The 136,815-nt window shown below is 45.3% G+C and overlaps 1 protein-coding gene and 1 pseudogene across 1 annotated transcript; one reads left to right on the top strand and one right to left on the bottom strand.

Moving 5' to 3' along the window:
* The first annotated feature begins 23,958 nt into the window (after positions 1 to 23,958).
* LOC136588008 (high affinity choline transporter 1-like) lies at positions 23,959 to 65,375 on the top strand. Its single transcript, XM_066586890.1, has 8 exons — positions 23,959 to 24,235; positions 27,432 to 27,545; positions 45,226 to 45,381; positions 50,496 to 50,644; positions 60,601 to 60,744; positions 61,787 to 61,940; positions 62,855 to 63,072; positions 64,743 to 65,375. Exons 1-8 carry the CDS (start codon positions 24,058 to 24,060, stop codon positions 65,241 to 65,243), a joined length of 1,614 nt encoding a protein of 537 aa, XP_066442987.1. The 5' UTR covers positions 23,959 to 24,057; the 3' UTR covers positions 65,244 to 65,375.
* Positions 65,376 to 76,082: 10,707 nt separating this feature from the next.
* On the bottom strand, positions 76,083 to 136,434 carry LOC136606693 (high-affinity choline transporter 1-like; annotated as a pseudogene).
* Between the last annotated feature and the right edge of the window lie 381 nt (positions 136,435 to 136,815).

Here is a 136,815-nt window from a genome sequence, read left to right as displayed (position 1 = left end):
CAGTGGACATACACTGGCATGAGCCTTACGTAGGCCAGGGCTGACACTGTCGTCACCGTGATTCCAATCTTTGGCCAGTGCCATGCCTCTGAATGATTTCATCTATAGGATACGGCAACGTCTCTATCAGGATCTGGTTGTCTGCCCAATTGCACTCTAAAATCAGTCTACATACATTCTTAGCTAGTTGCTTCTTACACCAGGTGCCCTTGATTTGCTATGCTCTTGCTGGCTTTGCTCACTACTTGACCCTCTAGTAGAAGGCCAGCCCTTCTCTTAGATACCCAAGGCAATCCATTACTGTCCCTTATTTAGTGCAGCAACACTGATAAGTAGCCAACCTCTCTCAACACGACATAGTCCGGATGCTTGTCCTGGAACACTGCAAGTGATTGTGATTGGTGGCACGGTTTCTCCAGCTCTCTGCTTCAAAAGTGTTTACCAGATCACACACTGCCCTGACACAACAACACTTCCTGTTCCTGCTCTAGCTGCTACTCCTTCCCCGGCTGCAATGACCAATTAGCACCAATTAGCTTAATAGGTACCAATGCACCCAGTAATATAATGCATGCACTTTATCTAAAGGGTTTATCTGGAGGAAATTCCTCTAAATGTGCATGTATAGTGCCAACTGAAAAATCCTGGCATAGCTTGTCTTAACAGATTGCTACACTTTGTAATATGGAGAGCAATGTGTAATGGGAACCCCAGTTATATTGAGGAGTATGACAGTATATTCTATGTCACGGCTGCAAATGACACAAGTCAAAATAGCTGCCACCAAATATTCTGACCTGACTGGTGAACATGGAGTGAGCCCTCTAGTGGTCACATTAGCTGTCATACTAATGTGAAAACAGTCAGACCTCATTCACATGGGTGTATTTACTATGCACATAATACAGCTGAAACCCCATTCATGTACTGAAACTGCATAAGGCTCGATCACACGGGCAAGTATGAAATGAGAGTCCGGTCCAAGTTTGTAACTGAGCAAGCGTGGACAGAACTCCGACCCATTAAGATCAAAGGTACTTTTTAGACGAGTGATATTTTTTCACGGACTGATGGTTCATGGAAAAAAACTTGCAGCGTGCCCTATTCTAGCCTGATTCATAGATGAGAGTAAGACATGCAATGTCTCTGTGCTGTCTGATGCTAGTTGTGCTCGGCAATCTTGGGAGTGCTCGGCCATCTAAATATGGTCTAAAGGAAATCTGCCACCAGACTAACCCTTTTAACCTTTTAAGGATGAGGCTTTGGGATGCAACGATTTTTGGGGATTTTCATCTTTACATTATAAAAAGCCATAACTTTTGTGAGAGCTTATGTGTTATATAACTTTTATTTATTTTTGGGGGGGCAGGGTGTTTTTAAAAGAAAAATAAGTGAGAGTGCAAAAAAAAAATCTTTATTATATTTGGAATTTTTGACTAGTTTTTATATTTTTTTTACCTTTTATTACTTTAGGGGATTTGAACCTACGATCCAATGATCCCTCAGACAATGTTACTGCACTGTCACTTTTTACTGCAAAATCTAGTGCTATTCTTGCCATCACAATGATGGAAACCTTGATGGAGCCCTAATGGATCCCATTATAAGTCAGTGGGGTCCATTGTGCACTGTTTGGATCGATCATATGATGGTTCCTGCACATTTGCATTCCACAACATATGAATGTACCCTAAAAGAACAGAGGTGCAAGCCCCAAGATGTGTTCTGCTTCTTCTGGGTTCGGTGCGGCGGGCCCCGAGACTGCAGCGCTGGACGGGGAGCAGCCAGCATACCTAAATATTCAAATTTTAATTGATTTTAATCCCTATTAACTTTATTTTAAGTCCCGGAAACTCTCTCTCTAAGCTGCATCACACCACTCGTAGGATAGATGAATCTGCTCTGTGGTCTGTGCCACGCTCCGTGGTGACAGCAGCCTCTATCACTTTAACCCAATTTTGGATTCTGAGTTTCCTAGGGGGCTTTTTCTTTCTGTAATTATACAATGGCTTCACCTGCTGGCTAGAGCCAGTACTGCAGTATGGGACATGCCAGAGAGGCCCCCGACAACAGAGCGGCCAGTAATATACAGTAAGAAAACCCTGCCAGATGTCTTAAAACATCAAAAGCTGTACAGCCTTCAATCAAAATGTCTTTAGTCGTCAGACAGTGGATTGGAAAGGGTTAATAGGCTGACTGGGTAGGACTCTGCTCTGCTCTTTTTTTGCTGCATAATCACAGTTTGGAAAATTCTGATGCCTTCCTATATAATCTTAGTCTCTTAGCCAATCAGCACAGAGCTTAAGGTCCTGGCAATTCAGTGCATCAGAGCAGAGGCCAATTAAATGATGTAACTTCCCTGGAAGCAGGGGCGTCCTGAGCTTCTGGTTCTGTATTTACGTTATGAGCTTGGTTCTGGAGCTCTATTTATGTACTGAGGTCAATTTTCGTATTGTATCTATGTACTGAGCTTGATTTTGGTGCTGTATTTATGTTTTGAGCTTGGTTCTGGGGCTTCATTTATGTACGGAGGTCAGTTCCGTACTAAGCGTGGTTCTGGTGCTGTATTTATGTACTGAGGTCAGTTTTGGTATTGTATCAATGTACTGAGCCTGTTTCTGGTGCTACATTTATGTTATGAGCTTGGTTCTGATACTGTATTTATGTACTGAGATCAGTTTTGGCATTGTATCAATGTACTGAGCTTGGTCCTGGCACTGTATTTATGTTATGAGCTTGGTTCTGGGGCTTCATTCATGTATGGAGGTCAGTTCTGTACTAAGTGTGGTTCTGGTGCTGTATTTATGTACTCAGGTCAGTTTTAGTATTGTATTCATGTACTGAGCTTAGTTCTGCTGCTGTATTTATATACTGAGATCAGTTCTTGTGCTGTATTTATGTACTGAGTTTAGGTTTGGTGCTGTATTTATATTATACACTTGGTTCTGGTGCCGCATCTATTTACTGAGGTTGTTCCTGGTGCTGTGCATCTCTGTACTGAGATTAGTTCAGGTGCCGTATTTATAAATTGGTTAAGGGTGGAAGGACACGATGGAGCTGGCTGTGCGTGGCTAAACCATACCCACCCACAGTAACCAATGGCCACCTGATTGTGCCAGTAATGAGCGTGGCCATGGTATGACTGGGTGCAGGCAGCCACACTGTGTCTTGCCACCCTAAGAGCTCCTGTTCACGGGCGTAGCGATATCCCGAGACAGATCTGCGCCACGGGAGCCACCGCCGGGGACAGCTGATGGCTCTCCGCGGTGAGCCTATCTGACAGATAGGCTCACCGCGGAGAATCGCAGCATGCTGTGATTTAAATCCTGTGAGCGGAGAATAATAGCGATTCTCTGCTCGTGGACAGGGGGGCTGCGCTTTCCATAGTAGTCTATGGAAAGCGTTCACTGCGTTACCCGCGGCCGGATTAACGCAGCGGAAAACGCAGTGAAAAATCATCCGTGGACAGGCAGCCTTAGACTGCATTCACATGTAATGGATTTGCTGTGGGTTTTCCACAATGGAAACATTTGCAGCAAATCTGCACCAAAAATCAGTAGTAGAACAGATTTTGGTGCAGATCTACAGTAGATTTCAAGGCTTCAGTTAAAGGGATTAAATCTGCTGTGGATACGCACCAAAATATGCATTAAAATCCAAATAAATGGTGCAGATTTATGGTGGTTTCACACTGGCGATAAAATTGCTCGATTTACGTGCGATTCAATAATGAAAACTCAGAATTATGAAACCAATGATTTTCAATGGTTTCCCTTGCACTTGCGATGTTTTCATGCAGCGTGAAAAAAAAAATCATGGCATGCCCTATCTTTCTGCGTTTTACGTTTTTTTTTTTTCTATCCCATGTTTCCCTATGGAGCCTCCTTTTTATCGCTAGAAATGCACGAGCTTGTGATTTTCGTGCGATGCAATACATTTTTAACATGAGGAACTCCTATAGGCTGTTTATCACATGGAAAATTGCGGGTGGAAGCGATGCCTGGTCTTTCACAAGAAAAAGTATTACTGGCGCTCAGAAATCGTGTGGGTATAGGTGCAATTTTGCTGCGATATCGCAATGAACAGTGTGAAGGAGCATTTAATGTGTTCTTTTTATGCTGCAGAAAATGTACAATAAATCTGCCACTGATGAATATACTCCATTGTGGGCCGCTACTTATGGGCCAGAGTTCTTTGCTTGCCCCCATGCTACAATTTGCCAACCAGCCCCTGCCTGCAACGGCCTGATAATACTAGTCTGATACTTCCTGTTCTATAGAGAAAGCTTTGCAGCCGTCATCTTGCTGACATCACAGACAGGATTACACTGAGTGGTAACACCAATATATAGATAATACAGGATCCATCAATCACAATAGGTGATGGTCACAACTCACCTCCTCCACCTCCCTGCACGATGACCTCTGCGTGTCACAAAACCTGCTTAGAACAGTCCCCCTTCCATAGAAGTTAATTGATCACCTGCCATCCATTGTGTGAATGGCCCATCATTACTGCTGTAAAGCATCTCGAAACATGGTTAACTGCAGCTTAGGCACGATGGCTGCCCACATAGTAATGGATAGACAATAGAATAAAAAATCTACAATTAGAGATGAGCGAGCGTACTCGCTAAGGGCAATTACTCGAGCGAGTATTGCCTTTTGAGAGTACCTGCCCGCTCATCTTAGAAGATTCGGGTGACAGCGGGGGGCAGGGAGAGGACAGTGGACACTCCAAAGTAATATTGCTTGGTTTCTTTAGGCTTGATGAAGGTGCCGAAGGACACAGAAACACGTTGCCGGTTTGATATCATGTTTGTTGCCTTTGCGATTAAACAAGGAAAATTACTATTAAGGACTGAAGTCCCCTGTCTTTTTATCACACTGATAACCTTGAATACCATTATTAGGAGGGGGCTTCTGTGTTATTCATATCCCTCTCCTTCAAAGTAAGTCCCTGTATCATTGGACTCATCTGATTTGATGTCCTTCCTATGAGCGCAGGGCTTTTTGTAAAAATTCTTTTTCTTGGTCACATACCAGCTAAATCTCAACTAGGTCTTAAATTCCCTTATGGTTCCATAAGGCAGTTATCCTATATGAGTTCTACCCTCTTCTCTAAAGGAGGATGAGTTGATCGTCAGGGTCCAGTTGCTGGTAGCCCCTAGAAGTAAGCTGCAATAATAAATGGTCTCGCCAAGTGCCAGACCGCATTGACAGTGATTTATTGGTGGATCCCAAGGAAATAGTTGCGATCACCAACACTACCCCAAAAATTACATAATCAGTGGGTAGTCTCAGGGCTTAGTCACACAGGTGTTTTTTCGTGCGATTTGTTTTTTTTTGTGCGCAAAACTGATACGCATAAAAAAAATCGCGTGACCAAGGCCAGCGTCACGGCTGAAAAAACCGCTGCTAGCAGCGTTTATCAGCCCAAAGGGCCCAGTCGCACGGGCGCTGCCCGCTATCCTCTGCCATAGCTGTGCCACAGCTGTGGCAGAGGAGAACGATGTTCGCCCATTGAATTCAATGGAGCCGACAGATCAGCCGCGTCTAGCCAGCTCTTCTCCTGAACTGCTTTCTGTAGTATTCAGCAGGCGTCTCTCAGCTATTGAATGACAGCTGAGAGCTGCCTCTGATTGGTCACAGTGCTCAGCCAATCAGAGGCAGCACTCACTCATGAATTTATGAATGGGTGAGTGAGAGCTGCCTCTGATTGGTTGAGGGCTGTGACCAATCAGAGGCAGCCCATTCAGCAGGCGGGGATTTTAAATCCCCGCCTGCTGAATACTACAGAAAGCAGTTCAGGAGAAGAGGCGGCTGGACGCGGCTGATCCCCGGCAGCTGCAAAAAGGTCAGTATATATATTTTTTTTATTTTTTACTTTTTTGGATGGTTTTCAGGGAAGGGCTTATATTTGAAGCCCTTCCCCAAAAATTAATACAGCGCTTGCCAGCAGCCCATTGCTTTTAATGGAGCCGGCTGTATTGCCGGCTCCATTGAATTCAATGGGTGAACATCGTTCTTCTCTGAGGAGAACAACCTTACTATATGTTCTCAATGGGGTCGGCTCTGCTGCCGCTGGCGGGCGGCCCCATTGAGCGCATATACAAGAACAACGATTTGCGCAGAACGCTGTTACATGCGTTCTGCGAATCGTTGTGTCATATAATTCTTGGCACATCTGCATAAAAAACGGACATGTGACCGATCCCATTGCAAAGCATTGGGTATATATATTTGCAGATCACAAGCACATCTGCAAATCCGGCAAAAAAAACGCCCATGTGACTTAGCCCTCACAGAATTACCAGGACAATAAACACCTTACCACAAAAAAATCAATCACAGCCACAAAAACTACTAGGGTTCACAGAAAGTGTACTGTATTTTTTACATTAATATATAACGTTTATGAATAATCATTAAAAAAAAAACTTAATTGCACCTTAACCAGTCCCAATCACTAATCTAACTATGGAAAAGCGCAGTAACAGCCCCCAAAACCCCCACACATGTTCAATCCCCTGGTTCCCTTGCCAGAGTGCAGCAGCGGGGAGCAGGGGTTAACGGGTGCTTCGGTCAGCATTATGGAGAAGAGGAAGGAGGCTGGGTAATGCGGCCAGACAATGCCCCCACTGTTAGGCATAGTGAGAGCCAAAACCAAGCCCCTATCGCCAGTGCTAAGCGTGGGACATTTTGGCGCAATTGGATGCCTGGAGCTGCAGTGAAAAATATCACCTCGACATTGCATAAGATTAATTCCCTGGCCAATTGGACTCACGGGACTGTAGAGCTACCAGCATAAAGTAATTATGGGGGCTATAGAATAGATGTGCAAGGCCTTGTGAGGATTAAGGAGTTAATATCTATAGTGATGCTACGTATAGTGATGGGTAATGTTATGAGAAACGTGTTTACTGACATGTGATGTGGGATCGGTGGAAAGTGCTGGAAACAGAAATCCGATACACTGGAAGGCGCACCTCACAACTCAGGGTACTGGACTTAAAGGATTCACTGCGGATCTCTTGGACCCAGATACCATAGGACACCTTCAGAGATCTTGTAGAGTCTGGGCTTCAATGGGACACAACTGTTTTGATGGCACAAGGGGGATCTACAGAATATTAGACAAGTGGTTCAAATGTTATAGCTGATCGGCGTATATGAACTACTATTCGGGGGAAGGGAAATGACAACTGTTATGGCACATTTATGGCTCACAGAAGTGGTTGTCACTTCCAAGCCCATTTGCCACTTGGCTGGAGGAACTGGCCTGGAGTATTGGACTACTAGAAGACATAAATTTGAAAAAAATATATCTTACTGAAATTGAACTTTAACATAAATTTTCCATTAAGAGGCGGCCAAATCTTCCCAAACTCTAACACTGACTCGCAAGCTGTTCACTTCAGTGTAATCATGTCACGCATCCTGAGTCAGTCTGCTGAATCAATAAACAACCCTACACGCCGAACGTCTGCCGCAGCTGACATATCGTACCATTGGCATGCTTATCCCAACTGCAGGTGCGTGGAATTCCCTCAGGCCAAGAAGGAAAAAAATGTAAAAACTAACAAATATAACAATGCTGTAATACCTCTTATGGCCACAAGGTCTGACCGTCAAAACGCACAACAGATTAGTGACAAAGAAGGCGCAATTAAATTGTTTGTTACTTGCTCTTGCTTGACACTATGCCATTGTTCTTTATGCCATCTACTGGCTTGTCTACGTTGAGGGTCTACTGTACAAATAACCTACACTTAAGGTGGCCATACCCCTCAAATACATGTTGGACAAATCCAGTAATAGCTGATGTTGCGGGAAAGAAGGATTGGTCTTTTAGATTTTGACATGTCCAATTCTTATCAAGGGAGATAATCCACCACCAGAGGAACTTAGCAGCAGCTTATTCCTCCAACTGTTGAGAACAGTATGATGGAGATCGAGAGGAATAGTTCTCGACCAACCAAGGGTTTGTCCGGCAGCTATCCACATTATATCCAAATTATAGTTTGGCCTTTCCCAGTATAGGTTGGAAAACTGTATACCAGCTTTCCCTGCTGAAGGGGATCCTACAGCCAGTCTGGCAGATGAGCCTTGCAACCCATTACCAATGTTATAAAAGTGACCCTCCAGTTTTAGGACAAAATTGTGTCACGTGACCAAAGGTATACTACCTGCACTTGTGTCTGTCCAATCTGCTGGTTCTCGTCCTGATATTTTATTGTCCACGATGGCCCGGCTGTAACTTCATATCAGCATGGGTTTATGAGAGATCGCTCCTGTCAAACCAACCTGATCAGCTTCTATGAGGAGGTAAGTTCTAGATGGACTGGGGAGAGTCATTGCATCTCATGTATTTGGACTTCTCCAAAGTGTTTGATACTGAGATGCATAAAAGGTGGGTATTAGAGATGAGCGAGCACCAAAATGCTCGGGTGCTCGTTACTCGGAACGAACTTTTCACGATGCTCGAGGGTTCGTTTCGAATAACGAACCCCATTGAAGTCAATGGGCGACCCGAGCATTTTTGTATTTCGCCGATGCTCGCTAAGGTTTTCATGTGTGAAAATCTGGGCAATTCAAGAAAGTGATGGGAACGACACAGCAACGGATAGGGCAGGCGAGGGGCTACGTGTTGGGCTGCATCTCAAGTTCACAGGTCCCACTATTAAGCCACAATAGCGGCAAGAGTGGGCCCCCCCCCTCCCAACAACTTTTACTTCTGAAAAGCCCTCATTAGCACGGCATACCTTAGCTAAGCACCACACTACCTCCAACAAAGCACAATCACTGCCTGCATGACACTCCACTGCCACTTCTCCTGAGTTACATGCTGCCCAACCGCCCCCCCTCCCCCCCACAGCGCACACCAAAGTGTCCCTGGGCAGCCTTCAGCTGCCCTCATGCCACACCACCCTCATGTCTATTTAGAAGTGCGTCTGCCATGACGAGGAACCGCAGGCACACACTGCAGAGGGGTTGGCACGGCTAGGCAGCGACCCTCTTTAAAAGTGGTGGGGCGATAGCCCACAATGCTGTACAGAAGCAATGAGAAATAGAATCCTGTGCCACCGCCATCAGGAGCTGCACACGTGGGCATAGCAATGGGGAACCTATGTGCCACACACTATTCATTCTGTCAAGGTGTCTCTGCATGCCCCAGTCAGACTGGTAATATGTACCTTAACAGTAACCGCGTTGGTGGTAATGTGGTGGTGACTGCGGACCTACCGTGTTTCCCTGAAAGTAAGACAGTGTCTTACTTTCTTTTTATCCCCAAAAGCCAGACTATGTCTTACTTTCGGGGTATGTCTTATAATAAAAAAAAATCATTACTCACCTCCCCCGGCGTTCTGTCGCGCTCCGGCAGGATGTCACTCGCTCCTCGTCCCCGGCGCAGCATTGCTTTCTGAATGCGGGGCTTGAAATCCCCGCCTCCAGAAAGCTAATACACACGCCGTCAGCCAGTTACAGCCATTCAATGACAGCATTGAATGGCTGTGATTGGCTGAAGGCGCACGTGGCTTCAGCCAATCACACTATTCAATGACATCATTGAATGGGTGTGATTGGCTGAAGCCACGTGCGCCTTCAGCCAATCACAGCCATTCAATGATGTCATTGAATAGTGTGATTGGCTGAAGCCACGTGCGCCTTCAGCCAATCACAGCCATTCTGTAACTGGCTGACGGCGTGTGTATTAGCTTTCTGGAGGCGGGGATTTCAAGCCCCCGCATTCAGAAAGCAATGCTGCGCCGGGGACGAGGAGCGAGCGACATCCTGCCGGAGCGCGACAGAACGCCGGGGGAGGTGAGTAATGATTTTTTTTTTCTACGGTATGTCTTACTTTCGGGGTACGGCTTACATTGGCCGACCCCCCTGACACCCCCGATACGTCTTACAATCGGGGGTGTCTTGCTATCGGGGAAACACGGTAGTAGCGCGGTTTTATTTTGTTGGTTTTCGGAATGTGGCCAGGATTAAGTGGGCCGTGGCGGGGGGATGGTGGGGGGGCTCTCTTGTAGTGTCGGTAAAGGTGAAATTCTTGGACTGCCACCAGACGAACCAATGCAAAGGCATTTGCCAAGAATGTTTTCCCTGTTGGAGGAGGAGGGGGATGTTTTTGAGGCACTACGTGTCCTCTCCACGTGTCCGTGGTTATATGCACCTTAACAGTAACCGCGTTGGTGGGAAATGGCCTCGCCGCCATCATGTCTTTGGGAAGCCTCTGTTTCCACACCCCAGAGACATACCATTAGCAGCGGTATAGGCAGAGCCCAGAATTCGTAACATTTCAGCCGTAGCATTAGGACAGGCCCCACTAACATATCACTAGCAGCATTATAGCGGGAGCGCAGTCTTCGTTCCATGTCAGCAATAGTAGCACTCAAGACAGGCCCCAGTAACAATTCCGAAGCAGCAGTATAGCGGGAGCGCAGTCTTCGTTCCATGTCAGCAATAGTAGCACTCAAGACAGGCCCCAGTAACAATTCCGAAGCAGCAGTATAGTGGGAGCGCAGTCTTAGTTCCATTTCAGTAGCTGCAGTATAGCCAAGGCCCAAGTTACATTTATGTAGCTAAAGTGTAGGCCAACCCCACACACACTTCTGTACCATGAGTGCAGGCGAAGAACATACAAATTGCTATGATTACACTGTAGGTGAGGGCCCCAAAAAATTGGTGTACCAACAGTACTAATGTACCTCAGTAAAAATTGGCCATGCCCAACCAAGATGGCAGGTGAAACCCATTAATCGCTTTGGTTAATGTGGCTTAAGTGGTAACTAGGCCTGGAGGCAGCCCAGTTTAACGAAAAATTGGTTCAAGTTAAAGTTTCAACGCTTTTAAGAGCATTGAAACATAAAAATTGTTTAGAAAAATTAGATGAGTGAGCCTTGTGGCCCTAAGAAAAATTGCCCGTTCAGCGTGATTACGTGAGGTTTCAGGAGGAGGAGCAGGAGGAGGAATATTAGACACAGATTGATGAAGCAGAAATGTCCCCGTTTTGGATGGTGAGAGAGAACGTAGCTTCCATCCGCGGGTGCAGCCTACGTATTGCTTACGTATCGCTGCTGTCCGCTGGTGGAGAAGAGAAGTCTGGGGAAATCCAGGCTTTGTTCATCTTGATGAGTGTTAGCCTGTCGGCACTGTCGGTTGACAGGCGGGTACGCTTATCTGTGATGATTCCCCCAGCCGCACTAAACACCCTCTCCGACAAGATGCTAGCCGAAGGACAAGCAAGCACCTCCAGGGCATACAGCGCGAGTTCAGGCCACGTGTCCAGCTTCGACACCCAGTAGTTGTAGGGGGCAGAGGCGTCACCGAGGATGGTCGTGCGATCGGCTACGTACTCCCTCACCATCCTTTTACAGTGCTCCCGCCGACTCAGCCTTGACTGGGGAGCGGTGACACAGTCTTGCTGGGGAGCCATAAAGCTGGCCAGGCCCTTAAAGACTGTTGCACTGTCTGGGCTGTACATGCTGCTCGATCTACGCACCTCCCCTGCTACCTGGCCCTCGGAACTGCGCCTTCTGCCACTAGCGCTGTCGGATGGGAATTTTACCATCAGCTTGTCCGCCAGGGTCCTGTGGTATAGCAACACTCTCGAACCCCTTTCCTCTTCGGGAATGAGACTGGGAAGGTTCTCCTTATAGCGTGGGTCGAGCAGTGTGTACACCCAGTAATCCGTAGTGGCCAGAATGCGTTGAATGCGAGGGTCACGAGAAAGGCATCCTAACATGAAGTCAGCCATGTGTGCCAGGGTACCTGTACGCAACACATGGCTGTCCGCACTAGGAAGATCACTTTCAGGATCCTCCTCCTCCTCCTCCTCCTCCTCCTCCTCAGGCCATACACGCTGAAATGATGACAGGCAAGCAGCATGGGTACCGTCAGCAGTGGGCCAAGCTGTCTCTTCCCCCTCCTCCTCATCCTCCTCATCCTCCTCCTCCTCCTGAACGCGCTGAGATATAGACAGGAGGGTGCTCTGACTATCCAGCGACATACTGTCTTCCCCCGGCTCTGTTTCCGAGCGCAAAGCGGCTGCCTTTATGGTTTGCAGGGAACTTCTCAAGATGCATAGCAGAGGAATGGTGACGCTAATGATTGCAGCATCGCCGCTCACCACCTGGGTAGACTGATCAAAGTTTCGAAGGACCTGGCAGATGTCTGCCAACCAGGCCCACTCTTCTGAAAAGAATTGAGGAGGCTGACTCCCACTGCGCCGCCCATGTTGGAGTTGGTATTCCACTATAGCTCTACGCTGCTCATAGAGCCTAGCCAACATGTGGAGCGTAGAGTTCCACCGTGTGGGCACGTCGCACAGCAGTCGGTGCACTGGCAGATTAAAGCGCTGTTGCAGGGTGCGCAGGGTGGCAGCGTCCGTGTGGGACTTGCTGAAATGTGCGCAGAGCCAGCGCACCTTTACGAGCAGGTCTGACAAGCGTGGGTAGCTTTTCAGAAAGCGCTGAACCACCAAATTAAAGATGTGGGCCAGGCATGGCACGTGCGTGAGGCTGCCGAGCTGCAGAGCCGCCACCAGGTTACGGCCGTTGTCACACACGACCATGCCCGGTTGGAGGCTCAGCGGCGCAAGCCAACGGTCGGTCTGCTCTGTCAGACCCTGCAGCAGTTCGTGGGCCGTGTGCCTCCTATCTCCTAAGCTGAGTAGTTTCAGCACGGCCTGCTGACGCTTGCCCACCGCTGTGCTGCCACGCCGCGCGACACCGACTGCTGGCGACGTCCTGCTGCTGCTGACACATCTAGATTGCGAGACAGAGGTTGAGGAGGAGGAGGAGGAGGAGGGTGCTTTAGTGGACGAAGCATACACCGCCGAACATACCAGCACCGAGCTGGGGCCCGCAATTCTGGGGGTGGGTAGGACGTGAGCGGTCCCAGGCTCTGACTCTGTCCCAGCCTCCACTAAATTCACCCAATGTGCCGTCAGGGAGATGTAGTGGCCATGCCCGCCTGTGCTTGTCCACGTGTCCGTAGTTAAGTGGACCTTGCCACTAACCGCATTGGTGAGGGCGCATACAATGTTGCGGGAGACGTGGTCGTGCAGGGCTGGGACGGCACATCGGGAAAAGTAGTGGCGACTGGGAACTGAGTAGCGCGGGGCCGCCGCCGCCATCATAGCTTTGAAGGACTCCGTTTCCACAACCCTATACGGCAGCATCTCAAGGCTGATAAATTTGGCTATGTGGACGGTTAACGATTGAGCGTGCGGGTGCGTGGCGGCGTACTTGCGCTTGCGCTCCAACACTTGCGCTAGCGACGGCTGGACTGTGCGGTGCGAGACATTGCTGGATGGGGCCGAGGACAGCGGAGGTGAGGGTGTGGGTGCAGGCCATGAGACGGTTGTGCCTGTGTCCTGAGAGGGAGGTTGGATCTCAGTGGCAGGTTGGGGCACAGGGGGAGAGGCAGCGGTGCAAACCGGAGGTGGTGAACGGGCTTCGTCCCACCTTGTGGGGTGCTTGGCCATCATATGTCTGCGCATGCTGGTGGTGGTGAGGCTGTTGGTGGTGGCTCCCCGGCTGATCTTGGCGCGACAAAGGTTGCACACCACTGTTCGTCGGTCGTCAGGCGTCTCTGTGAAAAACTGCCAGACCTTAGAGCACCTCGGCCTCTGCAGGGTGGCATGGCGCGAGGGTGTGCTTTGGGAAACACTTGGTGGATTATTCGGTCTGGCCCTGCCTCTACCCCTGGCCACCGCACTGCCTCTTGCAACCTGCCCTGCTGATGCCCTTGCCTCCCCCTCTGAAGACCTGTCCTCCTGAGTAAGCGTTGCACACCAGGTGGGGTCAGTCATCTCATCGTCCTGCTGCTCTTCCTCCGAATCCTCTGTGCGCTGCTCCCTTGGACTTACTGCCCTTACTACTACCTCACTGCAAGACAACTGTGTCTCATCGTCATCGTCCTCCTCACCCACAGAAAGTTCTTGAGACAGTTGGCGGAAGTCCCCAGCCTCTTCCCCCGGACCCCGGGAACTTTCGAATGGTTGGGCATCAGTGACGATAAACTCCTCTGGTGGGAGAGGAACCACTGCTGCTCAATCTGAGCAGGGGCCCGAGAACAGTTCCTGGGAGTGTTCCCGCTCCTGAGCAGGTGTCATTGTAGTGGAGTGAGGAGGCTGGGAGGAAGGAGGAGCAGCAGACAGAGGATTCGGATTTGCAGCAGTGGACGGCGCAGAACTGTGGCTGGACGATAGGTTGCTCGAAGCACTTTCTGCCATCCAGGACAGGACCTGCTCACACTGCTCGTTTTCTAATAAAGGTCTCCCGCGTGGACCCATTAATTGGGCGATGAATGTGGGGACGCCAGAAACGTGCCTCTCTCCTAATCGCGCAGCAGTCGGCTGCGACACACCTGGATCAGGAGCTCGGCCTGTGCCCACACCCTCACTTGGGCCTACGCGTCCTCGGCCACGTCCACGTCCACGTCCTCTAGGCTTACCCCTACCCCTCAGCATGCTGTATTACCAGTGATTTGATTTCCCAGGCAGGAAATAAATTGGCGCAAGCCTGCAGGCCAAATATAATGTTTTCATTTTTTTGCAAAGGGAAGGCCCCACTGCGTATATTCAATGAACAATAACTTTTAGAACTGTAGTGTGGCCCTGAAAAAGTCACACACAACTTTAGTGTAGCAGAGTTATTAACTCTAGCAGAGCAGGTATTTGCCAGTCAGGAAAGACAATGGCGCAAGCCTGCAGTAAACCGTAGCTGGTTGCGTCTGATTTTTGTACGTTGTCCACGCAGCACACACGTACACGGAGACCTTAGGACTGACACAGGCAGGCCAAATATAATTTCTTTTCCTTTTTTGCAAAGGGAAGGACCCACTGCGTATATTCAATGAACAATAACTGTGTTGTGGCCCTGCCTACACAATTCTGTCCCTGTAGTATCAATGGAGGGTGCAATGCTCTGCACAGACGATTTTTAGGAAAAAAAAAATGCAACACTGCTAACAGCAGCCAGCACAGTACTGCACACGGTTAAATTTGGCCCTAGAAAGGACCGTTGAGGTTCTTGAAGGCTACACTCACTCCTAACACTCTCCCTGCCTATGCACCACTTCTGTCCCTAATGCCGGGTGCAATGCTCTGCCCTGCCGATTTTGAGGAAAAAAAACAAAAAAACACTGCTAGCAGCAGCCTGCACACAGGTAGATGTGGCCCTAAGAAGGACCTTTGGGGTTCTTGAAGCCTACACTGACTCCTAACGCTCTCCCTACAGCAGCACCAGCACGATAGTATTTTCCCTCAGCTAACTCACAAGGCATGTGTGGCGAGCCGCGGGAGGGGCCGACTGTTATACTCGGGTGACATCTGATCGCCCCAGCCACTCACAGCAGGGGGGTGGTATAGGGCTTGAACGTCACAGGGGGAAGTTGTAATGCCTTCCCTGTCTTTCAATTGGCCAGAAAAGCGCGCTAACGTCTCAGAGAGGAAACTGAAAGTAACCAGAACACCGCGTGGTGCTCGTTACGAGTAACGAGCATCCCGAACACCCTAATATTCGCACGAATATCAAGCTCGGACGAGTACGTTCGCTGATCTCTAGTGGGTATATAAAATGAGAATGCTTGGTCTGGGCGAGAATGTGGGTAAGTAACTGCTCAGTGATAGAAAGCTGAGGGTGGTTATAAATGATACATACTCTGATTGGGTCATCGTTACTGGTAGGGGTCACTGTTACTAGTGGTGTACCACAGGGGGCAGTATTGGAGGGGGGGTAACCATTGCTAGTGGGGTGACAAAGGGGACAGTACTGCGCCCTATTCTTTTTAATGACCTGGTAGAAGGATTGTGCGGTAAAATATAAATATTTGCAGATGATGAAAACTATGTAAAGTAATTAACATAAGAGAGGATGCAAGGTGGTTGCAAGACGATCTGAATAAGTTGGGGGCAGAAAAGTGGTAAATGAGGTGTAACACTGATAAATGTAAGGTTCTGCACATGGGCAGAGGAAATACATGTCAACATTACACATGAAATGGGAAACCACTGGGAAACACTGACATGGAAAAGGACCTGGGGATTTAAGTTAACTGTAAGCGTCAGGCAGCTGCTGCTAAGGCAAGTAGGATCATGGGGTGCATCAAAAGACGTTCGGGTGGACATTATGAGAACATTGTTCTTCCTCTCTACATGTTACTGGTCAGACCACACATGGAATATTGTGGACAGTTTTGGGCATCTGTACTCAAAAGGGCATATCAGAGCGGGTACAAAGATATGCAACTACAGTAATACACAGAATGGATGGACTACAATACCCAGAGAGGTTATCAAAATTGGGATTATTTTGTTTACAAAAAAAGACGTCTGAGGAGCGACCTGATAACTATGTATAAATATATCATAGGACAATACAGAGATCTGTCCCATCATCTATTATACCCAGGACTGTAACAAGGGGGCGCTCTAATAACTATGTATACATATTAGGGGACAATACAGAAATCTGTCCCATCATCTGTTTATAATCAGGACTGTGACTGTAACGAGGGGGCGCCTTCTACGTCTAGAGGAAAGAAGGTTTCTACACTGACATAGAAGAGGGTTCTTTACTGTAAGAGCAGTGAGACTATGGAACTCTTTGCCTGAGGGAGGTTTGGGGGGTGTTATTATATCTGGAAAGTATATAGGGTTATATAACATAATATATAATAATATCATATTATTACTGTCCATTGCTTTAAAAGTTCATATGATTTTTTTACTTTCTTTGCCTACTTAGTCAGTGAGACTTGAGCAAAGATTATGTATAATTGAGGTAGAAATTGCTTTTACGTTTATTTTTGGCCTTCTGTAAAAACCCAGTATGATCTTGTGGTTAATCAATGGCAATGGCATTCCCCAACTATAACCCAAGCACTAATGTAGGAGAGCCAAGAAGTCAATTAGAATTTCAGCAGACTCCCTGAGGAGCCCCTACCTTTTGTGTTTCAGGGATTAACAGATTGAAGTTGATTGCTGTGCTCTCAGTAGGAGGCTGCACAAAAATGCGTAAAACATCAATTATAAGAATTAAAGGTAATTGCTCATAAAAAAAAGCTCAATACAAAAATTCAAAACATAATTTGCTTTTAAGTTCAACCAAAAATATTTTACTTATTGCTAGAGAATGAAATAAAATGTGTTCCCTCGTTCGTTTTAAAGTCGGGTCATAAGCAGGTATGTGCAGGTGAGATAGCAGGAGAAACATTCAGGGGGTTAGAGGATTTGCTCTTAACCCCTTACCGCTGTAGTCAGCATTTATGATGCAGTGATTTTTTTTCATTTTTCCTTCCCCTCTTTCGGAGAACCGTAATGTTAGTCATTTTTTACAGTTTGCAATATTAATGACATTTAACAATATTCTGCAGGTCGATATGATTAGGCGGCTTTTACATCTGCGGTGGGGGTTATATTTTTCTGCTCCGTTCGGGGAGCAGGAAAGGGTAATTACCTGGCCAAATGGATCTGTCTTATGATGGAACCAAACAGCTCCGAATGGACCCAATTAACTACAATGGGGTTCGTTCCGTTTCTGTTCAGCTGCCGGGCCTTTTACAGGAAGAAAAGCGCTACATGCAGCGCTTCTTCTTCTGGGATTTTGTGCTGGATCAGTGACGGAACCTCTGAGATGTGAGAACAGTGAAGCCAAAATTATTTACTTTTTTTTGTTTTACTAGTTCTGCACAATAAAACTTTTTAGTCCCACTAGAAACGACTGCTTGATCATTTCTATAATACATTGGGATACTTCTGTATTTCTGTGTATTATGCCTGTCAGCATAACACTAATAGACATCCTATTGATTCTTGCCTCTCTCCTAGTAGGTAGAGCCAACTAATTAAATAGGGTCAGAAATATTCCCCTAAAGTGACACTTTCCTTGCAGACTGTAGCACCTATTATTTCTCTTGCATTGACCAAGCTTAATTAGTTACCTAGATGCCTATACAGCATTGTATGAAGACCATATGTTTCTTAGTATGTAGGGGCCAGTTCTGTGCACTGTAGTACAGCCTTTACAAGGCCATTGCCAGCCTTGGGATAGATGACACCCCCTATTAAATTTTTTTTCGGCACCCCCACCATAAGAAAAAAATACACACACACACACACACACACACACATATATATATATATATATTGGCAGTCTGTCTGTATTCTGTTTGTGCAGCAAGATAGGAGCATACCCACATTAGAGCAGCTCAGTAAATAAATACAGTACCAGAACCAAGCTCATAATATAAATACTTCACCAGAGCCAACGTCCGTATATAGACACAACACCAGAATCAAGCTCATAACTTAAATACAAGACCATAACCAAGCTCATAACATAAATACAGCACAAACCAACCTCCGTACATTGATACAATACCAGAACCAAGCCCATAAAATAAATACAGCTTCAGAAACAAGTTAATAGCATAAATACAATAGCAGAACTGAGGAATTATGTTGCAGGGACACCGGCTGAGCTGAGAGTGGTGCCTTGGAATATCAGCGGGGTGGAGACAGAGCAAGGAGGAGGAGGATGCATGTAGTTCCACAAGATGCTGTCATATAGAGGAATGAGATCATCCTGCTGCGTGGACCTATGGAGGCAATTGCCTCCAGCCTACATAGCCAACGCCCTGTCCGACCGCACAGGTCACATATAGCTAAGGCCAGCCATGTACAGTTGCTGTATGGCCCCCTGCACACAGGCATTAGATAACATGTGAAAATACACGCAGAAAACAAATAGCAGCATGTTCTATTTCTGTGCGCGTCTCGCAGAAATGTCAGTTGTGACGGGCCGGCTCCTCTCTGTACATGTGCCAGCTGGCCAGCAGCTGGCGCATAGCAGAAAATGAAGACACCGGGAGCGGGTAAGCCGCAGGCCTCTGCAGTGGCACGGGAAATATTCTCCTCCAGAAGCAATATTTACAAAGTCTGATGAGGGTCAGAAACACTATCTTTTCTCCTTAGGGAAAGCACCTAGACAGTGAGTGAGGAGACTCAGAATGCCATTTATGATCCTCTGGGTAATATGCAAATAAGGCCGCCTGCACACGAGCGGAAATCCCGCCGCGGGATTTCCCGCGGGATTTCCGCCGCTGAAAGTTTGCATAGGAGTGCATTAAAATACGCACTCCTATGCAGACGGCCGCGGTTTGGCCGCGCGAAATCTCGCGCGGTAAACAAGCCGCGGCATGTCCTAATTTTCTGCGGGGCACGCACTCACCCGGCCGCCGGCTCCGGTCTGCGCATGCGCCGGCTGCGCGGCAGCCGGCACATGAAAGAGTCGGGGCCGCCAGGCGCGGGTGAGTACGCGCTCGTCCCTGTTGGCGCTCGGGTCGGATCGCGCGGCGAGAATTCTCGCTGCCGGATCCGACCCGCTCGTCTGCAGGCGGCCTAAGGGAGATAAAATAATACCTCCACAGTGCCACCTATTGTAAGGCAGCATTCCTTCAAACCAAAGCCAGACTTTTTATACAAGCCTTGTAACAATGACTTGTAATTCCCAGTCATTGTTACAGGGCTTGTATAAAGAGTCTGACTTTGGCTTGAAAGAATGCTGCCTCACAATAGGTGGCACTGTGGAGGTATTATTCCATCCCCCTTATTTGCAAAGTCTGATAAAACACCCACAAAACAAGGAAACCCCTGTATAAAATTAGAGTATTCGGAGGTACAATAGAGGCTTCATACACATCTATGAAAACCCTATTACCAGTCTGTTCAAAATGGAACTGTAATATGTGCTAATTGTGCCATTTTTAAAATTATGCTGACCTACATACATCAAGATAGCACCTATCCTTGTCCTCCCCCTTTCTTCGTTCCATCCTACTCCAACATCAGCCAGGAGTATCAATGCCGTATCCAATGACTTTGTATCCCTGGCCCTATTACTGCTCTGTTTTGTTTCCACCACTCTCCATAAACTTACCCTAATATAATGAAAAATGAAACTTGAGAAATGGACTTTTCTTATAAGACACTTTTATAAGAGTGATTTTTGTTCAGCATGGCAGGAGGCCAGGCCGCCATTGTGTGGACTGTTTAATGATTTCCCAAATGCGATGTGGATCTGACTTTGTACAATACGGTCTAAAAAAGAATTCCTGTGCTTTGAGCTTGTCTTTTGCTAGACTCCATGGCATTCAAAAAGTAGAAAAGCAACTCTTTAATTGTTGGCAGAAGCGTATATCTCTAAATACAACAAGTATTATACTGATGAAGAGGATAATCCATCTACCCTGGTATCTACCACACTGGAACAGATGGAGGCTGAAGATAATGCCATGTTTTTGGATGTTTTTGGGAAGTTTTGTAACTGTTTCTTTGTCACCATTCTCTGGGGTAATTGCCATTCTGGACATGTATCATGTAGCAGTGAGACCAACTCGCTTGTCACAGTAAATTGTTGGAAGTGAATGCAGTTTTATCTTTTATTTGCGTAGTAAAGCAAGAGGGAGTTTGTGATCTGAGAATGTTCGGTTCTTTTATGGGCTGCAGTTTTAAAGGGATATTCCAGGAAATAGTTGTACTCTGTGCGGTGATTAGGGTGGGGCCAGAGAGGTCGGACACAAAGCTTTAAAGAACACCATAGAGAGAATCCCCGGGCATTCACCACCCTCTCAGTACTAAGTATAATACAGCCTGCAAGTCTAATCCAGAACCTTCCTTTAACCCCTTAAGGATACGGCCCATTTTGTCCCACTTTTCCAACACCATAACTTTTTTATTTTTCCATCGCTATGGCCATATCGGGGCTTCTTTTTTGAGTGGCAAACTGTAGTTTTTATTGGTACCCATTTTGGGTACAAGTAATGTTTTTTAAAAGTTTTATAAATTTTTTTTTTAGAGTAAGAAGAGAAATACATCAATTCTGTCATTGTGTTTTTGTTTTTTTACAGCGTAAGGGCTTATTTACATGAGCGTATATCAGCTGGCGTTTTCGCGGCCGGCCGATATACGCTTCCATCTAAGCAGTCCCCCCCTTCCCTCCCACTCACCGGCTCTCTGCCTCTCTCCTTCCCTCCGAGTGGTTTGCCATGGGAGTAGGCGGGGTGGAGCTAAGCTCCTGCCCCCTCCACGCCCCTTGTCCATATCCAGCAAGGTGAGTGGGCGGAACAGCTCCACCCCGTCCCCCCCCTCTCCCATTGCAAACGCCGGAGTGGAGAAGAGAGGCAGAGAGACAGTGAGGGGAAGGGAAAGGGGAACTGCTCAGATGGAAGCGTATATCGGCCGGCCGTAAGAACTCCGGCCAATATATGCTCGTGTAAATAAGCCCTTAATCACGAAGCATAAGTGCTGTTTCACACAGGTGCTGCAATTTTCGGCTGGCCGTGTGGCGGCCGCAACCCGAATGGAAATTGCATGACCGAGAGGCAGCCATGACCAAATCACAGCTGCATTTCCCGTATATGCACCCATTCAGATGGGCGAGTGAGGCATGTATACGAAATACCATCTGGCTCCCCCTCTCCGCCCCTTGCCGGCTGTCTTCAATAGGAGGGGCAGGACAGGGCTGGAGCTAGTGTGCTAATCTCCCACCCCGCCTGCCCCCTCCCTTTGCCAACAGCTGACAAGAGGCGGAGAGAGGGAGGGAAGGGGGAGGGAGTTTAGCAGAGAAACTGCTAATCTCTTTTCAGAACAATGGGGTTCATATTTGTGCGTCTCAAAACGCACAAATCTTGCATGATTTTCTCGTCCATGTGAAGCCAGCCTAACTTTGCTGCTGTGGATTAACAGTGAGTGAGCTGCATGCTTATTGGATTATATAGGTATAAAAGGCAGGCCTTGTTCCCAGGTGGGGTGGTGACTCAGCTGTTTTTAATAGAGAGCAGAGAGCCTTGTGAGGAGTAAGCAGCCCCAGTGCTACTGGAGAGCTGGGATTTCCTGTACCAGAGAGAGAGAGAGGGGAAGCACAATTTCGATTTCTGGAGTGGCACAACAAAGCTGTTGCAATAAAAAGTGCCAATGGGAAGTCTGCTGATCATCCAAGGAAATGTCAGCTGCAACTACTGACCACAAGTGCCAAGCCATTAGAAGGAGAGAGAACACCAGCAATCATTAGCATGACTGGTATATCGTGTTATCTCAGTTTACAGCATAGTGGTTAAGTTACTATATCATAACTATATCAGAGCTGTTCTAGTCGAAACTGACTAGCCAATATGGCTTATCTAGCCCAGTAATCAGCTGTAATCACAAGAAGCCGTGCAATGCAAGCTTATGCGGAATCAGCCAGAGCAGGAGCTGTTCCCCGTCCTGGCTCACTGAGGGGTCTCAGTGGGGAGACCGCCCTTTTATGACATTAATATGTTCTAATAGGAGATATGGACAAGGTTTGCTTTCCCTTTAAGGATAGTCCATCGATAGAGATTCCCCGAAAAACATTCTTTAGCAAATACATTATTATAGTAAAGTGAGGGCACGTAGTGGGACCACAAACCAATGGAAGCCCAACATGGCAGATTTAGACTAGGGACAGTAGGCCAGAAAATAATCTGAGTAGGGTTAGAGGGGGCAGGAGAATTCTAAAAACAAGAAGAGTAGACAGGAGGGGTTAGGTGAGGTAGCTTACCAAGCTGGTAAATAGGTAGTGGCTACAGGATGGTGCTTCAGTTTCTGCTGCATCAGCTGCAGCCTACTTGCCTGCCCTTTAGATTGTTTTTTTTTTCTTTTAATTAATTCTCTATTTGTACAATATTACATTAATTCCAATATAACAAATCAGATGCTAGTATAGAGTGTAAAGAAAAGTCATAGCGACCTCCATAAAGACTTGATAGAAAAGAGCCCTTCAGTATACATTACCTTCTTATAAAGATATAGGCCATAGTATCAAATATAGAACCTAGTCCTGTAAAATAAGTACTTTGGCACTCTGTATCGTTTGAGGTTGCAGGAAACCATTTAACTAAACCAACTAAATAAACCAAATGAACAAGAAAAAGAAGAGAAATTGAGCAGAAAAAGGAGAAGTGAAAAAAACAAAAACAGAGAAGATGAAGAAGGACATGGAAAAAAGGTCGGAGAAGGACCAGGACAAGATTGGTTGTTTACCTTGGTGGACGGGGGAGATTTGTACATGCACTATAACGACAGCCGCCAGTGGGTAGGTCAAACAGGACATTTTTATTTAATTTTTTTGAATAGGAGCCATCAGAAATATGGTACCCCTTGATATTGTGGACTTGGCGCTCTATAGAGTGATGATGTTCCCAATGGGGAGAAGTCCTAGGGAACAGGGAGTGTGGTACGCCATACCATTGATGTAGTCATCACCTCCCAAGTCAGAGTGTTGGGATTGCTTATCGGTACTGCACATAAAGGCCCTGACAGACCTCCTGGGTGGTTTAGTTATAATTCATGTTATCCAAAAGTATTTTATTTTGTATGTTTTGTAATTAATAAAGAGGCTGTTGCGGCCATTTTTTCTCTATCGCCAACGATGTTGGTGTTTTTTATTTGGAGGGTACAATTGGTTGGGGATGAATTGGGTTGGAAGATACTCAGCGATAACCTAGTCAATTTAAAATAAAAACTTTTCCACTGATAACAATCTTTTTGCTACATAACCAGCCTTGCTATTTGACTTCCAAATGTCCGCAAGCCCGATGGTCACAAATCTCTGCATTATCATCTTGAAGTGGCTGTTGCACAAGAGCAAAATGAATGAAACTAAGATAAAACAAAAAAAGAGACAAATATAAAGAGAACATACAAGCTCCTTTCTTCTTCGTCCACATCAGAATGAAGCTACCGGGCTTTCGGCCAAATAACTCCCCCCCACCCCCACCCCCAGTTGTTGTTGGAGGGACTAGAAAAGTTTTTGTTTCTTTTTTTCTATTTCTTTTTTTTTTTCTTACACAAGTACAGGAGGTCTGTGAGATGAGCTGACCCAGCACTACTGCGGCATATGGTGACCCAGTATATAGATCAGTCAAGCGTGAGCAGGGAAATTTCATACTCATCGGTGGATTTACTATGCGAACCTCTGTCTATCAACTTTAGAAAGTTTTGGGAACACTTTTTAGGAAGATGGCGCTGAATGTTCCCGGCTTGATAGCTGTGATCATTTTCTATGCTATGACCCTAGTGACTGGCCTCTGGGCTGCTTGGAAAGCCAAACGTAGCGAGCGGAACAAGAAGCAAACCGAGGTAGCCATTGTTGGGGGAAGAAACTTAAATATATTTGTTGGGCTCTTCACAACTACTGGTAAGCATATACAATGACAGTATAATATGCAGAAAATTGACGGAGTCTTGACTGGAAACATTAGTGGGGTCTGTTGGGGTCTGTTATTTTGGATACACAGTTTTTTCCATCAAAAATGCAGGAATGTTTCATAGAAACCCCAATAGGACCCCCAAATGAGTATATGTGATATTAGTTCTCCTGTAAGACACCAAGATGATTGGTTAATACTCTTCCTTCCACACTGTTGGTACATATCCTGCTGTTTTGAGGTCAGCTATACTCAGGTTATCTAATGTACTGCTCCATTTAGTTTACTTCAACTCTTTCCCTATATTATAGTCCAGGCTTGTGATTTCTGCATGATTATTGCAGTTTCCTGTGTTAAATTCATTAATTAAATTTTAAATCTCATCAATTAGGTATTTTGTCCCTTGAAATAGCAAATTAATCAGGAAGTTCAAGATGTTTTTAGCGAGGTGGAAGGGATTATGTCTGTGGTTCTGCCAGAATAGGCGATAATAAGTAAAATAATAGTGACACATTAGTTAATTAATTGGACAGATAGGGCTCATCCACTCTGGCGTTAGCATCAGTTATACATTTCCATTCCAGGAGCAGAGAAACTGAAATAAAAACAGAATTAAATGGGTTTTCACTAAAAACTGAAATATTTGAATCTATTTCCTTTTAATTGGGTTCTGTTTCATTTCCGTTTCTCAAATAGAGCAAATAGCATTTATTTCCATTTTTATTTCCGATTCTCTGTTCCTCAAATGGAACAGAAAAACGAAAATGTATAACTAAGGTTAATGCCAGTGTGGATGAGCTGATAGATAGATAGATAGATAGATAGATATGAGATAGATAGATATGGGATAGATAGATAGATAGATAGATAGATAGATAGATAGATAGATAGATAGATAGATATGGGATAGATAGATATGAGATAGATAGATAGATATGAGATAGATAGATAGATAGATAGATAGATAGATATGAGATAGATAGATATGACATAGATAGATAGATGGATATGAGACAGATGGATATTAGATGGATAGATAGATATGAGATAGATAGATAGATAGATATGACATAGATAGATAGATGGATATGAGATGGATAGATAGATATGAGATATATTATGAGATAGATAGATAGATAGATATGAGATAGATAGATAGATAGATAGACATGACATAGATAGATATGAGATAGATAGATATGGGATAGATAGATATGGGATAGATAGATATGGGATAGATAGATATGGGATAGATAGATATGGGATAGATAGATAGATAGATAGATAGATAGATAGATAGATAGATAGATAGATAGATATGAGATAGATAGATATGAGATAGATAGATAGATAGATATGACATAGATAGATATGACATAGATAGATAGATATGACATAGATAGATAGATGGATATGAGACAGATGGATATTAGATGGATAGATAGATAAATATGAGATAGATAGATAGATAGATAGATAGATAGATAGATATGACATAGATAGATATGACATAGATAGATAGATAGATATGACATAGATAGATAGATGGATATGAGATGGATAGATAGATAGATATGAGATAGATTATGAGATAGATAGATAGATAGATAGATAGATAGATGGATATGAGATGGATAGATAGATATGAGACAGATGGATATGAGATAGATAGACATGAAATAGATATGACACAGATGGATATGAGATAGATAGATATGAGATAGATAGGTATGACATAGCTGGATATGAGATAGATGAATACCCAGTTTTACAAAAAATAAGACCTACCCTGAAAATAAGCCCTACCCAATTTGTCAGGATTTTTAGAGGGGCTTCAAATATAAGCCCTACCCCCAAAATTAGCCCAAAAAGCATTACATAAAAAATACATTACCTAGCATTTCCTCAGCTGCCCACAGAAGATTATTTCCTGGTTACGAGATTCATAAATCCCACCTTCAGGTAGCAATGGTTCTGATTGGCTGAGCAGCATTCGAGAACCAATCAATGCAGCGCTTGATGAACCAATCGGAGCCATCCTTTCCTGCAGGCGGAATTTATGAATGCTGTAACCAGGAAGTGATCTTCTATGGGCGGCCGAATACTGCAAAAAGCGTGTCTGAGCTCGAGGGAGCAGTGGGAGGGACATGGACCGAGCCTGCTAGGTAAGTACAGTAAGACATCCCCTGAAAATAAGACCTAATGCCTCTTTTGGGGCAAAAATTAATATAAGACAGGGTCTTATTTTCAGGGAAACATGGTAGATAGATAATATGAGATAGATAGATCAGAAACATCTTCTCACATAACTTTGTCTCCTGACAATGACTGTAGAAGCACAAAGAGACACATAACCTGTGTCATATACTGTGCCATTTTGCACTCACCAAATCTTTTAAAATGATATATACATCACACTGTTTATAGTCACCAATCACAGGGGATCCCACAACTGAAGCCAAGTAGTTGCATCTACTGTAATAGTTTGCCTTAGGGGTCACCAAGCTGTCATGAACTTTGCATAAACCAATAGTACAGGGGAATATAAGAAACCTTGAAATATATCTTATCAGAAAAAGTAGTTCTGTCTGCATTTATCAACCACTTCTTCCCACTCTCCCTCCAAAATTGATCACCGAGAGCTCTTTCACATGAGCATATATCGGCCGCCGTTTTCACGGTCAGCCAATATACGCTACTGTGTAAGGTGTAAAAACTCATGAACGGACAAACAAATCTAATATTTGTGCGCCCGTTCAGACGGCATGGGCCCCGGCGCATATAGGCCGAGGCCGCCATGCTGTTGCCCCTTCCCCTTCTTTTCCCCTCGCCAGCGCACTTCCTCTCTCTTCCTCTCTGGCTGATTGCAAATGGTGGGGGCGGAGCTAAGCACCACCCCATCCCACCTCCTCCTATTGCTGGCTGCGGACAAGGGGTGGGACGGAGATTCCTGACAGATTAGGTGATTTGCTGGCCATAAAAGTCTATGCAGAGAAGAGGAAGAAATGTTTTACTTTCTAACAGCTACTGGATTCACATCTACACTGCTCAGTACTGCTGTATAATTTCTTGTATGCTGTTAATGCATCTCTGTATATGAGTGATAATAATAGAGGAGCTGTGTGTGTGCAGTATGTAGGAGAATTTCAATAGTACCAATACATTTCTTTTTTTCTATTTACGTAGCGACATGGGTTGGAGGTGCCTACATCAATGGTACTGCAGAAATAGTTTACCTGCCTACAAAAGGATTAGCATGGGTTCATGCACCATTAGGATTTGCAGCAACATTCATTATTGGTAAGTGGATTGCCCAGTGCCTTTCATTATGTTAATCTTCACAACACCTAAGGGAAGAACATATATTGATATAGCAGAGCCGCATCTGTCACTGAGGTTTTTGGGGCAGCATTGTTTGGGCAGTATGTTAACTCTTTGCAGTTGGTTTACATCAGGTGCACAATGAATTGCCTTAACCCCTTAAGGACCAATACATCGGGTTCACAGTGAATTGCCTTAAAAAAGTTCATAATTGAAGAGTCAATTTACCACAAGTTTACCAGGCTGCACAGCTCAAAAGTCTGTTACATGTATTGTAATTGTTACCATCAGCTGTAAGATAAGTCTTGCCCTGAAGATCCAAAGTCTGTGCACTTTAAAAACAGTGGCACATCCATCAGTAGGTTGTGTCTGGTATTGCAGCTCACCTCCATTGAAGTGACTAGCGCTGAGCTGCAAACTCAAGCAACCTGTGAACAAGAATAGCACTGTTTTTGGAAGAAAGCAGCCATAGTTTTCTAACCCCGTACAACCCCTTTAAAACAACACATTGTAGCCACCCGGAGTTCCTTTAGTTGTCTATTTTAATTTTATCTTCCTCAGGCTTCATTCACATGAGCGTATATCGTCCACGCTTTCACAACTTGGCTGATATACGCTGTCCATCTGATGCATTGGTTTACAATGCATCAGCTCAGGTGGGCGTATTCCCACGGCGTAAAAACGCCCGGCTGGCCAAGATAGCGCATACAATGTTCATTTCAGCTGGGCACTTTTACACCGACAGGAAAGATAGTTCAGGAACTATCTTTCGGCCGGAATAAGGCAGCGGCTCCCATAGACTCCTATGGTAGTTGCCGGAGAAGGGAGATGGGAGGGAGTTTAGCAGTGTGTCTGCTGAACTCCCACCTTCTTACCTCCTCTCCTCTCCGCCCTTTGTCGACTATTTGCAATGGGAGCGGGTGGGAACTACTTGCTAAGCTCCGCTCCATCCAGACCCCACCTATTGCTGGCAGCCGACAAGGGGCGGAGAGGGGGCAGAAGCTTAGCACACTAGCTCCCGCCCAGTCCCGCCCCCTCCCCTTGCTGAGAGACGGCAAGGGGGCGGAAAGTGGGAGGCAGTTCAGCAGACCAAAAATCGCTACGCTCGTGAGAAAGAGCCCTTATACAGTATCTAGATAGAAAACATCATATACACAAATAAGTAATATTCATTATGGTATTTTAACCCCTTACTGATATGGCCTATTTTGGCCATAAGGACACAACGATTTTTGGAGGATTTTCATCACCACTTTTGAAAAGCGATAACTTTTTTATTTTTTCATCGACATGGTCGTATGATGAATTATTTCTGGTCTATAGTTTTTATTGGTACCATTTGTGGATACATATAATGCACAGTATTGTAAAACTTTCCTGTAGGTCGGTACAATTATGACGATACCAAAATTCCTCTTTTTGCTTTTAGGTTTTTCCACTTTTGCACAAAAAAACCCTATTTTTTGGAAATTTCATATTTTTATGCATCGCTACAATCAAAGCCCTATAACTTTTATATTTTTCAATGGGCGGAGCTCTATGAGAGCTTGTTTATTGTGTGAGGAGCTGTTGTTTCTACTGGTACCATTTTGGGGTACATACATCTTTTTTGATCACTTTTATTGCATTTTTTGGAAGGTAAAACAAACAAAAAAAGCATTTTGTCTCCGTTTTTGTTTTTTTTACATTTTTTTGCCATGATAATATAATAGGATAATAATAGTGTGTTCTATGGATATGATGATACGAAATGTGTGATTTTTCACATTTTTTATACAAATAGGCGAAAGTGTGCAAAAAAAGGCTTGTTTTATAATATTTTTATGTTTTTTTACATTTTTCTTGTCCCTGTAGGGGACTTGAAACATAACAGCTGTGATCGTTATGCTAATGCATTGCAGGACTTCTGTGCTGCAATGGCTTAGCGCTTACAAAAGCGATAATAGTCAATGGCAAGCCGGGACACCAGTATACGGTGTCCTGTTGCCACGGCAACACATCAGCCCTCCGCAATGTAATTGCGGAGGGCCGATGACGTCACAGAGGGAGCATGCTCCCTCTTTGAACCCTTTATATGCCGCAATCTACATAGATTGCGGCATGTAGGAGGTTACAAATAGAGATCGATGTTCTCATTGATCTCGGGTGTTGCCGCAGAAGGCTGACTATCAGTAACCACTGGTTCCAGCTGCAGGATGGCACGGCTCTGCTTCTGATCCTGTGACAACTTACATTTACGTCCTTGTGCGTTAAGTACCACGCTGCCAAGACGTAAACTTACGTCATATAGAGTTACAGGGTTAATAAGAAGAATGATGTAGTATAAAGTAAATGCTATATTATTGACTCCAACTTTGGGGACAAGTTATAGGTCCCTTCTTTCAAGAACTGCTAGTGAAAGGTTTGGACTGGAGTAATGATGCAACCTGCTTCCTCCTCCACGCATATTAGCACTAACTGCTTAGGTTAAGCAGCGCTGCTGATTAGAGCCACCTGATTGGCTCTTCGGCACCACGTGACTACACAGCGTGCACGCGCATTGCCTTCAGCAGCCGTGCACTACACAATACAGTTAAGCAGACGTGCGCTACACAATACACTTAAGCAGCACGGGGTTAGGTTTAGGATTACGGTTTAGGGTTAGGCTTTAGGGTTAGGTTTAGGGTTAGGTGTAGGGTTAGTTTGAGGGTTTAGGGTTAGTGTTTACGGTTAGGTTAAGGGTTAGGTATAGGGTTAGGTTTAGCTAACCCTAACCCTAAACCGTAACCCTAAACCTAACCCCGTGCTGCTTAAGTGTATTGTGTAGCGCACGTCTGCTTAACTGTATTGTGTAGTGCACGGCTGCTGAAGGCAATGCGCATGCACGCTGTGTAGTCACGTGGTGCCGAAGAGCCAATCAGGTGGCTCTAATCAGCAGCGCTGCTTAACCTAAGCAGTTAGTGCAAATATGCCTCCTCCACTCATTACTTGACAACAGCCTAAAGAAATAGAGTGCCAGGACTGTTCACCTGAGTACCCACAATGTAATAGCATAATACCACATTTCAGTTCCAGTGGAGCTCTTGTAGAAATGTGCATGCACTGGCAGTGTTGAGATAATATAACAGCATTTCAATGGATTAGGATAAGATAACTTGTTGCAGAAAATGATCACATTCAGTGCATTATCGACTGGTCGCACTGCCGGCCGTGTGATTGCTTCAGTGCCGCCAACAGTGCAAGCCAGATAGGAAGTCGAAGCACAGGGGGAGGGAGGAGAAGGAGAAGAGAGGGAGGCAGGCAGACACACTGCACGGCACTGAGAGGGGGGATCCTGCTTTGTACAGATTCTGCATGTCCTGCTGCTCTCCTCACACACAGAAGTATCTATCTCATATCTGCATAATATCTATCTATCCCAAATCTATCTATCTATCTATCTCATATCTATCTATCTATCTATCTATCTATCTATCTATCTATCTATCTATCTATCTAACTATCTCACATCTATCTATCTCTCATATCTATCTATCTATCCCACATCTATCTATTTATCTATCTCATATATATCTATCTATCCCAAATCTATCTATCTATTTATCTATCTATCTCATATCTATCTATCTATCTATCTATCTAACTATCTCACATCTATCTATCTATCTATCTATCTATCTATCTATCTCTCATATCTATCTATCTATCCCACATCTATCTATCTATCTATCTATCTATCTATCCCAAATCTATCTATCTATTTATCTATCTATCTCATATCTATCTATCTATCTATCTATCTATCTATCTAACTATCTCACATCTATCTATCTATCTATCTATCTATCTATCTATCTATCTATCTATCTATCTATCTATCTATCTATCTATCTATCTCTCATATCTATCTATCTATCCCACATCTATCTATCTATCTATCTATCTATCTATCTATCTATCTATCTATCTATCTATCTATCTATCTATCTAACTCATATCTATCTCATATCTATCTATCTATCCATCGATCTATCTATCTCATATCTATCTATATCTCTTTCTTTAGGCCGTCTGTCCATTGGCATTGCAATATACCACCGTGGGAGCTACCGCGGGGGAGCACTAATGTCACCACAATTTTCTGTGCGATTTTTCTGCAATAAACCTATCATTATGATAGGTTCATTGCGGAAAAAGCGTCATTCAGCGATTTTTATATGCAAGCAGAAAAACACCACGATTTTCCGCTCGTTTATATCAGGCTGCGCTTTCTATAGTTGTCCTATGTAAAGCGTTCACTGTGTTACCCGCGTGCAGATTATCGCGGCGGATAACGCAGTGAAATATTGCCAGTTGACGGGAGGCCTTTTATATATATATATATATATGTGTATGTATATATATATATATATATATCAGTAGCTGTCTATCTATTTCATATCTACCTATCTATGTATGACTGGTATAAGTTATACATCTCCCTGTATATACTGTATATAATTGCAGACAATTAAAAAATGCATCAAAAACACAGTTTCTTAAAATGTATGTAGTCTTTCAATAGCGCATGCATTTTTCTATGTGTTTTTCTTAATTGTGGTTCAAAAGTACAACAAAAAACATGAACGCACCCTAAGGCCACTCTCACACATACGTTCAGAAAACGCAGCTTGAAACCGTGGCATTTTTACAGCAATTTCGAGCACCATTTTTGAACGCATGGTACACTGTTTGACAGCACTTTTTATTGCACGCCATCATTGTGATGGGTAAGGAGGTGTGTTAAAAAACACAAAAATAGAACAGACAGCTCTTGCAAATCGCTGCGTTAGAAACACCGTGTTCGAGCGCAGGTCTGAGTAACCCAATAAAAATCAATGGGAGCATTGTACCGCAGTTAGCACGGTGTTTGGGACGCTTCTCTAATAGTGGTAAAAAGCGGTGTGTGTGTGTGAGAGTGGCCAAAGGGTCTACAAACACATTTTCATGTAGTGCAGGAAATGAGTCATGTTTGGAAAGATTACATCAAGGGCTACATCATGTATGGAAATTTATTTTGCAGCTGTATGCAGCACGATTTAGGTAGGGTATGGGGGGGAGCCCAGCTGATCTTTTACATCCAGGCCCCTGACCCTTTACTAACGCCCCTGGGTGAACCCCTTCAAGATTAATTACATTTAACTTAAAAAATCATACTGTATCATCTGAATCATCTACAAACCATAGGTTATGCCTAATTTTGAAAATTTTAGAGACATGAAAATCATGGAAAAATTTATTTTTAAAATGCTTGCTTTCCCCACCCTTGATTGACACTGATACTGTAGAGTTTCCACTCGCGCAATTATGACTACGATTTCCAGCTTTAGCAAAGGGCTCGAACTGTCCTTTGATATAACCACCACTTAATCTAGTCCCGCAACTGAGGCAGGAAATGCATCTAAAGGTGACCATGAACATTAAAGCAAGGATGACTGTTGGGATGTTAGATAGATAGATAGATAGATAGATAGATATGAGATAGATAGATAGATAGATAGATAGATAGATAGATAGATAGATAGATATGAGATGCATATGAAATAGATAGATAGATAGATAGATATGAGATAGATAGATAGATATGAGATAGATAGATAGATAGATAGATATGAGATGCATATGAGATAGATAGATAGATGAGATGAAATGAGATGAGATAGATATGAGATAGATAGATAGATAGATAGATATGAGATAGATAGATAGATATGAGATGCATATGAGATAGATAGATAGATAGATGAGATGAAATGAGATGAGATAGATAGATAGACATGAGATAGATAGATAGATAGATAGATAGATGGATAGATATGAGATAGATAGATAGATGGATAGATAGATAGATATGAGATAGATAGATAGATAGATAGATAGATAGATAGATAGATAGATAGATAGATAGATATGAGATAGATAGATAGATAGATAGATATGAGATGCATATGAGATAGATAGATAGATGAGATGAGATAGATAGATAGATATGAGATAGATAGATAGATAGATAGATAGAGAGATAAGATGAAATGAGATAGATAGATAGATAGATAGTAGAGATGAGCGAACGTACTCGGTAAAGCACTACTCGTCCGAGTAATGTGCTTTATCCGAGTATCTCCCCGCTCGTCCTGAAAGATTCGGGGAGCGCCGCGGAGCGGGGAGCTGCAGGGGAGAGCGGGGAGGAACGGAGGGGAGATCTCTCTCTCCTTCTCTCCCGCCCGCTCTCCCCTGCTCCCCGCCGCAACTCACCTGTCAGCAGCGGCGCTCCCCGAATCTTTCAGGACGAGCAGGGAGGTACTCGGATAAAGCACATTACTCGGACGAGTAGTGCTTTACCGAGTACGTTCGCTCATCTCTAATAGATAGATATGAGATAGATAGATAGATATAAGATAGATAGATGTGAGATGCATATGAGATAGATAGATAGATAGATATGAGATAGATAGATAGATATGAGATGCATATGAGATAAATAGATAGATATGAGATAGATAGATAGATAGATATGAGATAGATAGATGGATAGATAGATATGAGATAGATAGATGGATAGATATGAGATAGATAGATAGATGGATAGATAGATATGAGATAGATAGATAGATAGATATGAGATGCATATGAGATAGATAGATGAGATGAAATGAGATGTGATAGATAGATAGATAGATATGAGATAGATAGATAGATAGATATGAGATGGATAGATATGAGATAGATAGATATGAGATAGATAGATAGATAGATAGATAGATAGATGAGATAGATAGATATGAGATAGATAGATATGAGATAGATAGATAGATATGAGAGAGATAGATAGATATGAGATAGATAGATAGATAGATAGATAGATAGATAGATAGATAGATAGATAGATAGATAGATAGATAGATATGAGATGCATATGAGATAGATAGATAGTTAGATATGAGATAGATAGATATGAGATGCATATGAGATAAATAGATAGATAGATAGATAGATAGATAGATATGAGATGCATATGAGATAGATAGATAGATAGATAGATAGATAGATAGATAGATAGATGAGATAGATAGATATGAGATAGATAGATAGATAGATAGGAGATAGATATGAGATAGATAGATAGATAGATATGAGATGCATATGAGATAGATAGATAGATATGAGATAAATAGATAGATAGATATGAGATGCATATGAGATAAATAGATAGATAGATGAGATAGATAGATAGATATGAGATAGATAGATATGAGATAGATAGATATGAGAGAGATAGATAGATATGAGATAGATAGATAGATATGAGATGCATATGAGATAGATAGATAGTTAGATATGAGATAGATAGATAGATATGAGATGCATATGAGATAGATAGATAGATGAGATGAAATGAGATGAGATAGATATGAGATAGATAGATAGATATGAGATAGATAGATAGATATGAGATGCATATGAGATAGATAGATAGATAGATAGATAGATGAGATGAAATGAGATGAGATAGATAGATAGATAGATAGATAGATAGATATGAGATAGATAGATAGATAGATAGATAGATATGAGATAGATAGATAGATGGATAGATAGATAGATATGAGATAGATAGATAGATAGATATGAGATGCATATGAGATAGATAGATAGATGAGATGAAATGAGATGAGATAGATAGATAGATATGAGATAGATAGATAGATATGAGATACATAGATAGATAGATAAGATGAAATGAGATAGATAGATAGATAGTAGAGATGAGCGAACGTACTCGGTAAAGCACTACTCGTCCGAGTAATGTGCTTTATCCGAGTATCTCCCCGCTCGTCCTGAAAGATTCGGGGAGCGCCGCGGAGCGGGGAGCTGCAGGGGAGAGCGGGGAGGAACGGAGGGGAGATCTCTCTCTCCTTCTCTCCCGCCCGCTCTCCCCTGCTCCCCGCCGCAACTCACCTGTCAGCAGCGGCGCTCCCCGAATCTTTCAGGACGAGCAGGGAGGTACTCGGATAAAGCACATTACTCGGACGAGTAGTGCTTTACCGAGTACGTTCGCTCATCTCTAATAGATAGATATGAGATAGATAGATAGATATAAGATAGATAGATATGAGATGCATATGAGATAGATAGATAGATAGATATGAGATAGATAGATAGATATGAGATGCATATGAGATAAATAGATAGATATGAGATAGATAGATAGATAGATATGAGATAGATAGATGGATAGATAGATATGAGATAGATAGATGGATAGATATGAGATAGATAGATAGATGGATAGATAGATATGAGATAGATAGATAGATAGATATGAGATGCATATGAGATAGATAGATAGATGAGATGAAATGAGATGTGATAGATAGATAGATAGATATGAGATAGATAGATAGATAGATATGAGATGGATAGATATGAGATAGATAGATATGAGATAGATAGATAGATAGATAGATGAGATGAAATGAGATGAGATAGATAGATATGAGATAGATAGATATGAGATAGATAGATAGATATGAGAGAGATAGATAGATATGAGATAGATAGATAGATAGATAGATAGATATGAGATGCATATGAGATAGATAGATAGTTAGATATGAGATAGATAGATAGATATGAGATGCATATGAGATAAATAGATAGATAGATAGATAGATATGAGATGCATATGAGATAGATAGATAGATAGATAGATGAGATAGATAGATATGAGATAGATAGATAGATAGATAGATAGATAGGAGATAGATATGAGATAGATAGATAGATATGAGATGCATATGAGATAGATAGATAGATATGAGATAAATAGATAGATAGATATGAGATGCATATGAGATAAATAGATAGATAGATGAGATAGATAGATAGATATGAGATAGATAGATATGAGATAGATAGATAGATATGAGAGAGATAGATAGATATGAGATAGATAGATAGATATGAGATGCATATGAGATAGATAGATAGTTAGATATGAGATAGATAGATAGATATGAGATGCATATGAGATAAATAGATAGATAGATAGATAGATAGATATGAGATGCATATGAGATAGATAGATAGATAGATGAGATAGATAGATATGAGATAGATAGATGAGATAGATAGATATGAGATAGATAGATAGATAGATAGATAGATAGATAGGAGATAGATATGAGATAGATAGATAGATATGAGATGCATATGAGATAGATAGATAGATATGAGATAAATAGATAGATAGATATGAGATGCATATGAGATAAATAGATAGATAGATAGATATGAGATGCATATGAGATAGATAGATAGATAGATAGATAGATAGATAGATGAGATAGATAGATAGATATGAGATAGATAGATATGAGATAGATAGATAGGAGATAGATATGAGATAGATAGATAAATAGATAGATATGAGATAGATAGATAGATAGATAGATAGATAGATAGATAGATAGATAGATAGATAGATATGAGATAGATAGATAGATAGGAGATAGATATGAGATAGATAGATAAATAGATAGATATGAGATAGATAGATGGATAGATAGATATGAGATAGATGGATAGATAGAGAGATAGATATGACTATGTCTCTTATGCTTTCACACAGGGGAGATAATTGTTCAGTAAGTGGAAGTGGAACACTCCAGAGATCTTCCCTCTGGCCACCTTCATTCACCGTGAACAGGTAGTTGTTTACACTGAGCGAGCAGTAAGCTGAAAAGAAATGACTAGCGACTAACAACCGAGACCTGTCGGGTTCCACGTTTACACGGGACAGCTATCTCTTAAAATAGGTTGTTTGAGGGATTTTTCGGCAGATAGATAGCTAGAGATGAGCGAACACCAAAATGTTCGGGTGTTCGTTATTCGGAACGAACTGCCCGCGATGTTCGAGGGTTCGTTTCGAACAACGAACCCCATTGAAGTCAATGGGCGACCAGAGCATTTTTGTATTTCGCCGATGCTCGCTAAGGTTTTCATGTGTGAAAATCTGGGCAATTCAAGAAAGTGATGGGAATGACACAGAAACGGATAGGGCAGGCGAGGGGCTACATGCTGGGCTGCATCTCAAGTTCACAGGTCCCACTATTAAGCCACAATACCGGCAAGAGTGGGCCCCCCCCCCTCCCAACAACTTTTACTTCTGAAAAGCCCTCATTAGCATGGCATACCTTTGCTAAGCACCACACTAGCTACAACAAAGCACAATCACTGCCTGGATGACACTCCACTGCCACTTCTCCTGGGTTACATGCTGACCAACCGCCCCCCCTCCCCCCCACAGCGCACACCAAAGTGTCCCTGCGCAGCCTTCAGCTGCCCTCATGCCACGCCACACTCATGTCTATTTAGAAGTGCGTCTGCCATGAGGAGGAACCGCAGGCACACACTGCAGAGGGTTGGCATGGCTAGGCAGCGACCCTCTTTAAAAGTGGCGGGGCGATAGCCCACAATGCTGTACAGAAGCAATGAGAAATAGAATCCTGTGCCACCGCCATCAGGAGCTGCACACGTAGGCATAGCAATGGGGAACCTATGTGCCACACACTATTCATTCTGTCAAGGTGTCTGCACGCCCCAGTCAAACTGGTAATATGCACCTTAACAGTAACCGCGTTGGTGGTAATGTGGTGGTGACTGCGGACCTAGTAGCACGGTTGTATTTTGTTGGTTTTCGGAATGCGGCCAGGATTAAGTGGGCCGTGGCGGGGGGATGGTGGGTCGGCTCTCTTGTTGTGTCGGTAAAGGTGAAATTCTTGGACTGCCACCAGACGAACCAATGCAAAGGCATTTGCCAAGAATGTTTTCCCTGTTGGAGGAGGAGGGGGATGTTTTTGAGGCACTACGTGTCCTCTCCACGTGTCCGTGGTTATATGCACCTTAACAGTAACCGCGTTGGTGGTAATGTGGTGGTGACTGCGGACCTAGTAGCACGGTTGTATTTTGTTGGTTTTCGGAATGTGGCCAGGATTAAGTGGGCCGTGGCGGGGGGATGGTGGGGGGGCTCTCTTGTTGTGTCGGTAAAGGTGAAATTCTTGGACTGCCACCAGACGAACCAATGCAAAGGCATTTGCCAAGAATGTTTTCCCTGTTGGAGGAGGAGGGGGATGTTTTTGAGGCACTACGTGTCCTCTCCACGTGTCCGTGGTTATATGCACCTTAACAGTAACCGCGTTGGTGGGAAATGGCCTCGCCGCCATCATGTCTTTGGGAAGCCTCTGTTTCCACACCCCAGAGACATACCATTAGCAGCGGTATAGGCAGAGCCCAGAATTCGTAACATTTCAGCCGTAGCATTAGGACAGGCCCCACTAACATATCACTAGCAGCATTATAGCGGGAGCGCAGTCTTCGTTCCATGTCAGCAATAGTAGCACTCAAGACAGGCCCCAGTAACAATTCCGAAGCAGCAGTATAGCGGGAGCGCAGTCTTCGTTCCATGTCAGCAATAGTAGCACTCAAGACAGGCCCCAGTAACAATTCCGAAGCAGCAGTATAGCGGGAGCGCATTTTTTGTTCCATGTCAGCAATAGTAGCACTCAAGACAGGCCCCAGTAACAATTCCGAAGCAGCATTATAGCGGGAGCGCAGTCTTCGTTCCATGTCAGCAATAGTAGCACTCAAGACAGGCCCCAGTAACAATTCCGAAGCAGCAGTATAGCGGGAGCGCAGTCTTCGTTCCATGTCAGCAATAGTAGCACTCAAGACAGGCCCCAGTAACAATTCCGAAGCAGCAGTATAGCGGGAGCGCATTTTTTGTTCCATGTCAGCAATAGTAGCACTCAAGACAGGCCCCAGTAACAATTCCGAAGCAGCATTATAGCGGGAGCGCAGTCTTCATTCCATGTCAGCAATAGTAGCACTCAAGACAGGCCCCAGTAACAATTCCGAAGCAGCAGTATAGCGGGAGCGCAGTCTTAGTTCCATTTCAGTAGCCTTAGTATAGCCAAGGCCCAAGTTACATTTATGTAGCTAAAGTGTAGGCCAACCCCACACACCTTTCTGTACCATGAGTGCAGGCGAAGAACATACAAATTGCTATGATTACACTGTAGGTGAGGGCCCCAAAAATTTGGTGTACCAACAGTACTAATGTACCTCAGTAAAAATTGGCCAAGCCCAACCAAGATGGCAGGTGAATCGCTTCGGTTAATGTGGCTTAAGTGGTAACTAGGCCTGGAGGCAGCCCAGTGTAACGAAAAATTGGTTTAAGTTAAAGTTCCAATGCTTTTAAGCGCATTGAAACTTATAAAAATTGTTCAGAAAAATTATTTGAGTGAGCCTTGTGGCCCTAAGAAAAATTGCCCGTTCAGCGTGATTACGTGAGGTTTCAGGAGGAGGAGCTGGAGGAGGAATATTAGACACAGATTGATGAAGCAGAAATGTCCCCGTTTTGGATGGTGAGAGAGAACGTAGCTTCCATCCGCGGGTGCAGCCTACGTATTGCTTACGTATCGCTGCTGTCCGCTGGTGGAGAACAGAAGTCTGGGGAAATCCAGCCTTTGTTCATCTTGATGAGTGTTAGCCTGTCGGCACTGTCGGTTGACAAGCGGCTACGCTTATCTGTGATGATTCCCCCAGCCGCACTAAACACCCTCTCTGACAACACGCTAGCCGCAGGACAAGCAAGCACCTCAAGGGCATACAGGGCTAGTTCAGGCCACGTGTCCAGCTTCGACACCCAGTAGTTGTAGGGGGCAGAGGCGTCACCAAGGATGGTCGTGCGATCCGCTACGTACTCCCTCACCATCCTTTTACAGTGCTCCCGCCGACTCAGCCTTGACTGGGGAGCGGTGACACAGTCTTGGTGGGGAGCCATAAAGCTGGCCAGGCCCTTAAAGACTGTTGCACTGCCTGGGATGTACATGCTGCTCGATCTACGCACATCCCCTGCTACCTTGCCCTCGGTACTGCGCCTTCTGCCACTAGCGCTGTCGGCTGGGAATTTTACCATCAGCTTGTCAGCAAGGGTCCTGTGGTATAGCAACACTCTCGAACCCCTTTCCTCTTCGGGAATCAGAGTGGGCAGGTTCTCCTTATACCGTGGATCGAGCAGTGTGTACACCCAGTAATCCGTCGTGGCCAGAATGCGTGCAACGCGAGGGTCACGAGAAAGGCATCCTAACATGAAGTCAGCCATGTGTGCCAGGGTACCTGTACGCAACACATGGCTGTCTTCACTAGGAAGATCACTTTCAGGATCCTCCTCCTCCTCCTCCTCAGGCCATACACGCTGAAAGGATGACAGGCAATCAGCCGGTGTACCGTCAGCAGCGGGCCAAGCTGTCTCTTCCCCCTCCTCCTCATCCTCCTCATGCTCCTCCTCCTCCTCCTGTACGCGCTGAGAAATAGACAGGAGGGTGCCCTGACTATCCAGCGGCATACTGTCTTCCCCCGCCCCCGTTTCCGAGCGCAAAGCAGCTGCCTTTATGGTTTGCAGGGAATTTCTCAAGATGCATAGCAGAGGAATGGTGACGCTAATGATTGTAGCATCGCCGCTCACCACCTGGGTAGACTCCTCAAAATTACCAAGGACATGGCAGATGTCTGCCAACCAGGCCCACTCTTCTGAAAGGAATTGAGGAGGCTGACTCCCACTGCGCCGCCCATGTTGGAGTTGGTATTCGACTATAGCTCTACGCTGTTCATAGAGCCTGGCCAACATGTGGAGCGTAGAGTTCCACCGTGTGGGCACGTCGCACAGCAGTCGGTGCACTGGCAGCTTAAAGTGATGTTGCAGGGTGCGCAGGGTGGCAGCGTCTGTGTGGGACTTGCGGAAATGTGCGCAGAGCCGGCGCGCCTTTACGAGCAGGTCTGACAAGCGTGGGTAGCTTTTCAGAAAGCGCTGAACCACCAAATTAAAGACGTGGGCCAGGCATGGCACATGCGTGAGGCTGCCGAGCTGCAGAGCCGCCACCAGGTTACGGCCGTTGTCACACACGACCATGCCCGGTTGGAGGCTCAGCGGCGCAAGCCAGTGGTCGGTCTGCTGTGTCAGACCCTGCAGCAGTTCGTGGGCCGTGTGCCTCTTATCGCCTAAGCTGAGTAGTTTCAGCACGGCCTGCTGACGCTTGCCCACCGCTGTGCTGCCACACCGCGTGACACCGACTGCTGGCGACATGCTGCTGCTAACACATCTTGATTGCGAGACAGAGGAGGAGGAGGAGGAGGGTGCTTTAGTGGAGGAAGCATACACCTCCGCAGATACCACCACCGAGCTGGGGCCCGCAATTCTGGGGGTGGGTAGGACGTGAGCGGTCCCAGGCTCTGACTCTGTCCCAGCCTCCACTAAATTCACCCAATGTACCGTCAGGGAGATGTAGTGGCCCTGCCCGCCTGTGCTTGTCCACGTGTCCGTTGTTAAGTGGACCGTGGCAGTAACCGCGTTGGTGAGGGCGCGTACAATGTTGCGGGAGACGTGGTCGTGCAGGGCTGGGACGGCACATCGGGAAAAGTAGTGGCGACTGGGAACTGAGTAGCGCGGGGCCGCCGCCTCCATGATACTTTTGAAGGACTCCGTTTCCACAACCCTATACGGCAGCATCTCAAGGCTGATGAATTTTGCTATGCGGACGGTTAACGTTTGAGCGTGCGGGTGCGTGGCGGCGTACTTGCGCTTGCGCTCCAACAGTTGCGCAAGCGACGGCTGGACGGTGCGCTGAACTACACTGCTGGATGGGGCCGAGGACAGCGGAGGTGAGGGTGTGGGTGCAGGCCAGGAGACGGTAGTGCCTGTGTCCTGAGAGGGGGGTTGCATCTCAGTGGCAGGTTGGGGCACAGGGGGAGAGGCAGGGGTGCAAACCGGAGGCGCTGAACGGCCTTCGTCCCACCTTGTGGGGTGCTTGGCCATCATATGTCTGCGCATGGTGGTGGTGGTGAGGCTGTTGGTGTTGGCTCCCCGGCTGAGCTTTGCGCGACAAAGGTTGCACACCACTGTTCGTCGGTCGTCAGGCGTCTCTGTGAAAAACTGCCAGACCTTAGAGCACCTCGGCCTCTGCAGGGTGGCATGGCGCGAGGGGGCGCTTTGGGAAACAGTTGGTGGATTATTCGGTCTGGCCCTGCCTCTACCCCTGGCCACCGCACTGCCTCTTGCAACCTGCCCTGCTGATGCCCTTGACTCCCCCTCTGAAGACCTGTCCTCCTGAGTAAGCGTTGCACACCAGGTGGGGTCAGTCACCTCATCGTCCTGCTGCTCTTCCTCTGAATCCTCTGTGCGCTGCTCCCTCGGACTTACTGCCCTTACTACTACCTCACTGCAAGACAACTGTGTCTGATCGTCATCGTCCTCCTCACCCACAGAAAGTTGTTGAGACAGTTGGCGGAAGTCCCCAGCCTCTTCCCCCGGACCCCGGGAACTTTCGAATGGTTGGGCATCAGTGACGATAAACTCCTCTGGTGGGAGAGGAACCGCTGCTGCCCAATCTAAGCAGGGGCCCGAGAACAGTTCCTGGGAGTGTTTCCGCTCCTGAGCAGGTGTCATTGTAGTGGAGTGAGGAGGCTGGGAGGAAGGAGGAGCAGCAGACAGAGGATTCGGATTTGCAGCAGTGGACGGCGCAGAACTGCGTGTTGACGATAGGTTGCTCGAAGCACTTTCTGCCATCCAGGACAGGACCTGCTCACACTGCTCATTTTCTAATAACCGTCTCCCACGTGGACCCATTAATTGGGCGATGAATGTGGGGACGCCAGAAACGTGCCTCTCTCCTAATCGCACAGCAGTCGGCTGCGACACACCTGGATCAGGAGCTCGGCCTGTGCCCACACCCTGACTTGGCCCTCCGCGTCCTCGGCCGCGTCCACGTCCTCTAGGCCTACCCCTACCCCTCAGCATGCTGTATTACCAGTGATTTGATTTCACAGGCAGGAAATAAATTGGCGCAAGACTGCAGGCCAAATATAATTTTTTCCCTTTTTTGAAAACGAAAGGCCCCACTGCCTCTAGTGAATGAATAATCTAAGTTTAATAACTGTGCTGTGTCCCTGCTAATGTGTCACAGAACGTGAGGGTAGCAGAGTTATTAACTCTGGCAGAGCAGGTATTTTTTTTCCCAATTAAGGAAAGCAAATGGCGAAGCCAGGAGTAAAACGTAGCTGGGTGCGTCTGATTTTTAAACGTTGCACACGCAGCCGACACGTGTGCACCGCCCTTAGGACGGACAGAGGCAGGACAAATAGAATTATTTTCAGTTTTTTTCCACCAAAAGGCAGCACTGCGTATATTCAATAAACATGAGAAGTTTAATAACTGTGCTGTGTCCCTGCTAATGTGTCACAGAACGTGAGGGTAGCAGAGTTATTAACTCTGGCAGAGCAGGTATTTTTTTTCCCAATTAAGGAAAGCAAATGGCGAAGCCAGCAGTAAAACGTAGCTGGGTGCGTCTGATTTTTAAACGTTGCACACGCAGCCGACACGTGTCCACCGCCCTTAGGACGGACAGAGGCAGGACAAATAGAATTATTTTCAGTTTTTTTCCACCAAAAGGCCTCACTGCGTATATTCAATGAATAATAACTGTGTTGTGGCCCTGCCTACACAATTCTTTCCCTGCAGTATCAATGGAGGGTGCAATGCTCTGCAGAGGCGATTTTGAGAAGAAAAAAAAAATGCAGCACAGCTAACAGCAGCCAGCACAGTACTGCACACGGTTAAATATGGCCCTAGAAAGGACCGTTGAGGTTCTTGAAGGCTACACTCACTCCTAACACTCTCCCTGCCTATGCAGCACTTCTGTCCCTAATGCCGGGTGCAACGCTCTGCAGAGGCGATTTTGAGAAAAAAAATAATTGCCACTGCTAACAGCAGCCAACACACAGCTATCAGTGGCCCTAATAAGGACCTTTGGGGGGTCTTGAAGCCTACACTAACTACCAATTCTTTCCCTACAGCAGCTCCGGTACAAACAGCACTGTCCCTCATCTAACTCACACGGCATCTGAGGCGAGCCGCGGGAGGGGCCGACTTTTATATTCGGCGGACACCTGATCACCCCAGCCACTCACAGCAGGGGGGTGGTATAGGGCTGGAACAACACAGGGGGAAGTTGTAATGCCTTCCCTGTCTTTCAATTGGCCAGAAAAGCGCGCTAACGTCTCAGGGAAGGAAGTGAAAGTAACCCGAACACCGCATGGTGTTCGTTACGAATAACGAACATCCCGAACACCCTAATATTCGCACGAATATCAAGCTCGGACGAACACGTTCGCTCATCTCTATAGATAGCCCATGTAAAAAAAACCCTTACGGTATCTCATACTCTCCCCAATGTCAAATGTTGGGGAAAGAATGCTTAGACATGTTGGATATCAACATGCTGATCCTATGTTCTTGCAAGAGATAAGCCACTGCCAGAGTTGACTGGCTACGGCTTACACCCCTCTCCCCCCCAAAAACACGGGCATGGTTATTGTAGCATTTGGCGAACAGTTATTGAAGTTGTATGGCCACATTAACAGAGTTCTTCCATCTTTTCTATCCCTCAATGGTCTGGCCTTCTCTTAAAGATAAGTTTGAGCTAAGGATACTATCATGATGACTTTGATTTCATTTGCATTAATCTTGACCACCTTATACAGGCGTCTGCTTTTGGATAATCTTATGTATTTTGATATCTTCCAGGTGCTCTGTTCTTTGTTAAGCCAATGAGGTCTAAAAATTACGTGACGATGATGGATCCTCTGCAGGAAACTTTTGGAGATAAAATGGGGAGCATCCTGTTTATCCCACCACTGCTGGGAGACATTTTTTGGTTTGCATCCATTCTGGCCTCTTTGGGTGAGTCATAACTCAATACCGTTAGTACACAAGCTAATATATAGAGGATGTCACCCTTCCAGGTCAAGGTACAGTACTGTGCAAAAGTTTTAGGCAGGTATGGAAAAAACGCAGCAAGGTAAGAATGCTTTCAAAAATAGAAGAGTTAAAGGGGTGGTCTCGCGAAACCAAGTGGGGTTATACACTTCCGTATGGCCATATTAATGCACTTTGTAATATACATCGTGCATTAAATATGAGCCATACAGAAGTTATTCCACTTACCTGCTCCGTTGCTAGCGTCCTCGTCTCCATGGTTCCGTCTAAATTCGCTGTCAGCTTGCTTTTTTAGACGCGCTTGCGCAGTCCGGTCTTCTCCTTTCAGCACGAGCCGCTTCAGTGTGCTCCCCGCTACAGCTCTTCTGCGCATGCGCAGACGAGCTGTCACTGCTCGGGAGCGCGCTGGAGCGGCCATTCTGTACCTTCCTCTGTTAGAGGAAGGTGCAGAGCTGCCGAGCTGTCCGGAGAAGCCGCCCAGCTGTCCCGCCGTCCAGCTGTCCTGGTAAGTGATGGGCCGGGGGGGGCTGTCGCTGCGCCGGGGGAACTAGCGCTGGGCCGGGGGGGGCTGTTGCTGCGCCGGGGGAACTAGCGCTGGGCCGGGGGAACTAGCGCTGGGCCGGGGGGGGGCTGTCGCTGCGCCGGGGGAACTAGCGCTGGGCCGGGGGGGGGCTGTCGCTGCGACGGGGGAACTAGCGCTGGGCCGGGGGGGGGGCTATCGCTGCGCCGGGGGAACTAGCGCTGGGCCGGGGGGGGGCTGTCGCTGCGCCGGGGGAACTAGCGCTGGGCCGGGGGGGGCTGTCGCTGGGCCGGGGGGGCTGCCGCTGTGATGGGGGGGGGGTGCTGCGCCGGTTACCTTCTGCCTGGCGGTGGGTGACTGGTCGGCCGTGTTCACTCCAGGGGTCCGGTCAGCGGCTGCGGGGCGTCTGGTTGCCATGGAGACACAGCTGGTAGCGTCTCGGGAGCGCGCACGTCGGGCTACAGCAAGCGATGCGAAAAGAGCTGGCGGCCATCTTGGGAAAAAGTTTTATAAGTTGCTGAAACGCTGGAACGGTAAGTAGAAACCAGCTAGGAAAGTCATTTACAGGGGTAATTAGTAATGTATGTTTAATTAGGGGGACTGGGCAAAAAAAAAAATTCACTGCTTCCTCGAGACATCTCCTTTAATAGTTTTTTGTCAAATCCCAAAATGCTAAGTAATTAACCAAAAAAGAAATCTAAATCACATCAATATTTGGTGTGTTCATCCTTTGTCTTCAAAACAGCATCAATTCCTATAGGTACACTTGAATACAATTTGTGAAGGCAGGAAGGTTATTGTAAACATCTTGGAGATCTAAGCACAGATCTTCTGTAGACGTTGGCTCGCTCCAAGCCTTCTGTCACTTCATGTGATCCCAGACAGACTGGAAGATGTTGAGATCAGGGATCAGTGGGGCCAAATGATCACTTCCAGGACTCCTTGTCCTCTTTTTTTTTTTACTTCGTTTTATTGATCACTTAATGAAATTAGGTATACAAGTACATTCCATATGTCAATAAACTCAATTACACAGTTCTCACTTGCTTCTTCATATCGCTTACAACTTCCATTTTCTGTTACATGTGTCTCATACACCATTATAATAACAATAAAACTTTTTCCAATCTTCAAACAATGAATAACCAATAAACAATGAACGAGTCTGCATTAGTATTAGTTTACTTTTGTGGCTACAAAGTGGCATTAGTGCTATCTTATAGTAGTACAGACCCCAAATTTTTTGAAACTTTGCCAAGCAACCCCCTGTGCCAGTAAACGACTTTTTCATATGGCAACACAGTATTGACCAGACTTTTCCATCTGGATATGGATGGAGATTCGTCAGCCATCCATTTCAGAGCAAGTACTTTCCGAGCCAAAAACAACACCTCTCTCAAAAAGACTTGCATGTGATGAGGCCATTGTTCCTCATTAGAAATGAGTGGGTGTACTCGGTTCGGGTGTTTTTGGACTCAAGCACCGCTTTTTCCGAGTAAGTGACTACTCGGACGAAAAGATTCGGGGGGTGCCGGGGGTGTGCGGGGGGTTGCAGAGGGGAGTGGGGGGGGGGGAGAGAGAGAGCTCCCCCCTGTTCCCCACTGCTACCCCCGTTCCAACACGCCGCCCCCAGGCGCCCCCCCGAATCTTTTCGTCCGAGTAGTCAGTTACTCGGAAAATGCGGTGCTCGAGTGCAAAAACACCCGAACCGAGTACGCTCGCTCATCTCTATTCCTCATCTACCAAGCCAAATATTGTTATTTTAGGATCCAGAGTGATTGTATATGAAGAGGGCAAAAGCTCTGACAAAAGCGTTATCACCTCTGTACAGTAGTCCCTGATGTGTGGGCAGTCCCATAACATATGCCAGAAGTCAGCATTCACATGGTGACATCTATGACACTCTGATATCTGAGTTCTGCCCATTCTATGTAGTCGTATGGGTGCAAGATAAGATTGATGTATTATATATAGTTGTATTAATCTATTATTTACTGCCGGGGATACCCATAAATGGGACTCTAGAATATCCTGCCAGTCTTCCGATGTTATTTCCGGAACAAGAGCCTGCCATTTATTTTGAATTGCTGGTGGGGTGTAGCCAATTTTGGCAGACAATAGGTGCGTATACAATGCAGAGATCAATCCTTTAGGGTCTTGGGACTTGAGAATTCCAATAACAGAGCATTTAGGGATTTGAAACGCAGCAGCTGGGAACTGGGAATTGGCAGCTTGTCGCAATCGAAAGTACCTGAAGAGCTGCAGGTAGCGTAATTCCGTAATTGGGTATAGTTCATCCCGTAATTGGGTATAGGAAATGAACATATTGGTCCTATATATATCTCCCAGCGTGACTACTCCCAGATTTACTCAGTACTGGGGATCTGGTACTGAGCCCATGGAGGGAAGAATAGAGTTGTTCCATAATGGCATTTCTACTATCGCATCCTCAAAATGTTGCACAGATTTAGCCAACTGCCAAACAGAGAGGGCTAATTTATGTAACGGGAGTATGCCCCGAGCTTTAGGGCTCTTTCCCACGAGCGTATATCCGCCGGCAGTTTTCATGGCCGGCAGATATATGCTGTGATCTAATGCATTGGATTCCACATGGCCGTATTCCTGAGATGTAAAAGCGCCTGGCCAGGCCAATATAGCGCCGGGCGTTTTTTTACGTCGGGCCCAAAAGATAGTCCCAGAACTATCTTTTGGGCTGAAATGCATCGGCCGCTGCATGGGCTCCTATGGGAGCCCATGGCAGCGGCCATAGGTGGGAGGGTGTTCAGCAGCGTGGCTGCTAAACTCCCTCCCTCTGCTCTCCTTTCCTCGTGCAGGCTCACCTCTGCTCTCCTTCCCGTTCGTTCTTTGCAATGGGAGGGGGTGGAGCTAAGTGCTGTCCTATCGCGCCTCCTCCCTCTCCCCGCCTCTTGTCCATAGCCATCCATGGGACGAGGCGGGACGGGCCAGTGCTTAGCTCCGCCCCACCCTTCCAATTACAAAGAACGAGCAGGGAGGAGAGCAGACGTGAGCCTGTGAGGGAGAGGGAGGGGAAAGGGGCGACGGCAAGGTGACCTTGGGCCATATGCGCCGGGGCCCATGCTGTGTAAATGGGCACACAAAGGTTAGATTTGTGCACCCGTTCACAAACATTTACGCCCCAGATGATATATGCTCGTGGGAATAAAGCCTTAGTGTGTTCTGGTCCTTCCAGGTAGCCTACCAGGTTTTTCTCATTTACTATTTCAGCTAGGAAGTGGTCTGCAGTGGGGAGCTCTTCAGTCAAGAATCATGGTCTTAGATTTCTAAGCTCTCCCGCCAGGTAGTAAAGTTTGAAATCTGGGAGGGCCATACCTGTCTGGTTCTTTGGTCTTTGTAATGTAGTTAATTTAACTTTTGCACAGGCTGAGCCTCATATGAAGGTAATAAGTATGGAATTTATAGACTAGGAAAATCTCAGTGGGATCTTGACTGATACGTGTTGCATAATATACAAGCACTTGGGCTGAATCACCATTTTAATATGATTTATACTCCCGGCCAGGAGAAAAGGACAGTTTAGACCAGAGCTAGATTTTGATTAGATCCAGTAGTGGGTCAATGGTTTCGGTTAGGGCCTGTTTGTGGTCACATACCATTTTTATACCTAAGTATTTAAATTTAGACACCATTGGTAATTTGTGTCTAGCTATATGAGGATCTATAGTCGGATTTTGCGTGGTAAACAATATTGCCGATTTCTGCCAATTAATATATAGGCCAGAGTATTACGGGAGAATAATAATATTCATGGCATGAGGAAGCGATTGTTCTGGGTTACGGAGAAAGAGTATCATATCGTCCGCATATAGTCCGACAACACTCTCTCACCACCCCCATTGGACGCCTGTGACAGTGGGAGTGCCTCTTAATCGGATAGCTACAGCTTCAATGGCTAGTGCGAACAAAGCAGGGGACAATGGGCAACCCTATCTGGTCCCCCTCGTGAGAGTGAAAGTTTCAAACGGGATACCGTATACTTGGGCATTGGCATTCGGAGATTTATAGATACGTTTAATCCAGAACAAACTTGGAGCCAATTAGACACCTTCTTTTTTTGAAAAAAAACTTACTTTGCAGCATTTTTCCAAACCTGCCTAAAACATTTGCACAGATTCCTGAAGACATTTCACAGTTTCATTTGCAAGTGTTGAACTGAAGAAAACTCTCAATAAATCGGGACACATCTTCAAGCTTTTTAAATAATTCTAGTGGATTTTGATTAATCACTACAGTTTTTACTCAATGTTACACCAAGCTTGTACCCCCTAAACTCTCACATAATGGGGTTTCGGACAAAGTCTTACGTTGCAAGATCTGGCAGTTAGATTTCAATTATCGGCTCCTCTTGTTCTTGGGGAGATAAGCCACCACCAGAGGGGTTTGGCAGCGGTTTTACACTCTTTCTACATTTAGAACACATGCTTGGCCAAGCTGAATGTGCATGTTTAGGCGTGGAGTGTTGGGTAATGACCAGCCAGCCTACATTGATTTATCTAATTAGTTCTCTGTTCCCTTATAGGAGCCACCGTCAGAGTTATCCTGGATGTCAAAGGATTCTTATCTATTATAATATCGGCTTGTACAGTGATCCTGTATACTTTGCTTGGTGGCCTCTATTCTGTCGCCTATACGGATGTTATCCAGCTGCTCTTTATGATAGTCAGTCTGGTGAGTGATATGTTAGAACAATTAAAATAAGTTAAAAGAGCAATGTAGATCTTGATGGAAATGTAATGAGGGCAACTAGTCTAATATGAGGTATTGAATATGACGGCCGGCTATAGAATCTATGGTGTAGTAGATGAGAAGATCTGTAAAGTCAACCTTGACTGAGGTTATGCCTGAGGCTTTAGTCCCACGAGCGCATATAGGCCACCGTTTTCACGGCCAGCCAATATACGCTACGTTGGGAGAGAAAAATCTGGTGAACAGGTGCACAAATCAAATGTTTGTGCACCCGTTCAGTCGGCCTGGGGCCTGGCGCATATGTGCCGAGCTCACCAGGCCGTTGCCCATTTCCCCTCCGTCGTCACCTTTCGTCTCCTCCCCGCTTGTTCTGTGCAATAGGAGGAGGTGGGGCGGGGCTAAGTGCCCATCCGCCCCGCCTCCTCCCATTGATGGCTATGGACAAGGGCGGGGATAGGGCGGGAGCTTAGCTCCACCCCCGCCCCACTCCTTGTCCATAGCCATCAATGGGAGGAGGCAGGGCGGACTAATGCTTGGCTCTGCCCCTCCCATTGTACAGAAGGAGAGGAGACGAGAGGTGAGCCTCCATGAGGGGGAGGAGAACAGAGGGAGGGAGTTTAGCAGCCACGCTGCTAAACTCCCTCCCACTGCCACTGCCATTGGCTCCCATAGGAGTCCATGCATCGGTTGACATATTCCGGCCCAAAGCATAGTTCCAGGGCTATGTTTTGGGCCCGACGTAAAAACACCCGGTGCTATATTGGGCTGGCCGGGTGCTTTTACGTCCCGGGAATACAGCCATGTGATCTGATGCATTAGAATCCAATGCATCAGATCACAGCGTATATCGGCTGCCCATGAAAACGGATGGCCAATATGCTCGTAGGAAAGAGCCCTAAACTGAATGTATTGGTGCCCATTGCTTATATTAATTTCTGTAAGAACTTTAGCTAAAAGAGAAGGGCCCTACTAGAGAAAGTCCCACTATATTATGTAAGCCGTAAGAATAGTTTAAAAATATGGCAATGAGGCTTTATTCCCACGAGCGCATATATGCTGCGTTTTCACACCTGGGCGCATATACGGTACCTATGTGAAGCATTGGCTTCCAATGCAGCCATTCACATGGGCGAACATACGGCACGTAAATATGCCAGCAGCACAAAAAATAGAACATATACGCGGCCCGCGCTCAGCCAAAAGATAGTTCCGAAAATATCTTTTGGCCAATATACGCCGTCGGGTCCTATAGACGCCTATGGCAGCAGGGAGAGCGAAGGAAGGAGGAGGAATTTTTGCAGCGTCCAATGCTGCGAAAAGCTTGGATGAGAAAATGCTGGCCGTGATCGGGGAAAAATGGCCATTCTGGCGCTTATATGGAGCAGGTGTGAAAAACATAAAAATACCGTCGCCGTATATCCGCTCATAGGAAAGAGCCCTAAGGAACATGACTAGTGATTATAAATTACTTGATTTAGAGCAACGGTAATGGGCTACTCGTAGCCACTTACCTGTGTCTATATCTTGTTAACGATTTTGTAGAACTACTCACATAGAATTTTAATATTATTTATTAGAGGAAAAGCAGACTAGACCACTAAATTGATTTAGAGCAAACTTCAAAATTAATAAAGACCCTAAACTCCTAAACTCATTTAAACTAGAATGCCAAAATTATTTAATTAGACCCCAGACTAGATTCCTAAAAATAGTTCAGACCCTAAACCAGACCACTGAAATTAATCAGATCAAAGACTAGACTGTCAAAATGAATCAGATCCCAGACCAGATTCCAAGATTAATCAGACCCTACACAAGGCAGAAAATACACTGATGTGCCAAAAGTCATGGTACAGTAGTATTTGAATTGATTATAAATTGGCGGTACCTCGGCTGACGGCTTGGGAGCACCACCCCTGCATGCTCATGGCAAGGTGATATGAAAAATCGGAGCTGAAACTAGGCTTGATAGTGGGTGCCAGACACATTGGACATTCCATTTCCGAAGTTGCATTTAACATTTCTCAAAAACCATTGTCATGTGTGTACTGGGAATACATCATTGAAGACATTGCCAGCCTCAGTGGATAGTGCAGTGGCTGTCTACAAATACTTAATGATCACAACCTGGCTAGATCTGTAGTTTCCATGGGATGTATGAGCAGAGAACCCACTAGAGTACCTCTGCTAATACAACAACACAGAACACAGCACCTCACCTGGGCTCATACGGTTGCTAACTTGACCCTAGAGGGGTGTGTTCTCATGGCATGGGTCCACTAGTCTACCTAAACACATGATTGACCGGTGCCTACTACATTTCATTGCTTGCTGACTTTTTTCAGCCCTTCATGGACTTTATGTGTAAGAGGTTTGCATTTGAGAAAATTCAAGTGCTACTGCGAACGAACATTTGCACGAGCAAATGCTTTGGCACCACATTGAAACTCCACCCCTGGAACTGGCACAAGTTCCTGCGGATGAGAGAGAGGAGGAAGGCGGTGTGAGGGAGACTCCCCAAGTAGATTGCAGCTGAGGATTTTAGTGTGACTGCCTGAGTGGAGAGGCAGCTGAATGACTGAACTGGTTGCATACTGCTGCCTGCACTAACCCTGTGTCAGGAAAGGACTACTGAGAGAGAGAGTTCTCCTGCAGAGACTCATGTTGCAGATTCCCAAACTTACAGCCAGAAGGATCACGTCTGAAACAGACATGGGAAGAGGCATATAATTTAACAGTGATCTGGATCGAAGACCACTGTTGGACTTCGGAGGCTTCATCACCCCCACAGCAAAACAGAAAATGCTAGAGATTGTAAGTGAGGACGGACCTCAATGAAAACAGTGTGTGCGCACGAACAACTGGTGTTAGATAGCAAGCAGGCCTGCTAGTCAGGGACATTGACATACTGTGTTATTCAATTGGACGTCTGCAATTCTGTTAGCTCATCCACATAGTAACGTACTTTCACAGAACTAGAGACAAGCTAGGACTTTGCGCTTAAAGTACTATCTGCTTGTCTTAGTTGTACAGGTTCTATGATCAGCCTCTTTGTTAACAAAAGACTGTGTGTGGCATTTCACCAGAGTTATGATCATACCGCCTTCAGAGACTTTAATTTCTAATTTTATGGAATATGTCGTTATACTTGTGTGTACCAATTGTAGAGTGTGAAATCCGTTTCTATGTCCTGATTGTTAGTTAGCATAGTCAGGGTCGACTTTCTAGCATTAAAATCATATATTATCTTCTACGACTTCTCTTTTCAATACCTTCATAACCAATTTTTCCCTACAGTTCTTTGTTATAATAAAAGTATATATGTTTTTGTACGCCTGGTATCCGCATCATACTCCGGTTCCTGTGTTGCCTGCCCATACTGCGACACATATACCCCCACAAGGATGGGATATTCCAGCAAGATAATGCATTGTTCTATGAGGCCAAAGTTGTCCAGAATTGGTTCACCAGCTATAAGCCCAACTGAATATTTATAGGATCTGGTTGAGAGATCCATTTGCACCTGAGATCCTACACCTACAAATACCACGGAGCTGTGGGTGACTATCCAGACTGTGTGACTCAACATCCCTCCAGACATCTTCTGTCCACTTGTGGAATCAATGCCGTTTACTGTGTTAGAGGGTGCTCTGCACAATATTAGTTTCTGTCCCATGACTTTTGGCATGTCAGTGTATATGTACTTACGGCACCCAGGTCCTCTTCATTACCAGATACAACCGTACACAAGGTCCTGACGATAGCCAGTGTCAGGACCTTGTGTACTGGGTCCCAGCGGTAGTTCCTGATCACAGACTTCCCGTCATACATGCCTTGCATCCATACTGGCAGGTTTGCAAAATCTGGACAGCTGGCGCCCCCAGGCCGGATCAGACTGCAGTCCACCAGCTGAGTACCCTTGATCTAGAGCATTATTGTAAATTCTTCAAAGCGTAGTCCTGTAGTCATTTATTTCATGAGACCACTTACAGTATCTAATCAGTTATCAGAACTCCACCCCTGTAAAACATTGCCAAAGTCTAGAAACGGCATAAAAAAAAGAAGCAGGGGGCATTAAAATGTGACTTACATTGCATATTTGATCGAGGAATTTAGACTAAAAGTGATTTATGTTTGTATTATTAGGTCATATTCAGATGTGACAGAACTGTTGCAGATTTTCCGTGTAATTCTACACTGAAAATCTGCAATAATTTACGGTATATAATCATAAGGTGAAATCTATGGCCAATTCCATATACCGTACATGCGGCTTTGCAGTAAAATCTGCAGCGGAAAATCCCCACTAAGCCTAGACATAATTATCATGATGCATAGTAATATTATAGAACATACTGAGAAGGCATAGCAAGTGCTAGTGCCAGATCTGCCAGAAACATATGTCTTGTCAGAATTGCACAGTCTGAAACATCAATTAGATGTCGGCATATGAAATAAGTGAGTATTTGGCATGTAGGATCCTCAGGTGATTTCTATGGAAAGGCACCATTTAAGGATGGTCACCTCTTCAGTCTCTGTTTCACCTGTTATAAATGTCAATTCTGGAAAAACCCTTCAAAGAGGATTTTCACCCAAAATGTAAAATTATTCATATATGAGTCAAAAATTATCCGCACTCTGGTTGTAGAATTTATTTTAACCAAATTTCAGAAAAAAAAACCCAAAACATTATTTTTCAACATAATCTCCCGGCTTTCGAATACACTTTGTCCATCTGTCAACAAGCTCTCATAGTTCCTTAGTTGAAAAATGTTTTAGGCTGAGCTTCGAGCCACAAATGCATTGCTTTTTTCCCCTTTTCATCAGACGTAAATCTTTGTTCTCATAGGGCTTCTTTTAGGGGACCAAACAGGTGATAGTCCGATCATGGTGGGTCAAGATCAGGGGGGATGCTCTAACACTTCAAAACAATCTTGTTGCGGAGTGTTGATAGTATAGGCAGTGGTGAGCGGACGTCCATTGTCATGCAACAACAGAACACTCTTAGCAGTCTTCAGGGTTGTGTTTGAATTTTAGGCTTCAGCTCTTCAGCGAGTATCTCACTGTAAGGGCTCCCACCCACTGGCGATATTTTCTTTCTTGCGCTGCGAGAGCACGAGAAAACTCGCGCATCCCAGCGCAAGAAAGAGGCCGGTATAGAACCAACATATCGCAAGTGGTTTCAATGGGGCCAGCGACAGCAGCGCTAGCCCCATTGAAAGCATGGGGAGAATGCCGCGGACTTCTGCCACAGCTGTTACAGCTGTGGCAGAAGTCCCCGGCATTCTCCATCTCTTTTCAATGGGGCTAGCGCTGCTGCCGCTGGCCCCATTGAAGAGACTGGCGATATGTCGGCGTGATGCCGATATCCCGGCGTGATGCCGATTTTTTTTCTCGCACTGCGATGCAAGACTTTAACTTTAGAATCGCATCGCAGTGGAGAAAATATTGCCAGTGGGTGGGAGCCCTAAAAGGGCACTGTTGATTGTTGAACCTTTTTCCTGATAATGTTTTAATATTGGCCCTTGAGAATCCCAAAAAACTGTAAGCATCAATTTTCAAGCCGATGGTTGAATTTTGAACTTTTTCTTGGTAGATGACTGAGGATGTTTTCATTCCATACTCTGCTGTTTACTTCCAGGCTTAAAAAAAGGAATCACAACGCTCTTCTTTCGTGCAAATCGCAAGTCATTTTTTGTTGCACTGCGGTTGCACATTAACTGACTTTACACATTCAAACCTGCCCAGCAGTGACTAGAGAGATAGCAACCTGCAACATAAATTGTTGATAAGTCACTGAGGCCAACAGAAGTTTTAATATAACTGGAGTGCTGATAATTTTTGACTCAACTCAAGTTTAGCCATTGTTTTTTTAGCTTACAGAGAGATTGGCGATTTTTGAAGCGGCAGCCATTTTTGCAAAAGTGACAACAGGAAGTGCAGATATTTTGGTTGTCACTTTTCAATGCCCCCCTCTCTCAATCTTCAGTCCCTGAAGTTGAGCATGATGTATGTTGGACAATTGTTTAACCCCCTCAAATTTGTCTTCTAGGACTCCAATATTGATGGCCTATCCACAGGTGGAAAAAAGCAATTCCACCATTGCTTGTTTGGGTTTTGTTTTTATAGAGCTGATCATGCAGTATAAATTACAAGATAAATTTATTCTACAGGCTGTTTAATGATTGTGATAACAAATTTATATATTTTTAAAATACTTAAATTCTCCTTTTACACCATAAAATCCTTTTTTTTTTTTTTAGAAAATAATTTGTTTCTGTATTGATACTTTCAAAGACTCATAACATTTTTATTTTCCTTTTCCTTTTATGGAGCTGCTTGAGGGCTTTTTTTTTTGCAGGATGAACCATCTTGGGGTACATTCAACTTTTTCATTACTTTTCATTGATTATCAAAAAGACTGAAATTTTGACATTGTTTTTTTTTTCTTTTGACAGTGTTACATATACGGCGCTTGGTCCTGGGCTTTAATCTCGACCGATAGTAAATATACAGCGAGGAATTAAAGCTCTGGCAATCTAGCAGTAGCAGGTCGGGTTCTCAGCTGTCAGACACAGACGAGGATCTGAAGGAGAAGATAGAAGCAGTTTTTAACCACATCTGCCTTCTCCTTTTACAAGCTACATTGCGCTCCATAAGCGCTATGTAAAGCATGCAGGAAGCGACAGTGCCATTTTCTGCAAGGGACCCGCCGATCACGTGATCACTGGTGAACCCAGGCATGTCAGTGCTGCAAGGTCTTAGCAGACCTCTGATCAGCTCTGACAGTGACTACAGTCACACTAGGGAGATGTTCTTCCCTGTAACTGGGGCTCCTATATATTCCCAAATTACAGTGTAAAATTGTAAAAAATGCAGTGTGAATGTTCCCCAGAGGTCTTCCGTGACGTCATGCGGGATGTAGATGTTAAAAAAAAAACTACTAAAAAATTATAAGAATAAAATAAAAATATATAAAAAGAAAACAACACACTGCGAACGCCAATGTAAACCATTGCCATATCTGACCTGTAATCCAAGATTATAGAAATGTCCAAAACAAAATTGCAAACTCATTGCTGTGCTTTATTTAAATGTAAATATGATAATTTTAAGACCAAAGAACTATAATTTTTTTTGTTTACTATTTGTTAAAAAAAATCCAGTGAACAGTTATAAAAAAATAGCACTTTCTGTGATGAAAAAAAAAACACAGGAAAAATAATTTTGGCTAGACAGGAAAAAAAAAATAGGGCCATAAAAGCACCATATGGGTACAATAGCCAAAAAGTGTCTGGTCCTTTAAACATGAAACATTCTGGTCTTTAGGGGTTAAGCTGGCTGGTAATACTCTGTGTTCTGTGCTCAGTTTCCTGTGTTCTACGTCCGATGTTTAGTTCTCAATGTTTAGTGTTCTGTGGTCAGGTATCCTTGTCTCTCTCTGACTTGGACTTTGCTTCTTTTCAGCAGTGGGGTTACCCATTTCAGGGTGAGTGCTCCATTTAGTTATGAGTCCAGTTGGGACAGTTCAGGGAGTAGTATTACTTAAGCCACTAACCATCATCAGTGGTTGTCTACTATGTCTAGTTCAAGCCTTCCGATGTACTTGTCACTCAGGCTGTCAGTGTCTTGCTCACTAGGTTTTTGCCACCAACAGGCCTGAGCAAACATAACAGCCTGTCAGGGTAGAAGTGACAGACAGCCTATTAGACCCTGACTCCGTCTATCAAACAAAAAAAAATGTCACTGCCTCAAATGGAACCTGTCACCTCCCTATAACACCATAAACTAAGTTGTGGTGCTGTTATGGGATGTGACAGGGAGCTGGGTGATGTATTTTTTATACTTACCCGTTCCTTGATTCCTGCCATTGAAGATCATGCATGGCACTGCACATTCAATTCTCTTCACAGTGCCGTGTATGCTCCCCCGTAGACTTATGTTGGAGAGCGTGCATACGGGACTCTGAAAAGAGTGCTGCAGGGAAGTTAAAGGTTCCCTTTAACCCCTTCCCTCCCCATGATGTAAGGGTATGTCATGGGAGCGGGGTACTTCCCGCAAAATGGTACTGGCATCCTGTGTTGCCAGAGCCTATGATCCCTGTATAAGTGATAAGGCATGGCAGGACCTCTGTCCTGCCATGCCTTATCACAGCGATCATCAGTGCTGTGCTTTAAGTCCCACAGAGGGACATAGATGGTGTAAAAAAAAGATAAGAAAAATGTACAAAAAAAAGTAAAAAAAACCTTTTTCTATGCTTTTTCTCATATTAGCATAAAAAAAGGTAAAAAAAATTAAAATGGCACATATTTGGTATCAACGCACCTGTAACGACGTGTACAATACGTTGAACACGCTTTTTATTCTGCAAGGCAAAAAGTGTAAAAAACCCACTAAAAGACAGAGGCAAAATGCTAATTTTTAGCATTTTGCCTCCCAAAAATGCAATAAAAGTGATCAAAAAAGCCTTATATTCCCTAAAATGGTATCAATAAAAACTACAGCTCGCTTCACAAAAAAAAGCCCCCACAGGACTCTGTACACACAAAAGTAAACAAGTTACAGGACTTTGAATGCAGTGATGTAAAAAACAAAAAGATTTCCAAAAAAAGGGTTTTTATTGCAGAAAAGTGGAAAAACCTTAAAAAAAAATATAAGAATTTTGGTATCGTCGTAACCGTACCGACTCGCACAAAAAATGTATTTTATCATTTATGCTGCATTATTAACGCTGTCAACAGAACAGTAAAAAAGTTATGGCTTTTGAAAAATGGAGATGAAAATCCACCAAAAATCGTTGCGTCCTTAAGCCCAAAATAGGCCATGTCATTAAGGGGTTAAGGATCCCACTCCTTATATCCAAAACTGAAAATAATTCAGAACTCAAATGATGAAATAAAATACTTATTATAAATCATGGAGTTATAGATGATAATTGTGACGTTTTGGTCCTTCCAGAACCTTTGTCAAACGGTAGATTGCATAGAAGAATGGACTTGCGAATATGAGACACAGCACAGAAGAAACACAGAAATAACAGTTTGGAGTAAGAGCGCCTAGTGCATTGTGTCTCATATTCGCACAACCATTCTTCTCTGCAATCTGATGTTTGAGTGCCTGATTCTATGCCATTCTGTCTACCGGTAGGCATGAGCTACTGGGCCCGAAAGCAAAATGTGTAACTTAACCCCCACCTACCATTAACCCTTTCCAATCCACTGTCTGACGTCTTCCTACATTCTGATTGAAGCTTGTACAGCTCCAATGTCAGAAGACATCCGACAGGGTATTCTTACCGTCTATTGCCAGCCACTCCACTGTCGGAGCCTCTCTGGCGCGCACACACTGGCTTTGGCCAGCAGATGGCGCCGTTGTATAACAGCAAAAAGAGAAAGCCTTTTAGGAAACCCTGAATCCAAAATTAGATTGGACAGGGTTAACAATACTGGTCTGTACTTGTGTGGTAAAAGGAACTGAGGCCCTTCAGACACCAAGCCCTGGGTGCGACCGCGGCCTCTGCGCCCCACATATAGACGCCTCTTCACTCACCGATGCAATAAGCAAAGCACTCAACATGTCCTGGCATCATTGATATTATCAGCAGCGCAGACAGTCTACAGGTGGTTGTACAAACACATTTTAAAGGCAGAGTATTGGTTTTTAATCCATAAATTGCACCAACTCCACTTAATCGCTCCATATTCTGCCTACCATCACCCCATCTTGGTGATAACTAATATGGCTGCACTTCCTGTTGTCACTTTTTTTTGCGATCAGGCCACTATGCTAAAACTTTTTAAAGGTTATTTTTACATTTTGGGATAAAATGGTCTTTGAGTAACATAAGAGAAATGATAGACAGAGCTCTGTTCCTTATTGTTTTTAACTTTTATGACCTATTAAATGAATACTAATCATTTGTCTTATTTTAAACGTAGTGGATTTGTGTACCATTTGCTCTTCTAAATTCTGCATCTGAAAACATTGCTTACACAGCAGTGCATGAACTGTACCAAGGGCCCTGGATTGGTAATATACAACCAAAGTACATTGCAAGATGGTTGGATGATTTGGCTTTCCTGGTAAGTTCCTTTGTCATTGAGTAGAATCCAGCACCTCGTTATGATACTTTTATTTACCATTCTTGTTACTATATATATTTTGTATTCTACAGATTTCTATGTATTTATACAGTTAGGGGGAAAGTAATTACGTACAGACTAGTACAAAAAAATGCAACTTTTGGCACGTGTCTCACTTGTGTCAAAAATTGTGACTTTTTGCATTTATACTATATTTTTTTAAGGAGTAGCTTGTTGGGAGGGGGCATGAATACCCCAGTCTGACAGATTTAAGTATAATTTATACCAGAAACTGGTGTCAATTATACCAGAAATCTACTCTAGCTCATGGCCAAAGTAACTTTCTGTATTGCCGCATGGATGGCCCAAGTTGTCCCTAATGTACAGTCATGCACCCCTTCATTCGTTAGGCACTCCATGCACCAGCTGGAGTCATAGTAGGACCAGTGTTTGAAACAGCAGTCTTAAAAAGTTTCCCCCTTAGTATTGAGTTTAGGGTAGTTGTATAGATCTCTAGTCCCTATACCCAGTGCAAACTAATCTGCACATATCATATGTAACGTAGGGTCAATATTGTAGAAAGCTAGTAGAGATTAGATGGGCACCAGGTTCTAATGACTTATTAGGACAAAGAGATATTACAAACATAGACCTCTGACGTGAGGCTCGTCTTATGATATCTAGAGCCAAGAGTTCTTGCATAGCGCAGTTTTCACTCAGTGACTTGGCTGTTCAAGTATTATATGGTCCCCCATTGAAGTTATTATACAATACTACCATAGAGTAGCTCCACCAACTCCCTCATGCCGAAAAAAGCCAATTGCCAGGGGTTCCAGCAGCTGGACATCTTGAAGGCAAGTGAAGGTTGACTTCGTTGGATGATTCTTTTAATGATATTCATCTTGATAGTTACTGATGATGATACTGACTTGAGAGAAACTAGACCAAGTGATAGTCTTCACTCTTTGACTGATGATGGGTCCAATTTAATGGACTTACTTTTATACCAATGTCCCTAGATTATTAGCGCTATTTCTTCCAGAGTCTGGGAGGCATTGCATGGCAGACTTACTTTCAGAGAGTCCTCGCTGCATCGTCTTCCAAGCAAGCGATGGTGACTTCCTATCTGTCAGGAGTGCTCTGTGCCATCATGGGTATTCCATCTATTCTCATTGGGGCTGTTGCGGCTTCCACTGGTAAGTACACTAGTAGTGCAGTCAATAGTAAAATTGACTGGGTAGCCTGGGTTTAGACCACATTTCAGTCAATATATAGACTTTCCATCCAGGGGTTCTGTTTGAATAGCTGAAAAACCCTATTCAAACCGAACCCTGAATGGAACCATTGACTTCAATTAAGCAAAACTGGCTGCAAACTTTGGTCTCCATTTGACCTGCTTTCCATTTGTTTCCATCTTTTTTGGAGAAAACCATAGCATAGTCAGAAATGTATAGAAACCAGGTCAAATGGAGACCAAAATGTGCACCTTTGGTCTCCGTTTGTCTAATCAAAGTCAATGCTTCCATAAAAGATTTGAATAATGTTTTCATTTCAGATTTCAATTCAGATGGAAAGGCTGAATGTAAACTGAAACGTGGTCTGAACCCTGCGTAATAATCCAATATGATTTTAAAGGACGTGTTATGACAATTTAAGCTCAGAAATCGAACCTAACCATAAGTCTAAAGAGACCAGTATAAATACTGCTGCCATGATGTAGAAATCGGCATTTTTCCACTACAAGCGCTATACGCTGATGATCTGTAAACCGTCATTCTTGTACAGTGAAGCCGCTGATTTTTCCCATACATTTAACCATATGCAATGCTGTAAGATCCCTGGCTTCAAAATTGTGCTTTGTATTGGAGGAGCCTCTAGACCTCATCCCAAAAAGTCTTACCTACTTGGTCTCAAGCAATTGCGAACTCCATAAGTGTCTTCTAGCTGACCGATCCGTCAGGTCACCAATCAGAATGTTATCACATACTCTAATGATATGCCATAACATGTTAAAATGAAAATACCTCTTTAAATTTGAAGAATAAATGTCTTAAATTGCAGCATCCCATATTATGATACATCCATCTGCCATTTGTTGTATTTCTTTCAGATTGGAACCAGACTAGCTATGGCTTGCCAACACCATACGAGAGAGATGAGGCAAATATGATTCTTCCGCTGGTTCTCCAGTACCTTTGCCCAACCTATGTGTCAGTAGCTGGGCTGGGAGCCATCGCCGCGGCTGTTATGTCCTCCGCGGACTCTTCACTTCTGTCAGCCAGCTCTATGTTTGCCTACAATATCTACAAGAAGATGCTAAGGAAAACAGTGAGTTGCAACCGAATTGTCAGATAGAAGATGTTGTTATTTGTGATTGCAATATTGCTAAACTGATGATCCCCTATAATGTGGCTCAGTCTATTTATTCTGTGCCAGGCTACTATCAGATCATAGCCGGTGGCATATTTACTATAGAAGAAAGGCCAAAAAAGCCAAAAAAAGAACGTTAATTTAGTCTTGTGTCGTATGCAATTTAGCCGGAAAATGTCTACTGCCTGCGGCCTTGCCGGTGAATTGGCCAGCTTTTTGCCAGTAGACCCAAAACCTTCCCTTTCAACTTGACTGATGGGTCTAGCATTAGGAGTATCTTGCCTTGTATTCCAGAGGCAAAGCATGGACACTGAGTTTTGTTACTGTATGCAACAGCTACACTAACATATTGCGCATGCACCAGTCTTTGCCACGTTCATACTAGACTCCTCACTCGAGAACGGCCACTTAGTTATGTTGACACTTGATTTTATACTAACTGCACAGGTTTCCCTTGTGGATTAATATTACAATTGCTGTGGATTTGCAGCATGTAATGAGGCTGATCCGCGAGTGAAAAACTCAGAGCACAATCCAGATCAAGAAGTGAAATCCGCACATGGAAACCTACGGTGTATAGACTACATCACGGATTCTCATTCAAACCAATGGAACACTTATTTTCACCAAACGGCAGAATCCACTCGGCTGTGTGAACAGAACCGTAGACTGTGTTCACAGGGTAGGATTTCACCATATATCAAATCCACTGTGAAATCCTTATCAAAAAGTGTCCCATTCATATTAAATCCACGTCGTGGGGAAAAAAAAGTGACACGTCCCTTCTTGATGCGGATTGCGTCTAAAATTTACATTGAATTAAGGCTAATCCACATGTAATCCATGGCTGCACTAATGCAAATCCGCGGCAGAAATCTGCACTCAAATCCGTGGATTTCTGCAGGGATTTTCCTTTAAAGCATTTTCACCCAAATAGACTTTGATCACCTATCCATAGAGTATGTGATAAAATTCAGATCATGGGGGGTCTCACCACTGAGACCCCCATCAATCCAGAGACCAGAGGTCCCGTGTCTTTTCTTCTAGTCACTGCAGGCTCACTGCACACCCTTGCAGTGACATGGAGATTGAATGGATTGGTGACTGCGCATGCACAGTGCCACTGTATTCATTTCTATGGGGTTGACGGAAATAGCCAAGTACAAGCACACCACTATCTCAGGAAGTGAAAATGAATGGAGTAGCGCCACACATACACAACTGCCGCTCCATTCAATCTACTCCCCACTGCAGGGGGTGCAGCAGGCATGCAGTAAGGAGGAGAGGGGGTTATGGGACCCTGGTTCTTTGGATTAGTGAGTTCCCCACCAATCAGACTTTTTTCACTCATTCTATATACAAGTGATGTCTATTTTGGTACAACACCTTTAAAATCTGTATCAGCTTTTTCTGACGCAAGTATCTTGTATCCACATAGCCTAAGTGGTTTGGCAAGTTCTCCACCCTCTTGCTTGCAGAGTCCTACAGAGGTTCTCACCACCTAATAGTAAAAAGGAAAGGATTAACCATGGCTGGCCCCCTCTACATATACCCATGGTCATCACCACACAAAGTACTTCTGAATCATATCTCAATGAAATATAAGGTTGTATGTCTTTACTTTGCAGGCGTCTGAAAGAGAAGTCTTATGGGTGATGCGCCTCTCGATGATCGTGCTGGGCTCTGTGGGCATGGGACTGGCATTCCTTTCCAACTCTGTGTATGACCTTTGGTTCCTGAGCGGGGAGCTTGTCTATGCTCTGCTGTTCCCACAACTTTGCTGCGCCCTCTTCATCCCCAGTACCAATGTCTACGGCTCGGCAACTGGATTCTTCTTGGGATTTATTTTACGACTCCTCGGAGGAGAAAATTCCCTTAAAATTCCTCCGGCTCTCCACTACCCAGGATGCATCCTCATTGATGACACCTACGTGCAGCTATTTCCCTTTAAGACATTTACCATGTTGGTGAGTCTGATCACCATCATCGTCACATCATATCTGGCGCAAGTTCTATTCATGAAGAAGATTTTGCCCGTTCATTGGGACGTGTGCAATGTATTTCGGAAGGATCCGTCTCGCCTCAGTCAACATGAACTAGAGGAGGAGGTGGGCCTGAAGACAACATGAGGCAAAGAGAACTTGAGAGGACAATTGAAGATATATTTTTCCAAAAAATAATTGTATGCAATAATAATAGTACAATGTAAATACGTGCAGAGCGGTAATCTGCTATATAGGCTGTAAAAGGCTAATGATAAATATTGCTTTGCCTAAAATCATTATGCTAGACACGACTGCATCATATACTGTAGGGGATATATTCTACCCAAAATTGGAAGATGGAAGGCTCTGACATGCTTGTTACGGCAACTAGAAGATCTCCAAGGCCTACACGGCTCCGTGCATGTATAACAATTGCCCAATAATCTTCTTAAAGGGAATGTCTTATCAGAAAATAACCTGTTGTTATCCCCTTAAGGACCAGGCTGTTTTGTACCTAAAGGACCAGACACTTTTAGGCATTTTAACTATGGGGTGGTTTAACTGCCCTTTTTCTTTTTCCTGCATTTTTTTTCAGCGACATATGGGGCTATTTTTTAATATCTTTTTCACTGCCTTTTTTTTTAGTTTTATTGGGGGTAAAAAACTAAAAAAAAGATTTTTTTTTAACATTTATAGTTTTTTCCTTTTTAAATTAGTATATTGTTTCAGATGTTTTGATATATGATATGTATGATTTTGGACTACAGGGGCATACGACGACTGTTTTGGTTGGTGTCAGCTTTTGGTCATTTTTCTTTTTAAGTATATTTTTCTCAGTTATTTATGTAACTATTTTTTTTTACCATCCAAGTCTCCCATGATGTCATAGAAGACCTCTCGGAGACATTCACATGTTTTTTTTTAATTTTTATTATATACTTTTCCATTGTAGCTGGGGCATCCATAGGAGCCCCAGTTACAGGTGAAAACATTCCCCAATAGTCACTGGCAGAGCTGAACAGGGTCTGCTACGACCCTACAGCTCTACTGTGATAGGGCATCCCAGCAGTCACGTGATCGCCGACTTGCGTAATGAAAGAAACACTTCCACTTCCACACTTTAGTACATAGCACTCATTGAGTGCTGTGCACTAGGCAAAGGAGAATGTAGAAGGGGTTACAAACTGCTCCTGCCTTCTCTTCTGGGTGACTAACTGCTTCTCCTCCTGGTTCTCAGCTATGACTAATCGGTGAGACCCTGACCTGCTCCTGCTTGATTGCAGGAGTATAGGCTTTAATCTGGCGCCGTACTTCTGTGATCAGGTGGGATTAAATCCCAGGACCAAGTGCTGTAAATTTACAGCACTTGGTCCTTAAGGGGTTAAAAGGGGTTGTTCAGGAATTCCACAAAATGGCCACCATCCATGCAGCCTATGAAAAACAATCCTAAGATGGTATCTCTAAAACGGAGAAGGTGGGAACAGATCTTAACGGAACACTGTTCATACCTATTAGACTGAACGGTAAAGCTGATTGGAACGAACAGTGTGGCGTTAGTTTTTTACCCCCCATCTGTGGCCCTGCCCCCTCCAATGTGGAGATGTATTCATCTTTCCTAGGATGGGTTTCTCACAGGCTGCACAGATGGGGACCATTTTGTTGAATACGTTGACAACCTTGTTAAAGGGAACCTGTCACCAGGTTCATGCTGCCCTAACCCTGAGTAGCATGAACCCGGGACAGGTATGTACAAAGCACTTGGGTGTGTCTTATCCAGCAACACTGCTGCGCTTCAGGGTAACCATACTGTGATGTTTGATTCTGAAAGGCACTCATGAGCGGCAGCATGCTGGCCTCTCCTGCATCATCTAGAATGGCAGCTCTTTCTTTATACACAACCGTCAGTGTATGTGATGCAGGCTGGGAGAGGCCAAAGAGGTGACTTGGAATGCCATTCAGAATCCAACTTCAAAGTATGTTTATTCTGAAAACTGTGCATACCTGGGTTTATGCTGCACTTTAAATTAGTTTTATTTTCCATATCACTATATATATTTTTTTTTAATCCTGAAATCTTGCAGTTTTTACTCCGGCCTCTAAACCCAATATTAGTCTGAGATTTCCTGTATTGTGTAGCAGCCTCATGGACCATAGGCACAATAGGCTGAAGGGGACTCATTGACTTTTGTGGGAGAGTGCTGGGGGCATGTCCTGTGGTCATTGTATGAAGAGACGGAAGAGTTGTGCTGTACTCATGATCTATTGTGAATGGTGGCTTCTGTGTTTTCTATGTATAAGGGCTCCCACACACTAGCGATTGCGTTTTTTGTTAACGCGATTGTCAATGGGACTTTCTAATGTTAAAAACACAATGCAATGCACCAAAAACGCAGTTGCGTGCGTTGCGTTTTTTTACAATAGAAAGTCCCATTGACAATTGCGTTAACAAAAAACGCAATCGCAAGTGTGTGGGAGCCCTTAGTGTTACCTTTCAGTGTAAGCCTGCCTGCACGCGAACGGGTCGGATTCTGCATGTGGAAGCCCACAGCATAATCCGACCCTGCACCCGTCTGGCATCCGGGCATACCTGTCTTTTCTGTTCTTCATCTGTACTGCGGATGGTCCGCATGGCTCATTTTTTTTTCAAAATTTCTTTTCCCCGTGCTGTTGCTAGGCGATGACATGGAATCTGTGATCCTTTCCTCAAAGTCAATTGCAGAAGGGCCACGGGTCGGACAGCTTCCATTGACTTCAATGGAAGCCCTCCGTGCGGAAACCACATGAAAATAGAACATGCTGCCATTTTTCCTTCGCTTGCTAAATTCGCAATTCGATTCAGCGAGTGTGCAGGAAGAAGCGCTTTTCCATAGCATGTGATGAATGGTATTTGCTGTGGATCCGCGGTGCGGACGCTGACCACGGATTCCGCAATGCAAATACATTCGTGTGTAGGCAGCCTAATTTTGCCTGTGATGATAATGAAATCACCACCGAGAAGTTTCCTCCACAGCACAGGAAGTATCAGATTACTATTGGACCTAATGGTCAGTGTGAAAACTGCAGGATTTCAGGATATTTTAAAAATATATGAAATCAAAAATAGAAAAAATAAAAATATAATTTGAAAAACAAAATTTATTACAAAAACTTGATTTCTACAACAGGTCATTTTCTGAATACACATTCCCTTTAGTCTCAGTTAGTTTAGTTGCTTGGTTTGTAGCTTCTAATTTACAAGCATTATACCCGTGCTGTAATATGAATCTCTGAAGCTTTCTATGCACTGATTTTCTGGTGAGCTTGTGGTGAGCTCATACTGAAAATGCTGAGCTGCAGCTGAAGGCATGGAGCAGGTTTAGAGCTTAGTGAGACAGCAAGAAATTCCAGACTACTGAGACTCCAGTAGGCTATGCACATAAGCTACAATGACTGAGCATAGCACTGACCTAATGGCGTTGAGGTAAATAGGAACTAAGGGCTCGTTCACAAGGGCGTCAGAATTGCACATAAGTTAGCTGCGCAAAAATGCCGAGAAAATGTGCTGTTGAGAGAGAAAGAGAGAGACAGAGAAAGATTTTTATTTCGTCCGGGCAGCACAAAACCTTCAACTCACTATATAAACCCATCTGACATTCTTTATCAGCAATCACCACTGCTAATCTCACTCTCCCTCCCACTGCTATTGTTTAGCAGTTTTAGCTAAATAATGGGAATGTTTAGCTAACTCTGCTCATCTCACTCCCCCTCTTATACACTTCTATAGCACTCTTTGTCAGCTAGCTGCGTTTTCCAGTCAAAAGATAGGTCAAGACTTATTTTTTCACATAGCAGGGAATTCCAGTTGCTGATGTCCTATCTTTTTAGGTGCGATTTTTTTTTTGCATGGCTTAGGCCCAATGCCCGCAGATGGATTTTTTTTGTAGCGGAATTTGCAGCCAGACGCCCGCCGTGAATTCGGCTGCAATGTCCATCCATAGACATGCTAGGTTAAAAGATTCTCCCCTGACCACGAGCAGAAATCAACTACGATTTTCCGCTCGCAGGGGAGAATCGCAGCATGTTCTATTCTGTGCGGAAAATCGTCGGAACAACTGCAGAAGTATCGCGGGAATCTGTGTCATAGCCTAGCGCCGGGGCGTCATGCGCATGTACATTACATTAGTGGGATCTCAGTAAACTTCACAGTGGGGGCATTTGATCATAGTCTAGATTGGTGAAATGACGCAAATTTTTAATGGTAAATCAGTTGCAAAGTTGCTTAAAGGGGTATGCCAAGACCAAAGTAACATTCCAAAATAATCAAAAATCATCTGACAGTGCTATAATAAATCCATCCATTACTTTCTGCCTTCTTCTTCATTCTGCAGCATCCACCATGCTTTGTTGTTGTTTACTTCAGTACTTCCTGTTCACAGTCTTCCTGTGCTTCTCTACTACATTTCCCAGAATCCCCTAGGCTGCATCTCTGCCTGTTCACTCTGCATCCTCTGATTCCTAAATCCCATGCCCTAAACCAACAGTGATCATTTAGTTGCTCTGGTTGTTTGATGGAGCTGATTAGGAGGAGAGAGCCTGCATCATTGTCACCGGCTATAGCTGCAGATGTAACCTACTGTCAGACAAGGGAACAGTCCTAGTGTTTCCTCCTTTTCATCAATATAACCAAATGCCTGCTGCTCCTTTGTGCTTCACACTCCCTGCCCTCATACAAAATGCTAAAAAATTCTTTCATGTGCCCCTCTTGTCACCAGGACAGGTCAGAAAGAGATTTTCATTAGGGTATGCCACTCGGTATCTCTGTAATAAATATATATACATACACACACAAACACATATATATTTATTACGGGGATACCGAGTGGCGTACCCTAACGAAAATCTTTTTCTGACCTGTCCTGGTGACAAGAGGGGCACATGAAAGAATATATATATAAATAAATATATATATGCTTAGTGTAAATCTAAATAAATAATATATTGATCTGGATTATGGTTTTCTCCAGCAGGTTTCGGGGTATTTTGTAGCTTCCAAATTGTATAGTGTGCACACATCATCGACCAGATCAGACACAAGCTATCAGTCTCATATCCAAAATGACTCTTTGGGCAGAAACACCCAGACGGCCCCTTTTATTGTAAAGTATAACACCTGCCCTTTAATGGGCGTGCAACAGATTACATCAGTAATATATAGAATTCTCATTTGTCGGATCATACAGAATCCCCCCTCCTTCCTGCCCACCTTCTCTCAACTCCAATGTATAAGCAAGTCTTTGTCTTACAAACATGTGCTCAAATCTGAAACTGAAAGTAGATATCTCTTTGTTTAAGAAGATTCTGTGTGGGGGATGGGGAAGACTGGGAAAACACTCAAGATGAACTCAAGCAATAACATATAACACTGTGATTTAACTCTTTCCTTATGCAGCAGAGTTTCACATTAGGCTGAAGTCACAAAACACACATAATACGTCTAGTTTAGTACAAATCGATAGACATTTTACACTGACTAATCATCATGTCTATCACAATATATGTATTACTGCGTGCGGCAAACAAAACTCACTGCTTAAAATGCCTAATTCGTTCCAGATGTTTTCTTTTTCCAGCAGAATTACGCAGCATATAACACATCTCCTTGCGTATTGTGCGCACATTTGAACCCCGCCATTTACCTCTATGATGGCCTTTGCTGCCTAGAAAAGTAGAGCATGCTGTGGTTTTTTTTGCACGACTGAAATGTACACGTAACATACGGGAATGTGAACAGACTCATTGAAATCAATGGGATCTATTCTCTGTGTATTACGCACGGAAATCTTACGCGTGCAAATACACCCGTGTGAAGGAGCCCTCTAGGTAAACAAAAGGCATTATGGGAATTTCACTGAGGCCGGTTGTGGTAAAAGGTTAGATGTTTGTAAAGTCCTGGAATACCCATTTTATGTAACATAAGTAGAGGAATAAAGACGGGTTTTGGGTCTCGGACAACTCCTTGAACTCAAAAGTCCTAAAAGATGTTCTAAGGAACAAGTCGAGAGGGAAGACGTGGCTGTAACCACAGAACCTTAGTAAAATGGTGAAGGGAGTTCATACGACTCTTCAGTAACCATAGTGTCCCTCGCTGGTTTGTCTGATAGCAGATAGATATAGTTGGATGGGTTGAGTAGTATTACAAAGAAATGGCTACTTCCTCCCAGAACCCAGGTTGTCTCTGGTATCGTGTTTCAACTCCATTGTTGAGAATGGAGTTGGGCAGCAATATCATGCCCAACTCATAGTCAGGTTTTTGTTTTTTTGCTGTTTTTGGAAGAAACCAGCCATGTTTTTCTAATCTTGTAAACCCTTTTAAAGGAGTCTGCCAGCACAGCAGATTTCTTTTCTTTACAACTTCTAGAATTAACTGGTCTGTTCCACATGGAATAGCAATTGAATATTGCATCCCTAAGATATCTAGGCTCATCCTTGAGCATTAAGAAAGTTTTTCAAAATAGAGAAAAACTTTATTGAGGACAGGAAGTGGTTAAAAAAGCAAACCAAACAAACCCCTCTAATCCCGCTAGTCCAGCACTGCCAATCCTGTCCTCACCGCCAGTCTTTGTAGTACTCAAAGTAAAAAAAAACAGGTGGTGAGGATGGGAGCAGGGGCATTGGACCAGCAGGGGATTAGAGGCTGAGTTAGCTTGCTTTTGTTTTTTTAAATAGCTTCCTTTTCTCCGTACATTTTTTCTCCAATTTGGAAAATCCCTTCAGTAATACGGTATTCTGAAACATTCTGAAATGCTCAGCTGATTGATCCTGACCTTTTATATTCAGGTCATTCGCATAATTAGAGAGTTGAGAATGGAGGTTCACACAGAGTAGTGAGGTGAGACATGGCTAGGATTAACCTCAGGTGTTCTAGCATTAAAACTGTGGGAGTCGTGAGATTAATGAGGGGGCACAACGACCATGATTTTGCCTTCCAACTACTAATTTCACATATAAACCTTCCAGTATGTATGATGTATCGTTCCATTCATAATTTTACGTACAGTAGTTGAAATTATTTGTTATCACTTTTGATTAAGCTTGCCTTGAAAATCTCTTTTTGGAATTATACTAAGATCTGTGACGGCAGACACAATGGGCCCATCCTTCTCTACTTCATGTTGTAGACCCACCAATCATGGAACCAACTAAGAATGTACCTTCTAAGAACCAGACTAGGTCTTAAAGCACCCTCCGGTTTTGGAACAAAATTCTGTTCCAGCAATGGATGAGGTATATTACCTGCAATTGTTTCTTTCTGCCGATGCTCTGATCCATCGATTCTGGGTCTTGTTGAACTGCCCGAGATGGCTAACGCAATCGTAAGACTACCTATCCCCCACAATGTAGTAGTGTTAGACTGTCAATGCACTATATCTACTCTTTCATTGGCCAGCATTGCTTATTAATCCGCGCTGGCCAGCCAGAGAGCAGTACACAGTGTAGATTGGTTAGTTAGAATGTTGTAGCAGCCGTCTTGGATGACTATAATTGGGGCCTGGAACCAGAAGATCAGAGGTAGAGAAGAACAACTGCAAGTAGTATATCCTCCTGCCCCTTCGGTCCAAGGACAGAATTTTGTCTTGAAACCAGAGGGTCACTTTAACATCAACTTCAGTTTTTAGACATATGACAAACTGTGTAATATTTCTGGTTACCACAACTGTTGCACAAATATGTTTCTCTATGAGGGCAAAAGGTCTTGGGCCACTTGTGGTGATCCCAAGAATCACAACTATGACTTTTAGCCTGATTGAAAAATGTTAAAGTTGCATGATGATTCCAGAAAACCAAGATTTCAGCAACCATTGCAAAATGAAAGTCAACGTAGAGCCCTAATTTCCACGTTGTGGCAAACCTACACAAATGACATGACTTATGACACACCTTTAATCATTCTGTATAGAGACGACCTTGCAACCATCCAATATGGTTGAATTTTTAGCATTGGACACAAGTCTGCATGTATCTTCAATTCCCAATTGGGAAAGATTGTTGTGGCCCAAGTCATGGTAATGCCACAATTTTATTTGTGGGAGACGCCTTGGGGTCATGTTGTTTTAGACCATGTCAATAGCCCCGTTGATGTATCATGTGTTCGATATACAGATAGGAACAGGAAGTAAACTGGACAAATGTTTATATTATAAGCTGCTAAATGTAATCCTGTAGAGAGATGTCTATATACTGCTGTGTACATGTTCAGAGTCATTATACGTGTTTTCCCCCCAAATTTACAATTGCATGTACTGTAATTAAAACCACCAAAATGTAAAACCCCATGTGCTGATGATATTCTTAATATATACCATGTATATAATCAAACATGTAAGAATAAAAATGTGTGAAGTTTGGAAGAAAGAGAAAATGATAGCGTAACTTGAGTGTAACCCGGAGACTTTGAGTAGTCCCTTCTTGTTAGTAGGGTCCATTGATAATAAGCTGATCACAAAGTATTCCCCTAGTTGGACCCCAAGTGATCCGTTGCGGACGAACCATGCAACAAGTGTTTAATTCCTCTGCAGGGACCTCACAGGAGAAATGAAGTATTATATGATTCCGCTGAGCTTTATGGGCTGTCTATGTAATATATGGATGTGCTGGGTCCTCTCTGCCCCCCCCCCCCCTGCTCTGGCTAATAGATGAGGAACCTAAACAAAACATTTTTCTTAAGCTCGGCTCAAATCTGCATGGAAGGCTCTGCATGGTATGCTTGGGATGATTGTCCTTTTGGAAGGCCAATGACGTCTAAGCTTCTTCACAGAATAACCTTTTTTTCCTAGGATTTCCTGATACTTGGTTAAATCCATCTTGCCCTCCACACACTGCAGGTTTTTAGCACCAGAGGAAGCAAAGCCCCAGAGGATCACCGTGCCACCGCCATGCTTCACTGTAGGCAAGGGGTTATTTTCAGTGGATGATTCATCCTTTCTCCGCCAGACACACCGCTGATCCGTAGGCCTGAAAGGTTCCAGATTTTTTTTCATCTCTTCACAGAACAGAATCCCAAAACTTCTGTGACTTATTTATAAGGTTTTGAGAATATTGGAGGCAAGTTTTCTTGTGCTTTTGGGTCAGTAGAGGTGTACATCTTGGAATTCAGACATAAAGACTTTAAGCGTTTAGTATGCGCCTTAATGTGCAATCAAAAACCTCACCGGCTGGGCACCGGGTCGAACTCTGCTGTGGGAATTCCGAATGCGGGGTCCAACCCGCCCATGTGCAGGCAGTCTTAACGGAAGTCACCGCACCCAATCCCAGGGCTAGCTACAAGGGGATTGACTGAACAATGAGTGGGTAAGGATGATTGACACACAGACAGACACAGGTTAGACAATAGCAACACCAGACAATGATCTGGTAATGACCTGGCTAGGCCAATACACATAGATGGTTGCACGTAACAATACACATATACAGACAAATACACAGCACCTGAGATGAGTCACAATGTTAAATGTGACGCCAGTGCCTCTGAGCATAGTGTAGTGAGAGAATAAAGCGTCCAAACCAAATAGTCTTTGTAATACTGGAGGCACACAGTTTTTACTGACTCTTCTAGGTTGACAAAGATAGCATTCACTGAACAACTTTGACATGCAATAGAAACTTCAACAGTGCTTTTCACAGACTTGAAAAACGGTTCTGATTCCTGAACTTTCTCTCTCTTTAGGGAGGACAAGACTGACAGACTTAAGTTAGCTGGTTGTTATTTTGGGAAGTTATTTGTGGAGGAACGGAGAAAGTAGCATGGGCCTGCTGGAGAGTACACTGACTTCTGTTGAGCAGGGACTGATTAACTAACAAATAAATTAACTCTCCTTCTTCCAGCTTTCACGAAGTCTGCTTGTCTTTTGTTCCTTCATGCAGGGTTGAAATAGACTCCGCTTCCCTTAGTGGCTGTCGGATTCTGTGGCTCCCGTGACTCCCTACTTTAAACCAGCGCTGTTCCATCTTGTCCTGCTCCTCACATAGTTCATCCCCTTTCTCGTCTTTTCTGCTACTCCTCCCTCTCCCACCCCTGAGCTGTCTTTTATATCCCCACTCTATTAACTAATCCCAGGCTAGGGAAATCTTTCAAACCAATCCCAACCCAGGCTTGGGGTGATTTCCAGACAGAGGGGTGAATTCTGCAAAATCATGCAGAGACAGACAAAACAAACACACGCATTACTTGTTAAGGTCAGCACACCAAAACAATGGGTATTACACATAGACATACATGGAGACATAGACAAACGTTGACACACCGCATGAGGTAGCTAGCTGAGTGCTGTTGGGGCCCCAACTCTGGACCACTACACATTAAAAATCGGATTGCGCTTCCATCATGTGAGTGTAATCTGATTTTACACACGCAGCAATAGACTTGAATGGGCAATTTTCGTCCCCCCCCAAAATTACAAATATATCCATTTAAATTAATATTCTTTATTTCCGTCCAATTTCTTCCAATCCCCCCCCCCCATACGCTATCACTAGTGATACCTATAGCCTAACCTGTCTCCCCCATATCAAGCTCTTCTCCGATGGACCTCCAATTACCCCACCTTATGACTTCCCATTCCCACTTCCGCCTTCGTTCCTCATTGCCCTTCTTTTGTGCCGTGGTCTGTTCAGCAATTATGCAGCTATTCAGATGCCCCTATGCTGTGGAACAGACCACTGCTCCCAGGGGGGCGGATGCTGAACGCATCAGTTTTTTTCCCACTAATGCAAAGTTACTCAACAACAAAATATACATACAGTATAGTTTGAAAAACTTTTATTTTACATTACGCTGTGTAGTTAGTGTTGTTAACCTTCACAGGTGGCTGCAACAAAAAATATTGGCCTGAATCAGAAATTGAATTTTTGAAGTACCTCCTCTGTGCAATAGAAATGGATGCATGACTTTACTGAAGATAGTAAACTTTTATATTGACCGCGTATCTTGGACCTTGGAGCTTCCACTTAATTCTCATTGTTGCCTATGCTCTGGAGATGAATAACCGCCGGTTCTTCCTTTGCCGTCTGATTTGCTTCTTCTGCTTTTAACACGTTGCAGATATCCCAATGCTTTGGCAGCAGAGATTTTCTAAACAAGAATTCTGGGACGTAAGATGCAAGAATCTGTGTAATTAGAGCTACAAGCATGGTGAAGGTTTTGACCGGGAAGAGTTGGACATAGGCTCCATTGATAAGTGTGCACCATGGATAGTGGATGATGGGTGGAATGTTTATGGAGTCCACACCTCCCAGTATTCTCAATACAAAGCCCACAAGGAAGCCAGCAGCTGAACCGTATGTGTTAGTTCTTGGGACAAACAGTACACAGCAAAGTTGGGGGAAAAGCAAAGCATAGACCATTTCCCCGCACATGAACCATAAGTCGTAGATGGAATTCAACAGGAAAGCCATCCCAGCTGCTGTGCTTCCCAACACAATGGTGGAAATCCTCATAGCAACCATCACCTCTTTCTCTGAGGCCTGCGGACAAGAAAACATGAAATACATTGGAGAAGGTAACTTTTTTCCTAAAAGTTTGCACGAAGTTTGCATAGAAGTGAGGGAGCACCATAGGAATAATCCCTTATATGAAAAACCATGCTTGTTCCCTATTTTTGCCTTGAGGTCTGTAAAAGAAGGGGGCATGGATATCCTCTTTACCATGGCACTAAAACAAGGCACGTATGTGCACATTTTGTTAAATGGGGTGAATTGTAGAAAATTTATATAAGCATAGAAAATTTTCATGCCTGTTCCATTTTGTCTATGTTGATACCGGCTGGTCAGGGCAATATCTGGTGACTGTTTAATATATTAGAGTTCCTATGTTTAATATATGATGTTGATTGGCGCTGGGCAGAACGCACTGACTGTGAGGGGCGAGGAAACACAGGATCGCTATGTAGAAAGCGGATATTAATAAGCCTGTGGCAAGAGAAGCACGGAGTTAGGGCTCTCTGGTTTGAGCAGCTGATTTAATGATCTACGACTAGAAAGATTTGTGTTTTTCATGTGAGGGATCTTCTATTTCTGCAGCAGCGGTTTGGCCACATGGCTCCTCATTTTCGAGCCTTCCACCCTGCCTCCTCAGTCTTGTGGCCTACTCCAGGTAATGGAGACTGCAACTGGTGGTGAGACAATTACTTCTATCAGACAGGGAATTCTAAAAGGGCTGCCAACTAACTCATACCTGCATACCGCGGGAACATCACGGGTGAGCCGGACCCTTATCTGTTTACTCGTAGACTCTGTTCAATGTTCTGCAACGTTAAAGACTAATTTGAGCCTCTGATATTTCAGAAGATAAAAGTCAGCAAAATTGTTGTTCAGTAAAACCATTTATAGCAATGCAATGTCAAAGGCCATTATCAGAGGCGTAACTTGAAGCTTCTGGGCCCCAATGCAAAACCTGTAACAGGGCCCCCAACTATAATGCTTTATTCATAGTACTGGGCTCCCTATATTGATAAAAGAGGCCTTATGGACCCCCTAAAGCTCCTGGGCCCGGGTGCAACCGCATCCCCTGCACCCTCTATAGTTACGCCCCTGGGCATTATCTATGTTGCTTCAACCCTCCAACCGGGCTCACCACAGAGCTTATGGCCCGGCTGCTTTGCAGCGTATAGGGGTTGCAGAACCCACCCCATGGAAAGGAAAGACCGAACCACTTCTGCTTTCTACCCCTGACTGGGAGAGGAAACAACTTGCACCAGAGGCAAGACCCCTATCCAGTGAACCATCAGCAGTCACCTTTAGGCCTTCCTCTTTATAGTTCCTGCAAAGTACAATGCAGCCCAATGGGTAGGTTGATCGAAGCTAAGCTGAACAGACTTTGTACTTGCTTTGAGCCCATATCAGCTGTGTGGATTGTCTTAATCAGTGGTGGGCAACCCAACATATTGTAGTGCTTCAAATGCAGCCATTGGCTCCATCAAAGGGCCACACATCACATTCAGCCAAGGCCAGGTCAAAACACAAGCGCTCATGCTTGACAGCTGCACCATGTATGAACTTGCCTCTTCCTTAAGCTCAGGGCTGAACATAAAACTGTCAATTGGGCATCACAGTTAGGTAAGCTGTTTTGTACAGTACTAGAGCGAGCCCTACTTGTGCTGTTTCATGCATCCACACTATTTCCCTTGACTTGAGCACAGATGGCCCAGTAAAAGTAATGGTAAGAGGTCTTATTTAAGTCAGTTGTCCAACCCCATGATTTTTTAAAACCACATACAACAGTGTAAAATAACAAAAGTAGTAATATCTACCTTACTGATCCCCTGGCCCTGCCGTACCGATGCTTCCCTGGTCCTCTGCTAGTCTCTGTTCTTCTTCCTCCAGCAATGATGTCTTGACACAAAATGTGACAGCTGCAGCCAATTATGGTCTGTAGCGATTATGTGTCGACACCACTGAGGTAACTGCTGCAACCAGTGATTGGCTGCATTGGTCACATGTTGTGCCAACACGTCATTGCTGAAGCAGGAAAATAGACCAGCAGGGGACAAAGCAAGCATTGGCACAGGAGCAGCAAGGTATTGGTGAGGTGAATGTTAATTCTTTTCTGTTATTTTACACTGTTGTACGCTGTTTTTAAAAACTTTTATGGGATTGTGCAACCCCTTTAAGATTAGTCACATATGTAATTCTTGGAGTTACATTGCATTGTATTTTTAAATAAATGTGTTACCTAGATTTTTTTTTACAAATTAAAGCCAAATAGTGAAACATTTTTCTAATCCGTTTTTATTTTCTAATTGTAGATTTTTTATTTTGTCTATCCAAGGAGGCAGCCTTGTTGTCTTTGTTGCAAAGATATGCTTTAGAGCAGTGGTCATAAATGGTCATAAATGGCTGTACTTCCAAGTGGAAGAATGTATAAAGTGGGGTACCACAAGGCTCTGTCCTAGGCCCAGTGCTGTTCAAAATTTTCATAAATAATTTGGAGGAGGGAGTTGATGTGAAACTGATCAAATTTGCCGATGACACAAAGCTAGGAGGGGTAGCTAACACTAGGGAAGAGAGAGAGAGAGAGTGTTCAAAAAGATCTAGAAAAGCTTGTACAGTGGGCGGCGACTAACAGAATGGTATTTAACAAGAAGAAATGCAAAGTCCTACATCTGGGCAAGAAAAATGAAGAAAAGTACATACAGAATGGGAGAAATTGAGCTAAGCAGCAGCACATGTGAAAAAGACTTGGGTATACTAATAGATTATAGACTGAACATGAGTCAACAATGTGATACAGCAGCCAAAAAGGCAAACACAATTCTGGGATGTATTAAGAGAAGCATAGAGTCTAGATCCCGTGAGGTAATTACCCCCCTCTACTTTTCCTTAGTCAGACCTCATTTGGAATACTGTGTCCAGTTCTGGGCACCCCACTTTAAAAAAGACATAGACAAACTGGAGCAAGTTCAGAGAAGAGTTACCAAGATGGTGAGCGGTCTGCAAATCATGTCCTATGAAGGAACAGTTAAAGGATCTGGGAATATTTAGCTTGCAAAAAAGAAGGCTGAGAGGAATCTTAATAGCGGTCTACAAATATCTGAAGGGCTGTCGCAGTGCAGAGGGATCAGCCCTATTCTCATTTGTACAAGGAAAGACTAGAAGCAATGGAATGAAACTGAAAGGGAGGAGACACAAATTAGATATTAGAAAAAACGTTCTGACAATGAGGGTGATCAGTGAGTGGAACAGGTTACCACGGGAGGTGGTGAGTTCTCCTTCAATGGGAGTGTTCAAACAAAGGCTGGACAAATATCTGTCTGGGATGATTTAGTGAATCCTGCACTGAGCAGGGGGTTGGACCCGATGACCCCGGAGGTCCCTTCCAACTCTACCATTTTATGATTCTATGATTTAGAGATATGGTTTACAGCCGTCTCATGGGTCATTCACACAATAGACAGGAGCTGACCCAATGATTCCTATGGGAGAGCACTGTGGGGCATGCTCTTTGACCTGTGCAGGGAGGGACAGGAGGTGAGCTTTGACTATCACCTATTATGGTGAATCCTGTGTTATCTATATACAAGTATGTCAGCAATGTGTTGATTGTGTGATTATTTAGGCTAGATTTTGCTTCTTTAAGCCATGAGTGAACTAAAGAGTTGGTTTCTATCCTAGACAAGGAGATAAAGTCCATGTTTAAAGAGTGCTGAGAAAGAGGTATTTATGGTTGTATAATAAAATGAAGATGTGTATGCCTTAAGAGTAAGTTAGCACAAAATAAAAAGCCATGCTATCTTGCATCTGTGAGGAGGATCAGCTGTGTATGTTTTAAATAAAAATTGCACACAATAGGTTTGTCTTTCTGTCTCATGGCGGAAAATGATGTCATTCTGTCGTGAAGACTAGGTAATCAAACAAAGGCATTTTTTGCTAAGATTTTTCTAAGATAAAAGTTTTTCATTCCAGAACCAAGACAGAAAACATTCAGCCCAGTTAGGGTACACTCTACCTTCTCTGTCTTGGCACCGTTTGAAAGTGATCTTCTCCGGGTGCTGTTATACAAGTCAGATGATGCTAACTTCCAGTGATGCGATGTAAGTTGTATATAGATAATAATGCAATGTAATTTGCTATCTTTAAACTTTGTGATGTGATGTAAGTTGCAACTTTTATCATTTGTATATATATATATATATATATATATATTTTACAAAAGAAGAACAATTACACATCATTATGCTCGAATGGGAATTGCAGATTCCGCGATTCGAGCGCATGACGCGCTGTAATACGCCGGCAATCCAGTACATGTATGCAGTTTCGCTCACACTCGCGTGCAAGAATTGCAGATTCCACAAGTGGAAGAAAAATCGCACCATGTTCTACTTTACCACAGATTCCACACGTATGAGCTCCACCAATCTCAATGGATGCGTTCAAAATGCAGTGATATGCGATTACATTGCAGATGGGCATGGGGGGTGCTGCTAGGAGACAGATAACAAATGGTATAAGGGTAAGCAGGAATTTGTGGGCAGACAATGCAGGACAGAGTCTGGGGAGCAACACACCATCCAGCCTGTTGTCTGCACTGTAGGCCATTATACTAGCCATGGCTTTTGAGATGGGCAGATTAACCCCTTAGTGACCAAGCCTGTTTGCGCCTTAATGACCAGGCCAAATTTTGGAAATCTGACATGTGTCACTTTAACATAGAATAACTCCGTAAAGGCTTTGCATATCCAACTGATTCTGACATTGTTTTTTTAGCCACATATTGTACTTCATTTAGGCAGTAAAAATAGACTGATAGAATTTCTGTATAATTATTAAAAGCGCCAAGATTGGGAACATTTTGAAAAAAATTATCATTTTTTCACATTTTCAACTGCAATATGTCAGATATATGCAAACAAACTGCACACATTTTTGATAAGCTGTATATTTTCATCTGTTTACTTTATGTAACGACTGTGGATGTGGAATCACTGTGTCAACGGGTATTCTTGTATCTTGTCACCACCAGGCTGATGGGTAGAGACGGGCTGAGGTGAAGGGAATGCCCAGAGCTTCTTATTGGCAGACACATCCACACCCTCACTGCTGTGCCCAGAACTCTGTGCTAGCTGCTGATTGGCTGCTTTTATACACATGTTCAGCCACCTTCAGGGAGCTACAGAGACCAGTGCTCGGTGAAGAGACATCACAGAGGGAGGATTGGAAAGGCTTCACAGAGGGAGGGAGCTCCCTCTGTGTCGCTGGGTTGTCATGGCAACAGGACACCAGATACAGGGGAACGCAGTGAACACTTTCCATAGGCTACCATGGAAAGCACAGCCCTGCTGTCCACGGGCGGAGAATCACAGTGATTCTCCACTCGGGGGATTTAAATCGCAGCATGCTGCGATTTGCCACGATTCTCCATGGTGAGCCTATCTGTCAGATAGGCTCAGCACGGAGAGCCGTCAGCCCCTGCCCTGCTCCCTGGTGGCAACTCCCGCAGCGGCGATCTGCCGAGGGATATCGCTACGCCCGTGGACAGGAGCCCTTAATCCGCGGCAGAATCACGCTTGTGGGCACTGAGCTATTAAGTTCAATAGAACCCAATAGCAGCATTTTTCCGCCACGGATTTACGCTCTCTCTGTGTCGCTGGGTTGTCATGGCAACAGGATGCCAGATACAGGGGAACGCAGTGAATGCTTTTCATAGACTACTATGGAAAGCGCAGCTCCGCTGTCCATGGGCGGAGAATCATAGCGATTCTCCGCTTGCGGGAGTTAAATCACAGCATGCTGCGATTTGCCGCGATTCTCCATGGCGAGCCAATCTGTCAGATAGGCTCAGCACGGAGAGCCATCAGCCCCTGCTCTGGTCCCCGGTGGCGGCTCCCGCGGCGGCGATCTGCAGCGGGATATCGCTACGCCCATGGACAGGAGCCCTAAATCCACGGCCAAATCACGCTTGTGGGCACTGATCTATTAGGTTCAATAGAAGCCAATAGCAGCATTTTTCCGCAGCGGATTTACGCCGCATGAACTGCGGCAGAAATCAGGCCATGGGCATTAGCCCCTAAGAAGCTCCTGTCTACAGGCAATATGTCACTGCGTTATTTGCGGCGATAATCCGACCGCGGGTAACGCAGTGACCGCTTTCTATTGACTTAACTATGGAAAGCGCAGCCCACTGTCCACAAGTGGAGAATCATAGTGATTCTCCGCTCGTGCGATTCACATCGCGGCATGCTGCGATTTGCCGCGATTCTCCGAGGTGAGCCTACCTATCAAATAGGCTCACAGCGGAGACCTCTCAGTTCTCCTCCCTGGTCCTGTGGACAGGGGGCCTTACACAGCAGGAAAGAAATCGTGGCATGTTCTATTCTACCGCGTTATTCAGCGGCGTGAGCTCTCCATTACTACAGTACTAATGGAAACCTCCCAGCAGCCGCGGTATAACGCACGTTATTCCATTATCGCCAGCGGGTATTTTTTTGTATATTCCTGCTGGCGATTTCGGCGTAAAACCACTGCAGAATCCTGCTACGGCTGTGGGCATCCGGCCTAATAGCTCAATGTTCACGCTGCAGAATTCCGCAGCGTGAAAGAAACTGCGGCATTTTCTAATTGCCACGGAAAACCGTGCATCCTCCTTCTGTGAAGCCTTTGTGGCTGAAGGTGTACATGAAAGCAGCCAATCAGCAGCAGCACAGAGCTCTAAGCACAGCAGTGAGGGGGTGGATGTGGCTGCCAATAAGAAGCTCTGCGCGTTCCCTTCACCCCAGCCCCTCTCCACCCATCAGCCTGGTGGTGACAAGATACAAGAATACCCACGTATTCATCGTCACCAGCCTTCCATGTCTTTGTCCAATATCTGATTTGTTTGACCTTCAGTTACTTCATCATATATTAAGGATCTTGAGAGCACAAAGTCTCCATCGCCTGGAAAATAGATCCATATTTCTATCCATGGCTGAGTCATCATCTTTGTCGGCAGGACACAGCTTGTGCAGCACCTTCATGGTTCCTCTAGAAGGAGATGCTGTTGGTTCCTTTTCTTACTTCTCAATCTGCCCATGTAGTAGATGACAGATACAGGAGAAGACTACACATGGTGGTTTATGATGAACTCCAGCTTTCTACAAAGAAATGTTTGAAGCAAAGTAGCTCAGTATGAACAGTTATGTTTTTGCACTGACCTTCTGAAGTCGTTTTCGTCTGTCCTTGCTGGAGGATGTGTACGGCACAATGTGTCTTGGGGAGGATTGTGGTGCCGGCACGGCGCTGAAGGATCCTCAATCAGACTCCTCTTGGATGGTAACTCATTGGCGCAATAGGGTCTCTTCCTGGACTTCTTAGAGCCACTGTTGTGATCCGTAAACTATCAGTTATAGAATTCGCCAACTGCAGCATCTAATACATCAACTGGGTAAGTACTTGCATTGGTGAACGCTGAAATAAAGGGTTAAAAAAACATGGCTTTCATCCAAAAACAGCACCATTAAGGTGAATGGGAGCTGAGCTGCAATACCACACACAACCCTATGGACCAGGGTGGTGCTGTGTTTGGAAGAAATGAGCCATGTTTTTCCAGCCCTGCACCAGAATAATATAGTTCCATCTACAATTTAGTTCCAGAGCTACGACCGCAGGCACTATGACCACACGTCATACATGTCTACACTCCCAGAATCTACAAGTCCTCCACAATAGAGGCAAACCTCCCACAAAGTGCTGTTAGCCACCACTAGGGGGCGCTTACTGCATATATATTAATAAACAGCAACATTTCAGTCCATTTTACTTGCTAAAAGTCCCAGCAAGTGGATTGAAACGTCGCTATTATCTCTGCTTGGGTGGGAATAATACACTTACTACAGTTACCTATAGATGGCGCTAGAGAGGCAGTATTCTTGCATCACACTCAGGCTTCTTTCACACGAGCGATTATCGGCCGGCCATTTTCACGGCCGACCGATATACCCTACGTTGGGGCCGAAAAAACTGGTGAACGGGCGCACAAATCAAATGTTTGTGCGCCCGTTCACATGGCCTGGTGAGGCCGGCGCAAATGCCTCACCAGGCCATGTGAACGGGCGCACAAACATTTGATTTGTGCGCCCGTTCACCAGGCCATCCCCCATTTCCCCTCCCTCCTCATCGCAGGCTTACCCGTCTTCCTCTTAGCTCGATCTGTGCAATGGGAGGGGGCTGGGCGGGGGCGGAGCTAAGCGCAGGTCCACCCCGCCTCCGCCCATTGATGACTATTATCAGGAGGCAATGTGAGTGGTTGTTATATCGGTGTCTTGCACAGGTGTTATTGGCTCCTCCATTTGGTAGTCAGCTACCTGCATGGTGAGAGGATGCATCTATATGCACTCCTCAGTCAGTAAGTAACGGCCATTTCTCTGTGATTGTTTTTAATTCTTGATTTCCCCTTCTGTGATGATTTCCATTAGGACATGAACAGACTTCTCCCTACTCCCATGACAGGGCTCAATTTCTGCAGATTTATGGGACATCACAGGGGCTGCAGCCAACAACAGAGCTCAGCGATCACGTGCACCTTAATAAGTTTTAACATGTTTTAAACTCCAACGAATACAAAAGGAAAAATCCAGCACAGGCAGGAATAAAATCCAAGGGGGACATTTACTACATATTCTAGGCCAAAATATATAGAAAAGTTGCAAACTTTGCAAAAGTCCTGCTTGCACAAAAGTTTGCGACTTTTCTTCCTTCTGCACCAGCCCCGGGTTGAATTTATTGGGAGGGGGCGTGGCCACCTCAAACCAACAGATGTATGATTTACACTAGAAACTGCCGTAAATTATGCCAGAAATGTACGCCTGTCCGGCACTAGATGTACATTTCAGTGAAGGCGCACAGAGGAGTTTTACTATACTTTTTGCACCCACAAGGCATGTTGATTTGCACATGGCAAACAGACGCAGCTATTGAAATGGCGAGTCTAATGAGTTCTAGATACGTTTTCTTGCACATTTATGCACAGTTCCTTGATCAGCAACAATCTATCCGATTGTCATTGAAAGGGTACTGAGCAAGAATTCGCTAGTTAGTCGCTAGTCATTTAGTTTTAGCTCAGTGTATACAGGAAGTTGTTCATCTCTGAACGACTGTCTGTTCACAGTGAATGGAGGTGGGCGGCTGGAAGAGATCTCCAATCCGCTTTGCCTCCATTCGCTGAATGACTATCACTCCTGCATGGAAGCAAAGTAAAAGTATCTCTAGACACTTTCAGTCATTTTTTTTTCTCGTCATTTGCTAAAATTGCAGGCAAGGGTAATAGCTAGAGATGAGCGAGCATGCTCGTCCGAGCTTGATGCTTGTTCGAGTATTAGGCTACTCGAGATGCTCGTTACTCGAGGCGAGCACCACGCGGTACTCAAGTCAATTTTATTTCCCCTCCCTGCATGTTTAGCGCCATTTTTTAGCCACTAAACATGCAGGAAAGGCATTACCATTTTCTGCTGTGACGTGCTAGGCCTGTGCACGTCTACAGCAGTGAGTGGCTGGGCCGATCAGGTGACCGCCGAGTACTTAAACTGGTGCCGCTCGCGGGTCGCCTCAGATGCATGCTGGCAGAGGTTTGGAACAGAGCTGCAGCTGAGATAGGGAAAGTGTTAGAGTAGGGAGGATCCTGTCCTCAAGAAACCAACAGCCCTTCTTAGGGCTACTCCTCATTGTTGCATCAACAGTCCTTTTTCGGGCTACTCTTCATTGTGTGTATTGCAGCATTACTTTTTTGGCTGGCTGGGAGGAGTAGTGCACCTATTTTTTTGTTTCAAGCATCTAGGCCTGTGCAGAGCATCTCACATCTATCATTCTCTGTGCGCGGTGAATTAGCTTCAATTTTCATCGCTGAAAAGGGGGCTCATTTTTCCTGGGGCAGTGCACAGCATCTCACACCTCCACTTCGCTGTGTGCGGTGAACTAGCCGTAATTGTAATCGCTAAACAGTGGGCTAACTGTTGCTGGGCCACTACAGACCATCTCATAACTCCCATTTGCTGTGTGCGGTGAATTAGCCGTAATTTAAATCACTAAACAGTGGGCTAATTGTTGCTGGGCCAGAGCAGACCATCTCACATCTCTAATTTGCTGCGTGTGGTGAACTAGCCTAAATTCTCCATGCTAAACAGTGAGTTAATTTTGTCCTGGGGCTCTGCAGAGTATCTCACATCCGTCAATCGCTGTGTGTGGTGAACTAGCCTAAATTCTCCACGCTAAACAGTCGGTTAATTTCTTCTGCCACTGTGCACAGCATCTCACATCTAGCATTGTCTGCGTGCGGTGAAGTAGCCGCAGTTATCAGCACTATCCACTGGGCTACGTTTTTCTGCCACTCCATTAAGCCTCTCTTATCTACAATTCTCTGTGAGCGGTAAATTACCCCTAGGTATCAGCGCAATTTTTTCTGTCACAGCATAGAGCCTATATCTACAAGTCTCTGTGTGTGGTGAATTAGCCCCAGTTCTCAGCACTATACAGTTGGTTAATTTATTTGGGCCCTACTCTATTCTTTATCCGACATTATGAAGAGTAAGGGCAAGGGTGCAGGACGTGGATGTGGACACGGACAGGGGCGTCCAAGTGAGGGTGAGGGCAGAGCCCGAGGTCCTGGGCAGGGTGAATCGGAGCTGGCTGCTGAGGGACTAGGAGAGCGCCACGTCTCACCATTCCCCAGCTTTATCACATATGTTGTGGGTGCACATGGTACACCTTTATTACAAGCACAGCAGTGCAAGAAGGTCCTGTCGTGGATCGCGGATAACGCTTCCAGCAATTTTTCCAACACCCAGTCTTCCACACAGTCAACTCCTACCGGGCTAGGGACTGCAACTCTGAATCCACTGGCTGCTCCTCCTTCCTCACAGCCTCGTCACTCCAGGAAAATGACAGATTCTGAGCAGGCAGACTCCCAGGAACTGTTCTCGGGTCCCTACCCTGAGTGGGAAAAAAAGGTTCCTCACCAACCTGAGTGGTTTATCGTGACCGATGCCCAATGTTTGGACATTTCCAAGAGTCTGGGTGATAAGGCTGGGGACTTCCAACTGTCTCAAGAGCTTTTTGTGGATGAGGATGATGAGACACAGTTGCCTGTCAGTGAGGTCGTTGTAAGAGCAGGAAGTCCGAGGGAGGAGCGGACAGAGGATTCAGAGGAAGAGCTGGTGGACGATGAGGTGACTGACCTCACCTGGATTGCTAAGCCTACTGAAGACAGGGCTTCAGAGGGGGAGGCAAGTGTAGCAGCAGGACAGGTTGGAAGTGGCAGTGGGGTGGCCAGGGCGAGAGGCATGGCCAGAGCAAAGAATCCCCCAACTGTTTCCCACAGCAACCCCTTGTGGCAAGCCTCCGTGCAGAGGGCTAGGTGTTCAAAGGTGTGGATGTTTTTTAGTGAGAGCACGGATGACCGACGAACAGTGGTATGCAAGATTAGCCGGGGAGCCACCACTACCAGACTCACCACCACCAGCATGTGCAGGCATATGATGGCCAAGCACCCGAGGTTGAACAAAGTCCATTCTCCGCCTCCGGGTCACACCACTGCCTCGTCCCCTGTGTCACAAACTGGCACACAGATCCAATCCCCCTCCCAGGACGCAGGCACGAGCGCCTCCTGGCCTGCACCCACACCCTCACTTCCACAGTCCTCCACTCCCTCCAGCAATGTCTCTTACACCTCCTCCTCCTCCAAAACAGCATGTCATCACGCTGAACTGCCAATTTTTCTGCGGGCCAAAAGGCTCTGTTAAAATGATTTTTTCGGAGGGCTGCCTCCAGGCTCTTTTACAAATTAGGCAACAACGAGCTCTACCTTTAAAAAATGTTTATGATTTTCACCTGTCCTTGGGGTAAAGCAATTTTTAGGGGTGCACTTGTACTCTTGGCACACCAATTTTTCAGGCCCTCGTCTATACAGTTAGAAAACTAATTTTTCCGGGCTTCGCTTATACTCTTGGTACACCAATTTTTCAGGGGTTTGCCTATACTCTTGCTACAGAAATGTTTCAGGGGTTCGCCTATACAGTTGCTACAAAACTGTTTCAGGGGTTCGCCTATACTCTTGGTACAGAAATGTTTCAGGGGTTCACTTATACTCTTGTCACAGAAATGTCCCACGGGTTCGCCTATACTCTTAGTCCACCACTGTTTCAGGGGTCCCCCTATACACTTGCTATAGAAATGTTTCAGAGTCCGCCTACACACGTGCTACAGAAAAGTTTGAGGGGTTCGCCTATACTCTTGCCACAGAAATGTTTCAGGGATTCGCCTATACTCTTGGTACAGAAATGTTTCAGGGGTTCGCCTATACACTTGATACAGAAAGGTTTGAGGGGTTCACCTATACTCTTGCCACAGAAATGTTTCAGGGGTTCGCCTATACACTTGATACAGAAAGGTTTGAGGGGTTCACCTATACTCTTGCCACAGAAATGTTTCAGGGGTCCGTCTATACTCTTGCTACAGGAATGTCTCAGGGGTTCGCCTATACTCTTGGTACACTAATGTTTCAGGAGTCCGCTTATTCTCTTGCTACAGAAATATTTTAGGGGTTCGCCTACACTCTTGCTAAAGAAATGTTTCAGGGGTTCGCCTATACTCTTGCCACAGAAATGTTTCTGGGTTCCGCTTGTACACTTGCCACAGAAATGTTTCAGGGATCCGCCTATACTCTTGCTAAGGAAATGTTTCTGGGGTCCGTCTATAAACGTGCTACAGAAATGCTTCAGGGTTTCGCCTATACAATTGCAACAGAAATGTTTTAGGGGTCCGCCTATACACTTGCTACAGAAAGGTTTGAGGGGTTAGCCTATACTCTTGCCACAGAAATGTTTCAGGGATCCGCCTGTACTCTTGCTAAGGAAATGTCTAAGGGGTTCACCTATACTGTTACTACAGAAATGTTTCAGGGGTCCGCCTATACTCTTGCCACAGAAATGTTTCAGGGGCCTGTCTATACATGTGCTACAGAAAGGTTTAAAGGGGTTGTCCCGCGCCGAAATGGGTTTTTTGTTTTTTTTAAACCCCCCCCCCCCCCCCCCCGTTCGGCGCGAGACAACCCCGATGCAGGGGTTAAAAAAACAAACCGGAGAGTGCTTACCTGAATCCCGGCGGTCCGGCGTCTTCATACTCACCTGCTGAAGATGGCCGCCGGGGTCTGCTCCCTCCGTGGACCGCAGCTCTTCTGTGCGGTCCATTGCCGATTCCAGCCTCCTGATTGGCTGGAATCGGCACGTGACGGGGCGGAGCTACACGGAGCCGGCATTCTGCACGAGCGGCCCCATTGAAGACAGCAGAAGACCCGGACTGCGCAAGCGCGGCTAATTTGGCCATCGGAGGCCGAAAATTAGTCGGCACCATGGAGACGAGGACGCCAGCAACGGAGCAGGTAAGTATAAAACTTTTGATAACTTCTGTATGGCTCATAATTAATGCACAATGTACATTACAAAGTGCATTATTATGGCCATACAGAAGTGTATAGACCCACTTGCTGCCGCGGGACAACCCCTTTAAGTGGTCCTTCTTTACACTTGCCATAGAAATGTTTCAGGGGTTTGCCTATACTCTGGGGACATTAATGTTTCGGGGTCCGCCTATACTCTTGCGACAGAAATGTTTTAGGGGTCCGCCTATACACTTGCTACAGAAAGGATTGAGGGGTCCACCTATACTCTTGCCACAGAAATGTTTCAGGGGTTCACTTATACTCTTGTCACAGAAATGTCCCACGGGTTCACCTATACTCTTAGTCCACCAATGTTTCAGGGGTCCCCCTATACACTTGCTACAGAAATGTTTCAGAGTCCGCCTACACACGTGCTACAGAAAGGGTTGAGGGGTTCACCTATACTCTTGCCACAGAAATGTTTCAGGGGTTCGCCTATACTCTTGGTACAGAAATGTTTCAGGGGTTCGCCTATACACTTGATACAGAAAGGTTTGAGGGGTCCACCTATACTCTTGCCACAGAAATGTTTCAGGGGTCCGTCTATACTCTTGCTACAGGAATGTCTCAGCGGTTCGCCTATACTCTTGGTACAGTAATGTTTCAGGAGTCCGCTTATTCTCTTGCTACAGAAATGTTTTAGGGGTTTGCCTACACTCTTGCTAAAGAAATGTTTCAGGGGTTCGCCTATACTCTTGCCACAGAAATGTTTCTGGGTTCCGCTTGTACACTTGCTACAGAAAGGTTTGAGAGGTTCGCCTATACTCTTGCCACAGAAAGGTTTCAGGGGTTCGCCTATACACTTGCCACAGAAATGTTTCAGGGATCCGCCTATACACTTGCTAAGGAAATATTTCAGGGGTTCCGTCTATACTATTGCCACAGAAATGTTTTAGGGGTCCGCCTATACACTTGCTACAGAAAGGTTTGAGGTGTTTGCCTATACTCTTGCCACAGAAATGTTTCAGGGATTCGCCTATACTCTAGCTTCAGAAATGTCTCAGGGGTTCACTTATACTGTTACTACAGAAATGTTTCAGGGGCCTGTCTATACACGTGCTACAGAAAGGTTTAAGTGGTCCGCCTTTACACTTGCCATAGAAATGTTTCAGGGGTCCGCCTATACTCTTGGTACATTAATGTTTCAGTGTCCGCCTATACTCTTGGTACATTAATCATTCAGAGTCCACCTACACACGTGCTACAGAAAGGTTTGAGGGGTTCGCCTATACTCTTGCTACAGAAGTCTTTGAGGGGTGCACCTATACTATTGCCACAGAAATGTTTCAGGGGTCCGCCTATACACTTGCTACAGAAAGGTTTGAGGGGTTCGCCTATGCTCTTGCCACAGAAAGGTTTGAGGGGTTCACCTATACACTTGCCACAGAAATGTTTCAGGGGTCCGCCTATACACGTGCTACAGAAAGGTTTGAGGTGTTCGCCTATACTCTTGGTACATTAATGTTTCAGGTTCCGCCTATACTCTTGCGACAGAAATGTTTTAGTGGTCCACCTATACACTTGCTACAGAAAGGATTTAGGGGTCCGCCTATACTCTTGCCACAGAAATGTCTCAAGGATTCGCCTATACTCTTGCCACAGAAATGTTTCAGGGGTCCGCCTATACTCTTGCCACAGAAATGTTTCAGGGGTTCGCCTATACAGTTGCTACAGAAATATTTGAGGGGTCCACCTATACTCTTGCCACAGAAATGTTTCAGGGGTTTACTTATACTCTTGTCACAGAGATGTCCCACGGGTTCGCCTATACTCTTAGTCCACCAATGTTTCAGGAGTCCCCCTATACACTTGCTACAGAAATGTCTCAAGGATTCGCCTATTCTCTTGCCACAGAAATGTTTCTGGGGTCCGCCTATACTCTTGCCACAGAAATGTTTCTGGGGTCCGCCTATACTCTTGCCACAGAAATGTTTCTGGGGTCCGCCTATACTCTTGCCACAGAAATGTTTCTGGGGTCCGCCTATACTCTTGCCACAGAAATGTTTCAGGGGTTCACCTATACTCTTAGTACACCAATGTTTCAGGGGTGTGCCTATACTCCTGCCACAGAAATGTTTCTGGGGTCCGCCTATGCATGTGCTACAGAAAGGTTTGAGGGGTTCGCCTTTACTCTTGCGACAGAAATGTTTCTGGGGTCCGCCTATACTCTTGCTACAGAAATGTTTTAGGGGTTCGCCTATACTCTTGCTACAGAAATGTTTCAGGGGTCCGCCTATAGCCTTGCCACAGAAATGTTTCAGGGGTCTGCCTATAGTCTTGCTGCAGAAAGGTTTGAGGGGTTCGCCTAGCTACCCTTTTGCGGTGATGTGCTGCTCTCAAGAACAAAATCTAAGGGTTTGGAAAAAGCGCAAATATTGTCACCAGATACACTCTTCAAAACGCACAATGACGGCACTGAAGGCATCAAGTCTTAGTTCTCACCCCAATAATAAAGGGGTTAAATCAGAATCACAATTTATCCCTTATCCACAGGATACGGGATATCTTTCTGATCGGTGGGGGTCCAATCACTGAGAGTTCACTAATCCAAAGAATGGGGGTTCTGTGTCCCCCGGCCTCCTCACTGCTGGCTTACTGCACCCACCGCAGGGAGGAGAAGACTGAGTGAAGCGCTAGTCACGCAAGCACGCTGCCCCTCCATTTATTCAATGGGACTGCCGGAGATAGATGAGGTACATGCGCTCGGATATTACCGTCAGCCCCATTGAAATGGATACAGCAACATCCGCGCGTGCTCGGCCACAGCTCTGATGTCACTGTGGGGGGTGAAGTGACCCCGTAGTGAGAGGCAGAGGGGGACAAGGGATCCCCATTATCAGTATTATTGGGGATCTCAGCAATATGACCCCCACCAATCAGCAAGTTATCCATTATATTGTGGATAGGCAATCACTTGTACAACCTCTCTAATTCAGACCACAACGCTAAATTCATTCAGACCTCAGACCACATCCCTTACATAGACTCCAACCCTCAAAATAATTCAGATTCAAGATCTAAAAATGTATTTAGACCATCAGAAAGGACCTCTAACATCCACAGACTCCTGATACCCACTTGTCTCTCTTCATTTTCACGTGCCACAACACGCAATGTCCTGATGCTGGCTAACATCAGGACCTTGTGGGCCGGAGTGTCCCGGGACACATTGAGAGTTGGTATGTTGTCAAATTTTTCTTCTCCAGGTAATAGCGGGGGGATTAGGTCTTTTGTGGGAGGTAATGAGAGGCTTTGTATCTTGGTGACCTGGGCCACCTATGATGTCCTGGTGTTGGGGATGGGGTGGTGTTTAGGGCTTGCATGGTCTGGTAGCCCTTATTTGTATGGGAGGGAGACTTTATATGATATTGGAGGTGGCCTACTTGGAGTCTCCAAAGCAGGTGGGCATCAGTGTTTTGGACTGTGGCTGTGGGGCCCCGGAGCCATTAAGCTAGCAGTCTTTTTTAGGGGCAATAAATAGCACCAAATAGTGAGGTTGAGCCAAGAGGTTATCCACTGATGTCCAGTGGCGAAATAGGAGTGTTGGTGTGATCGCAGCTGCCAGATGCAAATTTAGTCCATAGCTACAACTTTCTAGTAGCCCGAAGTCATGGTGATGTGGGGAAATGGGTATAATGGGCTTGTTTCTCCTGAACTGATATAATACTATTGCAGAGCTCCCTTTCTAGGCTTCGTGCTCAAGAGAGAGCCACTGACTGCCCCACAAGAGAAGCCCATCAGGAATATGCTTATTAGGGGAAATTAACAGCCTGGAACTTTCCTGTAGAAATCCTTACAGGGTGACACTCAAGCAGCAGATGGTGGCAAAAATGAATGTGCCCATTTTGAGGAGTGTAGCTTCTTTAAAAAGGTGTAGCTAAATATATTCAGACCTCCCTGCAAATTAATATCAGATCCCAAACCAGCCACTTAAGGGGTTGTGCCAAGTTATAAAGTTCTCCCCTAGCTACAGGATAGGGAATAACTTTATGATTGATGGGGGTTTAATCACTGGGACGAAAGGGGTCCCATCAATCTCTGAGTGTATCGAGTGGAGGTTATGCAGGCACAATGTCACTCCATTCACTTCAATAACAGAACCAGAAATTACGGAGTTCAAACCCTTCAGCAATCTCTGGCACTGTCATTGTAGTGAATGGAGCAGCGGTGTATCCGGAGGACCTCTGCTCCATTCACTCGAGTACCGATCAGGCTCCCATTCATGTGGATGGGGACAGCTGTATAACTTAACACAACCCCTTTAAATTAAATCAGGCCCCGTATATTAATCAGAGCCTAGACTAGATACAAGACCCAAATTTAATTCAGAACTCAGATCTGACCACCTACCACATGCCATATTTAATACTGGTGTCTTCTAATATGGCAGAGTGGTCTTTAAACTCCCTCAGGTACCCGGACCCATATGGGACTACTACATCTACACCCCCAATAGTTCCTGTCTATAATACGAAATAAAGCTGCACTTCTGAACAGTAAGATGGCTGTCTTCCGACAAACAGTACTTCCATGATATGCATCCTGGTATGATTGCATTGTTATGGCCTGGTGGTGACCATAATCCCACAAATGATATCACACTATATGCAGATTTCCATCTACAGTATTCATATTCATGTTATGAGGAGCAGGCCATCACAACGTACCTGTGACCAAAACTGCCGCTTCCCCGCCGATCATGTTATGACTTCAGCTGCTTACAGAGAACACATAAAGACAAACAACAATATTTATGCGATATATCCGCACGGCACTTACTCATCATTCAGTTTGAATGGTTTTATGAATTAAACAGCAATGCGGCCTCAGCGGCCTCCTACGACTTTAACATCCGGTGTTGGGATAAGCACCTCCTCTACAAGCGACCAGACCCAAAGGTCCCACCCATACATCTTAACTCCACCTTGCTGCCATAATCATAACGAGACATCTGACCTGCTGTAGGATGGATATTGGGGATTACAGTTGACGCAGGATGATAGTAGTAGGGAGTGTCGTGTTATTAGTATTCTCTATTCACAACTGTATAACATGTGAACCTATAGGAAATAATGTCACAGACAGCAACAAGAGGACATGCAACTTTATTAATGAGACTCAATACAAAAATCACAAACAAGAAGAGGAATCACTTTCACTATTATAAGATAATGGATACATTCTTTCTGAAACCACTAGAAGGAGCTACTCCATGGGGACTTATAACAGAATTCACTAGGAATTGCGGTGAGTTTCCCCTAGTGGTGGGTGTGGGAAGAGAAGCTGGGGGAGCCTCATGTGGTGCAGTGTGTTAGGGTAGCAGAAATGCAGTTTTAAGCTCTCGCTCACAACCTGAAGGTTGCTGGCTCAATCACCGCGTGATTCAGGTAGCCGGCTCAAGGTTGACTCATCCTTCCATCCGTCTGAGGTCGGTAATTTGAGTACCCAGCTTCTGGGGGGTAAAAGAGATGACTGGGGAAGGCAATGGCAAAAACAGTCTGCCAAGAAAGCATCACCCTAGGAGTCAGTCATGATGACACGGTGCTCGCACCAGGGGACTTTACCTTTACCTATCAGAAAAATAGAGCTCTGAGTGTTATAAAAACTGAGTTATTTGAATTATATCAAATTAAATAGGCATCTATAGGATAGATAGATATGAGATAGATAGATAGATAGATAGATAGATAGATAGATAGGAGATGAATAGGAGATAGATGAGATAGATGAGATAGATAGATAGATAGATATGAGATAGCTAGATAGATAGATACTGTATGTGGTATACACAAGAAGTATTACATCCATATAAGACACTGTGAATTACACCTGAGAGGAACGGAGTGAAGGAGTAGTAGAGTACTGTGCACACAGCTTACTGACGCTGTGCGCCGATTAGGATCTCATCCAGGTCCGGGACTCCTGACCGGCAGGCAATCTGACTCTTTTATATAGTAATACATAAACAAGTAAAAAAAAGAAAAAAAAAAAGAGTTCACCGACTTCTTAAAACACCCTTTCCAAACAGAGGAGGAGCAGAAGTATTACAGGTAAGTGCTATATAAGGCCGCCTGCACACGAGCGGAAATCCCGCGGGATTTCCGCCACTGAAAGTTTGCATAGGAGTGCATTAAAATACGCACTCCTATGCAGACGGCCGCGGTTTGGCCGCGCGAAATCTCGCGCGGCAAACAAACCGCGGCATGTCCTAATTTTCTGCGTGGCACGCACTCACCTGGCCGCCGGCTCCGGTCTGCGCATGCGCCGGCTGCGCCGCAACTGGCACGTGAAAGAGCCGGGGTTGCCAGGCGCAGGTGAGTACGCGCTCGTCCCTGCAGGCGCTCGGGTCGGATCGCGCAGCGAGGGGGAGGGGGAGGGGGGGGGGGAGGGGGAGCTCAGAGCACTGCTCCCGGCTCTTCCAGCCTCCTCCCCCTGCAGAGAGAGACGCCGTATATCGGCTGGGCATGAAAACCCAGCTGATATATAGTCATCTGAATGCGCCCTAACAGGCATATTTCCCATCTCCCTGCATTATGTATTTATGTTGACCATATGGAGCCACTAGAGAAGATCCCAGCAATCTTAGCAGTGAGAAGTCTGCCAAAAATTAACAGCAGAGGATTGTTACAGGCCAAATTTTTAGGTTGCAATTAAAATAATGGCATTTCTAAGATGCTCATAAAGGATTTTAAACATGTAGAAAATGCATATTGATATGGATAGTGATTTGGATCATGTTCTTAGGATAGAAATTAGAGATGAGCGAGTATACTCGCTAAGGCACATTACTCGAGCTGCAGCGGAAAGGTGAGTATACAATTTTTTTTTAATTTTAACACATTTTAGGATGAATTGCAGGGAAGGGCTTATATATTTAACCCCTTCCCGACAATTCACCCCGCGCACGCCGGCAGCCCATTGCTTTCAATGGAGCGGCTGTATTGCCGGCTCCATTGAATTCAATGGGCAAACATCGTTCTTCTCTGCCACAGCTGTTACAGCTGTGGCAGAGAAGAATGATTTGTCTTCTATATGTTCTCAATGGGGTCAGTGCTGCTGCCGCCGGCCCCATTGAGCGCATATAGAGAAGAGAACAGGAATCGCAGATAGGTGCGATCTGCGATTTCTGTTCTATAATTTATCGGACGAGCGCATAAAAAGCGCTCGTGTCCGATACCATTGCAAAGCAATGGTTTTATAAAATTGCCGGACGCATGCGCATGCGCAAATCGCGGCTAAAAACGCCCGTCTGACTAAGGCCTAAGAAGGACCGTTGGGGTTCTTGTGCACAGGATTCCACACTACCACTGTCCCTGCCTGACCAATACTTCCCCTATACTACGTAGTACAGACTGCAGCCTGAGAACGCTATAGCCTGCACGTTCGATATAAAAAACAAAAATGAGCAAAACTGCTCCCAGCAGACACAACAGTAATGCACACGGTCAGATGTGGCCCTAAGAAGGACCGTTGGGGTTCTTGAACACGCCAACACTCTAACTATAGCACCAGCAGCACCCTTCCTAATCTCTGCCAGCGTGTGTCTGAGGCGAGCAGCGAGCGGGAATGCTTTAAATACTCGGCGGTCACTTGATCTTGCCAGCCACTCACTGCAGGGGGGTGGGATAGGGCTGGCACGTCACAGGATGAAGTTGTAATGCCTTCCCTGCATGTCTATTGGCCAAAAAAAGGGCGCAAAAGTTTCAGGGAAGGAAATGTAATTGACTCGAGTGCCGCGTGGTGCTCGTCTCGAGTAACGAGCATCTCGAACACCCTAATACTCGAACGAGCATCAAGCTCGAACGAGTGCGCTCGCTCATCTTTAATAATGGAGACGACTTTCTAGCGCTTCAGGACAGTGGTGGCCCCATGGGGACGTCTTATGTTCCCTACAGCCCTGAGCAGTAGTCTAACTTGTAGGATTAATACAAATCAGCAGAATGAAGGCACATCACTCAAACTGTTTCTTAAGAGACATAAAACCATATAGCTAACCCAAACTTGTCCAAATTTATGGCACTTGGTTTTGGGCTTTAATTGATAGTAAAAAATACTGTTTGGGATTAAAGCTCCTGCAGGAGAAGTCAAAAGTGTTTAACGGATTCTGTCTTCTCCTTTATAGGCTACATTGAGCTCAATGAGCGCTATATAGTGATGGGAGAAAACATAAGTATTAATCCTGCTCTTGGACCCAGTGATCACGTAGACACAAGCTGTCCTCTGGCATGTCATAGCTGCAGGGTCCATATCTAAAACAGCTCTGCCAGTAGCTACTATCAATATAGGGGGATATCTTTCCTGGTAACTTGGCCTCCTGGTTTTGCACCAGATACAGTAGAAAAGTGTGAAAGTAAAAAAAAAAAGATTATGGGGAACAGATTTGTTAAAATAAGAAAAATAGTTATAGTAATACGTTTAAACAATTACATAATAAAATTATATATACACATATATAGTACTGTAGCATATATATTTTTTAAGTAAACAACTATAAATTTAATGTAAGACTTTTTTTCTTTACTTTTTAACCTAAAAAAACTAGAAATAATGAGAAACAAATTCTGTGACAGAATCAAAAAACAATTTTAGTAGCTGAAGAAAAAACAATAGAGCAGTAACACCACATGGCTAAGATCCCTAAAAATCGCCTGGTCCTTTAGGACCAAAACACCTTGCACTTTAAGGGGTTAAAGGGATTGTCGGGTTGCAAACTATTAGTGGCCATAAAAGCAGATCAGCAGAGATTCACTGCTTAGAACCTCTTTGATGATCTATTTTCACTCATACACTGAGCTGTTATCTGCAGGAAACAAACTGTACCATTCCCACTGCAGTGGCCAGACTTGGTATTACAGGTAAAATTCCCATTGAAATGAATGGCAACTTTACCTGTAATACCCGTGCTCACCACTGCAGCGAGAACAAAGCTGCAGAAATCCATTCACAAGCGTACTGACCTGACAAACAGCTGATCAGTAAAGATCCCGGCTAGCAGACCCTCGCTAATCTACTATTGATGGTCCATGCTGTATATAGACAATCAATAGTTTGCAACTAGACAACCCCTTTAACCCCATTAAATTGACTGAGCTTAGCTGCAGTACCACTCACAGCCACACTCTTATTTACAGTGCTGTGCCTGGATGAATAATGAAGAGTCACAATGGAGAGTCACCTGGCCCCTTCACTTTGCTTTTTATTGCTGGTCCTGGAAATGCACTTATCATACACATGTGTCACCTTATGCTATGGATTTACCTCATAGAGCCACTACTTCTATGCTCTCTCTGGTTTCTGTATCTTTCCTTTGGAATAAGAAATCAATTATATTCTGAAGAACCTTGGACATCTGACTCCTGAGTTTGGCTGTTCTGTAGATCAGGTAGGAGGAATGTAGAGCTGGGAGAAAGTCCATGACGGTATAAAGCCATAGAAGGAATACACAGTAAACAAAGTAATGATAGACACAAACAACTTCTACAATGAAATATACAGTATTATATATGAAAGAGAAGGATACATATTTCATCACGGAGTAATATGTTTCCAGATTGATGGATAAATTACTGCTCTTCTTCATCTTTGTTATGTGATGATACAATGTGGTGAAGAGGAGGACTGAGGAGATGTAATAAAAAAATAAATGGGAAGAAGGTTCCTATAATATAATTATCTATATAATTAATAGAAGTGCAATCCGTAGATGAATTATTCATTGTTGTATTGTATGTTCCATATTTGGTCGCTTGAGTGATAGTTATAAACAAGAAGTTGAAAGCAGAGAGAAGTAGTGCGGCTACAGTGAAACAAACAGTCCTGTGTGCTGTCATCCCCCTCAGATACAGGAACAGTCTGGTGTGGAAGTTGGAGATCTTCAGGCAGAAGACAATGGAGAGCAGAGATGTTAACCAAACATTGGCACAGGAAAAGAAATCATAAATCACACTTAACATAACCAGAGTTACAAGTGAATCCAGGTGTCTCAGGAAGAGTTCATCCACATACAAATATAATGTACTAACACACTGAGCACCCATCCTGGATATTGCAAGAGAAGTTACTATGTGGTCAACAAGAGTCACCGATCTTCCTTTCCACCAGTCGGTGACATTGACTCCTATAATAAATGAATGTATCGCCAGTCCAGCTATGAGAGTAATCAGTGCCAGAGCCCGGAGACCCAGATGCTGGATGTCAGTGTCACTCTCTGTAGCACCAGCCATCTCTGCTGTGTGTGAAGATCCTGGTAACACAGCCAGGCTGTATGGAATTTTTAGTGATTTATTCAAATATTAACACATTTACATTGGAAATACAGAGACTCCCATCTGCAGATCTACAATTGCAGAGCAGGTCATATAACATAGAAAGATAATTTTACGACTGGTACACCTGTTTACTATTCACTAGAGATGAGCGAGCGTACTAGTCCGAGCTTGATGCTCGTTCGAGTATTAGGGTGTTCGAGATGCTCGTTACTAGAGGCGAGCACCACGCGATGTTCGAGTTACTTTCACTTTCATCTCTGAGACGTTAGCGCGCTTTTCTGGCCAATAGAAAGACAGGGAAGGCATTACAACTCCTCCTGCGACGTTCAAGCCCTATACCACCCCCTGCAGTGAGTGGCTGGGGAGATCAGGTGTTACCCGAGTATATAAATCGGCCCCTCCCGCGGCTCGCCACAGATACACGCTGACATAGATCAGGGACAGTGCTGCTGATGCTGCTGCTGCTATAGGGAGAGTGTTAGGTGTTATATTAGGCTTCAAGAACCCCAACGGTCCTTCTTAGGGCCACATCTGACCGTGTGCAGTACTGTTGAGGCTGCTTTTAGCAGTGTTGCACGCATTGCGTCCTTAGTCTGCAGTCATTGTACATAGTATAGGGCCAGTACTGGTGAGGCAGGGACAGTGGGAAAGGTGAAAGAGATACACAGGCTATATAGGCAGTGGGCTTTTTCAAAAAAATTGGGGAAAAATACTGTATTTGGGCTGCCTGTGAACGTCTACAGTGTACTGCGTGTCTGCTGGGGGGAGTAGTCCTAATTAATACGCAGCTAAGCGTTACAGCAGGCTTGCGCAAAATTGTTTCCTGGCTCTGCTGTCTCCGTTACATAATCGCCGTCATAGCGCCAGTGGGAAACATAATACATAATATACGCTGCATACAGTATCTGTCTGGTGTTTTAGCTCACCATTTAAAAAAAGGGAAGCCAAATACTTAAGGCCTACCACTGCCCTTTGGCCACTTGACTGGTTCTGCGCTGTGAATTCCACTAGCTCAGTGATACGCACCTACGTCTCACTACAGGCGTGCGCAAAATTGTTTCCTGGCTCTGCTGTGCGTTCCGTAAGGGAAGTCAGCCTCCAACCACAGGCCAATAAGCGGCACATTTAATTACAGCGTTCTGTTTCTGCTCTACTCGTAATACACCATGCTGAAAGGTAGGGGTAGGCCTAGAGGACGCGGGCGAGGACGCGGAGGCCCAAGTCAGGGTGTGGGCACAGGCCAAGCTCCTGATCCAGGTGTATCGCAGCCAACTGCTGCGGGATTAGGAGAGAGGCACGTTTCTGGTGTCCCCAGATTAATCTCACAATTAATCCGTCCACGCGGTAGACCTTTATTAGAAAATGAGCAGTGTGAGCAGGTCCTGTCGTGGATGGCAGAAAGTGCATCCAGCAATCTATCGACCACTCAGAGTTCTAAGCCGTCCACTGCTGCAACTCTGAATCCTCTGGCTGCTGCTCCTCCTTCCTCCCAGCCTCCTCACTCCATGAAAATGACACATTCTGAGGAGCAGGCAGACTCCTAGGAACTGTTCTCGGGCCCCTGTCCAGAATGGGCAGCAATGGTTCCTCTCCCACCAGAGGAGTTTGTCGTGACCGATGCCCAACCTTTGGAAAGTTTCCGGGGTCCGGGGGATGAGGCTGGGGACTTCTGGCAACTGTCTCAAGAGTTTTCAGTGGGTGAGAAGGACGATGACGATGAGACACAGTTGTCTATCACTCAGGTAATAGTAATTGCAGTAAGTCCGAGGGAGGAGCGCACAGAGGATTCGGAGGAAGAGCAGCTGGACGATGAGGTGACTGACCCCACCTGGTTTGCTAAGCCTACTGAGGACAGGTCTTCAGAGGGGGAGGCAAGTGCAGCAGCAGGGCAGGTTGGAAGAGGCAGTGCGGTGGCCAGGGGTAGAGGCCGGGCCAGACCGCATAATCCACCAACTGTTTCCCAAAGCGCCCCCTCGCGCCATGCCACCCTGCAGAGGCCGAGGTGCTCAAAGGTGTGGCAGTTTTTCACTGAGAGTGCAGACGACCGACGAACTGTGGTGTGCAAGGTTTGTCGCGCCAAGATCAGCCGTGGAGCCACCACCACCAGCCTCACCACCAGCATGCGCAGACATATGATGGCCAAGCACCCCATAAGGTGGGACGAAGGCCGTTCAGCGCCTCCGGTTTGCACCACTGCCTCTCCCCCTGTGCCCCAACCTGTCACTGAGATCCAACCCCCCTCTCAGGACACAGGCACTACCGTCTCCCGGCCTGCACCCACACCCTCACCTCCACTATCCTCGGCACCATCCAGCAATGTCTCTCAGCGCAGCGTCCAGCCGTCGCTAGCGCAACTGTTTGAGCGCAAGCGCAAGTACACCGCCACGCACCCGCACGCTCAAGCGTTAAACGTGCACATAGACAAATTGATCAGCCTGGAGATGCTGCCGTATAGGCTTGTGGAAACGGAGGCTTTCAAAAACATGATGGCAGCGGCGGCCCCCGCGCTACTCGGTTCCCAGTTGCCACTACTTTTCCCGATGTGCTGTCCCAGCCCTGCACGACCACGTCTCCCGCAACATTGTACGCGCCCTCACCAACGCGGTTACTGCCAAGGTCCACTTAACAACGGACACGTGGACGAGCACAGGCGGGCAGGGCCACTATATCTCCCTGACGGCACATTGGGTGAATTTAGTTGAGGCTGGGACCGAGTCAGAGCCTGGGACCGCTCACGTCCTACCCACCCCCAGAATTGCGGGCCCCAGCTCGGTGCTGGTGATAAGGGCCAAGAGGGGCTGTAAAGAAAGTAATAAATGTCGCTTATCAAAAATGAGTACCGTATATATGCTTATCAATCTATTTTAGCAAAAAGAATATTTTAGCAATATATTGTATGTGTAACAGAAGTCATGACTGTTTTAAGGAAGTACGTCTGATCTAAGTGGAATCAGGAAGTTCACCATAGCAGATGGCTTGACCACAGAGAGTCATCAGTTCTTTAAAAATTAATATGTTGTCTGAAAGTCATGTGAAATCAGCTATTTCTTAAAAGTCATATATCAAGCCTAAATGTCATAAGTTTATTGTCAGATATAGAAGTCATGAGTTTAAGATGTATGGAAATCATGAGGTTATTCCTTGTATTACCAGAAGTCGCATCCCTGCGTGGGCGATCTTCTATATAAACTGAGACTATGCCAATAAAGAGTTAGAGTTCATTACTTCACCATATACCGTGTGTAATGGTCAGTACTTTGACTCTCAAAAGGAGCGCTCCTCCTGCTTAGGTCAATTTGGAACCGACAACATAACTGACCAGTCTGTTTGAACAAATTAACCCTCGACAGTTCTTGGCGTCCAACTAGGGGGCGGGGCTTACCTTTACGGGACATCGCAACCAGTAGACTGAAACAAACTCCTGGCCCGTTGACGTGGATACTGGATTCGGAGACCCCAGACTAAAACACCGGTGTACAGGTAAGAGCTTATCTTACTATTATACAGTCTGGATTCTTTTGATCTGTGTCTCTAACGGACTAGAGGTATGTTGTTGCCTGTTTCCTATATTTTCTGCCCCGTCCATATTTTAGAGTGAATAAGTTCATTTAACTGTCCTAGACGGAAGAACTCACTCATTGGGACTTAAAGAGTCATGTTGTCTGTATTGGAGATTGAAATAATTGTTATTGTTATAGTCTCATTTCTGGCAGTCATATTCTTACTCTGGATCTGTTATAATATTACTAAAAGTTCCCTAAGAGGCGAAGTCTGGTCTCCCCTGAATCCTAGTGTTTGAAGTTGACCACGTTTTAGTTCTGTAAATCTATTCCGGGACAGGGAACTGTGTGTTCCCAGATAGTCTCAGTGATTATCTTAGTTTACTGTGTGAAATATACGTCCTGTATACTTAGTGAAGAATAGTCGGAAGTGGTCAAGATGGGGTCTGAACAATCTAAGATATATCAGACTCCTATTGAGATAATTAAAGATAGAGAAGGGGAGGACATTTGCAGACAAGCCTATAAAGTTTACAAACGTATAGGCCTTAAGAAGGCGGGAACATTCAATTATGAATTTTGGTCACAATATGAGGATAAGCATAGAAAGGAAATAAGAAATAAGGGTTTGGAAAAAGGCATGAAGGCTATTCTGGACTGCTCTAAAACAGCAGAAGACGAACACTGGGACTCCGAATCCCGAGGCGAGGGCATTTTAGTTTATTGTCCTATGCCCCGGCCACCAATAGACGTTCCCATGGAAACCCCTACGGTTCCATTAGTCTCTCCTGTCGTCCCGGCCGCTCCACCAATGTCTCCTAATAATCCCTTTAATTCTCTGTATCCCAATTTGCCGCCGCTGCCTCCTACGTATCCACAGGCTACTGCCCAGATGGATACACCTCCCTACAGCCCTCAATCAAGATCCCCGGGCCCTGAAGTAAATAGAGGTCCGGCTTGGGATTGTCCACGTTGTGGTCAACAGAATGCCTGTTTTAGAGAACTCTGTACAGTATGTGGGACTCCACGTCCCAGGGATCAGTGTAGACAACCGATTCCCTTATTCCCAGTTACAACCTCCACTACCCATTATAGAGAACCAAACAGACCAAGTCCACCATTGGGCACGGTCAGACAAGAGGACACCGACAGACCATCGTCTTCTAATGACAGACCTACGGACGCACATAGACCAACTCCCGGGTCTACAGTCACTACATGGCGACCCTGGAGCGCCACAGACCAGATGGCACTGTGTCAGCAACTGCCCGAACCCCAGACAGAGCCAGCAGCTTTCCATAGAAAGTTGGAAGTCATACAGAAAAACTACTCTGCCACTTGGACAGATATGGAATGTCTTATGAATGTAAAATGTCCTCTGGGCCTTTACAATAGTATTGCTCAATTTTGTGGTCTTGAAGATCGCCCAGATGACCCCCAGACATTACTTAGTGGTACTCAATATGTTGACAAGGTTAAAGCCTGGTTTAAGGATAAAGCCCAAGAGAGACGTACAGCCCTAACCCAGTGTAGACAGAACAAGGGCGAGTCTATTGAATGTTACTTTGGCCGTTTAGAGGAAGTTGGCAGAGATCTGGGTTTATATGATTGTCCAAAAGCAATACGTAATGCTGCTTTTTGTGAAGCCTTTATGCAAGGAATAGATAAGCGCCTGTCTGAACGCGTTAAAGCATGTACCCCCAATTGGCGACAGGCCAGACCGCGTGATCTATATAAGAAAGCTGTAGGATTTGTCATGGACACAGAAAACCACGCAAAGTGTGTTATGATTAAACATTACACCATGGAGGGGGACACAGTCCGACTTAACGACCCCAGGCGGGAGACCCGTAAGTGTTATAACTGCGGGAAGACTGGACACTTGGCCCGTAATTGTAGAGCCCCTAAACGCCCTAGACAGAACATGTCAGACGAAAGGGGGCAACAGGGAAGTACGGCCAATACCACATCATCCCGCCCACAGGGAAATAACGGGTATACCAATTACCAATGAAGGTCTGGCACTCCTTCCCCCGTGTCCCTTATAGTTACTGACGCACGTGGGCCACAAATTTTTCAGCCTCTAAAAATCCAGGGGAAGGAGGTGCCCTTTTTAATTGACACAGGGGCCACTAAATCATGTGTCAGTACCTCACAAGTCAATGACCTTAGTATTCCCCTCTCAGACTCCATAGCCATAGCCGTTGGAGTGTCCGGTGAACCAACACCCATGCGTGAGACCGAGCCCATAGAAGTCTCCTTTCAAGGGTCACGAGTCCTCACTCGCTTCCTGGTGTCACCCGCTGGGGATTGCATCATGGGAACCGATGTGATGGGACCCCTGGGGTGCTGTATTCAGCTCCATCCTTCCGGTGAGGCTCATGTCAGTACCTCTGCGGCCGACCACCAAGTATTCTGTCTCATGGCAGCAGACTTGGTCACTCCGCCTCCTTCTTGTACTGTATATGTGTTGACCCCAGAAGATACACAGGTTCTCTCAGCAGTGCCAGAGACCCTTTGGGCAAAAGGGAAGACAGACTTGGGCCATCTCCACGTACCCCCAGTCATGGTATATCTCAAAGATGGGGAAAAAGCCCCCATGATCCGCCAATATCCCCTAGCCATGGCACAGGAAGACGCAATAGCCTCCACTATTACAGAGTTATGTGCCTTGAATGCTTTAAAACCTTGCGTCTCACCCGCTAACACGCCACTCTTCCCGGTTAAAAAGAAAGGGAAGAAAGGCGAACCTGATACCTACCGGATGGTTCACGATCTAAGAGAAATCAATAAGGTGACCATCCTAGAAACACCTTTGGTCCCCAACCCTTACACTCTGTTGTCCACCATACCATCCGGAACCTGTTGGTACACTCTGATCGATTTAGCCAATGCATTTATGTCCGTCCCGCTCCACCCCGATTGCCAGTACCTGTTCGCCTTCACGTTCGAGGAAAACAGTACTGCTGGACTGTTCTACCACAAGGGGCACAAAACAGCCCAAATCAATTCACCCGATGTATGAGGCTTGTACTTGATGCATGGACGGTCCCACCAGGTGTGGCCCTGCTTCAGTATGTTGATGATCTCCTACTGTGTGCACCGGACAGACCTACCTGCGTTGCGGCCTCACTCAGCCTTCTTTGTTTTCTTGCAGACAGCAGGTGTAAAGCCAGTAAAGACAAATTACAGTTTTGCAAATCTCATGTTGTGTTTCTTGGTCACTGCCTAGGTCCTGGTACAAAACACCTCACGCCAGAACGTACCAAGGTGGTGGAGGACATGCCACTCCCTACCTCCCATGCTCAGTTGCGGACATTTCTGGGGTTAGTTTCATATTGTCGGCCGTGGATTCGCTCTGCCTCCATGACCATGCAGCCTCTGTACGACTGCCTGAGTTCTAAGCCATTTGCTTTGTCTCCGGAAGCCGAGTCAGCTTTCCATCAGCTGAAAATACAGATTACCAGTGCTCCAGCACTGGGTCTGCCTGACTATGATAAACCCTTCCAGATGTTCGTGACTGAGATGGCGGGACATGCTACTGCCGTCCTCACACAAGAGCATGGTGACAAAAAGCGCCCTGTAGCATACTACAGTGCACATCTTGATGCAGTAGCCAGGCGTTCACCCTCCTGTGTAAGAGCAGTTCTGGCTGTACAAGCACTACTTGAGAAAGCTTCTGAGGTGGTCCTAGACTACCCTCTTGTGGTCCTCACGCCCCATGACGTACATGGAATTCTGACACAGGTGAGCCGTAAACATCTGTCTCTTGCTAGACAGGTTAAAATGGAACTTGCAGTACACTCTTCATCCAATGTCTCATTTCAACGTTGCACAACTTTGAATCCGGCCACCTTACTGCCATTAGGTGACACTGATTCAAAAGGGGGAGTAAGCACAGGGGATCAACTTTTTGTCAATTCCCTAGGCGAAGAGGAAGCTTTTGACACCGAGCACCAGCATGACTGTGCTGCTCTGATGGAGCAGGAGACAGCTGGATTTGCTCATGTCACAGACAAGCCTCTCCTGAACCCCCACCTTGAAATGTTTGTGGATGGATCACGATACCAGAATGAGATGGGCAGATTTGTGACAGGGTTTGCTGTAGTATCAATGAATGAAGTACTGATAAGCCGCGCCATGCCCCCACATATGTCAGCACAGGAAGCGGAGCTGTGCGCTCTGACCGAGGCCTGCAAGTTAGCCCGGGGAGTCACTGCTAATATCTACACGGACTCCAGGTACGCGTTTGGCGTTGCGCATGACTATGGGCCGATTTGGCGCGCGCGGAGCTTCCTAACAGCTCAAGGCAGACCGATAAAGAATGGTGAGGCAGTAAGTAGTTTAATGTCAGCTATCATGCTCCCGAAGCAGGTAGCCATAATAAAGGTAAAGGCACACACCCGAGGGGACTCCTTGGAAAGCAGAGGCAACGAGAAGGCAGACGGAGCAGCTAAGGCTGCAGCCCTGCTGGACTGGAGGGCACCCGTGTGCAGAGTTCAGACCAGGTCCTGCCCAGCGGACGAGGATTCTGATCCCCCTGCCAAGGACCAGACCCTCTCTGTCCCACCACAGAAGGAGGTGGACCTACTCCCCTCAGGGCAAGAGCAGGAGCGCTGGGCAAGTGCAGGGGCAGTAAAAGGAAATGAAGGTTGGATGATGGGTTCCCGTATGTGTTTACCTGCGGCTGCCTATCCTAGTATGGCCCTTTTGGCTCATGGAAAGGTGCACGCTTCTCGTAATGCCATGGTAGCCCTGGTGGAGAAAATGTGGTACGCTCCGGGATTTGACAGGATGGCAAAGGCATACGTCAAGGCTTGTGAAATCTGTGCACTACACAACCCCGGTCAAGTAGTAAAGACCCCTCGGAAGTGCACTCCGCGACCTTTGTACCCCTTCCAGAGACTACAGATAGATTACATCCAGCTGCCCAGGTCAGGAAGGTATGAGTATGTCCTGGTATGCATTGACCTCTTTTCTGGGTGGGCTGAGGCCTACCCGGTCACGAAGGCCACTGCAAAAAAACTTGTGTCAGAGTTAGTGTGCAGATTTGGGGTACCAGAGACCATTGAGAGCGACCGTGGTACTCACTTCACTGGTGAGGTAATGAAGGAAGTCATGTCCGCCTTAGGAGTAGAGCAGGCGTTTCACACCCCCTATCATCCGCAGAGCTCCGGAAAAGTAGAAAGACTCAATGGCACCCTCAAACTTAAGATACAGAAAGCCATGGTTGAAACAGGAAAACCTTGGCCCGAGTGCCTACCTCTGGCCCTCTACTCAGTACGAACCACGCCAAATAGGAAAACAGGACTGTCTCCTTATGAGATTCTCTTTGGCTCCGTGCCCAGGTTAGGACTGTATCACCCCCAAGCTCTATCCCTGGGTCATGATAAAGTTACTTCCTTTGTGCAGGACTTATGCCAAAAGCTAAAAATAACACACGACCTAGTCTTCTCTTCTATTCCAGACCCTGATAGTTTGGAAGGATCCCACTCTCTGAATCCCGGTGATTGGGTGGTGGTAAAGAGACACGTCAGAAAGACTTTGGAACCTCGCTTTGACGGACCATACCAAGTGCTGTTAACCACTCCCACCTCGGTCAAGCTAGAAGGCAAACCCACTTGGATCCATGCCTCACACTGCAAGAAAGTTCCAACGCCTCAGCACCACGAGGGGGGTGGAGAGTAAGCCCAACCCAGGGTGGGGGAGGAGGATGGCAACCTGGACACCAGCATTGATAGTCTGGATAGGTGTATTATTTACCCTTTGTTTTCTTGGACTACTCTCTTTTCGGGACAATTCTTCATCAACTGTCGATGTAAGAAGAAGATGGACTGTTTGGGCGGAAGGACACCCCAACAGGTGGGAATACTTTGCAAAAGACGTACTGAATATTTCCCACATGTGCATGCCCAACCTTCGGAGTGGGGAAGATATTTTACGGACTTGCTTACTGTCTATCCCCACCCCAGTAAAGACACTTCGCGATATATATTCAATAGTGCATAACGATAGTGATGTAGAGGAGAGCAATGTTTTCCAGGAGAATACCTTTCTTAATGTATATGAATATTGTTCCATTGTGATGCGGTCAAACATACACTTTATGTTTCACATAAATGATAAGAGATTTCTTTAGATTCATGAAAACAATAATACATTTTTAAAAAAAAGTCAGATGTCGGCTGTGATCTTGGGACTTGTTCCGATCGCCATATTTGGGGTCAGGAAGGAATTTTTCCCTTTCATACAAGGATAATTGGCTTTTTCCTAAAAGGGTTTTCGCCTTCCTCTGGATCAACTCAGCCTAAAAATTCCCCATAATTGTCATGATGCTGTGTATATATATAATAATCAAAGTCATAATCCCCTGTGTAGGCCGACCCCTGCTGGATGAAGGCAGAACATACGGCGGTTCCTTCCAGTCTTGTCACTAGGTAGTGTAGGGTCAGGGTAACGCGACCTGGACGTGTTCACCACTAGGACTATCTCCAGGAGGGACATTGGTGTGGGTGAAGATTAGGGAATCCCCTGCCGTGCGTACCTATGCACGCTACTAGTATTGTAACATCATACTAGAGACCCCTTATATGGGCTAGTCGACCAATAAGACCTACCTCGACTATGACTTTTCAAAATAGAACTGGACCCTGCGTGTGTCTTCCTGATGTCCAAAATGGGGGAATGATAAGGGCCAAGAGGGGCTGTAAAGAAAGTAATAAATGTCGCTTATCAAAAATGAGTACCGTATATATGCTTATCAATCTATTTTAGCAAAAAGAATATTTTAGCAATATATTGTATGTGTAACAGAAGTCATGACTGTTTTAAGGAAGTACGTCTGATCTAAGTGGAATCAGGAAGTTCACCATAGCAGATGGCTTGACCACAGAGAGTCATCAGTTCTTTAAAAATTAATATGTTGTCTGAAAGTCATGTGAAATCAGCTATTTCTTAAAAGTCATATATCAAGCCTAAATGTCATAAGTTTATTGTCAGATATAGAAGTCATGAGTTTAAGATGTATGGAAATCATGAGGTTATTCCTTGTATTACCAGAGGTCGCATCCCTGCGTGGGCGATCTTCTATATAAACTGAGACTATGCCAATAAAGAGTTAGAGTTCATTACTTCACCATATACCGTGTGTAATGGTCAGTACTTTGACTCTCAAAAGGAGCGCTCCTCCTGCTTAGGTCAATTTGGAACCGACAACATAACTGACCAGTCTGTTTGAACAAATTAACCCTCGACACTGGTATCTGCAGCGGTGTATGCTTCCTCCACTAAACCACCCTCCTCCTCCTCCTCCTCCTCCTCCTACGCAACCTCTGTCTCGCAATCAAGATGTGTCAGCAGCAGCACGTCGCCAACAGTCGGTGTCGCGCGGCGTGGCAGCACAGTGGTGGCCAAGCGTCAGCAGGCCGTGCTGAAACTACTCAGCTTAGGAGAGAAGAGGCACACGGCCCACGAACTGCTGCAGGGTCTGACAGAGCAGACCGACCGTTGGCTTTCGCCGTTGAGCCTCCAACCGGGCATGGTCGTGTGTGACAACGGCCGTAACCTGGTGGCGGCTCTGCAGCTCGGCAGCCTCACGCACGTGCCATGCCTGGTCCACATCTTTAATTTGGTGGTTCAGCGCTTTCTGAAAAGCTACCCACGCTTGTCAGACCTGCTCGGAAAGATGCGCCGGCTCAGCGCACATTTCCGCAAGTCCAACACGGACGCTGCCACCCTGCGCACCCTGCAACATCGGTTTAATCTGCCAGTGCACCGACTGCTGTGCGACGTGTCCACACGGTGGAACTCTACGCTCCACATGTTGGCCAGGCTCTATGAGCAGCGTAGAGCTATAGTGGAATACCAACTCCAACATGGGCGGCGTAGTGGGAGTCAGCCTCCTCAATTCTTTACAGAAGAGTGGGCCTGGTTGGCAGACATCTGCCAGGTCCTTGGAAACTTTGAGGAGTCTACCCAGATGGTGAGCGGCGATGCTGCAATCATTAGCATCACCATTCCTCTGGTATGCCTCTTGAGAAGTTCCCTGCAAAGCATAAAGGCAGATGCTTTGCGCTCGGAAACGGAGGCGGGGGAAGACAGTATGTCGCTGGATAGTCAGAGCACCCTCATGTCTATATCTCAGTGCGTTGAGGAGGAGGAGGGGGAGGAGCATGAGGAGGAGGGGGAAGTGACAGCTTGGCCCACTGCTGAGGGTATCCATGTTGCTTGCCTGTCATCCTTTCAGCGTGTATGGCCTGAGGAGGAGGAGGAGGAGGAGGATCCTGAAAGTGATCTTCCTAGTGAGGACAGCCATGTGTTGCATACAGGTACCCTGGCACACATGGCGGACTTCATGTTAGGATGCCTTTCTCGTGACCCTTGCGTTACACGCATTCTAGCCACTACGGATTACTGGGTGTACACACTGCTCGACCCACGGTATAAGGAGAACCTTTCCACTCTCATACCCGAAGAGGAAAGGGGTTCGAGAGTGATGCTATACCACAGGACCCTGGTGGACAAACTGATGGTAAAATTCCCATCCGAAAGCGCTAGTGGCAGAAGGCGCAGTTCCGAGGGCCAGGTAGCAGGGGAGGCGCGGAGATCAGGCAGCATGTACAGCGCAGGCAGGGGAACACTCTCCAAGGCCTTTGCCAGCTTTATGGCTCCCCAGCAAGACTGTGTCACCGCTCCCCAGTCAAGGCTGAGTCGGCGGGAGCACTGTAAAAGGATGGTGAGGGAGTACGTAGCCGATCACACGACCGTCCTCCGTGACGCCTCTGCTCCCTACAACTACTGGGTGTCAAAGCTGGACACGTGGCCTGAACTCGCGCTGTATGCCCTGGAGGTGCTTGATTGTCCTGCGGCTAGCGTCTTGTCAGAGAGGGTGTTTAGTGCGGCTGGGGGAATCATCACAGATAAGCGTACCCGCCTGTCAACTGACAGTGCCGACAGGCTTACACTCATAAAGATGAACAAAGCCTGGATTTCCCCAGACTTCTCCTCACCAGCGGACAGCAGCGGTACCTAAACAATACGTAGGCTGCACCCGCGGATGGAAGCATCGTTCTGTATCACCATAAAAAACGGGGATCTTTTAGCTTCATCAATCTGTGTATTATATTCATCCTCCTCCTCCTGCTCCTCCTCCTGAAACCTCACGTAATCACGCCGAAAGGGCAATTTTTCTTAGGCCCACAAGGCCCAGTCATATTACTTTTGTAAACAATGTTTATACGTTTCAATTCTCATTAAAGCGTTGAAACTTGCACCTGAACCAATTTTTATTTTAACTGGGCTGCCTCCAGGCCTTGTTACAAATTAAGCAACAGTAACCAAAGCTATTAATGGGTTTCACCTGCCCTCTTGGTTGGGCATGGGCAATTTTTCTGAGGTATGTTAGTACTGTTGGTACACCAAGTTTTTTGGGCCATCGCCTACAGTGTAATCCTAGTAATTTTTAAGGGCTTCGCCTGCACTCATGGTACAGCAAGGTGTGTGGGGTTGGCCTACACTTTTGCTACATAAATGTAACTGGGGCCTTGTCTATACTGCAACTACTGAAATGTGAAAGAGACTGTTATCTCCCTAAACTGCTGCAACGGGAATGTTACTGTGGCCTGTCTTGACTGCTACTACTACTGAAATAGAACTAAGACTGTGCTCCCCCTATACTGCTGCTTCGGAATTGTTACTGGGGCCTGTCTTGACTGCTACTATTACTGAAATGGAACTAATACTGTGCTCCCCGTATACTGCTGCTAGTGATATGTTACTGGGGCCTGTCTTGACTGCTACTACTACTGAAATGGAACTAATACTGTGCTCCCCCTATACTGCTGCTTCGGAATTGTTCCTGGGGCCTGTCCAGACTGCTACTACTACTGAAATGGAACTAAGACTGTGCTCCCCCTATACTGCTGCTTCGGAATTGTTACTGGGGCCTGTCTTGACTGCTAATACTACTGAAATGGGACTAATACTGTGCTCCCCCTATACTGCTGCTAGTGATATGTTACTGGGGCCTGTCCAGACTGCTACTACTACTGAAATGGAACTAATACTTTGCTCCCCCTATACTGCTGCTAGTGATATGTTACTGGGGCCTGTCCAGACTGCTACTACTGCTGAAATGGAACTAATACTGTGCTCCCCCTATACTGCTGCTAGTGATATGTTACTGGGGCCTGTCCAGACTGCTACTATTACTGAAATGGAACTAATACTGTGCTCCCCCTATACTGCTGCTAGTGATATGTTACTGGGGCCTGTCTTGACTGCTACTACTACTGAAATGGAACTAATACTGTGCTCCCCCTATACTGCTGCTAGTGATATGTTACTGGGGCCTGTCCCTAATGCTACCGCTTAAATGTTACTAATTCTGGGCTCTGCCTATACCACTGCTAATGCTATGTCACTGGGGTGTGGAAACGGAGGCTTCCCAAAGACATGGCGAGGCCATTTCCCACCAACGCGGTTACTGTTAAGGTGCATATAACCACGGACACGTGGAGAGGACACGTAGTGCCTCAAAAACATCCCCCTCCTTCTCCAACAATGAAAACATTCTTGGCAAATACCTTTGCATTGGTCCGTCTGGTGGCAGTCCAAGAATTTCACCTTTAACGACACAACAAGAGAGCCCCCCCACCATCCCCCGCCACGGCCCACTTAGTCATGGCGACATTCCGAAAACCAAATAAATAAAACCGCGCTACTAGGTCCGCAGTCGCGACCACATTCCCACCAACGCAGTTACTGTTAAGGTACATATTACCAGTCTGACTGTGGCATGCACTGTGGGCCGAAGCCCACCTGTATTGTATCTGACGTTAGCTCTGCTGAGCAGGGTGCTGCAATGGGATACATTTATGTACCGCCGATGGGTTCCAGGGAGCCACCCATGCTGTGGGTCCACAGGGACTTCACATTACGGATTTGTACCTGCCAGTGTCTATGTATTAAAAACCCCGGTCTGACTGGGGCATGCAGTGTGGGCCGAAGACCACCTGCATTTAATCTGACGTTACCTCAGCTGTGCTGGGCACTGCAATGGAATTTGTTTATGTACCGCCGGTGGGTTCCAGGGAGCCACCCATGCTTTGGGTCCACACGGACTTCACATTAGGGAGTTGCACCTGCCTGTGTTTACTTATAAAAAAAACCCAGTCTGACTGGGGCATACAGTGTGGGCTGAAGCCCACCTGCGTTTAATCTGACGTTACCTCAGCCGTGCTGGGCAATGCAATGGGATTTATTTATGTAATGCCGGTGGCTTCCTGGGACCCACCCATGCTGTCGGTCCACACGGAGTTGTACCTGCCTGTGTCTACTTATAAAGAACCCCAGTCTGACTGGGGCATGCAGTGTGGGCCGAAGCCCACCTGTATTTAATCTGACGTTAGCTCTACTATCAGGGGCACTGCATTGGGACAAACTACAGGAGCAATACAGCGCTAATGAGACGTGCACAGCTACGCTAGCATTGGAGTCCGCTGTAAGCACGCGATTGCTGAGGGTTTGTGCAGAGGCCTATGTCCTGGGTGCAGTGAAAGTCCGCTTCCAGCCTAGGATTGCTGAATCTGTGGGCCGAGGCCTATGCCGTGGGCCGCTCAGATCAATTTTTTGTTCATGTCTTGGGTTTCCTAGGACCCACCTATGCTGTTGGTGCAAACTTAGTTCCCATTGCGGTGTTTGACCTGTCTGGCACAAAGGCACTGACTGACTTGGGTAGGGGGCAGAGCACTGACGGCTTTCCCCTTGCAGTGTGGATTGAGCTATGTGACACCTTGACAGAATGAATACTGTGTGGGCATATGGATTCCCCATTGCTATGCCCACGTGTGCAGCTCCTGACGGAGGTGGCACAGGATTGGAGTTCTCATTGCTTCTGTACAGCATTGTGGGCTATCGCCCCGCCCCTTTTAAACAGGGTCGCTGCCTGGCCCTGCCAACCCTCTGCAGTGTGTGCCTCCGGTTCCTCCTCATGGCAGACGCACTTATAAATAGACATGGGGGTGGTGTGGCTATGAGGCCAGCGTGTGGCATGAGGGCAGCTGAAGGCTGCACAGGGACACTTTGGTGTGCGCTGTGGACAGTGGGTCGTGCGGGGGGGGGGGGGGAGGGGGGGTTGGGCAGCATGTAACCCAGGAGAAGTGGCAGCGGAGTGTCATGCAGGCAGTGATTGTGCTTTGTTGGAGGTAGTGTGGTGCTTAGCAAAGGTATGCCATGCTAATGAGGGCTTTTCAGAAGTAAAAATTGTTGGGGGGGGGGGGGGCCCACTCTTGCCACTATTGTGGCTTAATAGTGGGACCTGGGAACTTGAGATGTAGCCCAACATGTAGCCCCTCGCCTGCCCTATCCGTTTCTGTGTCGTTTCCATCACTTTCTTGAATTTCCCAGATTTTCACAAATGGAAACCTTAGTGAGCATCGGCGATATACAAAAATGCTCGAGTCGCCCATTGACTTCAATGGGATTCGTTACTAGAAACGAACCCTCGAGCATCGCGGGAAGTTCGACTCGAGTAACGAGCACCCGAGCATTTTGGTGCTCGCTCATCTCTAAGCAGTACGTATCACTGTGTTATTTCTGGTTTGACATAGGACTGCAGGGACACGCCCTTTCACTTCCTGTTGCAGGGTGTGTCTCACCTGTGAGCAGGTGCTTGCAGCTCCAGGCCTCTCTCTTTCTCCTCCAGGGCCTGGGACTTTTGCTCTCTCCTACCCAGGGGGGAGTGAGGTCCTGGGCTATGGCTAGAGGGAGGACTACTACCCCCACTCTCTGGAGCCAGCCGGCGAAGAATGGGGATGCTTTGCAACTGGCTACCCAGGAGGGGTGAGGTGATCTAGCAGGAGACGCAGCGATGTGTCTCCTGCACCCCTCCTGGAGACCACCTGAGGTGGCCGTCGGGCTAGCCAGGGTGAGGGACGGCGGCCCTCCGGGACCTCGGCTGCTGAGACTTCCAGCAAAGGCGGTCTTGGAGCCAGGCCAGGTACTTCTGGGGGAGGCCCCAGTCCTACCATCGAGCACTGGGGGACACTGCGGCTTAGGGAGGATGTTACCGTCTTTGCTGCCAGGCTCGCTTCAAGGACCCAGGAGTACCGTGAGGCCGGTAGCACCATCAGAAGGCTCCAGGAGGAGTTAAAGGCAGCCAGGTCCCTGGCCAACAATTCAGGTGGGTCAAGGAGGGCCTAATACAACCAGGCTGTCCAGGAATTGAAAAGCGAGATCCTCACCCTGGTTAAGAGGCGGGCAGCCATCTCTTAGGGGTGCAGGTCCCTTTGCTGAGAAGTTGGGGAATTTTTACCGGTTTCAGTGCTCTGAGCTCCCGCCTCCTCTCCATCCCCTCTGCATTATTTTCAATGAGGAGAGGCGGGGCAGGGTGGAGCTAATTCCCAGAACTTAGCCCTGCCCCTGTTCCACCTATTCTCATTGCAAATAGTGCGGGGGGAGCAGGAGCTCAAAGCACTGCTCCCGGCTCTTCCAGCCTCCTCCCCCTGCAGAGAGAGACGCCATATATCGGCTGGGCGTGAAAACCCAGTCGATATACGGTCATCTGAATGCGCCCTAACAGGCATGATCAGCTGTTGCAGTCGCTTCTTCCTCTGCAGCCCCTCTCCTTGCTGTAGACACCAATCAATATGCGGCGGCTGTGTTGGAATGAGCAGCAGACAGCCCGCCCAGTATGAACTGCGAGACTGCCTGTCAGTTGAATTGCAGCTCATTTACATACAGTGTGCGGCGTCTGTAAGCTTTAATATTTCCCATCTCTCTGCATTATGTATTTATGTTGACCATATGGAGCCACTAGAGAAGATCCCAGCAATCTTAGCAGTGAGAAGTCTGCCAAAAAGTAACAGCAGAGGATTGTTACAGGCCAAATTTTTAGGTTGCAATTAAAATAATGGCATTTCTAAGATGCTCATAAAGGATTTTAAACATGTAGAATATGCATATTGATATGGATAGTGATTTGGATCATGTTCTTAGGATAGAAATTAGAGATGAGCGAGTATACTCGCTAAGGCACATTACTCGAGCGAGTAGTGCCTTAGCCGAGTATCTCCCCGCTCGTCTCTAAAGATTCAGGGTCGGCGGGGAGGAACGGAGGGGAGATCTCCCTCTCTCCCGCCCGCTCCCTGCCGCAACTCACCTGTCACCCGCGCCGGCCCCCGAATCTTTAGAGACGAGCGGGGAGATACTCTGCTAAGGCACTACTCGATCGAGTAATGTGTCTTAGCGAGTATACTCGCTCATCTCTAATAGAAATGTTTTACCAGAGCTGTGTGCAGGAAGTGTTACCATGGGGATACAGAAGCAAGGGAGCTGCAGGAATGATTAGAATTAAGCAACTATAAGAACTGACAAAAAGTGTGTTATTACAAATACATTTTCACTATTTTCATGTTCACTCAAGGGTCATTTTGAGAATTTAAGAAATTGATGCTTACGAGGTATAAAGCGTTATCTATCCATATGCCAATATACTGTACATCGATTTTTTTTTCCTAGCCAGGCATCCTGAAACAAGCCTTGAGTAGCCGTGTCAGCAATACTCTTAGTTGCAGAGTTGAGAAGTGCAAATAGTACACAGATCCACTGTAGATTGGAACATAAAGAGTTGGAATCAGATACTTATGTTATGTAAACTAATGTCCAAGAATATAGCCAATATAATACTGCCCCTTATATACCTGGAACAAGACAGTAAATACTATAAACCTGTCCTCTATGTACAAGGATAGAACTGCTGTAAAATACTACCCTTCTATGTACAAATACTTTGACTACTATATTACTGCCCCCTAAATACAGGAATATAACTACCATAATACTATCCCTATGTGAAAGAATATAACTACTATAATACTGCCCCCTATGTACAAGAATATAACTACTATAATCCTGCCCCCTATGTACAAGAATATAACTACTATAATACTGTCCCTATGTACAAGAATATAACTACTATAATACTACCCCTATGTACAAGAATATAACTACTATAATACTGCCTCCTATGTACAAGAATATAACTACTATAATACTATCCCCTATGTACAAGAATATAACTACTATAATACTATCCCCTATCTACAAGAATATAACTACTATTGTGAGGGTATATATATATATTGCCATATGTTTTTTTTATGTTTTATACCTGTATGCAAGTTCTATACAATTCCAAATGAGAGAAAAATCTTATATGTCGCCTTACATCAGATATTCCAAGGCTTTGCAAGAGATGTTCTAGAAATTCAGAGAAGATACCGAACCAGACACAAGGACGCATGTACTTGGCCGTTTTCCCAGATGCCTATATCAAGATTTTCTGAACTTTCACGGTCTCAGGCCGGAAATCCGGACTTCCCATATATGGAGAATGCATGTTTGGCCGTTTTCTTAGAATTGAGTGGGTGATTCTTTGCACTGGAGTTAATTGAATACGTGATTTTCTGTACGTAAGCCAGAGGCGCCAGTAACAAGATAATGACTGTTATATGATTTTCACTGTCTCAGTCCGCAAATCCGGACTTCCCATATATGGTTATGAGCCCATCACCCCCTTGGGGATGGGACAAAGGGTATAAGATCTCATGTAATCTGTAATAAATGACGTTGGCACAGCCGAGAGCCATGTCCCGTGTGAGGAATGATACCAGATCCCTGTGTGGTGTCTCTTCTTACCGCCGGCAACGGGGCAAGTGGGGTGGGCCCGATTGGTGCTGTACTTAGAATATTTTAACCTTGATAAATGGCGCCCGAATGTGCGGCGACAAAACCGGAGCTTACAACGCATTCCACCCGGATCCACGCCGCAGAGAAACCGTCCTGCTGCAAACCGAGCCTGATCAACTCACTTAGAACTCCAGGTAAGACCGGCATATATTTATGTTGTGTTTTATACTGCGAGTCTTGCAGCAGGACTGACTATCTGTGGTTTGTGACCGGACGGGTTGGGTTAAGAGTTCTACACGGTAACTCGTGTGGGCTCCGGGTTTGCCGTCATGGACCACTGACCGTGATATGCGCACCAATCGGTCACCCAGAAACTAGTCTGTAGTCTATTTGTACTTTGAAGTTTTAACGTTTAATAATAGTGGAGATTGTTGTATCTGCAGAAGTTTTTTTTCTCTCTTTCTTTTCATTTAGTCTCACAAGAGAAGGGACCCTCAGTTTAGTTTAGTTAGTTGTTAATGGTTTAGCAGAGAGGGATGCATTTTGTGAGATAAGGCTTCATAAGAGAAGGGACTCTCGGTCGGTTTGCCTTATATATGGGGCTAGCGATTTGATTTCAGAGAGATGCATTTTATGGGGCTGGTTCCATAAGGAGAAGGGACCCTCGGTTGTTCTGCCGGTATATAAGGGGCTGACAATTTGAAAATTAAGAGGGATGCATTCTATGGAGCGTGTTATTTTTATTATTGTTGATGTTCTAATATGCGTAAGATCTTATTAAAGAAGATAGAGCCCCTCAAGGGCTGCCGCCGTGTGGATGAATCTGTAAAATGTAAGAAAACTCTAATGAAAATGTGTGACACCGACCCGCATGGCAGATTACAAAATGGTGTCTGGGAGGGAGGTCTTTAGGACCCAGAGGTGCCTTGGAAGATCAGGTTTTGCTAGACAGTGCTGGAGGAGGAGGAGAGAGAGAGAGAGAGAGACAGTCAGAGAAAGTTGTATGTACACATTATTAGTTTAAGAAAGTATCCGTAAGTGAAATGTTGAAAAGTACAGTAAGTGATCAAGAGGGCGTCAGGAGAGTGTCTATTAAAGGTTATATTGGCAGCTAGGTAAGGGAGAGAAGTATGAGTAACAAGCAAGTCGATAAGGAAGTTACAATGCATGTGATTTGTTGGCAAAGAAAGAGATGAAAATGTGTATAATACAAGATAGATAATAGATAATATGTATAATCCATACTAGGTGGATATATATGTGTATATATGTATATACTGTAAGTGCAAATAGTTAACTGAGCTTGCTTTTAGGGGAGAAGAGTTTTGTTGACATATAGATGCGAGCTTGTGTTCAGTCTTCAAGGTCAAGAGATAACAGCGAGAGAGAAAATGCAATAACAACCTTGGTTAATATCTTTGCTTGCTTGCAATGAATTGAAATGAATTTAATTAGTTATACTGTCTTAGTAGGCAGGGAAATATAGCAATTTCTAAAACATATATTCTTACTTATACAGGGGTTGAAAATGAAGAACATGTTGCGCTGTAATTATGAGTTCAAAATGCAGGGAATAGTTAAGCTAAAAACAATTCAGTCTGTGTTTCATATTCGCGGAGAGATAACAGTCAGGGTCACAGAAACTAAAACACTTCAGTGTTTAATACAGCATATAATAGCTTCAGTAAATAAGAAATATAGAATGTATCAGCAAACTTTTTTTCACATAATTTGTCAAAGATAGCGCTCATTCACAATCTCATCTCAATAGAATTATGTACTTTATAAAATTATAACACTCACCTCAATGTTTTTCAACTGATGTATGTATGTTTGTCAAACTTTTTTTGTCTGTGCATCTGTATGTACTGGTACACCTTCAATAGGGGGTGACGGAGCAGACTTGAGAGAATGGATGGATGAGAGTTAGTGACCCGTGTTCAAGCTGTGGTGGAATGTGTGATGTGGATATTGACTGGGGATAAAAGTCCTCCCCATGCATGGGACTTTGCTTGGTTGAGATGTGGACGTGTGGACTGTTACGCTGAAATGGAGTTGAGAAGACGGACGCAATGTGCCAATATCGAAGGGGTGGAGCTAGATGATGTAACAGTACGTAATGTTTCATCCCTCCTCTTGCACGAGGGAGGGGGTGAGGATCTTGAACAGCTAGTAAAAGTTTTTTTTTTTTCTTCTGTCTGAAATTTGATAAAGAAATTGCAGGCAGGAACAGACTAATAATGAATTCACTTAAAGGGATCTCACATTTCAAATATTAATAGATGTTTTGTAGATTATTCTGCCCCGATGTAACTCATGTCTCTGGTATTGGTGCTAACATTTTACAGGCCTTATCTGCATCCATCAAATCTTTTTACAATGTGGTACTAACTTAAACCCGGCTACTATTGTTCCAATTGAGTACCCTGGTTTAAAGGGGGGGGGGAGGAGAAGGCATAGGTGATCTAGGTATTGCAAATCAGCCATTTTTAAATTTTTTGCAAGTCAGCCATTTTTAAAAATTTTTTACAAGCCATTTTTTAAATTTTTAAATTTTTTTGCAACAAGATTCTGATCTTTTTGAAATAAAATACCAGCCTGATTGTCTAGCATTGATGCAACAAGAAAATTTAAGTTTTAAAAAGTTACTGAAGCCCTTGTTAATAATGCATATTTTGAGTTGTTTTTTATAGATGGTACCAGGGTGATTGACGACTCCACACTGGATATACGGTGGTTACACAACAAGATGTCCTAAAAAGCAGAATGTCTCCGCATGTCGCAGTACAAGAAGTGGAACTAAAAGCACTCACGGAGGCGTGTAGAGTGGAGGAAGGTAAGACGGCAAACATTTACACTGACTCCCGGTATGCATTTGGCATAGCTCATGATTACGGCCCAACATGGAAGGCCAGACAGTTTTTTACCTCAGCAGGACAGCCAATTAAGAATGATGCAACAGTGCAGGGTCTCATGGAGGCCCTACTTCTACCTGACAAGGTGGAAAGCTCACACCAATTCCTACACCGGAGAAACAAGAGGCAACGCCATCACAGACCAAACAGCAAAAGCAGCGGCCCTCAAGCCGTGAAAGAAAGAAGAAAAGAAGAATTTAACAATAATTTTGGACTTTGACTACACTTGGACTTTGATAACAACTTGGACTTTGATAATAATTTTGGACTTTGATTTGAACTTGGACTTTGATAAAAAATTTGGACTTTGATATGCTAAAGACTTTACAGTTACAAGCCAGCAAAGAAGAAAAGGAAAAATGGACTAAAAAGGGATGGTGTATGGTGAACAGTCAACAGCACTTGCCCACCATAGTCCCTGTGCCCCATGATGGCCCAGCTGACGCACGGAAAGACGCACCTCTCAAAGCAGCAATGATGTCGATGCTTGAACAAGGACGGGTGGCTCCTTGGTTTTCTGTAGCTGCTGCATCATTTGTCCAGTTTTGCATGATCTTTGCCGTAAAGCAACAGGGCAGAAGTAAATTTGCCACATCACGCTTGCCTAGACCACTCTACCCATTTCAGGGATTGCAAATTGGCTACACTCAGCTCCTACTTGTTGGGAAGCATGAAAATATGCTTGTTGTTGTCGATTTCTTTTCAGGTTGGAGACCTACTCTGTTACCAAAGTAAATAAGCAGGTAACCGCACAGAAGTTCATGAATGAGGTAATCTGCAGATATGGGGTACCAGAAGTGATTGAGTCAAACAAAGGTAAACACTTCACAGGTGAAATAATGCAACACATCATGTCTGTTTTGGGTATATTCCAGGCTTTTCACACACCCTACCGTCCACGGAGTAGGGGGAAAGTAGATACAAAAGGCAATGAAGAAAATGGGTAAATCTTGAATTGAGTGTCTTTCATTAGTTTTTCTTTTTCTTAGGAGGGTACATGCCACAGTAGCAGAGTTTGGGGAATGATTTTCTTGTTAATTTTGTCATGAGCCTCTCCAAGGAATTGTCAATAATGTATTCTGCAGTCTCTGCTTTTCTCCCAGGTCCTACAGATGAGTGTCACAATCTGAAACCAGGTGACAGGGTCTATGTGAAAAAGTTTGAGAGAGAAACCCGGTTTAAAGGTCCTTACCAGATGTTGCTTCACCACCCCAACTGCAGTCAAGCTCGAAGAAAAGCCCACTTGGATCCACACTTCGCACTGAAAAAACTAATGATCCTGCATATCCTTTACATGCTATAATGTGGTACAATTCCTCCAACACACACCTTTGACTACTGTACACTAGCCCCCTGTTTCAGAACAAATTAATATAATCAAATGTGCAATCAATAATCCTACACTGAGGGTGAGAATCCAACACCGCATCGTGCTAGGAGAGACATTGACACTCCAGGTGGTAACTTTAATCCACATGTACACATAGATACAATAGGAGTGCCAAGGGGGGTGCGAGATGAATTTAATTCTAGACATCAGGTTAAAGCAGGTTTTGAGTCCTTATTTGCTATTGTCACTGTTAATAATAATGTAGATTGGATGAATTATATCTATTCCAATTAGCAGAGGTTTGTAAACTACACCAGAGATGCTTTTGCAAGGGTTAATTGACCAGTTAGGGCCCACTGCAACCATGGCGTTCCAAAATAGAGTGGCCCTGGATATGGTTTTAGCAGAAAGAGGTGGGGTATGTAACTTCCTGTATGTGTATTATCCCTTTAATGTGACCAAAATTTCCCTTGTTTGAAAAAAGATGAAGAGCCAGTTCCGATAATGGCAACCACGTATGTTACCAGAAGAATGGAGAGATGGACTAGTACTGTGTCTGCCTCAGTCTCATAAGATGGACTGTCAGTGGACTTCCCATTTGCCTAGGGAAAGTGCAGAAGACCTTAGGTTCCGGCGAGGGCACACCCTGCGGGGTGTTAACTTGTACAGATAGAGGGTATGGATGCCCGGAAATAAGCCCAGGGAATCCATGGCCTCCTTCTGAGGTGAGGTAGGGATCCCTCCCTTTTAGGAGTAGGGACTTACGGGCAGTGGAGAAACCCTGACGCAAGGGAGAGACGACCGAGGAAGAGTGCAAAGTCTGATGCTTGATCTCCATATTAAGTTTTTTAGGGGGGTTTGTGAGGGTATATATATATATTGCCATATGTTTTTTTTATGTTTTATACCTGTATGCAAGTTCTATACAATTCCAAATGAGAGAAAAAACTTATATGTCGCCTTACATCAGATATTCCAAGGCTTTGCAAGAGATGTTCTAGAAATTCAGAGAAGATACCGAACCAGACACAAGGACGCATGTACTTGGCTGTTTTCCCAGATGCCTATATCAGGATTTTCTGAACTTTCACGGTCTCAGGCCGGAAATCCGGACTTCCCATATATGGAGAATGCATGTTTGGCCGTTTTCTTAGAATTGAGTGGGTGATTCTTTGCACTGGAGTTAATTGAATACGTGATTTTCTGTACGTAAGCCAGAGGCGCCAGTAACAAGATAATGACTGTTATATGATTTTCACTGTCTCAGTCCGCAAATCCGGACTTCCCATATATGGTTATGAGCCCATCACCCCCTTGGGGATGGGACAAAGGGTATAAGATCTCATGTAATCTGTAATAAACGACGTTGGCACAGCCGAGAGCCATGTCCCGTGTGAGGAATGATACCAGATCCCTGTGTGGTGTCTCTTCTTACCGCCGGCAACGGGGCAAGTGGGGTGGGCCCGATTGGTGCTGTACTTAGAATATTTTAACCTTGATACTATGATACTGTCTCCTATGTACCAGAATATAACTCCTATAATACTGCCTCCTATGTACAAGAATATAACTACTATAATACTGCCCCCTATGTGAAAGAATATAACTACTATAATCCTGCCCCCTATGTACAAGAATATAACTACTATAATCCTGCCCCCTATGTACAAGAATATAACTACTATAATACTGCCCCCTATGTACAAGAATATAGCTACTATAATACTGCCCCCTATGTACAAGAATATAACTACTATAATATTGCTCCTATGTACAAGAATATAACTAATGTAATACTGCTCCTATGTACAAGAATATAACTAATGTAATACTGCCCCTATGTACAAGAATAACTGCTATAATACTGCTCCTATGTACAAGAATATAATTACTATAATACTGCCCCCTATGTACAAGAATATAACTACTATAATACTGTCCCCTATGTACAAGAATATAACTACTATAATACTGCCCCCTATGTACAAGAATATAACTGCTATAATACTGCCCCCTATGTACAAGAATATAACTGCTATAATACTGCCCCCTAAGTACAAGAATTTAACTTCTATAATACTACCCCCTAGGTACAAGAATATAACTACAATAATACTGCCTCCTGTGTACAAGAATATAACTACAATAATACTGCCTCCTGTGTACCAGAATATAACTACTATAATACTGCCCCCTATGTACAAGAATATAACTAATGTAATACTGCCTCCTATGTACAAGAATATAACTACTATAATACTGCCCCCTATGTACAAGAATATAACTAATGTAATACTGCCCCCTATGTACAAGAATAACTGCTATAATGCTGCTCCTATGTACAAGAATATAACTACTATAATACTGCCCCCTATGTACAAGAATATAACTACTATAATACTGCCCCCTATGTGCAAGGATGGCATTACAAAGGTTAATATTTACCAGTCCAAGTACCAAAAAGATGCATGACATCAGTGTAAGCCACAGAGAGCAGTCCTCCAAACAATGTATATATAAGAACAATACAAGCAGATATCCGGATTGACAGGTATTTCTGAATATCCATAATGACACTGAGTGCAGAAGCTGTAATAGAAGTATAACACGGTATTACGTACAAGAAGTATAATTTAATAAACATTTTCTGTTTATCTGCATCTACTTCTAATTAAAGACGAGAACAGGTAATTTTCAAGAGGCGTTTCTGTCTACAAGCTCATCAACAGTTTCCAGTAACAACCAGCAGAATTATGAATCAGGCTCTGGAGTATCAGTAATGCACATTCTTTGTAAAAAACAAAAACAAGCACCTAGACAGAGTTGTAACTTTGCTACAAATTTCGGCATGCAGTTCCATCTCAGGCAGATATGCAAATGATTAGCGTTGTGGTGTGATTAGATGAACTATCTTGACACCTGAGGCCCTAAAAATAGTTCTATCCTTGGCCTATAAACAGGCTCTCTTGTGTGTAGTGACCTCTTTTCCCACTTATGTAGAGCTTGTTGTCCAGAAAAAGAAAAATTCAAGTTAGCATCCTGGGGGTGTGACCTAAATTGCACCAAAAATTGTGCCAAATAACACCACAATTTTGGTGCAATTTTTAGTGTACATTAAGCCAACTAATAGGTGATCTAGACTTAGACTAGACTTAAAATTTGACAGATTTATCATTCACAAAGTTCCTGGCACATTTTAAAGGGTGTTTCCAAGAAATTAAAATAAAAGTTATAAGGGCTTAAAACGAAGAAAAATTGAAAATTCACCAGTCCTGGCCACTCCACTTCCAGCGCTGGAGCCCCGCTGTCCGTTACACGGAACCCAGAAGAAGCAGCGATCACGTGCCATTCATTGTGCATGTGACCACTCAGCCACTCACAGGCTTCAGTGGTGATTCTTCTGTAGGTTCTGCAGTGGAAAAGGTTCCAGCCCACCAGGACCGGGATCAGTATGTCGATGGTGTTGTCTTTGGGGGGACAGGGGCCTACTTGAGGCTTTGTCATCAGGGTTTTTCAGGGGGAACTTTAGCTCGACTTCCTCTGCCCGGCTCTGGTTTCTCAACACTGGGAACACGCATACCAGCCTGCCATTCGCTGATACTGACCGGTTCACACTCCGCTTCTCATTCTCAGCATCAGACACACAGGAACGAATGGAGCCCATATCCATAGTTGTAGTTGAACAAAGGAGGCTTGTCATTTAGGTTGCAGTCTGTACTCTTCTCTAGACGCTTCCCCGTCTCTTTCGCTCTCATTGCCAAAGACTCAATGCTGCATGCTGAGGCTCCAGTCTACTACTACAGAGTGGGCACTGCCCTTTATATATATAATGCACCCTGGTACCCAGGGTGAAAGGCATGGGTTGCTCTTGCCAACACTTACAGGGCACCAAGTAAAACAATATAGAAACAGGACGAATGATAAAAATAACAGTAACTATCATCATCAACAACATGGCACCCCCTTACACTTCTACGGCCACTGAGGCCTGTGAGTGGATGAACTTCATGTGCAAAATGTATGGCACATGACCATCTGCCACTTCTTCCAGCTTCTGTGCAGTGGACACTAGGGCAGCATTGCTGGATAGGGAGCCACCTGGATAGTGACGCGTCGGCTCTGCTCTGCGTATGTGCTGGCTGGGCAGCAGCCGACACATACAAAAGCGGAGGAGAGGCGGGAGCAGGTGAGCCGCAATGGTCACTGCAGGGGCACGGGTCAGATCTCGCTGCCAGAATTCTCGCAGCAGGATCTGACCCGGCCGTCTGCAGGCGGCCTTAGACAGTATTAGTAAATAAGCCTCATTATATATACGTATGTTGAAGAATCTAACATATACATTGTATGTGTCATTTACAAACAAAAGTCCCGAAAAAAAGTTGAATAACACTTACCTAAAGATGCCAGGATGGCAGCGAACCAGCAGACGTCTGCTATAAGAGCTACGATCAAGAAGAGAAACGTCATGGAGCTCCCGTAGGCTTCCTGGAGAGGGTCCCTCATTGTCAAGTACTTCTTTGATCTCATTGGGGTTACAAAGAAGATGGCACCTAGAGGCAGGAGCAGCAGTAATTTAATACAGTAACCAGGTCTGACTCTTTATAGTGCTGCCCTATTGACAATCTCGTATAGTAAAGTGTCACAGGGGTGGCTGATAATTTAGAGAAAATGGTCTGTTGAGTTTCCAGAAAAAGCACCACTCTTGTTCTTAGGGTATGACTGGGATTGTTGTTCAGCTCCATTCACTTAAATATATCTGGCGACTAGACAATTCTACCAGAACGAGAGGCACTCTTCTTTAGCGGCTCTTCGCTCTGGCTAATTGATGTGGGTGCTGAGCAGAGGACCTATTATCATGATGTTCTTATGACAAAATAGGACATATGGAAAGGTAATACCACTGTGAAACAACCCCTTGAAGTCACAGATCATAACTGAATTCATATAGTTAATCTCAGTTATGCTAATGCTCTCTCTTACTCATCACACTGGTCAAGAGGGGTGTCGTCTCTCCTTAAGGAGAGCACCCCAAATGTGTGTGGAGACACCTAGGGGGTGAGTGGGATGGGAGGGGGGAGAATCATCTCCCCCCAAGGAGAGTAACTAGTAGGGGTGTTAGAAGACACCAGACAGATCATTGAGGAGACTTATATTGCCATGCACGCTCCTGTGGGTAATTTATGCAAATAAGGAAGATGGAACAATACCTCTGCAGCTCCACCTATTGGGTGGCAGCATTCCTTCAAATCAATGTCAGGCCCTTTATACAGGTCTTTATAACAATGATTGGGAATAGGAAACCAAGCCAGAGGATTAAAGTCAGAACTCTCCAAGTAGTCTGTATAGCTGCCAACACTGCTGCACTGTCACACATCACCATTCTCCTCTCTATACACCAATCCACTTGTGCTTGCTCAACCAGTGATCAACAGGGTCTTGGATCATTGGCCTCATCGCATAAATAGACTGGATGCTTCGTTCCAGTTAGTCCGACAGTTTAAGGTTTATGTTTGTCATTTCTCTATATGTCCTTTGGTCGTTTGTCTGTATTCCCTTAGTGTTCCCCCTGTCTCTGAATTTGCATATGGGTGTTACCCTGGTGTTTGTGGAGTCCTGTCAGTCCAATGACATCGCATCAGTCTTTATTTAAGTGGCTCCTGGGTCTAGGTGTTGCTGATTATAGTGGAGTTTGTGACTTTTAGAGAATTCTGTAAGCTTTATTATAATTTGTGTCCTATCTCTTCAGGTGACAAGTCTCAAAGGGTGGGGACTATCATCTCGGGATTACAGGGTGACCCACGGGCTTGGGCCTTCTCCTTGTCTCCCACCTCTGGGGCTCTGTCATCGGTGGATAATTTTTTCTCCGCTTTGGGTTTGGTATGTGATGACCTCGATAGAACTTCTCTGGCTGAGAGTAAAATTAGAAGCCTGTGTCAGGGAACTTTATTCATTGAAGACTTCTGCGCTGAGTTTCGTCATGGGCCACAGAAATGCAATGGAATGAGTCACCTTTAGGAAGTCAATTTAATTTTGCGTTGTATAATAACATTAAAGATTTGATGCTTTCATATCCCGTTTCTAAAGCTTTGGACGATGCTATGTCTCTAGCCATCCGTGTTGGTCAGTTTTCTAAGCTTACCATGGTAGTACCTGCTGAATCCCCTGTTGCTGAGGAACCAATGCAATTGGGTTCGTTATCTAGAAGACGTGTCCACGGAGGAGGACAGTCGGACGGTGGTTACTGTATGTTTTCTGTGTCCGTGTTGGTCATTTGGTTCGGGTGTGCCTTCTCCGAGGTTCTCTGCCAGAAAAACTGGCTGGCCCAGAGGTCAAGAGTGAAGTACCTGCAGGTCCACAGATCGCCTGGGTATCATTTTCCAGGCTAGTTCTTCCCGCCGAGATTATCCTTTCCATTGGGAATTCCCCGGTGATGGTTTTTCTATATAGTGGATCTTGGGTTAATGTAATTCAGCTTGACATGGGACTAGGATCAAAGCCTTTGAGCCTAGTCTGCGATGGATTTTACTCCACTGTTCCAAGGATGTTTAAGATTTTGTGTTCCGGAGGCTTGTTTGAAGATCAGGCTTTTTCATACTGAAAAATTTAGGTTTTTTTTGTTATAGTGTCTCTCCATACAAAGGTGGTGTTGACATTGCCCTGGCTGCAATTACACAATCTTGTGATTCATTGGGGTAGTGGGGATATTAAATGGAATTTGGTGTGTTGGCAAAGCTGTATGTCGATTAACGTTTCTTCCGTGTAGATGGTTGAATTGCCGAGTTCAATAGCGTTTTTTCAGATGTCTTCACTGAGGCAGGGGCTAATAAATTGCCTCCGTATGGAAGGAGGTGATTGTGCTCTTGATCTTATCCCAGATTGTAACTTACACGAGAGCTATTTGTACAACCTGTCTAGTCCAGAGCGACAGGGTCTCAAAGATTATATAACTGACTCTCAAGAAGGGGCACATTCAACCCTCAAAGTCTCCTTCAGCTGCTGTGTTTTTTTTGTTAAAAAAAAGAATGGAGGTTTTGGCCGTGTTGGATTTTAGAGAACTTAACAATATTACTAAACAGTGTAAGCTCTTATGGGCAGGGACCTCTCTCCTGTAGAGTGCAAGCTCTTATGGGCAGGGACCTCTCTCCTGTAGAGTGTAAGCTCTTATGGGCAGGGACCTCTCTCCTGTAGTGTAAGCTCTTATGGGCAGGGACCTCTCTCCTGTAGAGTGTAAGCTCTTATGGGCAGGGACCTCTCTTCTGTAAAGTGTAAGCTCTTATGGGCAGGACCTCTCTCCTGTAGTGTAAGCTCTTATGGGCAGGGACCTCTCTCCTGTAGAGTGTAAGCTCTTATGGGCAGGGACCTCTCTCCTGTAGAGTGTAAGCTCTTATGGGCAGGGACCACTCTCCTGTAGAGTGTAAGCTCTTATGGGCAGGGACCACTCTCCTGTAGAGTGTAAGCTCTTATGGGCAGGGACCTCCCTCCTGTAGAGTGTAAGCTCTTATGGGCAGGGACCTCTCTCCTGTAGAGTGTAAGCTCTTATGGGCAGGGACCTCTCTCCTGTAGAGTGTAAGCTCTTATGGGCAGGGACCTCTCTCCTGTAGAGTGTAAGCTCTTATGGGCAGGGACCTCTCTCCTGTAGAGTGTAAGCTCTTATGGGCAGGGACCACTCTCCTGTAGAGTGTAAGCTCTTATGGGCAGGGACCTCTCTCCTGTAGAGTGTAAGCTCTTATGGGCAGGGACCTCTCTTCTGTAGAGTGTAAGCTCTTATGGGCAGGGACCTCTCTCCTGTAGAGTGTAAGCTTTTATGGGCAGGGACCTCTCTCCTGTAGAGTGTAAGCTCTTATGGGCAGGGACCTCTCTCCTGTAGAGTGTAAGCTCTTATGGGCAGGGACCTCTCTTCTGTAGAGTGTAAGCTCTTATGGGCAGGGACCTCTCTTCTGTAGAGTGTAAGCTCTTATGGGCAGGGACCTCTCTCCTGTAGAGTGTAAGCTCTTATGGCAAGGGTCCTCTCTTCTGTAGAGTGTAAGCTCTTATGGGCAGCACCTCTCTCCTTTAGAGTGTAAGCTCTCATGGCCAGGGTCCTCTCTCCTGTAGAGTGTAAGCTCTTATGGCCAGGGTCCCTCTCCTGTAGAGTGTAAGCTCTTATGGGCAGGACCTCTCTTCTGTAGAGTGTAAGCTCTTATGGGCAGGGACCTCTCTTCTGTAGAGTGTAAGCTCTTATGGGCAGGGACCTCTCTTCTGTAGATTGTAAGCTCTTATGGGCAGGGACCTCTCTTCTGTAGAGTGTAAGCTCTTATGGGCAGGGACCTCTCTTCTGTAGAGTGTAAGCTCTTATGGCCAGGGTCCTCTCTCCTGTAGAGTGTAAGCTCTTATGGGCAGGACCTCTCTCCTGTAGAGTGTAAGCTCTTATGGGCAGGGACCTCTCTCCTGTAGAGTGTAAGCTCTTATGGGCAGGGACCGCTCTCCGGTAGAGTGTAAGCTCTTATGGGCAGGGACCTCTCTCCTATAGAGTGTAAGCTCTTATGGGCAGGGACCGCTCTCCTGTAGAGTGTAAGCTCTTATGGGCAGGGACCTCTCTCCTGTAGAGTGTAAGCTCTTATGGGCAGGGACCGCTCTCCTGTAGAGTGTAAGCTCTTATGGGCAGGGACCGCTCTCCTGTAGAGTGTAAGCTCTTATGGGCAGGGACCGCTCTCCTGTAGAGTGTAAGCTCTTATGGGCAGGGACCGCTCTCCTGTAGAGTGTAAGCTCTTATGGGCAGGGACCGCTCTCCTGTAGAGTGTAAGCTCTTATGGGCAGGGACCTCTCTCCTGTAGAGTGTAAGCTCTTATGGGCAGGGACCTCTCTCCTGTAGAGTGCCCTGTAGGTAATATGTTCTTATATGTAGGGATGTATGGTGTTTACATTTTATTTCTCTTACCTTAAATTAATGCTATGGAAAATCCCATAGGAGTAAGAAGCCATGCCAGTCCTCGACCAGGAAGGTAAATGATCTCTGCAGATCCATTAATGTAGGCACCATCAACCCAAGTAGCTGAAGAAGAAAGAAGTAAGCTTTAAATATAAACCAACCAAAAATAAATTGATGTGGTTGACCTATATGTGTAATCCTATATGAGCTTGAAGATGATTATAATCTTAGTTTTAGAATCTTAGTTTTTATTATGTGTATTAAACCCTTCCCAACAGCCATATATATCCTAACTGCACATACCCCGTGCAGATTGGATGAATATAGACATCCACAGCATATGTTACATATGTAGTTGCCCAGAGTTAGCGGGGCCCTTCATAATGTTAAATATTTGTCTTGTGCAATGGTATTAATGGAGTTCGCCGCAGAGGATGGAACGGTTGCATCATGTGTGTCAAGAAAACTACAGGTTACCTCCGGTTACATTCCCTGTGATCTCCCCCTGTCAGTAACGTGGTCTGGTCCTGAGCTACCCCCAGGGGAGGAGATGATAGATCCCGTGACATAGCCATTATGTACCCTGCCATCTCCTCAGCTGTGGGCTCACTCCTCAGACACTACACATATGCAGTAGGCTCGGGAGACAAAGGCAGCCGATACCCTCCTGCAACAGCTGTGATCAGAGAGAACTCTGATTGCGGCTGTTAATTCTGACACTCCTTCAAGCCCTCCTTACACTGCACCCTCCCACTCAACCATGCACCAAGAGATTTTATCCCAGGTGTGGTGAGGGGGCGGGGCTTATCACAATGTATGATTATACTTCCATCACTATGAAAAATAGAGGACCATTTCAAAAAAGACAGGGAGAAAGGCCATGTATTTTTTTTTCTAGCTGGAGCACTGGAGGGGCTATTGATATACGTTTGATATAAGCACTCACTTAATCTGCAATGGCAAATAAAAGTCTGTTTAAGGGCTCATGTCCACGGGGAAAATAGGATTTAGGATCCGCAGCGGATTTCCTGCATGCGGATCCGCACCCCATAGGGATGCATTGACCACCCGCGGGTAGATAAATACCCGCGGATCGTCAATAAAAGGCATTTAAAAAAAAATGGAGCATGAAAAAATCTGGACCATGCTCCATTTTCATGCGGGTCTCCCGCGGGGACGGCTCCCGCGGGCTTCTATTGAAGCCTATGGAAGCCGTCCGGATCCGCGGGAGACCTAAAATAGGAATTAAAAGCATTTACTCACCCGCAGCGGACCGCGAAGCTCTGCTCTTCCTCACGGCCGCATCTCCCTTGCTTCGGCTCGGCGGATGTGCCCGGCGCATGCGCGCGGCAGGTCGACGACGTGCCGGCGACGTGCCGCCGGCGTCAGGAATTCATCCGCCGGCCGAAAATGAAGATCCGGCCGTGAGGAACAGCTGACCTTCGCCGCCCGCTACGGAAAGGTAAATGCTTTTAAATTTCTATTTTCAGCGCTCATGTCCGCGGGGCAGGAGGGACCCGCTGCAGATTCTACATGTAGAATCTGCAGCGGATCTGATTTTCCCCGTGGACATGAGGCCTAAGACTATGTTTACACGTGGAAGAAATGCTGTGGATGTCCAACATTTGTATCATTCCTGCGGATCTAGACTGGAAATCAGCCTTGTGTCTGATATCAATAGTACTGGTGTCCCACACAGTGGCCTCAGTAGTAATAGTGCCCCCCACAGTGACCTCAGTAGTAATAGTGTCCCACACAGTGGCCTCAGTAGTAATAGTGACCCCCACAGTGACCTCAGTAGTAATAGTGTCCCACACAGTGGCCTCAGTAGTAATAGTGTCCCACACAGTGGCCTCAGTAGTAATAGTGACCCCCAGAGTGACCTCAGTAGTAATAGTGTCCCACACAGTGACCTCAGTAGTAATAGTGACTCCCACAGTGGCCTCAATAGTAATAGTGTCCCACACAGTGGCTTCAGTAGTAATAGTGTCCCACACAGTGATCTCAGTAGTAATAGTGTCCCACACAGTGATCTCAGTAGTAATAGTGACCCCCAGAGTGACCTTAGTAGTAATAGTTTCCCACACAGTAACCTCAGTAGTAATAGTGACTCTATTAGTGGCCTTAGTGAGACAGCCGGCACTACAACAGTGCTGTGCTGTCCACACCAGGTGAGAATATACTAAGACTTGCTATATCTTTGGCGCTTTCCATTTCTTTCTTTCTTCAGCAGTAATAGTGACACTCACAGTGGCTTCCGTAGTAATAGTGACCCCCCCACATAGTGGCCTAAGTAGTATAAGTGACCCCCCCACAGTGACCTCAGTAGTAATAGTGACCCCCACAGTAACCTCAGTAGTAATAGTGACTCTGTTAGTGGCCTTAGTAGTAATAGTGACCCCCACAGTGGCCCCAGTAGTAATAGTGACCCCCACAGTGGTCCCAGTAGTAATAGTGGCCCCAACAGTAGCCTCAGTAGTAATAGCATCCGCAACAGTGGCCTCAGTAATAATAGTACCCCCACAGTGGCCTCAGTAGTAATAATGGCCCCAACAGTAGCCTCAGTAGTAATAGCGTCCCCAACAGTGGCCTCTGTAGTAATATTGACCCCCACAGTGGTCTCAGCAGTAATAGTGACCGCCACAGTGGACTTAGTAGTAATACCACCTCTCTGTGACTGATATACTTACCTCCTTGTTGTCTACAAAGCACTGTTGCTCCTCTGCTCGGCTCTGCTGCGGGCAGAACTGTGTGAGTTGGACACCTCCTCATTTCTCCTCTCCTCCTGCGGAACCAAGGAGGAGAGGTTATGGGAGAAGGATCCTGGGTTCACACACTGCCGTCAGTATGTGCCTCCTGCAGCAGCACCACTGAGTGATTAACAGCTGGGGAGCTGCAAACGGGAATATGCAACTCGGCACTGGTCTACCGAAGCAAATTACTTTATCTAGAAGCACCATACTGGCTAACAGTTATAAATTTGCAATTACAATATCTTGTATGTAGTAAGTTAAGACTCTCTGGAGCATTTAAGTCCTTAAAGGGGTTGTCCCGAGGCAGCAAGTGGGTCTATACACTTCTGTATGGCCATAATAATGCACTTTGTAATATACATTGTGCATTAATTATGAGCCATACAGAAGTTATAAAAAGTTTTTTACTTACCTGCTCCGTTGCTAGCGTCCTCGTCTCCATGGTGCCGACTAATTTTTGGCCTCCGATGGCCAAATTAGCCGCGCTTGCGCAGTCCGGGTCTTCAGCAGTCTTCTATGGAGCCGCTCGTGCCAGAGAGCGGCTCCGTGTAGCTCCGCCCCGTCACGTGCCGATTCCAGCCAATCAGGAGGCTGGAATCGGCAGTGGACCGCACAGAAGAGCTGCGGTCCACGAAGACAGAGGATCCCGGCGGCCATCTTCAGCAGGTGAGTATGAAGACGCCGGACCGCCGGGATTCAGGTAAGCGCTGTGCGGGTGGTTTTTTTAACCCCTGCATCGGGGTTGTCTCGCGCCGAACGGGGGGGGGGGTTTAAAAAAAAAAAAACCCGTTTCGGCGCGGGACATCTCCTTTAAGGTCAAAATTGAGTAATTCTCTAAGGGGCTAATCCTTACACATACCTGTCATAGTAAACAGTCCAATCACCATATTGATCTTCCTTCCACCGACAATAGCAACTTCCATCCGATTCCCATCTTTATTCAACTTTTTGGTTTTCTTTGAAGCCCACACTCCAATTCCCAGGATCAAAGCATAAAACAGAAGTACTGACACCAGCACCGGGATGTTCAGAGCCATCGTAGATCAATAGTGATGGATGAGAGGATAGTGCAATGTTTTATGGAGAAGTTACAGTCTTGTGACTGGACATGTGGCTCATGCTTCTCAACTGTTGTAAATCTCTTGCCCACCCTTCTTAACAAAGGAGCATTCACTAAAATGTTGTTTGTCATACCTTATCTTGTGTTAGAGACTTACCCAAAAGTCATATCTATCAACTTTTGCCAAAAAACAAATCTGTTGTATGGAGAAATGTGATCCTGTATTGCCCCCTTTTAATTCCCCATGGCTGCCCTTTAAATTGTGGAGAGCCACAGCAAGAGGTGTAGAGAAGCTCCTCTGCACCAGCGCATTGGTACAACTGCTATCTCAGCACCACCTATAGTTATGTCCCTGGCC

The sequence above is a fragment of the Eleutherodactylus coqui genome, chromosome 1 (genome assembly GCF_035609145.1).
Source record: "Eleutherodactylus coqui strain aEleCoq1 chromosome 1, aEleCoq1.hap1, whole genome shotgun sequence".
NCBI lineage: Eukaryota > Metazoa > Chordata > Amphibia > Anura > Eleutherodactylidae > Eleutherodactylus > Eleutherodactylus coqui.
The sequence above is the reverse complement of the archived record's forward strand: the minus strand, read 5'-3'. Positions and strand labels throughout refer to the sequence as shown.

Bases quoted from the DNA above. Each gene is read 5' to 3' on its own strand.
- LOC136588008 (XM_066586890.1), top strand. From the start codon at position 24,058: ATGGCGCTGAATGTTCCCGGCTTGATAGCTGTGATCATTTTCTATGCT. The intron at 45,382-50,495 runs GTGAGTCATAAC...GTTCCCTTATAG, and splicing joins ATCCATTCTGGCCTCTTTGG to GAGCCACCGTCAGAGTTATC. The intron at 60,745-61,786 runs GTAAGTTCCTTT...TATTTCTTCCAG, and splicing joins TGGATGATTTGGCTTTCCTG to AGTCTGGGAGGCATTGCATG.